Below are 144,179 nucleotides of genomic sequence, written 5' to 3'. Positions count from 1 at the left end.
AGTAATGGAGAAGATGGTCCTAGGACGCCTGGAGTGGTACTTGGAGTACCACAACACCTACCCAGATGCCATGGCGGGCTTCCGACGCGGTCGATCATCGATCGATAACGTCGTCGACCTGGTGACGTACATTCAACATGAGAAACGCCGTAAGCGTCTCTGCGCATCCTTATTCCTCGACGTTAAAGGGGCGTATGACAACGTTACGCATGAAGCCATCCTCTCTGCTCTCGCAGAGGTAGGAGTGGGTGGTCGGATGTCTCAATGGATACGGAGCTATCTATCCATGCGATCCTTCTTGGTAAGCACCGAGGAAGGCCATACTTCTCTACATTATAGCTACCGCGGCGTCCCCCAGGGCGGTGTACTTAGCCCCGTGTTATTTAATCTAACACTAATTGCTCTCCTTGAGCACGTGCCAACCACAGTCAGGCTATCCATGTACGCGGATGACATCTGCATATGGACATCTGCAGTAACACGCCTACAGCTGCGAGCGAGAATTCAGAAAGCCGCGACACAAACTGCTATCTACCTCCGTAATCGAGGCCTGGAAATTTCCTCCGAGAAATGCGCACTAGTGCCATTTACGCGCAAACCCATGGCAAACTACAGTGTAACAATAAATGGCCAAGTAATACGACGGGTCCGATCGTACAAGTTTCTAGGTATCATAATCGACAGGGACTTGTCATGGAGCCCACACATATCTTACGTGAAAAAACGGTTGACAGGCATCTGCCACCTGTTCAAGCTTTTCGCTGGCAAGACCTGGGGAATGTCGCCTAGTGCCATGTTACAACTGTACAGGGTACTTTTTCTGGGATTTCTGCGATACAGCTTGCCAGCAGTAAACAACACAGGCAAAACGAATCTACGCACAATACAAAGTCTTCAGGGTCAAGTGCTCCGGATCTGTCTAGGCCTGCCTCAGAGTGCTTCAACAGTAGCTACGATAGCAATCGCTAGAGACCACCTTGTCAAGACCCACATTGAAATTGAAGTACTCAGGACCCATATAAGGCATCTAGCCAGGACTCCTCGTCACCATTTAGCCTCTCTACCAGCGGACAGGCCACACACATCTTTCAGCCAAACGATAAATGCATATGATGAATCATTGCCAGCTTGTTTCACTCCGGCTGCGAGACCTTCGATCCCTCCATGGTGCCTCGCTCAGCCAAAAATCAACCTCGCAATACCTGGTATCTCGAAAAAAGCTGATCTGTCATCACCAGCCCTTAGACAGCTCATGCTACTATATTTGTACGAGAACTACCGTGACTCTACGCATATTTACACTGATGGATCTGTCCTTCCAAGCAGTTCCGCGGCGGCAATCGTCATACCAGCGAAAGCTACAACAATCAAATTTAAAACGACCCACGCGACAACATCGACGGCAGCAGAGCTCGCAGCACTCTTTACTGCTCTTCATCACATTGGTGATGAACCGCCACACAAATGGACAATATTCTGCGATTCGAAGACGGCACTGCAGTTTCTACTGTCACCTTTACGACGCGGACCGCACGAACAACTAATATTCCATATTACAGAGACATTACACCATATAAGTGATGCAGGCTACGAAATAACCTTTCAGTGGCTTCCAAGTCACTGCGGGATTATCGGCAATGAACGGGCGGATCACGCTGCCCGCTCAGCCCATACTGAGGAGCGCCACATCCCAATTCCTCTTTCTAGAACTGACGTGGCACGGAAGCTCCGCCTACTTGCTCGGCAGTGCATCGTGTCGCAATGGAATGAGCCACATTTAAGAAATCCGCGACTGTATTCACTTGATCCAACATTAAGTCTTCGAGCGCCATCACAGCTTCGCCGTAGAGACGCCACGCTTTTATATCGACTTTGGTTGGGCGTTGCCTTTACTAAAGCCTATGCCTTCCGCATAGGGATGACCGACACCCCAACCTGTGACCACTGCGGCCATGAAGAATCAATTGGCCATATTTTGTGCACCTGCCCGCAGTACAGTCCACAGAGGGCATGCCTTAGCCACGAACTTGACCAACTGGACGACCAACCGCTATCCGAAAAAAGAATTCTGCAACATCGAAAGGACCTACCGTCACAGAAGAAGGCCGTGCAAGCGCTTTTGCGCTTCTTGCGATCTACCGGCCTGTGTGAACGACTTTAACTGGAACGCCTTTTGTGTGTGTGTGTCTCCATGTGTGCGCGTTCGTTTTTTTTTCTTTTTTTTGCGTTTTCCTCTCTGTCATCTTTCTAACCCCTATCCCCCATCCCCAGTGTAGGGTAGCAAACCGGAGACTCATATCTGGTTAACCTCCCTGCCTTTCCTCTCCATTCTCTCTCTCTCTCTCTCTTCTTCGTTTCTTGCGCGACTTCAAAGAGCCGCCACTTTGACAGCAAACTACTTGTGTAAACAGGGTCTCAGCATATCAGAAGAAAAATGCGCACTAGTAGCATTTACACGCAAACAGATGACGCCTTATGTCATCTCAATCAATGGGCTGACCATTTTCTATGTCCGAACCCACAGATTCCTTGGCGTAATTATTGACCGAGACCTCTGTTGGAGCCCGCACGTGGCCTAAATGAAACGGCGCCTGACAGCAACCTCTCAGTTGTTTAAATACTTGACAGGAAAGACCTGGGGGATGTCTGTAGACGCAATGCTGAAACTCTACGGAGCCCTCTTTCTCGGGTTTTTAAGATGAGCCTACCTGTACCGAACAACACCTGCAAGACAAATATCCATGTTCTGCAGGCAGCACAAGCTCAAGCACTCAGAGTTTGCCTTAGTTTGCCCAGATGCACGTCAACACAGGCAACTATCGCGATTACTCAGGACCATCCAATGCAAACTCACATTACGGTGGAAGCCCTGAGAACGCACATAAGACATTTTGCACGTGCTCCCTATCACCACCTTGCAGCACTACCTTCAGACAGGCACCAATCATCATTCTCTAAAACTATCATCAAGTACAACGAGAAACTTCCCCCGGGCTTTACCGCTGCATCTAAACCATCGATACCCCCTTGGTGTCTTATCAGCCCCACAGTCCATCTCAGTGTACCAGGAATCGTGAAACAGTCTGAACTGTCGTCGCCTGTGCTGAAAGAAGTGTCTCTGCTTCTTCTGCACGAGAGGTACGCGGACAGTGAACGCATATATACTGATGGTTCCACAAACATCCAGTGTTCGTCCGGTACTGTGGTTGTCCCAGCAAAAGCTATTACCATCAGCTTTAGGACTGACCACCCAACAACATCGACATCTGCTGAACTAGCTGCTCTTTGCGCTGCACTTCGTTTCGTCAATCGGGAGCCACCTCGACAATGGTTAATCTTCAGCGACTCAAAGGCAGCCCTACAATCTGTACTATCAGCTCGGCGTCGCGGGCCATTCGAACACCTAATATTGTATATTAGACGCCTACTCCATACATCACAGGAGAAAGGACACCACGTGATGTTCAGTGGCTGCCAAGTCACTGCGGCGTCACTGGAAACAAAGACGCCGATAATGCCGCTCGGGCAGCTCCTGAAGACGCACAAGAAGAGGCCATACCGCTCTCACGATCCGGCGCAGCTAGCAGACTTCGAGTCCTTGTACAGGAGATCACGCTCTCTCTATGGTGCACACCAAACAGCCAGACCAACCAGAGCAACCGTCAATACTACCTGCCCTCTTTGATGCGTCTCTATATGCCAACTGGACTCCGCCGAAGAGGGGCGACTCTGCTTTATTGCTTATGGCTAGGGGTGGCTTTCACGAAATCTTACTCCTTCCGCATTGGAATGGCCGACAACGCTCTCTGCAATGCCTGTCTATGCGAGGAGACACTGGAACACATTCTGTGCGACTGTCCTGAATACAATGTTCAGCGAAAGTCCCTGGCATCTGTTCTAGCGCACCTTGACACTAGACCATTGTCCCTCGACACGATTTTCACATGCCGTCGACAGAAGACATCGCAGGTGAAGGCGACGAAGGGACTACTTCGGTTTTTGAAAGAGACGGGATTGGACAAGCGGCTGTGACAGTGATATCACGTACCATGCCAGATTGATGGACTCCAACAGACGATGTGTGTGTGCTGTGTTATGTGCTCTCTTTCCCTCTCCCCCTTCCCCATCTTTCATCTCCCCCATCCCTCTCCCATGTGTAGGGTAGCAAACCGGTTAAGCTAAGCTGGCTAACCTCCCTGCCTTTCCTTCTTCACTTTTTCCTTCATTCCTTCCTTCTTCGTTTCTTTTTTTTTCTGCCTTTTTGAACATGGACTGGACTCGACAGTGTTTTATTATTTCCCTGGGACTTGTTTCTAGTGTTCTGTAACTTCCTTTCCTTCTTTTTACCTTGTTGTCATTGTCTGGCTCTTCGGATAGCTTGCCCTTCAGGTGGCCACGCATACCATATTTCACAACGAAAAAAGAAATAACAATGAAGAAGCTTTGGATATGTTCGGTTACCCTCACTTCAAGAAACCAGAGTCAGCCTACAGGCGGAAACACACAAGGAGCGTGTTTGGCGGGAGCGGGAAAGCGAATCGATTGCAGAGCAGAGTGACGGCGAGAAGGCCATCGCAATCGCAAGGCTCGGTGGCGTAAGGACCGCACTAATTATCACTCTTGGATCGCGAATCGATGAACGGCCCTGGGAATTTATGCGCCGTGTGAGTAAGAAAGGGCGATTCACACTGGGCACACGTCGAGCGAACCATGCGCTAATTTATTAATAATAGGTTGGCGCACGAGGTAGATTCGGCAGACTGCGTTACATGCGCGTAGCATAGAGAATACTGTGAGTAATAAGCTATAATTACTCTTGCCGACCTCATATACCACTGCGTCTGCCGAGATTATTTGCTTGAAGACATTGCATACTTAACAAAGGAGAAAAAGAGAAAAAAAGGACTCGCTAACAGATTACCATACATAGGATCTAGGTGTTTTGATAATCGCAGTAATGATAATTGTAATAATGACAATAATAATAGTTTTATTTATTGTGCCCAGGAACTTTTGAGGGACTTGATGATGGTTAACTTCTGAAAAGTAGGCAATTAAGAAATAGTTGTACGGAAAGGACTGAACTGATGGAATGAAAGTACTCAACATCAAACAAAGTTGCAAACATTAATTTAGGAACCTCTCGCGAACTAAATAAGCCTCGGTTGAAACGCTATACGTCTTGCTACAAAGTAGTACGTACTAAAGGCCTTGTGTTAGTCACTGACCAATACAAAAAGAATATATTACTAGAATGCTCGATATTTATAAATAGTTCCAGATATTTTTGTTACGTGAAAGTAAACAATAAAAAGTTGAAATATGCGGAACGCCGTTCTATTTAAGTGTACCTGTCAAACTGTAGGCAATAAAATTCGTAAAAAAATTTTGAGTACAGCACCCGAATGGAGTAGCGGGAACAAGAGCATGCCCTTTATTTTTAATGTTCGCCTTCGATCAGCACCGGCCCTTTGCGAGATACGTACGGACTTTATTAACGATTATTTACCTTCAGACAAAGGACGCAAACCGCAGCACACTCGGGACAACTCAAACTGAGAAGCAGCACACATTTTGTGGGCCCTACAATGCAAAACTATTCCAATATGTTTAATTACAATCCCCTGAGGTGAAATTTACGTAATCGTCGAGGCAAGCATCGGGCTGTGACCCCGAGCGTTGTATGAACAGCACGATCAAAACGCTCTCCTCGTTTATAAGAAGTCACTTTCGTTTGCTTTAAAAACGAATAACATTGTCTACATAAAGCTGTTTTTCTCGCGTAATATGTTGACAAGAGACGAGGAGCACGCTAAGTGGAGAGGGTATCGCTGCGGCCGAGCCAGCACAGTGAAAATAGACGAAGGGATGAGGAGGGTGGTGCCGGCGTCTGCAGTTGGTCGGCTTCCCCTTACTTACCTTCCGGGGGCTGGTCGAAAATAGCAGCGCCATGCAACGGAAGGTTAAGAATGCCGCAAAAACGGATCCTCGCCAAAGAAGCGTTGGCAGAGTGATGTCGTATATGTGCCGGCAGGGCTCGATAACGTCATACTGGCACGCAAGAAGTTTGTTATACTCAAATAAATCCCTAATACTGTTTTAGGTCGGAACTCACGAAAACCACCATGGGACATGAACAAGACGGGCACGAACTTACAACTTAGATTTAATGTCAGATGTGAATATATTATCAAAAAAATAAACAGAAATGACAAGAGATAACATAACTACACATTTGATATTGCCGTGTAACATGTGTGTGTTACTGAGCACTTGTGACCCACTGTCCCCAAGAAAATGTATTTCTGTGGCAGATAACAAAAGACACTGTGAGCTGATGGACTCATAAACATCAGTACTCATTGCATCTTGCACGATCTCGCACACGCACGGATCTTTGCCTCCAAACAAGACTGCAGCGTTGTCAAGATATCGCGTGCACTTACGGTCTCGCCAGTGCAACACCAGGTGTCCCTGTCCTTCCTTGGTCAAGTTCCTGTCAGGCTCCCTTGACCACAAGTTTGGGCTTCGTTCTGTCTGCCCTATTTACGTCGTATCACACGATAGTGGTATCCGATAGATAGCACCTTTGGCACATGTGATGAATTCTTCCTTGTCCTTTACTTTGCACCCCTTCTTTTTGCTTTTCGCCGGCGATGTCATTCTGCACAACTTGATCAGTTTGTCTTGGGCTGACATTACGAGTTTCATGCCTGCATTTTCCCCAATCTTCTCGGGACGATGTCACACCGTGTGCATATATGGAAGGACGGCCACCTTCTTTCGATCAGACTTTTCATTTCCGTGCACCTGATAAATCACGCGTAATTGTTTATTCTTGCGTAAAAGAGCCTCAGCCACCGCACCTGTGAAGTGTTTAGAATAACCTGCTGAAGCTAGGCGCTGTATTTGTATTTCGAAGCTTACGTTTACAGGATGAATGTACGATTTCTTAAGTGCATTACGCAGATTCATCTGAGTGATTACACTTTTCACCATCTCTGTGTGAGCCAACAGGAGCAGCAATAGTGGTTTTTTTGATCCGCAGTTCGTATGTCTAGCAGACATGGCTTCGTAAAAAAAACTAGTTTTAGGTAAAAAGCCTGAGCATGTGGTTTTCAGGCACCGCGCGCGTTATTTACGAAGGCTGGAGGAAATCTTCAAATCTGCGGGCAACGTTCGCCTCGTCGTTGTCGAAATGTTTTTCGTCACTTCTAATCAACACAAGGAAATCATCCATAAACCTGAAAATTCTTATGAGTTTGGAACAGGACAGCTTTTCGTTTAGCTTTCTGTCAAGAGAGTCCAAATATAGGTCGCTGAGCACTGGCGCTATGCATGAACGTATGCACACTCCTGTTTCCGCAGGAAGACGTGATCATCTAATCACACGTAGGTGGACGCCATGTACAAAGACAGTAAATCAAGCGATTCCGCCGTGCGGCCACCTTACATTTGTCCTGAAAAGCCATTGGCCCGTGCTCAAAGATTTTGTCGTCGGCAGGGGGCACTACAAATGCTTAACGCCCACGAAAAAGGCGTACAGGCATTCAGTGGTCTGGTCATTCAGGAAATCGATCAATCGCTCCGAGTGTTTTGAGGCAAAGCGGTCATCTGCCTCAAGCGGGTCAAGACCCTGCAGTGGGAATTGCGCGACACTCTTTAGCCAAGGGTGTCTCTCAGTTTCTGAGTAATTCAGTGGAAACTGAGTACCTATATAGTATTTATACACAAACTTGAGGAATGCTGGATGCTTTCGCAAGTGAATGTGAGCTAGCACCCCTTGCCGATAGCTCTAGGGGGAGTGCTTGTACTTCAATCACATATTTCATTATGTTGCCCTCCGCCGTGACGGAGTGCCCCGATGCAGAGTTCATCGGCCACTCTGAATCGGCCATTCAGAATTCACTATAACGCACGGCACCCATCGAGATGTTTTCGTCCGCGCCACGTCGTCTGCTCAGCGTTTGCTTTCCATCCTATCGATACATGCTCCATGGTCACTGGATTGACGCAACAAATGCTTTGGCATTGTAACCGTAAACTGCGCTTAAACGATTGCAACAGCGTGGCTTTGATTCTTTTAAATGTTCTCTCAGCAGTTTCTTGCAGCCTCCTTAGGCAATAGTAAGGGTGAGCGCCCTTAAGGAATGTTCACCCGCGCCGCGTCGTCTGCTAGGCGCCTATTTGGCGTCTTCTGGCCATCGTCGTCCAGTACCATACCAGAGCGGAGTAATAAATTATTGATAAAGCGAACAATTAGGATTTACAGCGTTCCGTATCATCAACGCTTCAGCAGTGCTAGTGGTGCGTTGCGACCTGCTAACTTTAAATCAAACCACTGTTACGGCTCAATGACGCCTGTGTAACTAGTAGCGCCAAAATAAACAGATGACCTCAATAAGAACGACAAATACACACCTAGTGATTAGTCCTCAGAGTAAGATGAGACTTATTGATGAGATATTTTAACCTTTGTTTCTTGCTGTCATGGTCGAGAGCGCTAATTCAGATGGAAGTGGGTGGTCTGGGCTGTATGGGCACTGCCACGTTTCTACGTTATCACGGTTAGGTTGGTTACTACGGTTACCGGTGGTAATCGCCACTGTAATTCGCTGTATGCCGCCTAACATGTCAAGTATGGCTGGCTAATTCGTATGGCTAATACGTGCGGCTAATTCGCCGCCGGCCTACCCTGTCACGTATGGCTGTAACGTATCCCGCATCAGGCAAAGATAAAATTCGATAATGGCGCCACTAATCGCGCAGTTACGTTCGGAACTCCATTCCCCTGCGCAAGGATACTGCGCGTGTACTCCTCGTACCTTAGGCAATGCCGCAAGTTACTTGCAATATAGAGTATAGCTGCCGGTGGCAATAAATTGGTATGCGTGTGATTAAACCACAATCGCACGTATACTGTTCTTGTACAAACGCTTAGGAGCTCTTGGATACCATTGGCGCGTGCGTGTCGTCGCATATATAGTCCAAGTAACCGCATGGGTTCATGCGCCATTGTTCATTCGGCCACACTGCAGATTTACTACTGTCTTTCGCGTGCGTCACGTGGCATTGCAACACGCTGCACATTAATGCGAGAGCGTGCCAGTCTTTTTCTCATTCTTTTGAGGCAGGTAGCGCTTTGAGACGATGCGTTCGCCATCTTCTGGATCAACCCACATGCCCCGGTTCTTTGCCCGCAGCAGCTTATGCTACGTAGACGCTGCGCGAAATTGTAACGCCTTCGTGACCAGTTAATATAGTAACGCAACCGGTTGTAATTTTTCTTTGCCTCAAGATAAACGAAAATCAGTCATCTTGTCGTTGCTGTCGCACCAAAGGCCATCGTCGTATTACTGTCGTCACACACATTCTCGCGTCACACACGTAATTGCTCGCTTTGCATTAGGGTGTCTCGGCCGCATCGTGATGGTGAGAAGCGGTGCTTTCGAGGGACCCGACTTTGCACGCCTTGGGCAAACATGTTGGTTCATTTGGGGCCCTATAAAGTAAAACTATTCCAATACGTTTTTATTCCAATCTCCTTACCTAAAATATGCGGGACCGCTGACGCAAGCATCGGGTGGTGACCCGCAGGGTTGTCTGAAGAGACCAATCAAACGCTTTCCTCATTTGTAGAAGGCCACTTCTGTTTGCTTTAAAAAAATAACATTGCATACACTGAGCGGCTTGTCTTATCTAATTGGCTGACAAGAGGTGAGGAGCACGCTCAAGTGGAGAGGGATTCGATGGGGCTGAGCCAGTACACTGAAAATCGGTAACCGGATGATGAGGGTTGTGCGGACGTCTGCGATGGGTCCGCTTTCGCATTCTTAGCTTGCGGTCGCTGCTTGAAGATCGCGGCGGCATGCAATGCAAGGTTAATAATGCTGCTAAAAGAGATCATCAGGAAAGAAGAGTTGGCAGAGCGAAGTCGTAAACGTGCCGAAAGTGCTCGAAAACGCTACACGGCCACGCAGTAAGTTTTATTGTATGCATATAAATCATGTGCTTTGGCAGATGCGAGTAGCCGGTAGCTGAGTGATCGGCGGCGCCCATATTTTATTCATTTCGGAACGGTGCAGCCTGTGCCTATTCAGAAAAAAATTCAGTTTTGTTCCACTTATTAACGCATCTTCAAAGCAAAGTATACCCGTCACTCTGACGCGCCGATTTTTCGCTATGTTGTGACGTCGCGTGAGAGGCAGGTGGAATGGTTGCACCTCTCATACTTTTCACCAATAGCCGAAGGCTTATGGCAAAAAGGCATCGAATACGAAATAAATATTTTTCTTTTGTTCGGTACAATCGTTCATAATCAGTGTGTAACGTCACATGAGATGGGGAGCTATCAGGGTTTTCATGACGTCGCGTGACAGACATGCCACGTGGGGCTGGTCCGAAAAAGTTTTTGAGAAATCGCGGAAGGTTGATTGCAGAATTGCAATAGAAAACTTTGGAATACCTTTACGTTACAGCGCTCCTGGTAACACTTCACAGAACTAGGCCGCGTTCGTGTGGATACTTTTCTCATGCCAACGCCAGCCAGCTCTTTCAGAATCGGTATGGGTGAGCCCAGGCTCGGTTTTAAGTGAGCGTTATGCTAAGAGGCCTATGCTATCAGGGAAATGTATTGTGGTATTTATTTATATGCCTTGGTTTTGAGACGTACTAACCAAATGTTCAGGAAAATGCAGCGAGGCTATCAGAGCACTTGTCGCGGTTCAGTAAGAAAGAATGAAGGCTGCATTCACGTGAGCCCTCGATCGGCTCTCGCAGCGTTTTCTGCATTAAGTTCTGGCATGCGGCCTTTTGTTTGTAATATGTTCAGCGTTTATGCACTATAGCTGAACACATCCGTTCGTACCGATCAATTTAGTTGAAGGTGAACGCCTTAAGTGGCTCATACACCCGACGGTCTGAAAAACGCCTTGTGCAGCACAGAAAGTCATGTGACCTCACTTTGCGCAGACGCCCGCTCGTACCACTGCTCGCGCGTTCGTCGCCGTCTTCCTCCATAGCTGGCTCCGGTGCCGCTCATCATGCCAAAATAGGCAAATTTCATTAAGATAGATTTGATTCAGGCACTCAAACCCGCGACTTTCCGTAGGAGTCGAACTCTTGAGCTTATGTGAAAGTCGATCCCGCGACCTTTGGTGTTAAGGCGAAGTTAATTAAGGCACTAGAACCCACGACCTTTTGTGGAACAACTAATAAGAAGTAACTGTGCATTCGAACGAGAAAGTCAAGTAGTTTAATGAATGTCTCTTGAGCGCGCGGGCTTTCGCCTTCACCCTCTTTGGCGTATCTTAAAGGGACTGTCAGTTTTTGATTGCGCAGTGTACTTGAAGAACATTGGGCAAACATTCGCCGTCGTTTTAAACCATTGAAGTCTTCACTGCGACTCCTGTATGGACCGCTTTAACTATTCCTGGTCCCACTGTGTTGATCCCTCCCTAATCGATGTGATACCACGAAACATTAACGAGGCGGCCGGAAGACTAGTAAGCATTTGAAAAAAAACTATTTAGAACTCATATGTGATATCGCCGGCCAGACTTGTTCTTATGCTTATAATTTCACGTTTGTCGCTTAGTGGTTACGCGATCATCTATTGTTGTCATACTCCTATCGTGCGGATATCCCGTTATGCAAGCATAGTTTCGCTTCACAAGTGAATTTTGCTGTTTTGATACTGTGATTCTATGGTACACAAGAGAAATGTAACGAGAGTTTTACAATAGGATCATGCGTGACATTGCAGTCGCAAGACGCAGAACGCCCTAACATTGACTTACTCGCGGTTATTATAATACGCTCATTAGTGTGTAGTTGGGAGCTCGACGGAAAGTAGCCACCATTATTTTCCTTCGTAAAAAAACATGTAAAAATAATCTCCCATAATAGGATTAATTTTTTGTGCTCCACTCTCATGAAGGTAATTATGTGCCCTCCCATTTATGTATTTCAAGCACTGCGTTTTTAGTCTCACCATGACAAAAACAAACGTGCGTGAGGCACATGGCGACCCTGCCAACGTGCTGTCAATAATTGGGCCATACCTTGTTTACCTGGACTTAGGAACGGTTTCGTATTTCGCAGAAAATCGGAAAAAGTCGCCGTTTCGACCGACGGGCTAACACGACGACAGTGCCAGCCACCTATGTGTCTATCTCGCGGCCCGCCTGAAACTTTCTGCCGCTGCGAAGGAAAAGCTGCAGACGGTAGCTTCTGTGAAAGTGCCAGTGAGCAAGGTGTAATTCTACAACGTTTCACAGTGCTGTCGGTTTCTTTGAACAGATACGAGCTCAATCAGCGTAGCTATCACGTGCAACGGTCTCTCGCATTCAATCTTGTTTTTGTCACGTAATATCTCAGAATTCAATTATCTCGCATTTGCCAAGCGCTGACGAGAAAAGCCGGAAAAGAAAAGTCATATATAGCCCTCAGTAAAGTAGTACGTCCTATTATGCGGCGGTCAAAAAACAAAAAGAAGTTTTCTCTTCCGTAACTTAAAATAAGGCGGATGAGAATGTTGAACTATTTCCAGTAGTGCAGTTACTTGTGCGTACTTTACCTCCTTAGCTTTCCCTTCATTACAGCACAAAGCTGTCAGCACAGAGTGCGCTTTCACAGGGAGCAAACTTTGATATGTTACGATGTTCAAATCAATTTGCTTTCTTTTGTTTGTCTTTCCTTTCTTTTCTTCTTCTTTCTTTTTTTTTTTTTTTTTTGCTGCGACAGCCGCCATATGCTGAAAACTCTTGTCTTGGGTGTCCTTCACTGTTCGTTCGAATATACCGCGGCGATTACGACTACCGTTGTCGACACACAACGACTGTTCTCGTTCTCGTTAGGCCACCTCGTCGCCCCCAGCTTCTTGATGGTCGCTCAGCGATGAAAAAGAAAACGTCCACACAACCACTTCCACCGAGATTTGAATCCATTTCAGTGAAACAATATACATTTGGAAGTAAAGCGCGCTGGCCTAGTGGAATTACGTACAATTATGGTTCAGGTAACTGGGAGCCATCGCGCAACGACAAGTAGTGCTGAGCCTCTGCCCGTTTGCAAACAGCGTACGTCACTGTGAGTACCGCTCCCATTCACGCACCTCCGGAGAGCTCGCTCGTTTGCAGAAAACGTTCGGCCGACTGTCTCTCTGCGCAGGAGCCCTTTTTGTATCTGAGCTGCTGAGATCGCAATCTTTGCACATTGCTATTTTATAACTTTCTTGGAAATGACAAAAATCTACGAATTATGCTTGGAAAGTAATGGAAGCCTATTACGTCTCGAAAACGAGCATTTTGCAACAGAGGACTGACGTTTTCCGGGTGTCGAAACGACACTTTGCTTAAATGACCGGTCTCCGGAGAAACATTTGCACGAAGGGAATTAACTTAATTTGCGTCCACTTACGCTGCCCTCTTAAACGATATACGAGATTAGCTTCGTCCAAAAGTATCAGCCATATGAGTGGTGGCGACCAAATTGCGATGGCGGCGGAGTGCAAGAACTGTAGTTGCCGTGATTTAGGTGCAAGTGAAAAACCCCAGGTGGTCAAAATTAATTGGGAGGTCTCGCTTACAGCGTTCTTCGTAAGCCACTCCGCTGATTAGGAATGTTAAACACGGTTATTTAATTACTTTCACCTATTAGTGATCGTAACTTGAGTGCACGAAGCGTACATAAACAAAGCATACTTTGTTGCACCTTAACTTCGCTGTGCACGCTGCCTCCCGTTGCTGCTGTTAACTTTAGAAGACCCAGTTTTGAGTGTTTACGTCCATCATTCAAGCATAAATGTTGTGTTGTAAAGGTAAGCACAGAGAAATAAGAAGTAAAAGAAGTTCACTGCTTTTAGTTCCGACCTACGCGATCTGCTAAAAAGCGCGATAATTTTAGTCAGTCGCCTTTTGCGCAATCCCCGTGGCGAAGCGGATACACACGGAGCATCGGCAATAGTAAAACAAAAGAAAAAAAAAAGAAACATGCTAGTAGCTAATGCACGTTCCCTGTGGCGAGGCGTATGCTCTTCCGGGAATGGTAAACAAAGAAAATGCTATCAGCTTGTTACAGTCATACCTTTGCGCCGATAGATTATGATAAAATATTTGTTTGTTTTTTTTTGCCATAGCACTGAGATATAGGCCATCGGGTCTCATTCATCCTCCCCTCTGCAATGGGGCGAGGACTTATAGCTTAAGCGCAGTTTAAACAATAGCTAAGAAAAATTCGCAGCCGCCAACCCACCCTTTAGAACATTTTCACCTGCCAGTTAGTTCACTCGCTATAACCAGATGGCGCTTGCTCCGAGCCTTGCCATTTGTGGCCTGAAAACCCGTCACGTGGCCTCTGCGCCAGTTCGATTCGCGCATGGCAAGAAGGGTCGAATATCCTGTACTGAGAATTAGTTGCACGCTAAAGCGCATCCGATGGTCGAAGTAAATCCGGAGCCACAAAACTACCGCGTGCCTCATAACCCGCTGGACACAAAGTTCTTCTTCTTTTGTCGTACACCGCGCGAGTAAATGTGGCGCTGTGGTGACGAATGATACTTAGTAGTAAGTAATCGCTCCGTCTGTGACTTTCTTTGTCTGGTTACCCATCTCATTGTGCTGTTTTAGGATCACAAGTGGGCAAAGCTCGTACCATTTGGACAAGGCTTGAGTTCAGAAACATGGATATGTGACATTTACGCTTCTTCCGAAGCTTTGCCAAAAGCTTCGTGTGGTTCACGGATATATATATATATATATATATAGTCATATCATGCGAAGCCAACAAACACTGGCACCAAGGACAACATAGGGGAAATTACTTGTGCTTAATAGATGACATAATGAAATGATAAATTAAAGGAAATTAAATTGGATGAAAAAACAACTTGCTGTAGGTGGGAACCGAACACACAACCTTCGCATTTCGCGTGCGATGCTCTACCAATTGAGCTACCGCGGCGCTGTTTCCCCATCCACTTTCTTGGGTATTTATTATGTGTCCTAGTAGAACCCTGTGAGTAGCACCCTGGGAGGATATATATATGTGTGTGTGTGTGTGTGTGTGTGTGTGTGTGTGTGTGTGTGTGTGTGTGTGTGTGTGTGTGTGTGTGTGTGTGTGTGTGTGTGTGTGTGTGTGTGTGTGTGTGTGTGTGTGTGTGTGTGTGTGTGTGTGTGTGTGTGTGTGTGTGTGTGTGTGTGTGTGTGTGTGTGTGTGTGTGTGTGTGTGTGTGTGTGTGTGTGTGTGTGTGTGTGTGTGTGTGTGTGTGTGTGTGTGTGTGTGTGTGTGTGTGTGTGTGTGTGTGTGTGTGTGTGTGTGTGTGTGTGTGTGTGTGTGTGTGTGTGTGTGTGTGTGTGTGTGTGTGTGTGTGTGTGTGTGTGTGTGTGTGTGTGTGTGTGTGTGTGTGTGTGTGTGTGTGTGTGTGTGTGTGTGTGTGTGTGTGTGTGTGTGTGTGTGTGTGTGTGTGTGTGTGTGTGTGTGTGTGTGTGTGTGTGTGTGTGTGTGTGTGTGTGTGTGTGTGTGTGTGTGTGTGTGTGTGTGTGTGTGTGTGTGTGTGTGTGTGTGTGTGTGTGTGTGTGTGTGTGTGTGTGTGTGTGTGTGTGTGTGTGTGTGTGTGTGTGTGTGTGTGTGTGTGTGTGTGTGTGTGTGTGTGTGTGTGTGTGTGTGTGTGTGTGTGTGTGTGTGTGTGTGTGTGTGTGTGTGTGTGTGTGTGTGTGTGTGTGTGTGTGTGTGTGTGTGTGTGTGTGTGTGTGTGTGTGTGTGTGTGTGTGTGTGTGTGTGTGTGTGTGTGTGTGTGTGTGTGTGTGTGTGTGTGTGTGTGTGTGTGTGTGTGTGTGTGTGTGTGTGTGTGTGTGTGTGTGTGTGTGTGTGTGTGTGTGTGTGTGTGTGTGTGTGTGTGTGTGTGTGTGTGTGTGTGTGTGTGTGTGTGTGTGTGTGTGTGTGTGTGTGTGTGTGTGTGTGTGTGTGTGTGTGTGTGTGTGTGTGTGTGTGTGTGTGTGTGTGTGTGTGTGTGTGTGTGTGTGTGTGTGTGTGTGTGTGTGTGTGTGTGTGTGTGTGTGTGTGTGTGTGTGTGTGTGTGTGTGTGTGTGTGTGTGTGTGTGTGTGTGTGTGTGTGTGTGTGTGTGTGTGTGTGTGTGTGTGTGTGTGTGTGTGTGTGTGTGTGTGTGTGTGTGTGTGTGTGTGTGTGTGTGTGTGTGTGTGTGTGTGTGTGTGTGTGTGTGTGTGTGTGTGTGTGTGACGAATTGTGCACTGAAGTGACGGCCTTATATGAGTAATACAAGACGTCATAGTAGCAAGCAGTTCACTTTCACTGCCCGAGTCCCCTCGCACCACCAAGACACTGATGTCGCTCGGATGAGCCATTCGACAAGCGGATTCAGTTCAACACATCAGGGAGATATATGTGTTTCGTGCATATTAAGTCTCCCTGCCGAAGCTGCGAATGACTGTGCGTGGCTGAAGCTTACGCGGCCGGCGTGCCGTATCTAATTGTTAATAATCATTGTTGGGTACAATGATGAAGGGCGAGCTGGGATGACTGCTAGCTTCATGCGCGCTGTCTTCCTTCCTGGACTGTCTTTCCGCGCCCTTAGAGTCGTAGATCGCGTAATTGGAGATCGCTGACAGAGGCCGCCCGCACGGGACACCAAGATGGGCAGGTGATGATGATGGATCTAATTTTCGGATTCGTGGGAAATGTTGCTCCTCTACGAACCTTTCTCCCCCACTGCCGGCGTGCAAGCCTTGTGACAGCGAGTGAAGAATGCTAGGCATAAGTTGAAGAGACAGGAAGAGAGCAGTTTGGATCAGAGAGCGAACGGGCATAGACGATATTCTAATAAACATTAAGAGAAAAAAAAATGGCGCTGGGCAGGTCATGTAATGCGCAGACTAGATAACCGTTGAACCATTAGGGTTACAGAATGGGTACCAAAAGAAGGGAAGCGCAGTAGAGGACGGCAGAAGACTAGATGGAGTGACGAAATTAGGAAATTTGCGGGTGCTATTTAGAATCGGTTGGCGCAGGACAGGGGCAATTGGAGATCGCAGGGAGAGGCCTTCGCCCTGCAGTTATTATTATTATTATTATTATTATTATTATTATTATTATTATTATTATTATTATTATTATTATTATTATTATTATTATTATTATTATTATTATTATTATTATTATTCTGTGACAGCAACCGTTCGTGGTCATCCAGTGGTATATTAATAGGTTTACATGGCCCAGTGCATTACAGTGTGCATTACAGTATGCATTCTTATTATTTCACTTCGCAGGTAAATGGTTGCTGCAAGTTACACGGCGGATATAACTAGCGTATACACTCGTGTAAGAGACGCCCTTTTCTGTCGCAATTTTGGCGAGTCTTATATGGGACCGGGACGTCTAATCTAATTTTGCCAACTGCGAGTATGAAATCAACTGTTAACCTGCGGGATCGCTTCCTCTAACCACCTCGTGGCGAGCGACGCGCGAACGCACGCTACCTGAGAAAGTTCGCTGTTGAGCGCGATAGGAATCCGCAAACCGAACTCGATTGCTTCTCGGCGGCTGGATTTTTTCGAAATGGCCGTCAAGTAGGGGGTGTGGCCCTAACGCGCGTGTGGCCCTTGCACTGATTTACACGGTAATAATTTTCTTTCGTGTAATTGTCTTATGCTCTGCTATCACTAATTCTCCTTTCCCTTTCCGGCGAAACTGCATGCAGCCCCTTTCTTTTTCTTTTTTTCTTTTTTTCAAATGTAAGTCCTAGTATAAGCGATGTTGCGCATGACTGCTATTGATTCTGATTTCGAGTAAATCCTAGTTAACCTCACTTCTATCATTCAGTTAATTATATATATTTATGACCTCTGCACGCAAGTGGCGATATTTAATTCCATCCCTAATAAATGTTCTAAATTATTAGAAGAGTTTTTTTTGAAGAGTTGTTAGCGTTGCCTAGTTTAAAGAGAAGGAATACTGAGAATATCATTCACGTGCATTTCACATGGCTTTGATAAACGACTTTGCCGAAAGGGTCACTGAAATCTGCAGGTTTTTTTTCAAGGTCGAAAAGGCGGGCAAAGCAATTTGAAGCGAGGTGAACGTACAGCAATATATGCATTCTCCATAGGCATAAGCTATCCACGTCTTTAGATATAATCGCTATTTCGCTACCGCCTTCTTCTTAAAAAATGCGATAAACTTTGTATTGTGTATATATCTAAATATATTGTCTGTGCATGATGTTCACAGTAGAAATTTTAAATAAATTAATACTAAATTATGGGGTTCTACGTGCCAAACCATGGTCTGATTATGACGAACGCCGTAGTGGAGGACTCCGGAAATTTGGACCACCTGGGGTTTTTCAACGTGCATCTCAACGTAAATACATGGCTGTTTTCGCATTTCGCCCCGATCGAAATGCGGCCCCCGTGGGCGGGATTCGATCCCGCGACCTCATGCTTAGCAGCCCAACCCCCATAGTCACTAACCAACCACGCCGGGTAATGTTAAGGAAATATGCTGAAGTGAAAAAACAAGGATCAGCTAGCCTCCGCGGGTTTTTCTAATGCGCTTGTCCTCCCCTTGTTAGGATTTGCAGAAATAAATCGAAAGTGTGAATTAAAACACGTCCACACCCGCGCCAACAATGATGCAGTAAGCTTTTAACCTCAATAAAATTTGAAGGGAAAAGGTAGTGGGAAATAAAAATAAATATCAAATGACGTGAGTAATAGAACTCTGGTAATGACACTTTGGGGGTGAGGGGGGAGAAACATCGGCATCGCCGGGGGGATGAGGGGTGTTTGGCTCTGCCCCCTCCGGAAAACTTCGGAGGGGGTTCGGGCCCCGGAGCCCTCCCGTAGTCGGCGCCTATGGGTGTAAGGAACCCTGAGGCTTGAAGGTCATCTGTAATTCCACGCTGGAGTCACATCCATTGCATTCACTGCATTCTATGTATTCATTGCTCTGAACGTTATTATTATTTTTTTTAGAAATGCAGGGACAAGTACCAAATACGCACTGAAGTGGTCTAAAATTGCTGAGTTTGGTTGGCAATGTCAAATAAACAAACGCGAAATATTCAACATGGGAAACCTTGTAGAGGAAAAAAAAAGTACATTTATTTCAACCACCTTTGTTGCTACCCGCTTGTGTAACATGAGTAGAAGGACGTCATTTTTTAAACGGCTCGAGATAGAATGCGGCGGCCGTATCCGAAAATGCAATTCTACGCTTTAAACCTACCACAGTGTTATTTTCCATAGGAGGTTTTCCTGGCCGGCTTAAAATCTAGAACGTGTTCTCGTATTTCAATGACGCATGATGGACTAAAGCGCACAAAACGCTGAACCGAGGTCCACCGAGGCTCAACCCAGGCTGCGCGTTCTGTAAGTGTTCGTGCTCTGTTTCCTGTCTTCTGTGTTTACGTTTTGGGGTCGCTGCGGTGGACATTCACGAGCGGCTTCGTTGCCACAGAAGCGCGGCAAAGGATGGCCGGTTAAGCCTGCGTACCGCACGCTCCGCTCACGTGATTGCTTTGCTTTACGCATTGCGCCAGCGGAGACACGCGTGGCTGCACTTTCATTTGCAAGAAGCGCGAACACTACAATTCGCTGGCCATTCGGACGTACACCAGACTGCTAGATGCTTCTGAGCAGCAAAGCCCGGTTTGTTTACTCTGCCTATGCTCCCTGCAGCACCCAGCATGCCATCGCGGAGTAAAGCTCATCTATGAAGACCGTTCATCAGCATTTTACGCGGGCTCGGGCCCGTTTCCAGGTCACCTTCTAATGAGACCTCATTAATCACGACAGGCGCAGTAGCGCGACCCAGCGAAGCGAGGAACGGGGGCGGTCATACGGCGTGAAGCTGCCCGCGAGCTTGCCTCAAGTTGGTGCTAGGTGGAGAAGCGCTTGCTATGCTTTTCATGACCGAATTGTGGAAGCATCAGAGCTGAAGCACAGTTTTGTCCCTGCACGGAGCTAAGCACAGTGCCCTGCAAAGTTGGTCGTTTTACATTCCGGGCAGGAAAAAAGTTTTAAAGGTGACATTTTTTTCTATTGAATATACAAGCACATTGAATATCTCTCCATATGGCAAATCAGTTGGACGCAAAGCCGCAAAATGGAGCAACTGCCGTAGAAGGGAGAAGTCAGCGTCCGCCTGTCAGATTAATGGCAAATTTCTCTTTTATGAAATTTTGTCCAAATCTCGCGTTTCTGCATAAGTTATATGGCTTTATTCAGTGTAGAAGCGCGTCGAGTTGTAGAATAATTTGGCTTCCCTGTGCAATCAATCGTCATGATCATTATCATCAGCCTATTTTAGGTCCACTGCAGGAGGAATGCCTCCCCCTCACCCGTGTACTGCGCCAACCGATTCGAACTTGCCCCGGCGAATTTCTTAATTTCCTCACTCCATCTCGTCTTTTGACGTCCTCGACTGCGTTTCCCTCCTCGTGGCACCTTACACCTTATAGAATAAAGTAACTAAAGTTATGGACTGGTTCCCGGCAAATTTAAAAAGCGCCAACCCTTCTAAAACGCGACTTATACGCTTCCATAACCCCATGAAAATATATTGCCGTTGAAACCGTTATTCTTACACATATCTGACTGTTATACATGCACATGTCAAGCTGTTAAATACGCATCTTCTGTTAAGCATATTGTGCTGCTTGTTGACCGTGATTTTATGGAACTCGCATTTGTCCCACCTCTGTGACAGGATGCGCATGGTCTCCTGTGTGTTATTCAATATGCGATGCCCTACGCCAATCTTCGCGGGAAAAATTATTGTGAATGCTTTAGTCTAGAGTGTGCTACGTTATAGCTTCACTGTTTAGGGTCACTGCACCCTTAGATTGCACTACAGTGCAATCGATAGCGTCTTCTTTTGCACAGGCGGTAGACCCGGCCGCCCCGAAAACGGCGTTGGTCACGGGTTCAAGGGCGAATTTTTTTTTCAAGTGGGAAGCTTCCTTTCAGAAATCCAAACCTTGCTGCTGTAACTTTATCGAGGATTGACAAAGCCTAGCACTTAAGCAAGCTGGTACAATACAACAATGCAATACAATATTTATTGTGCATAAAGGAAAACAAAATACACATAGCAGGCCTGCCAAAGCCTCAGAGATCTTGACTAGCAGTGCTTAGCAGTCAGGTCACAGAAAACTGCACGTGGTTATAAGCGGAGTTAGCTATTAGCGGGTCGGAATGAAATACTGAAATTATACAAAATGTTCTTTAAAACTGCAAAAATCCTGAGTTATTTCTGGATCCCCCGTTTTGTGTTAGCTTCTAACACAGGCGTTCGTAATTTAGTAAATATGGCTGGAACAAATTATTGTCGCATTCTTCCATTCTTCTTTGCCGTCTTGGGGATCACATCAGGTTCTTTCAGTCCTTAGGAACGGGCTGGTGTATACGGTATCTTAATATCATTATTCCGGAAGTGTTTAATTACAACACTTTCGACAATCAGGGAAGTGAAGTTTGGCAAATTCAACAACTTGAAGGCATCTATATCTATCCTGGGACACATAGTGCATGATATTATAGACAACAGTGAACGTAAAGTTGGGTTAATTTTTGATCGCCATCTAAGGGTGCAGTGACCATAAATAGTCAAGCCATAAAGTAGCACACTGTAGACTAAAGCATTCACAATAATCTTTCGTACGGAACTTGGTATAAGAAATCGCATATTCAATAATACACAGGAGACCGTGACGCAACCTGTTACAGAGGTGGGAAGAACTCCAATTCCATAAAAGATCTCAGTCAAGAAGCAGCCGAAGATACTTAACAGAAGATGCACACTTAACAGATTGGCATGTACATGTATAACAGTCAGATATGTGTAAGAATAACGGTTTCAAAGGCAGGATTTTTGATGTGGGGTTATGGAAAAGTCGCGTTTTAGAAGGGTTGACGCTTATTAAATCTGCCGCGAACCAGTCCATAACTTTAGTTGCCTTATTATGTAGAGAGCTAATTGCATCGGAGAGATTGGTTGCACAGGATAGAAGAACTGTATCATCGGCGTATTGATGTATATGATCACTTACTACATTGGAAAAAAACATTAACATAAATATTAAAGAGGAGGGGGTTAATGTTGAGCCCTGAGTGAGTCCAGAATAAATACATGTAAAAACACTTAAACTATTTCCCACTTTTACACACTGTCATCTATCCTACAGAAATTTAGTTAATAGGTTGTAGAATGGTGCACGAAGGCCTAGCAAAGACAGTTTCTGTAACAACATGTCATGACAAACACTACCTGTCAGACATGACACTCCCTGTCGGCCTGCCTGTCATGATAAACGCTGTCAAATGCCTCAGAGGCATTAATAAAGAGAGCACAGGCTGCCCGGTTGCGATCTCGTGTGGAGTATAATAGATCAGAGAAATCTAACAGTACTTGGGTGCTGTTCCCCTGCAGAAATCCGTACTGATTTGATGATAATGCACTATGCTTATCTAGAAAATGTACCGCGTATGCCATTGCAGATCTGGCACACACCTGAATTCACCCAGCATCGATTGCATTCCATCGACCCATCTATGCAACTGGGGCTGTTACCTGGGCTTCCACCAAGGGCGGAAACAATGCTGTGCCGCTTGCGCCTGAAGGTTACATTCACCAATGATATGTTTGATTGGAATGACCAGTAACCCCGAGTACAATGCGTGCGGTGTCGAGGAGAAGGTAGTACACCTACTGTGCTAATGCCGATCCATTGAAAATGAAAGACATGACCTCTTCAAAGATCTAAATCAGTCGTATATAAAACTATTCACCTTGCTCAAGATCTTGGTACCATGACCTCACATATCGCCTGTGCAAAAGGTCACAAAAGCGTTGCTGCGATATTTGAAGGCTACCGGATTGAGTGACCGTCTGTGATCAGGACTCAGGACCCTCTGTGATAGAGAGCAGAAAAACTGTTACTACGTCGGTAACCTCCACAGCGAACTATTTCTCCTTCTCTGAATCTTTCCATCTCCATTTTCCTAACCCCAGGGCCGGGTATCCAACTGAGCTCAGTGCTAATTAACCTCCCTGCCTTTAATTTATTCTTCTATCTATCTCTCTGCTGTATGGGCTTCCTTTGCATCTTTTCGAGTTGCAGTCAGCTGCCAACTTCTCCCTTTCATGAACGCTGCTCCTAAAACCATAGGCTGGGATATTTTTCCCCCTTGTTCTGTGTTTTGAAATCATGAGTATGTTTTGACTTCCCGCGTACCTGAAGCATTCGCGCACAGTACGCCTTTTTCAAGGCAAATTCTGCAGAAAAGGTGCCGGCCGTCGCATTCGCTGCTGTATGTTGCGTTGTTCGTGACAAGTGGTTGCTCCTGACAAATGCACCGAGAGGGGCGTTCATGAAATTCGGCTTGTCGGTACCATACGTTGGAATAGGGGCACAGGATAGAGGTCAAAGCGGGCGTTCGTCTTTCCAGTTTTAGTGGAGAATAAAAATTATGTTTTTATATGGTAGCGCCGAAAAAAGCTAAGGCACCAAACTGAACTGGAAGCATCCAACGGAAAAGTTGCGTCAAGCTCGAGCAGTGATTCCTTTCCTGCAGTTCAGGGGACATGAGGCCAAGAATATTCATGTAAGTGTCGGCATGCAGTGTACGGTGAAAACGAAAATGGCAATGTCCATAAAAAAAATTGCTTGAAGCACGACCCGTGATAGGCCAATCAGAAACTTTTACCACGCTATAAAACATTTTATTTTTTATCGCATTCTGTTTATTCCTGCTGAGTGCTATGTGTCCTGCGATTATAATATTCTTATTCGGTGTCTCTAATCGTTTTCTTCCAATTTCTGCTGAAAAATGAGGCGCGCCACTTCTTTTTAAATTATAACTCTACATCAAGCGGCGTACTGCAAGTGACGCGTCGGTCGTTTTTCTTTACGTTCAGTTACCATATGTTAGGGAGCTTATGCATTGTATGTGAATGGGCAGCGTCAATGCACTTTCAAAAATAACTGAAATACCACGCTAATGATCGCCTTTTGCACGCGATGTTGTGTTTAGCAGTTCAGAAACCGACGTTTATGAAAATTGGTATTAATAACGTGCAATCTGCCATTCATAGTTTACACGTCCTTTGCAATGTTCAACACGTACATTCAGCGTGATTCCATGCATCTTCGATACCATCCACAGTCGAACGCATCTTCCGACTGTACTATCGGCCAGACGTGCAATCAGGTCACCCCAGCCATAGGCAAAGCGTTTTCATTTACGGGAAGGGGGGGAGTCTGGGCCCCGACCACCTCTCGAAACCCCACAATATATATATTGCACTTGAACAAACTACGTGCCACCTCGAAGAATTGAGCGCTGAAAACGACGGCGTTATATGACTGTATACAAGCCATCATAGTACGAGACAGTTCAATTTCACAGCCCGAGTCCTCACGGTGGTGCTAATACTGCTGGGCCTTTGCCGCGAAACTGCGGCCTCTCTCGCTCGCTGTCTAAGTACCTGTATAAGCGCTGCTGCGCACGACTGCTGTTGATCCTGATTTCGAGTGAACCCGGCTTGGCCTTATTTTCGTTACTAAGTAAATTATGCAAAGAGCAATGTAATAGGCATAGAAGGTTTTAAAATCCCGGCTTTGCGCGCACGACATCGAAAGAGTCCACGCAAAGCTATATTTAGCTAAAGCCTTTATATTTCGAGCCAGAAACTTGCTCGGGACCATAGCCAAATTAAAGTGGGCGTTTCATTTTTCATGAAAGTGTATAGGTGCTGCAAAAACAAGTTCATGTCAATAAATAAAGCGAAATAAACAGACTGGGAAGCGATCAACGTGTAGAGAAAAGGCAAAACCGATGCGCTCAAGAAAGTAAACATACCACTTCTAAATCAGCCGAATTGGCAATCAGGATGGCTGCACGAGAAAAACAGACCATCAGGTTTCAGTGCGCCTTTATTATCTGTGAATTCGTAAGCTCCGTTGAACACAAGCTGATGCCTAGAGGACGTATTTGAATAGGTCTCCTTTTGCAACGACGCAGTACTGTGTGCTCTTTATCACATCTTCATTGGCTTTCTTGATGGCTGACCGCGTAATTTTACGGCAGACATCCGTTATCCTTGTCTTGAGCTAATCTGACGTCCGTGTCGATCATCTAAGAGAGAGAGTGTGTGTGCGATTGGGAAGAGGAATAGGTGCTATTTTTCTGCAGCCCTTTATAAAGGACTGAAGATAGGAAGCACGACTCAGCGCCTTGGGGAAGGGGCATGTAAGCACGATCTTTCACATAACCCCGAAGAAAGAAATCGAGTATAGGGAGGCCTGGTGACCTAGCGGCCAACTTACAGGCCCGTGCCTTTCAATCTATTGTGCATGAAAAGTCACATCCAGCCAGTTTCGGACTCGGCGGATGCTGTGTGCTGGCGCCCCATCTTTGTTGATACTACAGAAGTGGAAAACGTGATAACGGGACTTCGCTTAGAAATGCATTCACTACCCCTTCGGGGATTTCGTTCACATAACACTCTCGAGTTAGTGTGTGATTGAAGAAGGTGGGACCGATTTTAGCACCGGCGTAAATTCCGCACCACGCATTGAGCGACCACTGGTACTGGTGCCAGTTGAGCTTTACTCAGTGTACATTGGAGTCCCTCCAATAATGTGCATTATGGAAATTTACCTACGCATTTCTGGTAAAATTCGCTTCATCTGTGCATAGGATGTTGCCCAAAAACTCCGGGCACTGTTCGGCTATTGTGACGACCCAGTTCAAGAAATCCAGACGATTTTGTAGGTCCCTATTTTCCAAGCATTGATGCTGGTTAAAGAGGCCGTTAGTTAGAATCCTCCAAACTGATGACTGGCAAATTGGTTCCTGGGTGGCCACGTCCCGCAACCTAGCATGAATGTGTGAGGTCATAAATGCTAGAACATCCGTGCGTAGGCCAGCACTCAAAGATGGAGTCCCCAGCCGCTGTTTCTGGAAGTTGCCGGTTTGTCTCGGGTTATCATAATTTCTTATGATAGTCGAAGCGTTTGGTCTACCGCCACACTTCCATGACTGAGATATATATTTGCGGCCTCCCTCTTGTTGTCATCTGTGGATCCGAAGGCAAGGATCATGTTTTCCTTCTGCTCATTAGAGAAAGAAATGGCTACTGACACAAAACAAAACGCACCTTTAAAACTTTGCACTGACATTGTCAATTCACTTTTGTGATGATTGGTTTTGCGGCAAAAAAGGAACATCCGTGCATTTTATCTACGCTAAGACAAGAGCTATTACAGCTTGTTTCCAACTAACACCAAACGCGGCGTGTTACTTCAGCCGAGGTGCGGTAGATACGGCACTCTAGTCGGATACAACTTAAGTCTGCAGTGAAGCCCCGCGTACACCCTCAGAACCGCCAGCCACTGTTCCTCCACGAGGCTGCAAATAGTTCGTACTTCAACCTTTCTCTGTTACCTAAATGAGGCGGTAACCACAAAAACTAAGTTATAGGCGCGTAATTTTATACATTTTCACTTGTCTATTACAGTGGAACGCCTAATTATTTATTGAACTAAAATAAAGCACTTGCGTCGCTGCAACTACTTGCTGCCAAGTTTCACTTCAGTTGACAGGGATGTTTCACGAGGAAAACGGGCTCAGCAAGTAAATGAACTGTACCGAAGCCTTTTAAAGAGTGAAATGCTCAGACTCCATACACATTGTCGGTGTATGTTGCCGACCTCATCGCTTCCATCGATGAAAAGGCTTCAAGCACAGCAGACGCTTAGGAGGTATCAAGGACGATGCCATTTGGAGAACGTCGCCGGACGACTACTTTCTTTGCTTCTGTGATTGGCTAGCGGAGTCACACAACGCCGCGAGGTCCGTGTTCCTTGGTTGCCAACTTCTGTTCTATTTTTTAATTTGTATCCTACTATAGCTCGATCAGGACGTTTTTCTTGATTTCCTTTATTTCGTTCTAAATAACTCATAGAGAGCCTGTTCGAGGGCGCTGCTCTATGATCCGGGTGGGAGCGCAGTCACGTGGCATTCTCCACATTTCGCGGAGTTTACTTATCAGTCGGAGAAAGAGTTAGTACGCAATTAGTACGTCGATGAAAATAACAGTTAGATGCCCCTTGGCTGTGCCTTCAAAAGCCTTATTGACACTTTGATAAATGCGATAGGACGCCTCGAGTTAGTTAATTAATTACAATTACCTAATTAAATCTCAGTAACGAAAAAAATTAATGGCAGCTACTACACTGTACTGGAAACAATATGCGCTACGTTTTCTGCGAGTAACGCTTTGCTCTTTTTTTTTCATCTTGGTGCAGTACAGTTAACTGTGACACTCTGTATATATTTATGACATTCCCATGCAAGTGAGAACGTTTCCATCCGTAATAAATGTCGCAAATTATTATAAATATTTTTTTCATGAGTCGTTAGCATTGCTTACAGGAAAGAGACGCAATACTGAGACGCAGAACCTTCACGTGCATCTCACAAGCCATTGATCAGAGACTCTTCCGAAGTGGTCACTGAAATCTATAATCTATCTCTATAATAGTGCCGAAACAATTTAATGCGTGGTCAACATAGAGAGCATGTTCCTTCTCTGGGCTATCGATACCTTATAGCTTTGGAAATAAATTTTTATTGGCTACGTACATCTCTTTCAAAAATATAATAATATATTTAAATACACACACAGGACACACCTTGCGTATATGTTTAAATATATTGTATATGTGCATGGTGTTTGCAGTAGGAACTTAAAACAATATCGAAGTGAGAAAATACGGATTAGGCAGCCGCCGCTGGTGCTTCTAATGCGCGTGTCCTCCTATTGTCAGGATTTGAAGAAATAAAGCGAAAGTACGAATTAAAAGGCGCGCTCCTTTATAAATAAGCGCCTCTCCTGTCCACATTGTTTCTTTCCGCGCTTATGCCGCTCTACGACACTACAGTTCCATCATTTTTGACGATGCACACGTGCTGATGCTACCATGTGACTGGCTAGTTTCTTTTCTTCCTCTTCTTCTTCTTTTGACTTGTGTTGCTTTCTATATTTACTCACTGTGTCTGGCATTCACATTTAGTTCGAAGTTAGTTAACCGAGTGACCTCCTAAAATACTGCGTTAAAAAATGTAAGAGCCAACTGTCGAAAAACCAACTATCCCGAAGCAATTCTTTGTTGAACCTAGAGATTATGCACTGGGTACCAGGCGCACAATATGCAATTCCTGCTTTTTTTCTTGTTGTAATGTCCTTGTTGTTTGTCTTTTGTCTATATATATATATATATACATATATATATATATATATATATATATATCAGTTTCTCTCGAGACTCCTCAAATGTAGGGTATGACTCTCGACATTCTAGTTATCCTACTTCCAGGCGCGCTTTATTTTCCCTCACAAATACACTAAACTTAAGCTGCCCCGAGCTAAGCCATTTATGTTTCTCTTTATTTCCCTTTCCCTTTCTCTCGCTTTGTGATCACAAACCGCGAAGTTTCGCGCTTGACGAAGCCACGGCGTCTATAAGCTAGGGGGATGCGGACGTACTGCGACACGATCGAAAATTACCACGGGGACGTCCTTAGGGGAAATCCTAATATCCCTCACATGCCTCGTCCTGAGTTTGTCGCAGTAATAACCGAAAGCCAAGCTTAAGTGGTCTGGTCGTTTCGATAAGTGTCAAGTTAAGTAAAAATGTATGCTTGTCTGCAATTCACGCCTTAGTGCGGGAGCGATAAGGGAATTATTGACTGCGCTTCAGGAAAACTCATTGAAATAAACGATTTATATTACAATCGGCTATATTTTTTGCACCAAGTGTTGAGAACAAATCAAACAAAGCTTTGAAGCATTTTTGTCACCCCTCTCACCCCCCCCCCCCCATAAGCTTTTACACCTTTTCTCACCCCCACTCCCTGACACTCAATTTCGTTTACTTCTTTTTTATTCGGTGCAGTGGCGTTGGTGAATATCCCAGAATGAGACCACTGACGAACGAGAAATGCTAAATTGGTTTTGTGCTGGTGCTATTCTTCGCCCATAGGTTCTTTTAAAATCTGATGATGGCGACCAGTACATTAATTCCCAATCGCAATAAGCACTGGCTTTTTTCTCATCTGCGACCAAAAACACTGATCCGTTATATCACTGCGCAAAATACACAGAGAAGTTGATGAGCCTAAAAATCTAAGACAGCGCATTTCACTTTTAGCTCGTTCTACACAGCAGCCAAACGAGGCATTCGCGAGGCCTTTTCACTGCACTCCGATCGGCAGTGGGGCCGACATGAATGAACGACGCTGATTGGCATCCAAACTAGGCGCGCCAAAAAGTGGGTGCGTCCCGCGTGCCTCCCCCCCCCTCCCCGCGAGAGCGATAGGGGCGCACCGCAGGCGCCGGATGGCATTGGGGGACACCCTTATCGCCACGCCGTGCGCCGTCTCGGCGGGCTTCTCCGCGGTGCAGATCGATTGCGCCGGGATAGCTTCCTTCGCGTGTTCATGGGATGCTTTGCCTCTGACTCCGCTCTCGATTGATTGGGCCATCATTCAACGTCAACCGGATGCCCGATGGAACTGTGTGGTCGGTGTTTGCTCACCGGAACAATAGCGGGAGCGGCCGGTTTCGCCACTGCGATTCGCTTGTACACCGCTTCGCGCTGTTGTCGATTTCTGTGCGTTTCTCTTTTGCTTGCCACTTTATTTTGTTCGCGACTGAGTCGGCAGCTCCGAGTATGGAACCTGCGCGGATGCTACTTTCAAGAATCCGACTACACAAACTAATATGAATGGGGCCTTGTTCGTGAAGTTCTGCGCGGTTGCATTATTTCTGTTATGGCGCGTATATTGGGGCTGCTTCCTTTTTGTCCTGTTTGTTGCCATGATGAAACAAAAGAAGTAAGCGCTGCTACACAAATGGACCTGCAAACGGGTGCAAACGATGTAGCGATAAAGCAGGGTTAAGAAGTTCCGCAAATATATATATATATATATATATATATATATATATATATATATGTATGTATATATATCCGATTCCAATAGAGCGCCTTTATCCGGACATTATTCGCGATGCGCAGGCTTGCAGCAGCGGCTTTCTTTTGTGTGTGTTCTGAATGTAGCGCAGTGAATTCAGATAGTAAACATAGCGCCTGTGGGTTTGTCGTCGCTAGTTGTAAAATATGCAGAGGTGCATGTTCTTTTTTTACCTATTCTGCCTTTTGGGTCTGCTCACATTTTTAAGTGGGAGCAGAATGTGCGCGCGAATGTGTGTTCTTAAGCACTTATATTTTTTTTTAGCGAAGCTGTATATGGCTAGGGCTCTGTGCATTTTTGTTAATGTACACGCAAGAAGTGCATAGAACCGAACAAACACCGAAGGTAGACAAGCGGCTCCTCAGGCTCTGGGAGGCTAGACGCGGACTCGCCAAGAGATGGAAGATAAATAAGCTAAACAAGAAGCTAAAGAAGAAGATAGCGGACATCACTAGGCAGATGGAGGAGTACGCGACGCAGCTGGCCAGACAGCGGTGGCAACAGTTTAGCAACTCGCTGAACGGGACCCTAAGTACGGCCAAAACGTGGCGCATCCTTAAGGCCCTAATGGACCCTAGCAAGAACAAGTCCGAAAGCGGCAAGTCGATCCAAAGACTGGTCCACCAGCACGAAAGTTCCGAAGAGCAGCTCCTGAATGAAGCCCGAGAAAAATGCTACGGGAAAGACCAAATCGAAGGTTACAAAGGGGATTATCTCGGTGAGGAAAACCGGAAAACCCGAACATGGACCGACCCATCACGAAAGAGGAGGTCACCGAAGCCGTAAGAGCAGCCACCATGAATACAGCGGCGGGAGGGGACAAGATTCGAAACTTGCTCATAAGAAACCTAAGCGACGAGGCAATCGATCAGCTGACGTCGTACCTCAACGCGCTCTGGCAAGAGGGAAAGATACCGTCGGAATGGAAACACGCCGTCGTGGTCATGATACCCAAGCCGGGCAAGAAACTACAGATCGAGAATCTCAGGCCGATCTCGCTCACGTCGTGCCTGGGAAAACTGTATGAGAAAATAGTCACCAGAAGGGTCCAGCAGTACCTGGAAAATGGGAGGTGGTAACCTAGACAGCATGTATGGCTTCAGGGCCCACCTATCGACGCAGGACGTCCTCCTACAACTCAAAGAGCAGCTACTCGACACAATGCCCTAGGCGGGTGAAAACGTTGTGATGGCGCTAGACATCAAAGGCGCCTTTGACAACGTTAGCCACGCGGCCATAATGGATGGCCTCAACAACACCAACTGCGGAAGGAAAGTACACGACTACGTCAAGGACTTCCTAACCGACAGAATGGCAACGGTAGGGCTGGAGGAGTTGAGAAGCGACACCTTCTCCACACAGTGTAATGGCACACCCCAAGGCTCCGTGATATCGCCCGTGCTATTTAATGTGGCGACGATCGGCCTGGCAAAACGACTCGGTGAGATCTAGGGCATCCAACACGCGATGTACGCGGACGAAGTCACGGTTTGGGTCACGCAAGGTTCACTGGGAGAAAAACAAGAGAAGCTACAAGAGGCTGCGCACTGTGTCGAAAAGTACACCAGAGAGAGGGGACTGGTATGCTCCACAGAAAAATTCGAACTACTGAGAGTAGGTACACACCCCACCCAAGCAACACTGGAAGTAACGCTTGACGGTCAAAACATCCCGGAAAAGAACATGATCAGAATCCTGGGCATGTGGCTACAGGGCAGCAGAAAATGCAGCCACACCATCAGCCTGCTGAGCAAAGCGACGGAGCAGGTGGGCCGGATGATCAACAGGGTCTCCCACAAAAGATACGGCACCAAAGAGGAAGACACACTCAAACTCGTCGGCAGCCTGGTCGTCAGCCGAGTCATCTACTCGCTACCGTACACGCGATGACCAAAGGAGAGAGGGAACAGGCGGACACGATACTCAGGAAAGCATACAAGAGGGCTCTCCATCTGCCAAAAAACACGTCAAACGAAAAACTGCTCCAACTGGGCATCAGCAACACTTTCAGCGAACTGGCAGAAGCTCTGCTCGAAACGCAAAAAGCCAGACTCAAAAGCACCCCTGCAGGGAGAGCGCTCCTGACTAGGCTGGGACAGGGCACGAGCGGACACGTAAATAGATACGCAGACGTGTCCGACTGCCTAAGAAAAACAATAAGCGTTAGGCCAGTACCTAAGAACATGGACCCCAACCTCCACGAGAGCAGAAGGAAGGCGCGAGCCGAATACGTGGAAAAGACACTAGCGCAACTAGACAGCATGGTATACACGGATGCCGCCTCGTACCCGCGAGAAGGGAAGCGCACGGCCACGGTGGTGGTGGTGGACGGAGACGGGAATCTGGTTACATGTGCGACGGCAAAGGCAGCCGGCGCAGCGGAGGCCGAAGAAATTGCCGTGGCGCTGGCGGCAGTAGAAGGATATAGGACAGGCAGGCCTCTAAACATCTTAACAGACTCGAAGAAAGCGTGCAGAAATTACACGAGGGGCAGGATTAGCAAAGCCGCCCTCAGAATTCTTGGCGGAGCCAACTTCACCGAGAGGAACGTTACGCACAAGTTAATCTGGATTCCGGCCCACACAGGCATAGAGGGTAACGAAAGGGCAGAGAGCCTAGCTCGAGAGATCACGTTCCGAGCAGTGCAGTCGCACGCCCCGGAGTATCACCCACACGCTTGTGAAGGAGGATACACAGAAATCTTAAACTTACACAGAGGGACGAGAGCCAAATATCCCCCACCGCACGATCCTCTAACAAAGGAGGAAGCAACGAGTTGGCGCAGATTGCAGACAAACTCCTCCCCAAATTTATACATCCTAAACAAAATGTACCCAACACAATACAGAGACACTTGCCCATGGTGCGGGGCCACACCCACACTCGATCATGTCACACGCGAATGTAAACACAATCAATCATTCCACCAACACAATAACCCGAGTGCGGAGCAATGGGAGAGTCGGCTTACCAGCTGCGAGCTCACGGCCCAAAGGGTCTTAGTGCAGCACGCTAGTGGGTAGCTAGGCTCAGTGGAGCTCCGGAATAGGGGCCCACCCTTGCCGGAAGAGGCTCCAAGTCGCCGGCGCCCAAGAAGACGACGGAGACCTCGAGACGCTAAAACCTTGAAAGAACCAAATAAAGTGTCTCTCTCTCTCTCTCTCTCTCTGTGAACAAACACTATCATCATCAGTGGCTCACACCCCGTGAGCATTCATGCTCCCGTAAGCAAGCACAAAATGCAATGGCTCATGGTTAACCCCGTGAGGCAGAGGCTACAATAACTCACCAAAGTGAGGCGAACAGTGCTTAAATTCTTTCTAATAATGCATACAACATATCGAACAGCATGTCGAAAACTGTCATCATCAATGGCTCATACTCCCGTGAGCAATGACTCATACCCTCGTAAGCAAGCAAAAAATTCCATGACACATAGTCCCGTAAGGTTCATGGCTACTCTGTGTGAATTAGCTGTGACGACACTACCCTTGTTGTCGCTGTAGGTGATTTCAATGTGGATATGTCGTTACCGAAAAAGGCAGTGCTTTACGCGTTCCGTGTTGCTGACATGTCCTTTGCTATGCCACACTCAACCGACCATTCAGCGGCGTACGTGCATCGATTTGCCATTATCAGTGAATGCGATTTCAGTGGCGAGTGAAATAATGACCACCGATCAAGATAATAAATGAGGGTGCGTACCTTTCGTCACAAGACCACCCATCAAGACAACAATGAGTTCGTAGAACAAAATTATGGGTCACCACCATGTCGTTTGCCAAACAGCTTCGCCGGTCAACTAGTTTCACAGAGTGCGAAAGCTCACGATTTCTTTTTGTATACAAAAGTGTGGCCGAATTTTCGCCTCTCCCCTGCAGAAAATATACATACGGCATCTTACGCCAAGTTTATTACACGTCGAGTTCATTGTGTATTGCTTGATAGCAAATACATACCGCCGTGTAATGGTGGCTGAAAACAAGAAATACATATAGGTAAAATGTTAAGGTTTGATATAACTGCGCTCGCCACTGCTCTATAGCTGGCCCGGTTTAATCCAGCGCACTTACATGATATTTTACGATAGGAGCTTTCCATAGTGACCATACTTCACGAGGCTCCACCTATGCCAAAGAACTATGTAATTGCCACCCTCTCTCCAGCTCAAAGAGCAACAGGCGCATGCCTTAGGCTGCGCTTCATTCAAATTCATGCCCCGTGTCCACAAAACATTCTTACGCTAAAAGCGTTCGTGCCAGCCAATAGTGATGTAGAACATATTATTATGGAATGCGATCAGCACATAACAAACAGCACTTACGAGCTAGAAGCTTTGTGAATTCGGCCCCATGTTCCTTGCAGACATGAAGAGGGTCTTATTTCCGAACACTGAAATTCAGAAATCGTCCTCAAACAACTTCGTTCTTATTAACTGTTTCGTGCATAGCACAACTTCGTGCCATGAGGATGCCTGGAAGTCTTTATTAACGGTGATAAAAATAGCGAAAATATTTCTCAGACGTCACCTTGTGCAGTCAGCGATGACGAAATGTACTGCATACATACATACATACATACATACATACATACATACATACATACATACATACATACATACATACATACATACATACATACATACATACATACATACATACATACATACATACATACATACATACATACATACATACATACATACATTTTCTGTACAGCCGAAAACAGTCTCGCAGTATAGCAGTCTATGACCATGTATCTTGTAGTACACGTGCAGCAATCTTTAGAAAATTATAAAAAGATGATAAACACATAAAGTAGGATAGTGTTCATATTATTGCCGCGTTTTTGCGAACGACGAAAATCATTAGAGGAAAACTAAACAGCAGGAACGGTGCTACGAAGTGAACTGACTTTTGAGGCCTTAAGCTTCCCAAGCTATTTGTTGTGACCGCATTTTTTCTCTATCTGTAGTTCCTACGTCTAGTGTCTTTCCTTCTTGCTTTTTTTTTCCTTTTGCCTACAATGTTTGCGTTACCGGGCGTTCCAGTAGCGAAAGTTGCTCTGTAGCAGCTAAATGAAGACGACAACAAAGTTTTATTCGCATAGCTGATACCTTAGCATTCATTATAAACAATCAGCGGCACATCATTGCTTGCCTGCGTTTCACTGGCCGCTTGTAGACGTCACTTTCATAGTGCCTTCATAGGCCATACTGGTCAGACTTCGATTGTAATCAAGAAATTATCGTACGAACCACTTCGGGACAGGCCATACCGTGCGTCGGCAAAATCAGAGTCCTGGGTATGATCGTAGAGACTAAAGACGTCAATGCCTCTACGGTTCAGAAGCTCATCACCAAAACCAACAACGCTATTGGGCTCATCAGAAGAATTGCCAATAGACACAGGGGCCTCAAGGAACATAATCTTATCAAACTCATACACGCGTTCGTCACCTGTCACTTCGCATACGTTGCGGCAATGCTCAATTTGACACGATCCAAAAGAGACAGACTGAATGCCCAAATCAGAAAGGTCACCAAGCAAGCCCTCGGCATTCCAACCAGCACCAGCAACGAGAAGCTGGGGCACCTGGGCATGCACAACACCCTGGAAGAAATTGCCGAAGCCCAGCAGCACGCCCAGCTTGCTAGGCTTTCGACGACGCCTCCGGGGCGCACGATCCTAGAGAAGCTAGGCTTTGCACAAGGAGACATAGAAAAAGACTTTGCGGACCTCCCACGGAACATCCGCGCCAGGATCACGGTCCGCCCTATACCCAGAAACGTACACCCCGAAAACAACAGGGGCAGACAACAAGCGAGAGGACAATTCCTTCTTAACCAAGCCTTGGCGAACCGTGAACGCTCAGCTTTTGCGGACGCGGCGGCATACACGGGAAACAAAGCTTTCGCAGTGGCGGTTGTGGACGGCCGCGGATCCACAAGATATACAGCCACGGTAATTGCAAGGAAGCCTGAACAGGCCGAACAGGTTGCGATCGCTGTTGCGCTCACCGACGACAATCTTTCCCATATCTACAGCGACTCCATAGCCGCTATCAGCGCTTTCCAAAAGGGCACGGTCTGCGCACAGGCTCTCAAAATTGTTTCAAAGAAAGAGATTAAGAACCACTTCCTATACTGGTTCCCGGTACACTTAGGACCAAAGATCGGCGACGTCCCCAACCTTAACGAGGCGGCACACGAGGCTGCGCGCGCGCTTACAGACCGCGCGGCTTCACCCGACCACTCGGAGAATAAGGACGCGCCCACTACATACAATGAAATCACTAAACACTACTGCCTACAACGCAGACAATATAGCACGCCACACCGCACGCTCACTCGAGCTCAAGCGGTTACACTCAGAATGCTACAAACAGACACATAATCCACTCAAAACAGATTACACCATTACATGCCTGAGCTCTACGACAAGTCTTATTGCACCACTTGCAATACATCCCTTAACGTTTATCATTTACTCTGGCCGTGCTCGCAAGCTCACGTAAACTACGAACAGGACAAGCGCAAGTTTGAAGAAGCAATCCGGAGCGAAGAACTCGCTCCCCAACTCTGGGCCGTCCAGCAGGTCCACGACGCCGCCAGGAAACTCAACCTCCCGGTTCCGTCGTGGGAGACGCCCACTCCATGAGAGCCCAAAGCTCTCGTGGCCTGCAGGACCTGAATAAAGTTGATTTCCTTCCTTCCTTCTATGTTTGCCGTACTTCTCCCCAGATGAAAGGCATAACGACTAACTTTTCATCCTGCATTCGCCGCTCATATTAGGAAAAAATGACACGAGTGCTTTGTCAGCACCCCATTTAAAAAAAAAAATTCGTTTTTTTTTCTTCCTTCCGTTTTTTTCACTTGTTTGTATTGGGTTCCAGCGATCTGTTATGTATGCTTAGGATGGCGTGACCAAAAAGTGAGAAGCGAAAGTCTAACCTCCATTTATTCTGGTTATCTACTCATTACATTTATTACAAATTAGATCCCTTAGGCAGGTTATTGAAACAAAAAGAGAATGAGACGAAATGCACGATCGTTTACCAGGACTGAGCCCGGTCGGCTACCTTGCACTGGAAGATGCGGAAAGTAGAGAAATTTCAGTGTTGATATCAGTGACGTAGTGAAACTTCTCAGTGCTATATCGCAGACGGTCACTCGGTCCAGTTGCCTTCTGCAATCGCACACGTTTTGTGGCCTTCTGCAGCTGCGATGAGCGATAAGATAGTCCCATACTTCTGTAGTCTTCCGTCTAACTAAATCAGACAGCAAACACTTTCTTATTTAGAAAGGACGAGCTGTAGCAAACAAACTTTCAAGTACGAGTGCGCAACGAAACGTGGACAAAGATGTACACAGAACCGACAGGGAAAAGGTTCTCTTTCAGCATGGAAGGTGTCATATACTTACATTTTCACGAGTACGCAATTACCTATATGTCATTCGTGTTGATTCCACTCTCTAGGGCTGGCACTGCGAGACAGCTTCGCCTTCTAGCACGCATACTCTTGTTAGCTGAGTGGAATACCGCACATATAAGGCGTCCTGTACTTCAGACACAGACTAGACCCTTCGCTGCAACTCATACCTCTGCCCTCACTTCACTGACGCGAAACGTCTCCTCTGTGCCTGCTCCCGTTGGTAGTTAGCTTCAGTAAAGCTTATTCCGCACTAATGCATGCGATGCATGTGCCAAATCCTGCATGTGATGTCTACGGCTGCGCGGAGAACATTTACCACCTATTGTGCCACTGTCCTCAATTCGACACACAAAGACACTCAATGGTCAATGCAATTCAAGATACTAGGTGATCGTCCACGTACCGAAACATCGCCACCACCGATCGTTCTCCCAAAAGGCAGCGAAGGCTCTTTTGTCTTTTTCGAAAATTCCTGGCCTGTGCGAGCGTAGTTGACTACATAGCACTCTCCGCGCACGTGCGCAAATTCCCAGCGTTCCCCCTTCTCTCTCTCTCTCTTCCGTTTTTATACTCCTCTTTTCCTTCGACTAGGTGATGGTACACTCTCTGTTCAAACACTACCAGAACATCGCCACCGTCAATCATCCGCCCGTAAGGCAGTGAAGGGACTTTTGTCCTTTTCGAAAAAGACTGGCCTGTGCGAGCGCTGTTGACTACATAGCACTGTCTGTGCACGCACGCAGATTCAGCACATTTCCCTCTCCCTCGCTCTCTTCCGTTGTTATACTACTACTCTTTTCCTTCCCTCAGTGTACCAGACGCTTTTCTGGTTAGCAACTCCGGCCTCTCTTTTTATTTTCAATTTCTCTCACCTATTATAAGAGAGTACGTATTGGGGAATGTCACCGCCCAGCCTAAATGAGAAGGAAGTAGCATTTGCAACCACGGCGGATGTACCTGGTCTTCCCCAAAGTAAAACACTGACCGAAGAGCGGGTTCTGCAGTTCGGGAGGTACGTCACGTTTTCTTCCTAACTTTCCACCCTATGATGCGTTTGCTAGGCCCTAAATGTCGCAAACCCTAATCCACACTGGTGATCCTAACCAATAGACCACGTAAGAAGAGGGACAAAGGAAGCCGCGATCAGACACTCACAGCGTTAACGCTGTAATCTTTTTAGCAACTTTATTGCGGCAATATAGAAGTATACCGTGACTTCTCACAATACATCATTGTGTTTGAGCGCAGCACAGGGGCAGAGTCTAAGCAAGAGGCCTCCGTGGCGTTTTGTTGTGATGTTTTTTTTTTTTTTCGAATTATGTGCTATTGGTCGCTAATCTGCGCAGTACGTCAGATTATCGCGCAGGATAACACAGCCAACAACTTATACGACGTTTCCCCCGAAATTCCAAGTCATCTCCCCCGGTCCTGCTAACGGTTCCTGTTCCGTCAGATTCGATTTCCTCTATAAGTAATCAGATGGCACACATTCCCGCAGGCCGGCCAACAACGATCCAGCACAGTTGTTTCCCGTATAACGCAATTTGCGCGATTGCTGTGTCGTGTATACAGACCATCCGTCTTTCCATGGGCAGCCGTCTGTAGGGGCTTCAAGTCAAACATGTCGCTGTCGCTATCTTTTGCCGACGTAGCGATAACATTGTCGTGAGTCCTAAAGTGGCTTTCCACTTTGCTGTCGCGGCACTGCATTGTGCCTTTATTTATTGATATGATATAAGGAGATGTTCACACACGCAATTTAAGGCGCCGGCTGCTCCTTATCTTTTGAATGGTTCCATCATACAACATACAGGGTTCAAGCTTACATATCAAATAACCTTTTCACAAAAGCACCAGTACTTATCGCGCAACGTTTTCGCAGGCAGACTATGACGTAAGAAACAGATGGTACATACAATATACAAGGTAAATGTCTTCACAGTTATGAAGATAAAAGTCTCAAAAATTCTGGTTAGCAACTCCGGCTTCTCTTTTTATTTTCAATCTCTCTCACCTATTATAATGGAGTACGTATTGACCCACTCTTCGGTCAGTGTTTTACTTTGGGGAAGACCAGGTACATCCGCCGTGGTTGCAAATGCTACTTCCTTGTCATTTAGGCTGGGCGCTGACATTCCCCAATATACTGATATGATATAAGGAGATGTTCACACACACAATTTAAGGCACCGGTTGATCCTTATCTTTTCAATGGTTCTATCATACAACATACAGGGTTCAAGCTTACATATCAAATAACCTTTTCACAAAAGCACCAGTACTTATCACGCAACGTTCTCGCAGGCAGATTATGACGTAAGAAACAGATGGTACATACAATATACATGGTAAATGTCTTCACAGTTATGAAGATAAAAGTCTCAAAAATACAAACGATACTGTCGCCTAATACCAGAGTCTCAGTCAGCGGGTGGTACATAGACCGTGTAAGCGTATTATAACATATACTCACAACAGAACAGTCAACATAACATAATTCACAAACACATGTATATATACAGCGACATGGGGATGAAAGGAACAATAAAACGTTAATAAGGTCCAACAATGTAGCTGTCTTCAAGAATGTCTTTAGTGCTTTTAAAGCGCTTTTCTGCAAGGACGTTGTTGGCCAAGGATCCAAAGGTTTCTTTAAACTGAAAAGTCTGCCTTTCATCTGCCTTTGCATTTCACCATTACGTCGCTTTGATGAGGGAACCGGGTTCGCAACCGATCTTGGGGCTAACTTCGGTCACGAATATTGCGTATGCGCCGCTCATCATTTTTACGCCAACTTGTTTGAATGGGCATGTTCACTACTTGTTTATCTTATTTCTAATAAGCAGCATTCTTGCCTCATTGTTGGCACATTGCAATAGGTAAGTAGTGTGCTGTTTCGCCTCGTTTTAATAAAAAAGTGAGTAATTTGGGATGCATTACGGAATCAAACCTCACCCATCTAGCAGCGCAGCCCAGTGCTCTACCCATTGGGCCACGAAAGCTTATTATTGTTTTAGTGCGAAAGCATTCTATGCCCCATTCAGCAAAAGCTGTCGTGGTTGGCACGGCTGGGACGTGGTACCAAAAATATCCGACGTCGCAAAGAGTAAAAACTCGTCAAAAATGCTCGGATTGAAGTCAAATTTCTCAGGGAGGTTGCTCCAAACCAATAGATTAATATCTTTGAAAATAAAACGTGGTTCTTTTCCGTCTGGTTGCGAAGCGAGCCCGGACCTCCGGGGTGCGCGACGAGCCCGCTTCGCCGATGCCACGGCGACTCCACGGTTCTGGCTGACTAAAGGTGTGCCTAATGAGTGCGTCATTGCACACGTCACGCCACAGCCATCTGTCTGACTAAAGGTGTGGCCTAGTGCATGCGCCATTTGGCACGTGACGGCGTTACCAATGGGAAGGAGGTGGTGTGTTGTCATGAGCGTATAAAATGAGTGTATGCAATAAAACCATTTCATAAAGGGACTATAATGCCTTCGCATTCCCACGCTTAAGCACCCTTAAGTGTCTGTGCCGAATTTTGTTCTTTCCGCTGAAGACATAATCTTTAGTTGCGGGGCGAAAGAGCTTCTACGATGTATGTGCGAGACAGGTAAGCATACCTGAAGCTGCGCCGGGCTGTAGACTTGGTAAAACATCTCCAAATCAACGCGCTCTGGCGTGGCGTAGTGACGACGATGGAATGTCGAAGAAGGAATGATATCGGTGGAACAAAACAGCAAAGGATATGTAAGGATGGAGACATGACGACAATGAGGTACCGTTTTGAGTATATGATGATGGTGCAACAATTACACCAGAACCACGACTTGACCAGAATGAGGTTACGACGACTGTATGACAATAACCGTATGGGGACAACCGAATGAAGAAACTTGAATGATGAGGGCGGTATGACTAGGACTGTATGGCGCTACTGAAGTGATGACGATGGTGAAACGTCAGCGTGTTCGCTGCATGACGAGAATAGTGTGACAACGACCGTATGACGACGATGGCTCATGATTGGGCTGTGGCGAGATCAAAAGCGTGGCAGTTTGGGCGAGTTGGTATGTCATAACTGTTTAAGGCTAGTAGCGCAGCTCAGGACGAGCAAAAAAGGAAAGAGGTAGGGGTAATCAAAGGGAGCGGAAAACAGGGTGAGCGCTAGTTTAAGGCTAGTAGCGCAGCTCAGGACGAGCAAAAAAGGAAAGAGGTAGGGGTAATCAAAGGGAGTCGAAAACAGGGTGAGCGCTAATCAAAGGGAGCGCTCACCCTGTTTTCCGCTCCCTTTGATTACCCCTACCTCTTTCCTTTTTTGCTCGTCCTGAGCTGCGCTACTAGCCTTAAACTGTGGCGAGAGTTGGGTGTCAAAATTGCAATTACGACGATGGAACGAGCGCGACGGATTGCCGACGACGGTGCGACAACGGGAGCCTGAGGACGGCTGAGCGGTGACGACGAATCAACGACGATGACATGACAACTGTGGCATAATCACGGTTGAATGACGATATCATGGTTGCGATAGAATGAAGAAAATAATGTCGGTGGATCGACGAACGTGCTATGATGACGATGGCATAACGATAATGTGATGGCGTTGCTGAAAAAATGGTACAACAGCATGACGACGGTGACATGACAATAAAGGTTTGGCGACGACTGTGCGATGACAATGGCTGACGAGTACGTCATGAGGAAAGTCGGATGTCAAACTTACAATGACATAAACGTTGTTGCATTTCGGCCGCATAGAAACGCGGCCGCCGTCGTCAGGATTTCATCCCGAAACTTCGTACTTAGCAGCGCAACACCATAGTACCTAAGCCACCACGGCGGGGGATGGAATTACTGCGACAGCATCCCGACGAGAGTATGACAAGGATTGCATGACAACGGGATGAGAACAATTGGATGATGACAAGTGCATGATCACAATGGAAGGACGACGACTGTCTCATGAAACTTCTAGGACGACGATGGCATGACGAGAGTCAGATCACGAAGCTGAAGGGACGGCGATGGCACGACCATGACGTCGTAATGATGATGGTCAGACAAGACAACAGATGGATGATAGCGACTGTCTGACGATGACAGCATGACAAGCGCAGAATATTCACGAATACATGAGGACAATATGATTGAAATACAGTGACAATGAAAGGCTGACGTCGACGTAACGATGAAGGCGATAGGAGGGCGGTATAATGATAACATTGGTTGGGTGCGTGGGTGGATGGATGGATGGACGGACGGACGGACGGACGGACGGACGGACGGACGGACGGACGGACGGATGGACGCACGAACGGACGGACGGACGGACGGACGGTAGACTCACGACTGAAGTAGGCAAACAATGCTATTCGCATTAAAATGCAGGGAAGAGATTGATACGACCGCCTCAGTTTCAGGCATAGGTAGCGGTACAAAAAGCTCAAGTCTTGAGGAAGAGAAAACAGATTAAGGATATGTGTACAAATAATGCTAGAATGAAACGCAGGTATGGCAGGCTGCCGGTGGATATTTGTCACCACGACATTTCAAAAGTGGTGGTGATGATCAATTGATCATCATCATTATCAAAGCATGAGAGATTAGCTTGACTGGGTATATGCCCCATACATGACGTGTTTGGGCGCTTGCAATAAGGTGTGTCAATACATTGCTTCAATGCTAATCGTATTACGTTGACATCCATCGTGAAGTGGCTTCTGCCAGATTTATTTTAGGCATTGCTGGGCTTTCTTTTGTTTTCTTCGCAACAAATCTTACTAAAATTGAATACTGGTCGCCCGCACTTCCGAAATTTTTTTCATGCTTTTAATGTTAGATAAGTAAATGAAAATTGATCAGCGAATAATGATTAAATCTGCCTTGAACTATCATTTCAGTTCTTTACGCGAGACAGAGTGCCATTAAGGGGAACCTTTAGCTTTGGCCCAACTCCGACGCGGCCTACTCAAATACATGTAAAACGCAAAAACGTTTTTCCAAGATAACCCCTTGACCGATTTTAATAAAATTTATTGTATTTAAGAGATAATGTTAAATTCTAGTGACTGTTGCAAGCGGAATTTCGACTTAGGGCTTGAATTTTGTTAAAAAGATTTTCAAATATTCGACCGTTTGAAAAAAATAGAGGCACGAAGTTTACAAATTCATAGCTCTGCATCAAGAACAGATATCGCGGTTCTCTAAACGGCATCCATTAGACCATTCAAAGCGTACAAATTGTATATGTCATTTTACATCTTATGTGAACTTGGTACGTTCGTTACAAGGGTAGTGCAAAAGCTGCATTTCCATATTGCTAATTTTTTTTATATCCATGTGTAACACAATAATTTTGTCCGCTTTAGATGTACTATTAGATGCAATTCACAGAATTGTAGTATCATTTTTCGCTGCTGAGTTACAGAGTTGTAAACTTGGTACTTTCGCTTTTTTTATATTTTCGATTTTTGCCAATTTTTAATAAAAGATTTAGGACTTAAATGAAAAATGCCAAAACAACAGTCACTATATTTTATGTTTTTCTTTTAAATGCTACAAAACCTCGTCAAATTTGGTGCAGTGGTTGCCGAGAGAAACGAATTCTCCTTTTACATGTATTTAGATAGGAGCGCCCGAGCTAAAGCTTCCTCTTAAGCAGAACGTATTCAGAATTACTAATTGAAATTGTAATGACGTACCAGAAATTCTTTTTAAATTCATGCTCTGCTTTTTTTTTCTTTTTTTTTTTTTTTGCTGAGCGCACCCGATTGCGTTCTCTTTGTACACATTTCTTATAACATGTCCGTCGCTAAACGATATGAACACGTCTCGTGTGTTACATAACTGAAGCTTTGTGAAAAAAACGAGTGATCTCGAAACTAGTTAGTGAAAAAGATGCTTTAGAATCCTCAATATGGGCTTTAAGTGAAGTGCAAGCAACCTTCACTCAAGACAAGGCACCGGAAGGTGTGTTCGAATTTAAGGGCACCGATTCTTTTGCTGCTCAAGGATGCACCGAAAGGGGAGCTTAGATAAAAAAAGCAACCAGAAGCGGATATATGACGCCCCGCGTCACATATCGCAGCCTTTAGCTGCGAGAAAAGTTGTGGATTTCGTAAACTGTGAATCGATGTTATTCGAAGCATTTTGCAAGTATCTGACTATTCCGCATCGATTGGTGTTCGGCTAAGCGCTACTACATTGACGAACGCGTTTTTGTAACATGTTTGTAATATGTGTCTGGTCATGAGCATGAACATTAGCATGGTGCGGAAACACGAACCACCCGAACTAGGTTTTTTCGTCTTTTACATTTTACCAAGGCTCTTCTCGCGCTAAAAGTGGCATTTTTGTTGTAGTACTGTAGAAGGGCGTATCACTAATACAGCCTAAATAAGTTCCCTCTTTGGAGTCCCCCTGAAAACCCTCTCTGGCCCTCATCGAGGAAGTGCGAAGGAATGTGTTAGCCTTGGGGAAAATAGCGCGCAGTCATTGAATTCTAACATCGTGTGACCTGTTGCACATTATGATGTACATTCTCTTCATTCATGCTTAGAATAACTTGGATGCGATTACGTAAAATCTTCATCCTGTATATGACGTAAGCTGTATGTGGAATAATATGGAACCGACTTTAGCATACTGTTGCTGTCAGTGCTTCTAAACATTAGAGCCGGTCTGTTATAGACTACAACCTGCGGGAGGGATCTTAGTGAATATCAATGTAATTAGTGATGTTCAACCTAAAGGACAGCAACAAAAATTGACCGATGCAACGCTTATGCGGGAACGTCTATTAAGCGACGCCTTCGGCAATGTTTTCGCAAATGGTAGAGTAAACGTTGTGCTAACATAACGCTAATCACCAAAGTGCTGGGAGGAAATGACGTACATGAAGTGTTATTTTACGCTGATGAATACCAAATGCAGGAAACACAATCTTGGTTTAGCCAAACGCAACGCAGACAGGCAACTGTAACCTAATGACGCACGCGCGGCCTCTATTTAAACATGACAGAAGTTCACAACAAAAGCATGCGCCCACTACGGGAATGGCTTATTATGCTACCAACTCCTCGTGAACCTCTTTGTTACTGATATTTACTTCCCTTCTTGCCTCTCGTAATTGGTACGGGGTGTTGAAGGCGATAATGTGCCAACACTACAATGACGACGGAGTGATCGCGATGCAAACCACCATTGGCTGACAACCGCGGCATCACGATGGTGGCCCGCCACCGACTGCATGATTACGGAGGCGTCACGAGGTCATGTGAAGAAGAAATGACGACGAAGGAGTAACAACCGCGGAATGACGACGGTAGAATGACCTCGAGTGGGTGACGACGACAGATTGACAACGTCGTAATGATGACGATGGAACCAGGAGAAAAGAGACAGCGTCCGAGTACGACGGCATAACCACAACGGAACGACGACGGCAGCATGACATCTACGGAAAGCCAACGACGGTGTTATTACGACGGGTTGACTAACTGCACAACGACATCTACACGACAGAGTGATAACGGGACGACGACATCATGCGAGAAAAACGGCATGTGACGGACAAAAGACGGCACAGAAATCACAGCGATAGAAAGATGACGAAGTGGCGACGAAAGACTGCACCCGGTATCTGGTCTGCATAATACCCCACCGACTAAGGCTGCGACGACGACGGCGTAACCATAAAAGTGTGTTTGTGCGGGAGATCATGCTGACACTTGCGTAATATCATCTGCCACATCCGGCCGCCTCGCTTTGCACCGTATCCGGTGCCGATCTGCACAATAGCCCGGGACGGCAATCGTGCAAGAGAGCACCCAGGAACCGACACACAGCCAATGGCCTTCCCCAGTGAGGAGTAGCAGGCTAGAGACACGCTCTTCAGGACGACCTCTCCTCCTCTCTCTTCAATAAAATCTACCCCTAGCCAGCGGACTATAACCAGTGGCCCAAGTTCTTGTATCACCAGCAACACAGCAGCAGCCAGTAACCGAACAAGTGAAGAGTCACGGAGAGCTTTGCTTTCAAAAAGTTCAAAATTGGATTGCGATCATTGAGTATTGAGCCTCGCTGGGGAAGGCTAGCGTGTTTCAAGCGGAAAAACGACCAATCGCATCGGTGACTCAATTGAATCCGGCCATTAAACACCGGGCGCAGAGCGGGGAATCATTTTCAGCTGTCAGATACAGCGCCGCTCTCATGCGAAGCCGAGACGAGAAGCCGTACGCGATCCGACAGGCGCATTTCAGGCTCAGTCGACGTCATTGTGTAAAGGGCTCCCCGGAGACCTGAGTTCCGTAATATTTTCACTACAGGTTTACGCATTTCTCTCTGTCTAAAAAATAAGTTTTGCGTATTAACAGCAGTTCGTCAAGTATACGCCACCCATATACATTAGAGCGACCAATTATTCCGCACAGTCGAAAACAATCTTCTACGACGTTTAAGCGCCGTTCTTTAATTATCGTGGCCAGGATACAGTCTGCCTTCTTTGTAAATCTTTCTTCCTAGCTTTCTAAAGCCCGGGAAGCTGAGTAGAGCTCTTTCACGGATAGCGCTTAACAGCTTATCAAAACTACCCCATTTAGTTTATCGTCGTGTTTTTAAAGAGGTCAAAAACTGGAGGGTATACTTTCTTTTCTTGGCGATGGGTAATTATTTACTATTACTATATCTTTTTTTACATTATGGTAACCACACGGGACTGCTGCGTTTTGTGTTCGCGATGTACTTCGAGAAGAAGCAGTACTTCAGGTGCGATTTGTGAGAAATGTATGCGCACGTGAAGTGCATAATATTGCCCCGACGAGGAACTGTGGGTGCTGAATTTTGGTGAGTGTCCGCTTCTGCGCAATTTCTGTGTGACGGCCGACAGAGGCACGCCGAGGCTTAGCAAGGCGACTACAAGGCGGCTCGCTTCCCTTACTTGCCCGGCCGGCACCATTTCAGTACCGGGCTACTTTGACGGCCAGCTCACCTCACTGAACCACCTTCTCCTCGAAGCACTGGATGGGGTTTCTTTAGATTCTTCGGAAACTACCTAAGTTATAACAACATTAAGTTATACGCGCGAAACACACCATGGGCAACTTTCCAAGTAGGTCCTTTCAAAATATCCCGTATAAAATCTAAGGCGTTGACGGGTGCGACATCGCTGTGTGTAACGAACTTTCATCTTTCTTTTTTTTTGTGTGTGCGTGTGACTTGTTATCCTCTTCGGTATTTTTATGTCTGCGTTGACGCAAATTATTCTGCAATGTCCAAGAAACAAAACTGTTTGGTTCTGATTAAGGCTAAATGTTGTTTCAGTCGACAAAAAAAAATTGAGAGTAAGCGAGGAGCATGTATCCTGTTCTCGATCCCCTCTTCCTTCGTCCTTGCTGTCTTTTTCTCTCCCCATAGGAAGAAATTTTCGGTAAATTGGAATATCCTTACACGTGGGTGCTGCAATTTGTAAACTCCCGCTATAGTTCTTAACCGCGGCACGCAGTTCTCAATTTGCATACTTCTCTCTGTAATATCCGAGCGAATTGCAACGCTTCTGAATTACGCCAGCCTCCTTTTTAAGTACACCTCACGAAACACGCCACGAAGCACGGCCACACTGTGATTCAACTTCGCGCATATGAAATGAGACCATTGTGAAATGTTCGCTTTGCTTCACGTTTTCCACGTAGATCCTATACGATTACAACAGCTGCAACTTCAACGTACAACTTTTCTCCTTCATTTTCGTTTGGCAGCTCTACCCGTCAGACAAGTGTTACGCGGAAGGATTAAAAAGAATACAGCACGACGGGCTCCCAAGCATTTACGTTCTTTTTTATGCTCGTGCTTATAATTATGCGTTAGTGATCACTCCTGGTTGATGGAGGACTTCCCGGAATAAATATGTGTACAAAGAACAAATCTGCAGCTTACACAAGCTTCAGACTCTGTTACCTCCCTTCTAACGAGATAAATAAGCAGAATAAATATCATCGAAACAAAAAGCAACACCACTCCCAATGTCAGCCTTGGGCAAACTGTGGCTCATTTCGACTAAAACATTAAAGTAACTACCACGGAACGAGGAACAAAAATATCGACCTGTTGTTTTTCCAGCCTTGTGCTGATAACCAAGTTACTGCTTCGTGCACCGTCCCCAGCTATGGGAATGAGACCCATCTCGCAGCGTGCTGTACACGAAAAATAGAACGCCCGCGTACCTGCCGCTATGGTCTCTTCTTTATTGTTACTTTTTCGCTTCCATTTTTGCTGGTGATGTCACATTAAAGAACCAATCCAGCTGAATACATTATTCACATTCTGCGCACCATAATTACTAAGAGGTAGGAATGTCGAAATACTGAAACCCATCATGCACCTCTTCCCTCTTTCTTTCCCTCTTCCCCTTCCCCCAATGCCGAGTAGCTGGCTAGAGGAATATACCTCAGGCCGACCTCTCAGCATTTCATATCATTAAACTTCTCTCTCTCTCTCTGAAACAAATTCAGCGCTTACGAAAACTGGGATGATACAATGTCGCCACACCGACGTCGTTCCACTTTTCGCCGCTGACCGCTTTGCTAAGCTCTCGCTGCTATTGGCTTCTCGCTTGGGTGCCTCCGTGCTCTCCTCCTCGCATCCACTGCTATAACAGGGGTGACGGAGAGCATGCAGGTCGAAAAGCAGCCGTATGTACAGTAACTTTACGTGCAGGCATCCGATATGCGCACTGTGTCTCACTAAATTCGTGCAGTGGAGCGAAAACTATGGGCAGCTCCAGCCAACCAGTAAAGAGAAGCGGGAGAAAGGCTTCTCCATGTGACCGTGGCGTTGCTCTGCTTAACTCGAGGTCACGGGTTCAAATCCCAGCCGCACCGACAGCATATCAATGGACATAATATGTAAAAAAAAAGCTGTTGTACTTGGATTTTACGGGCACGTAAAAGAAAAACCAGCTGGTCAAAACAATCCCGAAGTACACCCTACTCCCCTAAGCGTGCCTTACAATCATGTCGTAGTATTAGCACGTAAAACCCTAAATTTAGTAATTTGTAATCCACGTGAGCACCAACGAGTGCTCTACGATGAGGCCCGTACGCATATGCCAGACCCACTCAAGCCGCGAGATTAGATTGCGCGACCACCGATTATGCTCGCCATTATTGTTATCACCTTAGTGTATTTCTCTTCAGGTCACAAGTTCACAGAATTTCACTTCGCTATTTTATATATGCCATTTCAAAGCGCTTCTGCTTCTTTACCGTCACTACTCCATGAGAATACAGCATATGCATTTTACTTCGCACATTACTGCAACCCATCACACCGCCGAATGAATTTTGAAGACAGGGTCTCCTTAGCTGACGTCGCAGGGGTTTGATAGGATCTTGATACCTTGTAACCACTTCCAGAAAAAACTACCCTGTCGCGCCTCCGGAAGCTCGTAGCGAGTCGCAAATGGTATTAAAATGTAGATTTGAACAAGACAAGAATCGTCAATTTGTTCTATAGGGAGCAAAATTAACGGTACCGACTTAAGGATGGCCAATACTGTCGAAATAACCACATTTCACTAAACGCCTGTGGTGGATACACTGCTGTAGACTCAGACATGTTCAGGCAAAGTCGCCGTCCGGCACATTTCTGGGAAATCGAGCGAGTTCGCTTCAGCTATAAGCCTACCTCGCGCGAGGCAATGGTGTCTGGAAGGCAGGTTTTCCGGTGCACGCTAGAAGCGAGAAATAATGGCAGAGCAGGTATAAATAATGGTACGGTGCTAATTAACGCCAATAGAGTCAAAAATTAGCCCCATTGTGCCACATACTGCCTTATCCCAGGGGTCGGCCCATCTTTTCTCTTGGTTAAAAAAACAATAAAGAAAGGTTCAACTAAATCTCGACGCTAAAAACAAAGTCGATGTAATTTCGCCTGAAATACACTACGAATAAGATGCGAAATGAGCGAATAATAAACACGAGTAAAAGATGGAAAGGCACAGAATTCAGAAATGTTACCAACATTTATTCATATAATCATTTGAGCGACCATCCACGTCGACCTTGTCTAAATTAGCCTCAGCACCTTCTTAACATGTTTTTATAGGCGTATGAACGTGGGCCTCCAAACCTTCGTCGATAGAAATATAATAGGGGATCATCGTCAAATCAAACAGTGAATTTCGCCGTCCGCGCTGTCGAAAGAGCAGAGACTGAATGCAATACATTTTGCCTGCTGTTTCGAGCAAAGGTACACAGTGATTGCCTCAAAAAAAAATTTGTGCTGTTGTTATGAAATTCCGCCAAGAAATTGTTTGTGATCTCGCGCACGCAGAAACTTTCCTTGGAAGTTTAATTGAGCTTTTGTATTCTTTGTGCGTCGAAAAAACATGAAATAGAAAAACGACGTCAGAATACGCTTTAGTGAGGACCGTGAATACGTGAATGCGTGAGGACCTTTAGTAATTTGTTTTCTTTTTCTCGTTTCGTGTGTTAGATACGAACGCGTAGGAAATACTTCTCTAAATTTATCCGCGTATTTTTGTCTCCCCCATTACCATAATTACTATGCATACGTAAAAAAATCTGCGACACACGCATGCGTACAACTCAAACGATGAGCCTTTTTTTTTCATGAATAGCGCGCTTTTTCTGTCATACCATTTCAGCCAATAATATTCGCCGGAAGCTGTCAAGCTAAAGCAAGATCTGCGAAATGTTCGCTGTTTGCCCATTCAGAACTTGAAGAACAGGCACGCCATTTGCGGCTGCTGAAGATGTGCGTGAAACAAACAGTATCCTAAATGAATAACGTACTAAATATTCCTTCGGCACGGTAACACCATAAAGAAACTGGGAAATCATTTTTACGTCTGAAGATACGCAGCTTCCTTTAAAGCTAAGTTTGTTTCTATCGCTTTATTGCGCATGAGCGTGTCTCTGATGTCAATAGGTTTATGTGGTTTCTGTGCACACTACAATTATCACCTGAAGCCTAGAGCCAGCAAATCAGCGTGACTACCTCTATCTTTTTCATTCAGTCATAACTTATGTACGGTTACTTTTATTGAGGTCAATTCAAAACAAGCGCGAATTGCAGCGTGGCTTGGCCACGATCAGATGGGGTGGTCTCCTGAGGCCAGACACCACTGACACACACACACACACACACACACACACACACACACACACACACACACACACACACACACACACACACACACACACACACACACACACACACACACACACACACACACACACACACACACACACACACACACACACACACACACACACACGCACGCACGCACGCACGCACGCACGCACGCACGCACGCACACACACACACACACACACACAAACACACACACACACACACACGCACACACACACGCACGCACTCACACACACACGCGCGCGCGCGAAAATTCCATGGGATAAGAGGGGAGATGGGGTTGGCAGTTTTCGGGGACCAATAATCGTATGGTCGCACACTGTTAGGACTGGCACGCTAACTGGCTCCTTGTGACGCCGGGTGACCGGCACACACACATTCTGCGATGTCAGTCGGGTCCCTTTCCACGTTTGCAGCCACCAAGAATTTGGCGTGTGTTTTGAATGGGTCCACTAAAAGGTGTGAGACTGAGACTTGCTACCGTAATAATGGGGTCGTCAGATATATTAAAAAGCAAGAAAAAATATTTGTTCGCGAAGCTTTCGCCTTGGCACTTCCCTCCTTTAAAATCTGCACCTCTCTCTCTCTCGTTTTCTCTCTCTCTCGTTTGTATTTCCTATGGAAACTATATTTTTTCTTTACAACTGAATGTCTGGGAACCCAAACTACTTTCGTTGCCCAAGACAGTAATACTTCTCATTTTTACTAAAACTGCTCAGAGGCACACTTTCCTGGAAAAGCACTAACACTTTCCATACACTTTCCGAGCTCTTTATGTGGCATCATGGTAAGCTTAAACGCCGTAGTTAACATTAAATGTGGTTGTATGTTTTCGCTCATATACAATCTTCATTTCGTATCACACACGCAGGCGCGTTTAGAGATCTCTCCTAGAATGACGTTTTCCTTTTGGGTAAGGCACTGTTTAGACGGTAATGAATATTCATACTTACATCCGCCTCTCCGCCAAATAGAAAGAAAAAAAAGAGAGAGACATGCAACTAAAAAAAACGCATTTCCCTTCGGAGACGTCGTCGCAGTCATTTCCTTCTCAGGGTCCCGCGTCAAAAGTGCACATACAACAAGCAGCCGCTAATGGACCGCGACGTCGGGCAAACTATACACGCTCACTCGAGCAACAAAGGAAAGCAGGCACGACATCGGGCAGGCCGTCCTTCGTCGAGCGCAATTAATTCACGACCGCCGGGCCTTTTGTTCAGAGGCAGCAGACTGCGAGTTTGCCCCAGGGAGCTCAAACAAAAGATGTCCGCTAGGTCCGTTAAATACTGGGGCGTTGCTCGTTCAAATACGTCCATTTCGCCTCTTTCCCAGCCTGAGTGTGTAGAAGTTCAAACGTACTCGTCTTCTTGTTTCTTTGTTGCTGCTGTTTTTTTTTTCATTGTGCTTTTTTTTCCCGTGATGATTCTCTTGCTCGCAGCACTGACAAGCGGAAGTGCTCTCCATGCTGTGATACCGAGTGATGGACGAGGTGCGATGACGTTGTTTGCGGGAACATTCGCAGGAGGATAAAGATCCCTTTTCTGCTGCTCGGTCGCACCGATAAAATGAAGATAACACGAGATGACGTGAACCGCGTTGTACTTATAGGACAGCGGTCACTTTATTAAACGAGAGTGCGCAGGCGCCACGCCCTTTTTCAGCAAAATCCTCGTCGCCATTTCTCTTTCGTTTAGTCTTTTGCGGTGGCTTCCAGTTAGCTACCTTGCAAATGCACAAAATGCTGTTATACCTTGCGGTCGTTGAATGGTCGTCTGGCTCCCTTGTCCTCCTGTGGGCACCATGTCGCCGCGTCGGCTATTCTGAAAAGCTGCTGCCGGGCTACATATGGCCCTACACGATATTGCGTCCGCTTGGCGATGTCAACCACGAGATCGCTCCGCTGCACTCGCGTGTCCCCAAACAGGTTTTGTATGTGTCCGAGCTGAAGCCTTACTTTTCCGCGAGTTCACCTCCCTTATAGTTAGCGCCGAGACGGCGCCTTTACTGGCGGAGTTATGTTACGGTGCAACTAAGAGTGGCGCCAGTCAGTAGAAGACGATTCGACGTGTAAAGGTGGAATCGGTTGCGTCAGCTATTTTGTTTATGCATCCATGTCTCTCTTCTAAATACATCTTTGTATGTGACTTCTGCAACGTAACAATATATATGTATATATATTGCTTTCATATAGTTTTGTGCCAGAGTCGGCATTTTTTGTACGCTAGGTAATAACACTGCCAACTCCATCATAAAAGTTTAGCATAGTGGTTTTAGCGTGAAGCGAACAACGACACATGAAAATACACGCGAGGCGTTCTGTATTTCTATGCCGGCACGTTAAAAAACGCCAAGAGGTCATAATTGATTCGGTGGCACCATATGCGGTGTGCCTCATGATGATATCTTTGTTTTGGCACACGTAAAACCCAAGAGTGTAATTTTTGTTGTCGTGTGTGTTCGGATTTGGGATCAGGGGACACTGAATGCGTGACTGATGGTTTTGCGCTACACCTATCGCCAAACAAACACCCACCACCTAGCCCAACAGCAAGGTATACTCATGTTTAGTTTACTTTACGACGAAGCATGTAATGAAATGGAATCGGATTTGTTTGCGCACATCAAGGTCACAACATTCACGACGCCAGTAGGCGCAGCTGGCGACGCCGAGTGGGTGTTAAGCGTCGGTAGTGACCTAATTTACAATCGTCCTTCAACAAGAAAACTCACGCCACAAAAACAATTCATTTTTTTCAGACACATCGTAGTCGAACAAGCCTTCGCGAGAGGTCTGTCGTCTGCAAGCTTTTCCACGGCTCTGGTGCCCCAGCAAACCGCAAATTGAAAGAAGTCTGCGGACAAGCTGCAGCGCTCTAATATTCCAGAGCAGGATTACGCAATCTACCTTTATCTCGCACATCCGATTACGCATTATGTCGGATGCGTTTGTGCGTTACGTTTGCGCCCACGAGCGTACGCCCACATCTCCACGAGGCGACGGAAGTAGAAGCTCATGCGGATGTCGCCATAGAAAATGACAAGTGAGGAAGGCGACAGCGAAGCCTTTCGCAAGAAAAACTGAAAAATAAAAAAAAAGCAGAAGCGGGCTGCGCTAGAATTCGCAATAGATAGTAAAAGCTCGTTATTTTCGCTTCGTCGCAATAAATTATAAGTAAGGCTTAGCAAGATAGAAAGGAAACTGTGATTTCCGCGACAATGCCAGTACTACTTCCCGCAGGGCACTCGCGCCAAGGACATTGTGATTGCGAAGCGTGTGCGTCAGAGCGTGGCTGCAGTGGCTAGTGCAAATCGCAGTTGGTGTTGCAGCATTCGTCCAAGCAGAGACATCGAAGACATTTACGTCGCCGCTCGCGTAACAAAGGGAGCGCGCCGTCACTGTTGAGCAGCGAGGAGGGATCCAGCATTCGAATACAGCGCAGATCTCTGCTCTTCGTGAAAGACGTGGAAATGGAGGCGATGCTTGCCTAAATGGCACGGTCATTCACTGTGCACTTTGCACGAATGCGAGGAGATGAACGCCGTAATTTGGGGCAGTCTTGGAGCCAGTGTACTGCCGTTTATTAACATTTTCCTTTATAGTTTTGCGCCGGTTTTAGAAGATAGAATCATTGTCGGCACCGCGCCTAAACAGCAATGCGGAATCTGTGTGGGCCAACCAAAGCTTAAAAGAAAACCGAGGGTCATATACATTCCTTAAAAGTATCTAAACATATTTTTGACGTTAGCCATAAACCCTGAGACGAACTCCTAACATTTAAAATGATCACATAACAATGATCACGTATAGCAAGCATGGTGCTTGGAAAACGCTCGTATAATGTGATATTTTTTCTTGCTAACGTTGATCTCGAAAAGCAGAGCCAGTCGTGATTGACATTATTGAGACGTTATGGCTCAGAGAAAGCATATGAGGTCGTGTAGCAATACGGTAAGGTGTGGCGACGTTGCTCCTAAAAAAAATTAACAGAGCTGTGTCCGTTTCTTATTTTAGCTTGTATAGCATACTGCGCACCTCCAGGTATACTGCATTAACGGAGTAAGCCACTGTTTCCGGGACGTCATCGCTCATCCACAGCCTGCGTACCGTAACCGAAGCAAGTGAACTATGGGAAAACAAAATATTATGATAAATTGTTGAGGTCCCTCCGGCCTTTGTACCATCTCATTAAAAAGCATAGAGGGCTTGGAGCTTCAGTAAACGCAGAAAAGATGGGTAAAGAATGTCATGTCAGCGCTCCTACCAAGGAAATAGTTCTTAAAAACAATATCGCACAAAGTTGCTTGCATATATACGAAGCAGACTGGCGACGCTCCATGTCTTCGTATAAAAGGGGGGAAAAAAACTCAAAGAATGCGCCCACTAATATTACGCTTCTTGGAATTTACCTTAATAGCGTACGCCACTTGCCAGCATCATCACGCGACACAGTGCGTGGAATATTGTTCCTGTAATATTGCATTTACCCACCAGATGGTTATGAATAAAGATATGAATAAAAATGAATATAGATATTTTTTTTATTTACATTACCCCTAAGGGGCCTCACGCGAGGGTATTACATAGGGGGGGGGGGGGGGGGTTGCAGTATTACATGCGTGATGGTACGTTGTTCCATTTTATTATAGTGCGAGGAATAAATGATTTTGCGTAGAGCGATACGCGGCACATTATGCGTTTTACTTTGTTAGCGTGGTCTCGGCGCGGAAAAACTGCAGGAGGGGGGTGGGGGTGAAAAGAAGTCATCGTCAAGCATGGAATGGTGATAAAGTTCATGAAATAAGCTTAGGCGAGCAAACTGGCGTCGACGTGATAGTGATTCCAACTCGCCACGTTGTTTTAACGATGTGACGCTGGTGAAGCGTGAATAATCGGAAAAGATGAAGCGAACAGCACGGTTTTGCAGAGATTCAATGTTGTTGATGTTGTATGCTTGATCCGGATCCCATATGGCAGAAGCATATTCAATTTTTAGGCGGATCAGCGTGATATAAGCAAGTTTTTTTTTTTTAAGTGTGAAGATGCGTGCTTGAGGTTACGCTTAAGAAGACCGAGTGCTCGGTTAGCTGATGCTAAGACGGTGTTAATATGGTAATGCCAAGTTAAGTCAGACTGAAGATGAAGGCCAAGATACTTGTAAGTTGGCGCAAGTTCTACTGTAACATTATTGAGAAAGTAGGTGGTAGGAAGTCGAGTGGAATGGTTGGTAAATGACATTAGCTAGGTTTTAGACGTATTTAAAGACATTAACCACGAGGAGCACCAAGCGGTCACCGCATCAAGATCAGTTTGTAAGGAAAGTCGGTCAGCGTCATTACTAATATTACGATATATAACACAATCACCTGTGAATAATCGAATTCGAGATGAGACACATTTGGGTAGATCATTAATAAAAATTAAGGAAAGTAGAGGACCGAGGACGCTGCCCTGGGGAACTCCAGATTTTAAAGGAACAGAAGAAGAGTTACAACCACAGGTAAATTGTTGTCTGTTGGAGAGAAAATCTTTAATCCATGCAAGAACGTTTGGGTGAATATTTAAGTGTATTAATTTGATTAGAAGCCTGTGGTGAGGAATGCGATGAAAAGCTTTAGAGAAGTCACGAAATACTGCGTCCACTTGGAATCCTTTGTTATATGCGGAAAATATATTGTTAATAAATCCGGCGAGCTGAGTGTCGCATGAATAACCCCTGCGAAAACCGTGCTGGTACTTGAAAATGATATTATGGTCTTCTAGGTAGTTGATGACTTGTGTATGTATGACGCGCTCGAGAAGTTTACATATGTTGCTAGTTAATGAGATAGGACGATAGTTAAGTGGGACAGAGCGATCACCTGATTTAAATATTGGTATTACTTTAGCTATTCGCCAGTCATGAGGAATAATGCCAGTTGATAAAAAGAGACGCTATACATAGCTGTAAACTCTCAATCTCTCTGGGAGACACTCGAATTCCCACCAATCCGTCCGACTGTACGGACACGGCCATAAATACCCCCCCCCCCCCTCCCCAGGAAAGTGCCCGAAGCACCACTGCGAAAAAAAAAAAAGAAAGATACTGTTCAAGTAGCACTGCCGCGTGGCAATTGTCTCTATGCGCTAGATAGCTAGCCGAAGTGAGATTTAAATCTAAGCTATTTGTGTCTACGCGTGTGGGCCTAATGCAGTTAGCTTCAGACCAAGACACGCGTTAAGAGGAAGCTTTAGCTCGGGTGCTCCTATCTAAATACATGCAAAAGGAGAATTCGTTTTTCTTGGCAACGACTGCACCAAATTTGACGAGGTTTCTTGCATTTAAAAGAAAAACTTAAAATCTAGTCACTGTTGGTTTCGAATTTTTTATTTAGGTCCTCAATTTTTTATTAAAAATTAGCAAAAATCAGAAATTTAATAAAAATGAAACTATCAAGTTTACAACTACGTTACTCAACAACGAAAAATGATACAACAATTCTGTTAACTGAATTTAATAGTACATCAAAAGCGGACAATGATCTGTTACACATGAATATCAACAAAATTTAATAATATGGAAATAAAAATACAGCTTTTGCTGAACCCTTGTAACCAACGTTACAAATTCACGTAATATGTAATATGACCTATTTAATTTGTCCGCTTTCAATGATCTAATGCGTGCCGTTTTCAAGACCTCGATATCTGTTCTTGGTGCAGAGCTATGAAGTTGTAAACTTCGTGCTTCTATTTGTTCAAACGGTCGAATAGTTGAAAGCCTTTTTAACAAAATTCAATCCCTAAATCAAGATTCCGCTTCCCACAGTCACTATAATTTAACATTCTCGCTCAAATAAAACAAATTTCATTAAAATCGGTCCAGGGGTTATCTCAGAACATTGTTTTTGCGTTTTACATGTATTTGAATAGGCCGCGTCGGAGTTGAGCCCAAGCTAAAGCTTCCTCTTAAGGCGTGCGCGGGGAGCGAAGGTCTAAGATGCGTAGCATAATGGGCGAATCCTTTAAGTCAGCTTCACTGCTGTACCGTGCCGTTACGCGGTAAAATATTTTGAGGTTTTACGCGCCGAAATTACGTTCTTATTGTGAGGAACGCCGTAGAGGTGGATTCGGGATTAATTTCGCCATCTTGTATCTTTAACGGGCTCCGTGTGCATGATCCACGTGCGTTTTTTTTTCTTTTTTTTTTACATTTCATCTTCATTGCAATGCGGCCGCCGCGCTCTGGTGTGACCCCCCACCTCTGATATCGTGCTTATAAGCACGGTGCCATAGCTGCTCAGCCCCTGGTGTGTGTGTGTGTGTGTGTGTGGAGGGGGGGGGGGGTGTGACACTACACGATTATTAATATATGAGTTATTAATGTACTCAAGGATTGTGAAAGAAACCCGCCGTGGTTGCTCAGTGGCTATGGTGTTCGGCTGCTGAGCACGAGGTCGCGGGATCGAATCCCGGCCACGGCGGCCGCATTTCGATGGGGGCGAAATGCGAAAACGCCCGTGTGCTTAGATTTAGGTGCACGTTAAAGAACCCCGGGTGGTCAAAATTTCCGGAGTCCTCCACTACGGCGTGCCTCATAATCAGAAAGTGGTTTTGGCACGTAAAACCCCTAATATTATTAAGGATTGTGAAAGAGGTTACTCGGCTCAAATTAACTACTTATTTATAAAGAAGGGCTATGCAACAGTCTAATATGAGTAACGACTGAACTAAGCCATTGTTTCTCAATCATTGCCTGCCATAACATGGTCGAAATACAAGGTCTCTTCGATTCGAATGCACTTTCCGCATTAATGTCGATCCGGTACCTTGCGGGTGCAGCAGAGCGCACTGCCAGTTCAGAAAATGCGAGCGCGGCGCCTGTACTAGCGATGCGCGTTTATTTCGAAGATGAACGGGAAAGCGCGAGCCTAATGTCCATTTGGCGCATTTCGCGTTTTTCGCGCACTGTGTTGCAGCGTGTACTGTTGGCGCCACAACTTTCTATGGGTGCCCCTAGGCTGCTGTTACTCGTTGCGGCTCGAAAAATGCTTTGCTTTCAAAAGAGCTGGGCTCAAAGTTTGACTGACGTGCTGAAATGCTCCCGCAGTCTGCCCGCACTTCCCGTCGACTAAGTTAATGCCTTACGTGAATCCTTTCGACAAACGCGCACCAAGTGAAACAAAGGACATTTTCTTTTCGTTATTGTAATAATCGCTATTGTGATAGTACTATCGTGGAGAGAAGGCAATGGCGGGTGTGTATTCTGTTTTTTTTTTTCGCCAGAGAGCGAGTTCCGCAAAAACACACGCAATCGAAATCAATTTAACGCGTCGCATGACTTTACTGAACTGCCCTTCATAAACCATTCAGCCATCGAGCTTGTACCTCGCTTTCTCATACCAGGTATAGGAACTGTTGCAAAAAAAGCAGGAGATATATTAACGCCCACGCTACCATATTCGTGTAGCGCTACAACGCGTCGTCTGCTACCGAGAGCTTGCGCGATGCGTGCACTTCCAATGTGGCGAGGGCAGGAGTATCGTGAACTCGTGCAGAAGTTGCCTTGCACGAAGTCAAATCGAAGAGGTGCACGCAGCACTGTCAAATCGAGGAGAAAAGCTGCGCTCCCTGAACTATAGAGTCGAAAGTGCGGCCTAATCAAGGACGCCAACAGTCAGTGCTTCGAACTATGTGACGTCACACTGAGGTAGCGGCGCCGTGGTTTCGGCGCACAATTCAAGAAGTGCAATTTGGCGAGTCATTTTCTTCGGCAGTAGTTAACCCTTTTCCGCCAAATTACCGTAACTAGGCGTTTCAAAAATTATTTTACCATCTTGAATATTTTCATTTTCCCCAAGGAAAGGCTGCATTTGGTCATCGCCTTTTCGAAGACCACTGATGTTTGTGGCTTTTCATAAAACTTTCCCTTTGCTTCCTCGAATATCTTCGTATATGAATGGAAAAGAAAAGCGTTGATCTCGTCACATGCACGCATGCCACGTCAGTAGTAAATGGTCGAAGTCTAGTTTTGCTGCTACTGCCAAAATTGTACCCTTTAACGTCAAGACTGGCTGACTCAAGTGTGCAACTGAGTGATTTAGGTGCAGACCATCGCTTCAGACTGCTGAACCCGCAGGTGTTATACATTGCGAAAGTTCTGAAAGGGCTTAATAAGTGTTTTTATTCCCTGTCTCTCTGTTTCGTGTTTTAGACTGAACTATTATGTATTAATGTCTTTATTACACCTACTTCTTGCAGCTACAGGACCATAGCTGAGCTCGTTTCCAGGCCTCTTGCGATCGGCGAACGTTTCTGCATCACTCTTTCCGTTTTCGTTCTTGGCGTTCTTGCTATTCTTCCTTAGAATGTTCACAAGGGAGCTCGCAACAAAGTTAAATTACTCAATCACAAAAACATGCACAAAATAGGCACTACAGTAACGAACAAACGCCTGCACAAAAAAATATAAACACCTGCAAACATCGGCTGCAATTAGCCTAGAAAATAAACAGGTACTGAATAATATCCTACATAGAAACGACGGCTTTGTAGCGTGTGACTCGCAGTTAGCACTATAGAACGGAATGCTCGTTAGCATAGAGGCTTAATCACTGGTAAAGTACCCGCTCACTTTGCCTTAGCCCCTTTTCAAAAGCGTATACGCTTTTGAAAAGGGACTACGACGGAGAGGCAAGCATCGACTCAATCCGTAACGTAACTACGCCGCTAGCAAGGGAAGCTTGTAACTGCAAAGAGTGAGAAAGGATTAGGTCTTCATCGCATGGTTCTCAAGGTTTGCGTTAGCGTTTTTTGCTTTTATTTTCCATTTTGCTCTAGCGCACGCAATCTGACTGCCTTGAATTTCAAGCTACCCATCTAGTGATCTTTTTACTAAAAGAAATTCTCAAGTATTTATTAAAAGTACTGTACTTTTCTGCTCGTACAGATTATTCGTGAGTCGCACACAAAAGGGCGTTAGAATCGCGGCGAAGATTCCGTTTTCTGAAGAGATCTTTTTGTGCTTTGGAAGTGCGTCTGTCGCGTATGCATCTCTCAAGACATGCTGGAGATGTCATATTCAGAATGAAATAGTAGGCACTTCATTCGAATGTTCAGGGTTCCATTTGTTGAAGAACTTTATGCAGCGTCAAGTATATAGTACCCCACAAGAAGCAAATATGCTCTAACGCCGCAAAATAAATGGCCTTATTACGCATTACAAACGTCCCCGTCAAGTGAAGATGGCAGAGAGCTTAGCGTCTGCAAGCGCGAATAAAGTATGCAGAATAGTGAATGACGTGAATGACGTCTCTGCGAAAAGCCAACCTCTATATCATGCTGCAAGCGTAGCCCTTTCCAGTCGTCGCAGCATAGGCGTCGCGTTCGCACGAAGCCGAGACGAGATGACGCATATCGATTTCGACGACGGCGTTTCGAGCTCGATCAAGCACATTGGGCGAATAACTCCTTTACAGTCCAGCTCATCACTTGCGCTTGCTTTGGTTCGTTGCAATATCTCTGTTATCTTTTTTCGCTCAAATCCGGCTGCATCGCAAAATGCGGGCTCTCCGCTATCGGAGATCGTTGGCCGAAACGCGCGTTCAGTTTGCTTTCAGTTTCGCCTCACGCGATTGGCTTAGGCCGCGCCGGAGTCGTCAGCTGCGCCGTTCGGCGCGGCTTAAGTCAATGGCGTGAGGCGAAAGCGAACGCGAACTGAACCCGCGTTTCGAACAACGATCTCCGATAGCATCCCATAGATCTCCGATAGATCTCCGATGAATTTCTCAGAGTATAGTCGCGTGCCAGCCTGTCTCTACACACTCAAGTACATTTCCTTATTGATTATATCACAAGAAGCCAACAAACACTGACACCAAAGACAACATAGGGGAACTTACCTGTGCCTAATAAATGCAATAAAGAAACGATAAATAGTGGAATTGAAAGCGGATGAAAAAGCAACTTGCCGCAGATGGGGAACGATCCCGCAACCTTCGCATTTCACGTGCGATGCTCTACATCGAATCCGGCCACTTTGATGCCTTCAGATAGCATCTGTTGTTTTATTGACCGGTTGCCTTCACCCACAAAAGATCACGTTCTCGTGACGCCTGTGGCCGAAAGGGTGTGCTACATCCGCCGCCAAGGTTTGTGGGTAGTGGCGCTGGCTAACACTCCCAGGGTTCTACTAAGAAACGTGAATACATAAGAAAGTGGATGGCGAAACGGCGCCGCGGTAGCCCAAATGGTAGAGCATCGCACGCGAAATGTGAAAGTTGTGGGATCGTTCCCCACCTGCGGCAAGTTGTTTTTTTATGCGCTTTCATTTCGATTAATTTATCGTAATTTCCCCTGTGATTTCCTTAATATCAGTGTTTGTTGGTTTCTTGTGATATGACTAATATAAATCGGCCCGTTGGTTAACCCCCTTCTCTTGTTGTTTTCCTTATTGATTGCAACTTGAAAGGGATCTCTCACGTGGTCTTGAACTTGTTCGTGTACCTATCAGTGAATTTGTTCACGAGTGTAAAAATACCTATAGGCGAATGGGAAATCACTTGCGACTGCATCGGAAACGTAGAAACGCCGTAATTGCTCGCAAGAGCATATATGAGCTAATCGTGATGACGAATGCATCAATAGCGTAGGAGGCCGGCCAATGCAAAGCAGCACTCGAGAAGGAAAAGCTTTGGGAATTCGACCCGGGGTTCTTCGTCTTCTCTGAGTCCACCTATTGTAGCCTATATTTTAAGAAGTTCGTTGACGACTCTTTCAAAAAGTCAGCATTGCCGTGTTATTTAATAGACCACAGCCTTTCTTTGCGTCTGCATAAAAAGGCAAAATGCGTTACTACACTACATGTCGTCATTTGAATTTGACGAAAAACTGGGCGTACGCCGAATAAGGCACGCTGCTGCATTGAAACACGTGAAACACCCAGCGTGTGCTGCACGTAGTGCATGGCACTAGAGGCTACAGGGCTAACGCAGCCAGGTGCACAGACACGACCTGACGCGTTAGAAAGCTTACATGTCTTGCTTATGGTTCAGCCGGTGACGCCCAGTCTTACGGTCAAATTTTACAACCGTGTTCGCTCCTTGTTCGTAGTGGGCCTGTTTGTTTTGCAGAGGGTGTTTGGACTTTAGGGTAGAGAAGCGACCCTTCTACAGGTGGCGGCGGACACCGCCATGCGCCGTTCTAGCCCGACGCGCGAGCACAGGGTGGTTGCTCCCGCGCTTGCCCCGGTCTCCTACGCTTGCGCTCCCTATCGAGACTGGCGCGTTCCGCCGTTGTCGAAGGGGTCGTATATCTCTCTGTCCTGCTGCCCGACTTTCTTCAGACTGGGCCCTACGTGTCGAACGGAGGGATGCCATAGCGTGAAAAGAAATTCGCTTGTAGAGCGCTGGGACGCGAGTGGAACCACCAAGAAAGCGGCGTCTAAACCGGAGAACCATTTTGATTTGAGAGAACACGTAAACCGCAGTCTGCAGGTGCGCGCGCTCACGGCTCCGCGCAAGCGCTGGCAGAGCCGGTTTTCCCGGTTACGCTGACGGGTCACGGCAATTTTTCACCACGCCGGTTTGACGCTGCCACTAGCCAATACTAACGGGAGGGAAAGACAGAAGGAAAAGGCAGGGATGGTGAACTAAACCTTGTCCGATTTGCTAACCTTCACGTGGGGAGTGGGGAGAGCGTGAAAAGACATGAGTCTAGATCAATTACACGCGCTATATATATATGCAAGGCCCAGAGTATCTAACGTCGGACACTCAAGTCTCTCACACTTTCATGCGCTCTAAAAGGGAGAGTTCGTTTGGCTTTCTGTGCTGATGTGCTGCGAGGCCAGGCTCCTAATACCTTGCTTCTGTAAAATGTCGACCGCCCGGTCTACTGAAGGCACTTTGGACAGTCTGGCGTCGTTTGTCGGAGAGGGAATAGTGGCACACGAGTTTCATAACTCATATAACTCTTAGGAAGTACGTAGGTGCCCTCGCATTCTTTTTATATCTGGCGTTATTTATTTTCTTATGACCTTCCTTCTTTCTTCATTTCGTTCTTTTCCCTCTTATATACCTTTCTAATATATCTCATTTTTACTTGACTCATTTCGATTTTTCTATGTAGCGTCTTTTTAGGGCCACCATATGCTGTGTCCATTCTGGTGGCAGTTGCGAGCTAGCGCTCTTTATTTTCTGCTTTCTTCTCCCTGTGGCACCCTGAGTGTATACAAACCTAGTTACAACAATGCCTGCAGAATATATTTCGTCATACCGAATAGCGCATCAAAGTCTTCCATGTCAACTTCTTCCTTGCTCAGTCCGCCCATACTGCGCCGTGAGGATTGACTGAGCAAGAAAGGAGTTGTCCTAGAAAACTGTATAGTACTATGTACGGCTGTATAGCGCTCAGTATATTCAGACCAGTGGGTCTGTTTATTCAGTGCGTCTCTCCAAGCAAACGGCAAAGTGTGGTGACGCAACGTGGCAGCTACGTCCACTGACAACTCAAGTTAGCTGGCATTTTTCGTTTCCCTTTATCTCCAAATGTATTATTGCAATGACAAGCACAGCCGTTTATTCTATTTGTATACGTTACTCCACTTCAGAGGCCGCTTAGATCTGGAACGCGCAATATGAATCGAGTTAGAGGAAATGCTGCGCAACGTCCTGCGCTGCGTTTATTTCTATTTAATTTTGTGCCTTTCGTTCCTCGAATGTACGCTGGTATTCCTACGGACGTTTCCGAGTAGAACATGGCATTTTCTGAACTATCGCCGTCGCTCGCGACGCAGGAAATTATAGAAAAAAAGCGACATAAGTAACAAGTCTCAGCAAACGTTTCGCAAACTTGCACAACAGTTCCAGTGAACTTCGCAATGTTATCGCAACGAATGTATGCTTGCCAGGCAAAACAACAACGCTTTGAGGTTTCCAGAAATTTTGGGCCCTCAGGGTGCTCAGAAGAACAATCCATCTACTCTCGGCGAAAAAAAAATCGATATCCGTTGCACTCAAACATTGTGCAACGAGTAACACAACGTAGTGCTACTCTTTCCAATTTCCTAGTGCTACTCTCTACTATTTTCCAGCAGTGTTGTCATCACAGAGTTTGAGCTTCCGGCACCGGCCTGCTTCTGTACAAATGTAGGGGATATTGCAGTGTGGGGTAGGAAACAGAACGCAAGCATGACTACTTGGGATGATTATTGGTTTATCTTTTTAAACTGATTCCACAAAAAAAGAATGCCTAGCATATTACTTCTATACTCAGCAGAAACAACAAGAAACCGCGGAAGAATACAATAAATGGAACGCTTACGCAACTTGGTGGCAGTGTAGCATTGCCCAAGTCTGGTGTTTGAATTATTTTGTTGCAAGCTTGCAAATAAACCGAAAAATTAATACTTTCCGCTCGTTCCAGCCTGTCCAACTTCGTTCGCAGAAAAACGTCAGTGGAGTATCTTCTCGGAAACCGGCCTTCCTCGCAGCCATGCTGTTCAAATTCAGGAAACCGAATACCATAAATTCGGTTCGCTACTTCCTGGAATTATGCAGTTATCTGAATTAGCTAGCCTCCTTGAATTCTCCATGAAACTGAGAAGATATAGAGTTTCGTTGAAAGAAAATATTTCGATGCACTTGTAATCGCCGTGCATGTTTCTTCTTCTTTTTTCCTATTAGATAAATATTGAGATAAGGATTCTACTTCAGCGCGCTACACCAATCAAAAAACGACAGTTCTTTGTAGCAATGTTTGCCTATGCCTAAGTTTTCTGCACTATTTATTCCAGCGCGAACACAGTAACTCTACGGCCGAGCAATTTTCCTGCTTCGATATTACGCTCAATGCGTAAAAAAAAAAGAGAACTGCGAAACACATGACACTCGATAGTATTCACGATATCTGTGCTGGTTTTGTTTGCCGGGCTTTCCTAGAATGAAAAAAAAATATTGTTTTACTCTTAATTCGTAAATTACGTTAAGGCATTGTGCGCTGTGCCAGACGCGTAAATGGTATATCCCACAATTTGTATTTCGAAGAGCATCATTCTGTCTTTTTAAGTATAACTCCTTGCGATACCGCATTCTGTAAAATCCACTCCTCCTTAACGCCCGGAACACCGCCTAGCACAACCTAATAAATACAATTAATAGCGATTCTCACGTTTACTTGGCAGTTGTTGCCGGAAAGGCATGGTTCTTCGTACCAGTTCGTGACTCCGATGTTGTACTTGAATTCTTTGTAGCAAAATTACAGGTTGTTTATTGTATTTGTATATTGTTTATAGTTTTATACTGGTAGCATATTGTATTGTTGAAGTTAAATTACTGGTTGTCTATTCTATTACTGTTACTTGTAAGTGTTGACTGCAGTGTGCAAATTTCGGTTGTTCTTTTTTGGAGTCGTGCATTTAAGTCGTGAAAACAAAATACGCTATACTGATGGGCGATTTCAATGCAAAGGTAGGCAAGAAGCAGGCTGGAGACAAGACAGTGGGGGAATATGGCATAGGCACTAGGAATAGCAGGGGAAAGTTATTAGTAGAGCTTGCGGAACAGAATAATATGCGGGTAATGAATACCTTCTTCCGCAAGCGGGATAGCCGAAAGTGGACGTGGAGGAGCCCGAACGACGATACTAGAAATGAAATAGACTTCATACTCTGCGCTAACCCTGGCATCATACAAGATGTGAACCTGCTCGGTAAGGTGCGCTGCTGTGACCATAGGATGGTAAGAACTCGAATTAACCTAGACCTGAGGAGGGAGCGGAAGAAACTTCTACATAAGAAGCCAATCAATGAGTTAGCGGGTAAGAGGGAAAATAGAGGAATTCTAGATCAAGCTACAGAACAGGTATTCGGCTTTAACTCAGGAGGAGGCCCTTAGTGTTGAAGCAATGAACGACAATCTTGTGGGCATCATTAAGGAGTGTGCAATAGAAGTCGGCGGTAACTCCGTTAGACCGGATACCGGTAAGCTATCGCAGGAGACGAAAGATCTGATTAAGAAACGCCAATGTATGAAAGCCTCTAACCCTACAGCTAGAATAGAACTGGCAGAACTTACGAAGTTTATCAACAAGCGTAAGACAGCTGACATAAGGAAGTATAATATGGATAGAATTGAACAAGCTCTCAGGAACGGAGGAAGCCTAAAAGCAGTGAAGAAGAAACTAGGAATTGGCAAGAAACAGATGTGTGAGTTAAGAGACAGAGCCGGCAATATCATTACTAATATGGATGAGAGAGTTCAAGTGGCTGAGGAGCTCTATGGATATTTATACAGTACCAGTGGCACCCACTACGATTACGGAAGAGAGAATATTCTAGAGGAATTCGAACTCCCACAGGTAACGCCGGAAGAAGTAAAGAAAGCCTTGGGAGCTATGCAAAGAGTGAGGGCAGCTGGGGAGGATCAGGTAACAGCAGATTTGTTGAAAGATGGTGGGCAGATTGTTCTAGAGAAACTGGCCACCCTGTATACACAATGCCTCATGACCTCGAGCGTACCGGAATCTAGGAAGAAGGCTAACATAATCCTAATCCATAAGAAAGGGGGCGCCAAGGACTTGAAAAATTATAGACCAATCAGCTTACTGTCCGCTGCCTACAAAGTATTTACTATGGTAATTGCAAATAGAATCAGGAAAACCTTAGACTTCCGCCAACCAAAGGACCAGGCAGAATTCCGTAAAGGCTGCTCAACAATAGATCATATTCACGCTATCAATGAGGTGATAGAGAAATGTACGGAATATAACCAACCTTTATATATAGCTTTCATTGATTACGATAAAGCCTTTGATTCAGTCGAAACCTCAGCAGTCATGCAGGCATTTCGGAATCAGGGTGTAGACGAGCCGTATGTAAAAATACTGAAAGATATCTATAGCCGTTCGACCGCCTCCGTAGTCTTCCATAAGGAAAGCAACAAAATCCCAATAAAGATCCCAATTAATCTGCAGAAAACTAAAGTAATGTTTAACAACCTCAGAAGAGAACACCAGTTTACGATAGGTAGCGAGGCACTGGAAGTGGTAAGGGAATGCATCTATTTAGGGCAGGTAGTGATTGCAGATCCGGATCATGAGACTGAAATCATCAGATTAGTAAGAATGGGCTGGGGTGCGTTTGGCAGGCATTCTCAGATCATGAACAGCAGGTTGCCATTATCCCTCAAGAGAAAAGTTTATAACAGCTGTGTCTTACCAGTCCTCGCCTACGGGGCAGAAACCTGGAGGCTTACGAAAAGGGTTCTACTTAAATTTGAGGACGACGCAACGAGCTATGGAAAGAAGAATGATAGGCGTAGCGTTGAGGGATAAGAAAAGAGCAGATTGGGTGAGGGTACAAACGCGCGTTAATGACATCTTAGTTGAAATCAAGAAAAAGAATTGGGGGCGGGGGGTGCATGGGCAGGACATATAATGAGGAGGGAAGAAAACTGATGGTCATTAAGAATTACGGACTGGATTCCAAGGGAAGGAAAGCGTAGCAGGGCCGACAGAAAGTTAGGTGGGCAGATGAGATTAGGAAGACTGGAGGGACAACATGGCCACAATTAATTAGTACATGACTGGGGTAGTTGGAGACGTATGGGAGAGGCCTTTGCCCTGCAGTGGGCGTAACCAGGCTGATTATTATTATTATTATTATTATTATTATTATTATTATTATTATTATTATTATTATTATTATTATTATTATTATTATTATTATTATTATTATTATTATTTAAGTCGTTCATGTTAATTTCAGTCTTTTATGTGAATATTTGGAACAAGTAATGCTAATATGGCGTTAGAGGCCCATCAAGTGACCTTCTAATGCCACCTTTTGCCCCAAGTACCATGACAGGCATGTGTTGTTAACGAAAATCAATAACAAAAAAATAAAGTTTCATGAATGCTAATATGGTGCTATAGGCATAGTCAGGTGACTATCTAATGCCACTTTTGCCCCCAGTATTACGTCAATCGAGCATTGTTATCGAAATAAATAAATAAAAATAAAGTTTGCTGGATTTGCAGTTTTATACAGCAAGGAAAATTGTGCACTGCCTTTGACACTTGTGTTTCTGGCTACTCGGACGTCTTCTCTGGAGTACCCCAAGGATCTCGCGTAGCATCTCTTTTATTTCTCATTGACTGTTATGATATTACTAAGGTATGTGTGAAATCCCCCGTCCAAACACGCCTGTTCGTCCGTGATTGTTTATTTGGCGTGACCGTAAACAATTAGCAAGACGACATCAGACTTAACAAATCCATAAAAAATGGTACATGTTTGGTCGCTAAACTGCAGCATGAAATCGAACGCGATGAAAACGAAGTCTGTCAGGCTCACGAACTAAAACGAACCCTTCTGATTTTTTTCCACAGGGTCGAAGGAACGGGAATTTCCGTGTATGAGGAAGCGAAACACTTAGTAGTTGCACTAAATAGCCATCTTAATTCGGAACCACACATTCTTTCTACTTGGAATCAAGCTCTTGACAAATCGTCTTTTCTGAAAAGAATACAACCTGACACTCCAGCAACAGACAAATGAAGCGCATGCGAGACCAACCTTAGGACACCCACACATAATTCGGTATCCACATCATGGTAAAAATGCCCAGTTCTCACTGTTTGTAGTACCTTTTGACACACTCGAACCGAATTTACCTAGTAAGACCAGTCGCCAGTCACTTAGTCGCGTACATTCCCATCAGTACTTGTTTCCCCACTTGTTCGTCATTGTGATAAATTATCTGGCGCGGTTATGAACTTTCCAACACTGGAAGCATTTGTGAAATGTATAGACTGCAAGAAATATTTCTAATCCCTTGTGCTTTGTTCCATTCCTGCGTTCATTATTTGCTTCAAATCTTGTTGAAATTTAGGATTGTGTTACGGTGCACGTGATGATCGTGTAATGCCCTCATGCAATTACCAGTGCCTGAAGTATCCGCAATCAACTAAATAAAAAATCGGTTCGGTATAAGATATGGCGCTGATTATTTTTTAAGGCACTGCATCAAGGTGTTCGCTGGTACATTCGGTTTCTTTAGCTTGCTTCGTGAATACAGTTACCTTGTAACAACTGTCAATGAACAGTTACTGAACTCTATCGGGCATACCATAGGAAGCCAACTGAAACACCAAATATAGCGTAGGGAAAATTACATGTGCTTATTAATTGAATAAAAGAAATGATAAATTATTTGAAAATGAGAGTGTATGATAAAACAAAACAAAAAGCATCCGTCGTCATGGGCGTGAGGTGTGGCGCTGGATAACCCTTGAAGGTTTAGTTCTAGTAGATAAACATAAATACTCCAGAAAGTGGACGGGAAAAATGGCGCCAAGGTAGCTGAATCTGTAGGAGCATCGCACGCCTGTTGCGAAGACGGGGCTTCGTTCCCCACCTTCGGCCAGTTGCTCTTTCGTTCACTTTCGTTTCTTTTATAAATTTATCACTTCCTTAATTCAATAGTTACGGCACATGTAACTTCCCCTAAGCTGTCCTTGGTGTCTGTTTGTTGGCTTCTTATAATATGACTAATAAAAATCGGGCCCTCGGTTTCCTTTCTTCTCTTAACTCTATCAGGAACACCCAAGAAGATAGCGATATTTCACTGCGTAGCGACAGTCCTTCGTCAGTCGTATGAGCACTCTAAGCAAGCGCCCTCCTTTTTTGCACAAAAAGTTGTTGGATGGTGGTCATGCTCTAAAAAAACACATATTAGCTTTTAAGGCTCTGTGTTATTTTCTCATGGACAGTACATGACTTGCTCAGTTCTCTGTGAGCAGTAGTTTACATGCTTTATTTTTTTCTTTTATGCTCTTTCACCTACCAGCCCATGCTCGTATTGTTGTTTTGCTCTATGAGCCTTCTTTTTCGACTTTCTCCAAGACTATTGGACATCATTTGTATGCGTTATCTTATTACTTTATAAACATTTAAGAGTGTCTTTTGCTTTCATTGCATTCATTGTTTTCGTTAGTCTTACCAAAGACTTCGGGATATCCTCCCCCTTATGTAGCCACACTTCGCATATTTCGTACTTATAAAAGAGGCAGATAACAATTCAAAAATGACTTTCTTGACACAAGCATTTTCCTGAAGCGACAATCAAAATATGCTTTTATGTCACTTTCGTAAATTTTCCATTCGCTCCCACGTTTTTAGAAGTGCGCTCGTTTTAATATAACAGCACTGACGTAGCATTTTCCTCTAGACTCGTTGTAATCTGTAGCATAGTAGGAGGTTTCTAAACTATGTTATACTTTGTACTGTAGACTATAGTTGCCTTGCGCGCAGTTTTTTTTCACTATTTTTTAGCAGTTAGTAAATGCCTTCTTTTTAAGCTGAAAATTACTCACAACTCATTTACATCTTGTGCGTATTATGAGGTTTGAGAGTCTTTCGTGGATATCAATCTCAAGCTTCTTCCCAGACCGCTAAGTTCCTTAATTCCCACCTGGGGAATGGGATGCTTAATCAGCAATTGACTTCTACGTCCGCATTCGCCACTCCAGCAACAAAAAGCAATAATAATAATAATAATAATAATAATAATAATAATAATAATAATAATAATAATAATAATAATAATAATAATAATAATAATAATAATAATAATAATGGTGATGATGACGATAACCCGAAACCTTTACATTATTTGACTTACAAAATGTCTCACACGTAAATACAGTCTTGATACCTTGTAATATTTATTATTTACTAAGTACGAACTTGTTATTTCATAATTAGGTGAATTATTCTAGGGACATCCCCTCTGTGGGCATTTAAACTTTACATACCATTACCTGGTTAAAGGAGCGCATAGGACAAAGCACGGTCCGTTGATGAACAGGGATTGCGGTACATAAACTGCGCTTGACTAAACTTAAAAAGCAAAAGCGCTCCATCTGAGGCACGCTTTTCGGTTCGTTGCAGTTAATTCACGACGCAGGGCCTTTGTTTCAGCGCACCGAGAGACTGCGGGTTTCCGCGAGCGCCCAAACAAGAGGATTCGTGCTACAACGCCCTGCAGTGCGAACTGATAGCTGGTCGGCCGTTCAAACGAGTGCGCTCGTCGGTCTCGCTGCGGGTGTTGTGGAAGAAACTTCACCCTCGGCAAACTTGCATTCTTTGTTTTTTTTTCTTTCTTTTTTTTTTTTCATCGTCTCCGAGGCACCGCTATGGTTGTAAGCAAACTACAGGAAGTTCACTTGCTCTCGCCATATGGGTGATTGACGAGGCGAAAGAAACTCCTTTTTTTTTTCTCGCGGACTTTAGCACTTCCAGAGAGTTCGCTGGCGCTCAGGTCCAATTGATGAACGGAGATAATATAACACCCGAACGCAAACTCCATGCTTGTTTTATCGACCTCGCTGTCGCGCTTTTTTTCAGTTATTTATTCCTTTTCCCGCGGCAATCTGAGGTGATGTAGATCTATTGCCGAACCCTTGTTTCCTATACGTCCCGTAGGAAAGCGTGCTGTTGCCGCAAGTCGTAAAATGCACCCACGTTTACGCACTTTCGCAATGGATTTCTTTATTTTTCTGTCTTTCTTTATCTCTGTCTTATTCATTATTTCTTTTTATTCCATTTTCATTATTATTTTTCCGTTCATTGCTACTAGAGATTGAGACAGGCACTGCCCTCACAAGAATAACTGATAAGGGGTAACGCATACACCCAGTGAGCATGGCGAAGTTGAACTTGATTGAGACAGTCTACATCTCCGTCTCGGTTTCCATCGCTGATAAAAAAAATTCTCTGCAACCTGAAAAAACTTCTCCATCTGTACGTGACGTATGTCGTTGTCCGATAAAATTGGCAGCTCTCAAATAGAGGGAAATGTAGCCTTTCAATTTTTTTTCCAGAGCATTTCGTCTACACTGCGAATCATATTCACTTAGGACTTTATGTATGTAATCTAGAAGTAAAAAAATAATGTTTAAGGACGGTTAGGACGTAATTAGCCACGAAGCACGTTAGTTCCCCATTCGTTTGTCGTCAGCCAGCTCCCTTCGAGTACATGTACACCCTCGCAATGTTCTATAGTAATATTGACGAAGGTCGATTGTACGGCGTGTCAGTGGCGTTCTAGCCACGACGGGCGGCGCGACTGGCGACAGTATGCGCGTGGATGCAAGACGATTGAAAGTCGGAAAATATTCTGCTCCGCTGTTCGCTTAAGGAGTGCCCCCCTCATCGCTACAAGGCCACTGACACGCCACCAGTGTCGACGCTCGCGTGATATTGCTACGGGGTGAAAATATATGTATTTACAATTTATACAGTTGCAAGGTTACAGCTTAGTAGTCAGGGTAGCACCATCTACCGATCGTCGAAACCACTTCAACCTTCTCTTCTCCTCCCAACGTCCTTTTGTCCACAGCGTAACCCCAGGCGGCGGAAGCACCGTCTCGATGCTTCCTAGGGTGCCGAATCAGTGTGCGAGTTATAGGGCTTTAGTCGCGACACGGGGGGTGCACGATATCAGTTTTTGGTGGTGTAGAAGACGTCTCATATGTGAGGCTGGTGACTTAGCGAAGAACTCGGTATGGCCCGACGTATCACGGCAGCAGGTTTTCGCAAAGGCCGATGCGACGGGGGGGGGTGAGGTGGTAACCAAATTAGGACAAGTGACTCAGGGCTGTTGTGAACGTCCAGACGGCGACTGTCCTAGCGGTGCTTTTGGATAGTCTGAGACGTCAGAAGACGGTCACGGGCAATGCGACGTGCTGTGGCCACGCGAACAATCGCGTCGTGAGCATAGAACGTAGTAGTGGTGGCATTATAAGGTAGCAGCGAGTCAAGAGGCAGGAGTGGGTCCCGGCCACATAGTAGCTAAAACGGAGAATAACAAGTAATATCGTGACGCGACGAATTGTATGCAAACGTAACGAAGGGTAACGTGCAGTCTCAATTCCGGTGATCATCACACACGTACATGGAGAGCACGTCCGTGAGTGTACGGTTGAGACGCTAGGTAAGTCCGTTTGTCCGTAGGTCGTAAGCCGTCGTGAACTTCTGGGACGTGGAGCAAGAGCGAAGAAGGTCGTCGACAACCTTAGAAAGAAAACAGCAGTCTCTATCAGTGAGTAGCTCACGTGGGGCACCATGACGTACGATCACTTCACGAAGGAGGAAACCAGCCACATCACTTGCGCAACTCATAGGGAGGGCCCGCGTTATGGCATAACACGTGGTATAGTCCATCGCAATGGCCACCCACTTGTTGCCCGAGGTTGGAAATGGGCCAAGGAGGTCCAGGCCGATGCGGTAAAATGGCGCACTGGGGATATCTATAGGCTGAAGGTGCCCAACGGGAGACAATGGGGGTTTCTTGCGGCGTTGGAGAAGTTCGCAGGCAGTGACGTAACCTCGAACAGAGCGATATAGCCCAGGCCAAAAAATCGCCTGCGCACACAGTCGTACGTACGGGAGACACCCAAATGACCAGCGGTGGGCACATCGTGTAACTGCGGGAGAATTGTCGAGCGCAGATGCTGGGGAATGACGAGAAGCAGTTCAGCACCATGTGGATTCTAATTCAGTCGGTATAAGGTCCTGTCCTGGAGAACAAACATACGGAGGGAAACGTCCTGTTGCTCCGAGGTAAGGCGTTCGATGATGGATCGCGAATATGGGTCACGACGCTGCTCGTCGGTGATGCGCGAGAAGTAGGAGGTCGACAAAACGCAGGTATCTGTATCAGTTTCGGTGCCATCGGGAGGGTCAGCAAAATAGCCGGAGAGGGCGTCTTTACGTAGCCGCCCAGATTTGTAGAACACGGAAAAGGTGTACTCTTGCAGGCGTAAAGCCCAGTGGCCAAGACAGCCTGTCGGGTCTCTGAGTTAGGATAGCCAGCATAAGACATGATGATCTGTCACGACGCTGAAATGCCGACCCAACAGGTATGGGCGGAACTTACCAATCGACAAAACAATGGCCAAGCCTTCATGTTCTGTTACGGAATAGTTGCGCTCTGGTGCTGAAAGAAGACGGTTAGCATACGCGATCACTCGATTGGTGTCCCGCTGTCATTGGGACAAGATAGCTCCAATGCCGTGGCCGCTACCATCAGTGCGAACTTCTGCGTAGGCATGCGTATCAAGATGACCCTACACAGCTGGATAGATAAGGCGACTGATAAGCATTGAAAACGCTGCAGACTAGTGGGGTCCCCAACGAAAAGTGGTCTCCTTTTTGAGGAGGTTTGTGAGAGGACGAGCGATTTGGCAAAGTTCTGCATAAATCGCCGGAAATAGGAAGACAGCCATAGGAAACTTCGTACATCGGTAGAAGAATGCGGAAGTGGAAACTCACCTATGGCACGAACTTTATCAGGATCAGGCTGGACGCCAGAAGCGTCAACCAAGTGAGCAAGTACTCGTATTTGGCGGTGGCCGAAATGGTATTTTGCAGAATTGAATGGTAGGCCAGCTCGTCTAAAAATAGCAAGGACAGCTGAGGGTCGGTGGGGGTGGCTGTCAAAAGTTGGTAAAAAAAGAATGATGTCATCAATGTAGCGGAGCCATGTGGTCCATTTAAATCCGCGCAGAAGAGAGTCAATCATGCGCCCGAAGATAGCAGGGGCATTGCACAGTCCGAAAGGCATCACTTTAAATTGGTAGAGACCATCTGGTGTGACGAAGGCGGTCTTTTCGCGATCTCGTTCATCCACTGCGATTTGCCAGTAGCCAGAATGCAAATCAATTGACGGAAAATAACTGGCACCGTGTAAGCAGTCCAGCGCGTCATCAATACGTGGAAGCGGATATGCTTCCTTTTTGGTAATCTTATTGATGTTACGGTACTCGATACAAAATCTCCAGTTATTGTCCTTCATTTAGCCAAAACAACAGGTGACGCCCATGGTCTGCAGGAAGGTTCGATAATATCTTTGGAGAGCATTTTGTCCACCTCCGTTTAGATCACCTGGCTTCCAGCCGCAGACACAAGTAGGGCAGCCAGTGTATAGGAGGAGCGCCACCAGTGTCGATTGGATGAGTTGGATTGAAAGATGTCTTCGTAGGATATCAGAATGCGGCGAAGGGCATCAGAGTAATCAGGTCGTAAACCAGTAGCTATCATTGGTGTAAACTTGTTGTGTGAAATGGGAGGGGCAGAAGCTGCAGCAGTGTCGAATCGTGGTTTGCGCGTTACAGCAGCCCCTCCACAGTCTGCCAATGCGGACAACACAGCGAGAGATACACCCTCAGGAAGCACTTGCAGACGCAAACCAAAGGTCAGAAGAGTAAGTCACGCTTGATTGTTGACAAGAGTTACAATTAAACTTAGTAGTGCTATTTGACGGGTCGGGAGGACGTGGCAAAGGGGGGACACCATGTAAGGACAATCTCGAAGTGGTGGAGAAGGCGACATGAGGACGTAAGTCGCACCATCTGGTTGCAGTCGAACAAATTCAGTTGAACGAAGTCAGGACTTGTGGTCGTTGGTCGGATCGGCAAAGTAATGGGGCAGTTCAAGGAGAAGTGTACCGGTTGCACAGTCAAAAAGGGCTGAATGGGCAGTCAGGAAGTCGATTCCAAGAATCCCTTCGTGGGGACACTCGGCTAGTACAGTGAACAGGACTAACACGGGACGGCCGGCATTGATGACACGGGCGGCGCACATTCCCATCACGGCTGTTGTACTGCTATTAGCTACTCGTACGGCAGTCGAATCGGCAGGTGTCAGGACTTTAAGGAGATGACTACGAAGATCTGATCGCATAGTGGACACCTGAGCGCCAGTATCGATGTGGGCTGGAACGGGTACATTATCAACAAAAAATTTAACAAGGTTCGGTCGAGCAGCAGGGGTCAGCAGAAGTCTTGCAGTCCGAGTCGTCAGTGCCTCCGGGAGCTGCGTTGCTTAGTTTCCTGAGAAGCGGCCCGCGTAGGACCGGGACGAGGGACGTCGATGTGTAGGCGAACGGGACTGACGGCGTTGCGGCGAGGGCGAGCGGCTAGTGGTGTGTCCCCGAGGTAGAAGGCCCGCATAGTATGGTTCAGAGAGGGGCGACGGAGGCCGAGGGTTTCGGTCGAAGAGGCGATCAGCATATGGTTGAGGCGAGGAGTACCAGCGGCTACTACGGCAGTGGCGGGAGATGTGACCGACATGGGAGCAAGGAAAGCAAAGTGGCCTGTCATCCAGTCTTCGCCACTTAGAGTGGCTCCGATATCGATTCGGGAACAACTGTCGAGGTGCAGCAAAGGCAATGACAGGAGCGGTAGGAGTCGGACGTGGGCGGACGGCAGACTGGTTGTCCATGTTTGCAATTTCTTGGCGGACAACAGTTTGAATGACCGAGATGGTGATGTTGTCATGCGTATGGAGTTAGTGAGAACGTGGAGCCATAACCTCAAGTTCGCGACGGATGACCTCTGTCAAGCTTGGCTTTGTAGGTGGATGTAAGGCCGGAGAGTCGTTATGTGGACGCCGGAGGGTCGTTGCAGGAGGAAGTGGAAGCCGAATTCGATAGTCGGTGGAAGCGCTGTACGATGCCTTTGCTCTTCGCTGGCTCAAAATTCCGGCATTCCTTAATGATGGACTCAACCATTGAGCAGTTCCTGCAAAGCAGGAGCTTGAACGCATCGTCCGCGATGCCTTTCAAGATGTGTCCAACCTTATCGGCCTCCAGCATGTCCGCGTCCGCTTTACGGTAGAGAGCCAGAACGTCTTGAATATACGCGACGTATGAGTCGGTTGATGCCTGGGCACGAGACGCTAGCTCTTCCTTCGCCTCCATTTGACGTCTCACAGGTCTTGCGAAAACATCGCGTAGCTTTTCCTTGCAGGAGTCCCAACTTCTAATGTCGGATTAATGCATCTCGAACCATACCTTCGCAGTTCCTCCCAATTAAAAGATCACGTTGGCCAACAAAGGTGTGACATCCCACTTGTAGTTACCGACGCGTTCATGCGACGTCAGCCAGTCTTCTACGTCGACCTTGCCAGTGCCCATGAAGATTCCCCGGTGACGTAGCTGGGTTAGCACTACTTCCGCTGGTTTCTGAGCGGTGGAGGCAGCGTCAGCGGCGGAGGCAGCGTCAGTAGTCATAACAGCGGAACCGACGTGACGCCCGCTGCGAACATCCAGGGTCGGCTTGAGGCGAGAGTACCCCGCACCTCAACCAAAATTTTACGGGGAGAAAAATTATGTATTTACAATATGTACAGTCACAAGATTGTACCTCAGTAGTCAGGGTAACACCAGCTACAGATTGTCGAGATACTTCAACCTTCTCTTCTCCTCCCAACGTCATTTTGTCCACAGCGGCACAAACTCGTACGTGACAATATTATTAAAAATTGCGAGGGGGCGCACGAACGTATTCAGCGTCGCACAACTACGTATTAGTCACGGGCCCAGAAGACAGTATTGCGTGTGTTTTTCCTATCTGTTTGTGTCCGCGCACTAGTTACGCCGAACCGAACTCGTTCGCGGTGACACATTTAGAAGCCTAGATCACAATACTCATATATATGTATACACGTTTTAGAACCGGTATTCTACTACGAGAATGTATCACCAAAAATAGGCCACCTGTATTTCCCACAACATAGGATTAATAAGAAAAAATGCGGACGCTTTCCTTTTGCTCACGGTCGCATGTAAGCATCCAACTGCACAAGGCAAGAGAGCCAGTGCGCGTCCTTTGGCTCACAGTACCGCCCTAGCATTTTTGTTCGCGAACGCCTTAACAATTCTATCCCAATGCTAAGCCTCAAAATTTCAGTGAAATTTGATTTTATTGCAGACGCTTACAATGTAATGTCATAATAATTCTCAATACAACGCCGCGAAAGACAACTGCATTCCCAGCGCCTTATCTGAACTGCGTTGACTGCGTCCCGACGTTCGTTATTGCCACGTAGACTCTCTTACCTTCGCCACTACTACTAGAATCACGGTGCGTCCACACGACGCGCCAAGTGAAAAACAGGACCAGTTGCAATCTACCTGAAATTTACGCACGCGCACTTCGCCATCTCACCCGTGCTTAAACTAGAACCATTGCGTTTGTTGCCATCGTCAGCAAGAGACTCGTACGGGCCCCGAAATGTCAAGCTCTCGTATCTTTGTTCTAGCGTTACATTATTGGCGAGTGTTCATTTTAATTTACCGCCTGCGTCTTTCGCCGAACGGGTTTCCGTCGAGCTCTTGATTATTAGAAGTCGCAATTACGGCAATTAATTCTGGAGGAACATGGCAGTGAAATTTGCTGTTAATATAGGTCACTACTTCAGGAGAGGAAGTGTACGGAAGAGACGTGGACAAATAAAGATAACATGTACGAAACTACGGGGGACAACTTTCAACTGAGTTTATTTAGATAAGCAGTTCGCATTCATGTACAGCGAGCATTCACGTCATCGCGGAGAACGTACTCGCTACAGAAGCAGTGGCGAAGCGTGAATGCGAAATGAACAATATACAGCGCGTGTCAGGGAAAAGATATGGGCAGAGGATTGTCCAAAACAGTCAGTTACTTACCGAATTACTCCTACAGATGGCACGCTTAAACAAGCTTCACCTAACCATTTCCCCCATCGCTTCATGTAAGCTTCTGTTATAAACCTCTCTCTCACTTTTATCTTCACGTCTGCCGATAAATCTGGTCCTGATGTACTTGATATAACGCGAGCATTTCTTCCAATGTTTAGCCATTAGGCTACCAAAACCGTTTTAGACATTAAGTCTGTGCTGTCGCGCCCAATTTATGAAGCATTGACCAGTTTGCCCGATGTACTCGTTCCCGAAACTAAGATCTAGGGGTCTGCGAACAGCGATTTACGAGACCAGATTGAATGCGAATCCTATAGTGCCTGGAGCTTATTCAGTCGAATATAAAAACGTTTAGATTAGTTTTCAAGCTATGAGCAGCTGTATCGATGCATTGATTGACTGTGCATTGATTGATTGATTGATTTATTGATTGATCTTCTTTCTGTACGTGAACAAAAATCCAAGCAAAAGCAAAAGGCTATAAAAGGCAGATGCCTTTGCTCCGAGATGCAGTCCTGGGGACGCAGACATAATACACCAAGGCAAACAACAACAGTATACAATACTTAAAATAAGGTAATTATTTGGCAATCTAAATTGTCCTATATATATATATATATATATATATATATATATATATATATATATATATATATATATATATATATTGTCACGATTGACAAGCAGGAGGAAATGATAAAAAAGGGCAGGATACTTTAATTGCAGGCCAACTGAAAAACGATCGCGCAGAGACCTCTTCATCTCTCCCGCAATGGGCAAAACCTTCGTCTTTCTCTGCGTGCCGCGTAGTGGACGTGGAATTTGCCTCCCTCCAGATAGAGCATCGTCCCGATGCTCACCTAGCGGCAGGAAGATGTGTCATACGAGGTGTGGGCACGTCATTACGAACAATAGGGCTTCATGCTCAAAATGTGCACAACTTCTGGTGGACGCTGCCTCGCCCTGGAGGAAGCAGGACTGTCTGGGATAACCTCATGGTTCAGGTCGCTGAGGCGCCATAAAACTTTGTACGCACCAAAGTACCGCCTGAGTAGCTTTTCTGAAAGCCCTTGCCGACGGATGGGACTCCAAACCCACACTTTGTCACCTGGATGATATGTGATGTAGCGGCACCGTAGATTGTAGCGTCGAGCATCGTAGTCCTGTTGTCGCGCGATTCTGACGCTGCCGAGTTGCCTCACTTCTTCAGCACGTTGAGCGAAAGCTTCAGCGTCCGTGCCGCTATCACCGCAGTCATGTGGCAACATTGCAGCGAGCATCGTCGTCACTTCACGGCCATGAAGTAGGCTATCTTTCGCGTTGTTTCCTGTTGAGCAGTGTTGTAAGCGAATGTCATCCAGATTTTGTGCTCGACGTCTACGTACATACTCAGCATGTCGACAATAGTCTTGTTCAAGCATTCTGTTAGGCCGTTCGTTTGCGGGTGATAGGCTGTGGTCTTTTGGTGAGCCGTGCCACTGAGACTAAGCACTGTCCTTAGAAGCGTAGCCGTAAAGACAGACCCTCTGTCCGTTAGTGTCACCGCGGGTGTAGTTTGCCTCAGAGCCACATTTTCAATAAAGAATCGCGCTGCTTCGATTGCGGTGCCACTTGGAAGGGCCTTGGTTTCTGCATGGCGGGTTATGTAATTGGTGGCAACTATTAGCTACTTAATGCCAGTATTGGAAGTCGGGAATGGTTCGGGAAGGCCCATCCCAATTTGGGCAAATGAGGTCGTGGGCCCTTGGACGGGTTGTATTAGCCCACCTGGTTTCCTACATGGTGATTTGCGTCGCTGACAATCGAGGCTCATGCGCACGTAATGTTTCACAAAGGTGGCAATCCTTGGCCAGTAATATTTCTCTTTCACTCGGGCCAGTGTTCGCGTGTAGCCGAGGTGGCTAGATGTCGGTTCATCTTGGCAGGCTTGCAAGACCTCATGACGCAGGCATGCTGGGACGACAAGTAGGCGGCTGCTTCCGCTTGCAGAGAAGTTCTTCTTGTAAAGAACATCATTACAGAAGCAGAATGATGGAAAGCTCCTTGCAAATGTTTTCGCCGTGCTTGCAATGCGGCCTTCTAGAAATTCGATAATCGGAATCAGTTCGCTGTCTTCCCGCTGCTGACAGCAATCGTGGCCGCGTCTAGAACACCTACAAAAGCCATGTCTTCATCATCTGTGATTTCCTGCTCAATCGGTGACCTTGAAAGGCAGTCGGCGTCGGAGTGCTTGCGTCCGGACTTGTACACCAATGTCATATCAAATTCTTGAATCCCTTGGGCCCCAACGCGCTAGTCGACCAGACGGATGTTTCAAGTTCCTCAGCTAGCAAAGTGAGTGATGATCGCTGAAAACACTGAAGGAACGGCCATTGAGATACGGGTGAAACTTCATAACTGCCGATACCACCGCAAGGCATTCCTTTTCTGTGGTTGAGTTATTAGACACAGCACGTGATATATACATATATTTACCGAGAGAGAAAAGGACAAGCAATATGGCAGACATATACCGTCACAAGTCGCAACAAAGAGAAAGAATGAGCGCTCAGCAATAAAATGAAACACACTGCGAACATTTCACAGGTAATATAAAGCAGTACTCATATTCTGGTATTCATAGCGCTAACAGGCTTTTCGCCTTACATCATTGCATGTCATGAAGCACTGTTTATTAAAAACTCAAGTGAGGGCTTAACAACAAACGGACAGTTTGCGCGAATACATAAGACCATTCAGAGAGTGCGAATTATCGCTGTTTAGCCAGCGAAGTTTGGCTCCGTGAGCGTCGTATTCTTATCGGCTATTTGTGTCCCCACGTTTTATGCCAACACTGGGCCCGTGGGGATGAAATTTATCATACTTTTGCTTTAATGTTTTGTTTCGCTGCGCACAGGACCAGATTTAAACATTTGAAAATAATTTCAGAAACATTTGAGCTTAAGACGACTATTCGATTGGAAAGCTCAATTAATAAGGCACTGTTTGATTCGTTATTTGAAAGTTTCGAATATCGGCACACGTGTACCAACCACACTGCGTCTTTCCTGCTTTTCTTTTTCTTTTTTTTCGCGGTGGGTGCCTTGAAGTACGACTCACCAATGAGCTATAACTAATATTCTGCTAACTCCAAAATAACACACTGGTTTTCTTCTTACCTCACCTCCCGTGAACAGTTTGTACACCTCGAAGGTTTTCAATCGTCTTCTTCCCCTGTGGTTTCAGGTGTTCCACAGGGAAGTGTCTTGGGCCCCCTTTTATTTTTCCTTTTCAGAAATGACCTCCCGAAAGCTATCACGGTCCCAATCAGACTTTTCGCTGATGGTTGTGTCGTATACAAAAGAATTAGGACCCCAACTGATCAAGAAAAACTGAATGCTAATCTGCATGCAATAGAACATTGGTGCGCTAAGTGGCAGATGGTGGTTAACTCTGACAAATCCGTAATTATGTCTGTTACTAGAAAGAAAAATATAATGATATACCCTTACTGCATTGCAGGTAAACCAGTTAATAGAGTCCATCAGCATAAGTATCTCGGCTTAACCTTCCCTTCTGACCTATACTGGAATACACACTTAGATAATATATGCTCCAAGGCACGCAAAGCAATTTGGGCACTAAGACGCAAAATCCGTAATGCAACTCCCGATGTAGAAACACTCACTTATAACACCCTTGTACAACCTGTAATTGAATATGGCAAAATTGTTTGGGATCCTTACACTGCGTCTAACAAATTAAATATTGAGAAAGTTCAGAAACTTGCTTCCCGTTTAATTTTCAATAAATATCGCCGAACTGATTCACCAACCGAATTATGTAAATTAGCAAACCTTAAAAGTTTAGAATACTGCACTAAGGTAGATAGGCTGAAGTTTCTTTACATTTTAATTCATGGCCACTTGAATATCAACACATCACCATATCTTACAATACACCCTAATGAGACATCAAGACATCGCCATTCCATGCACATTCCTGTGCCGCGTTCTCATAACGATTGTTTTAAGTACAGTTTTTTTCCTCGTGTTATTAAAGAATGGAACATGCTGCCTGATACCATTGTAAATATTAACTCCCTCGATGCCTTTCTAGAATGCCTGAAATCTTACCTGGACCGTAGTACACCAATGTAATAGTTGTGCCTCAGCACTTGCATCCGTTTTCTTATCTACTGTTTGATTTTTCCTTTGTCTTTTGTGTCGATATCGTAGTTGTGAAATGTACCTTGTTTAGAACGGGAATTTATTAGATTTTCCACTCCTGTAATAGCCTGAGAAAGGCTGACAGTATGAATGAATGAATGAATGAATGAATGAATGAATGAATGAATGAATGAATGAATGAATGAATGAATGAATGAATGAATGAATGAATGAGCGAATTCGTCAGGTTTGATGCATCAAGGCACCCCGGGGCTTCAGGAAGATACGTAGCAGAGGCGAACGACTCGCTTATAATTCACCTTTTAATGACCGGCATATCAGATGTGCTACCTGAGTTTGACACCTCAAAACTCTCACTTAACCGTGGGAAACATCACTCATAGCCGATAGTACCGTTTCTGATACGAAGTTAGAGTTGAGGATACTTTAGGAAACGAATTACTGAATAAGTACAGCCCTCATATTGTTCTTTACACAATCTACATTTTATTGTTTTTTCTATAAATGTGCTTCCGCGGCCAAAAATAAAAGTGAGCGAGTTGTTTTGAATTAACTTCATGTGGAGCTATGTTTGCACACTAGAGTGTTTAAGGTTGGTTACTTTATCCGGCTTCTCAGAACATGTGTATTGTTTGCTGCGCCCGAGTGGTCCGTCCTTCACGCGCCTCTCTTGTTTGCTATATTCACTCTCGTGTCGAGCTACCCAAGATCGTGTCCCATCACAATTTAGCATCGCTCTTGACCCGCTTCGCAATACACGAAAATCGCTATCAGAAGCGTAACGCCAGTCGTCCTGGTCATTCAAGTAGATGAAGGCTTGCCGTCGCGTTCGCGCTTGAACCTAGGCACACAGCCCTTGCCAACTCATTGCGACAAGACTGCTTGAGTTTCCCCAGATTTGCTTCATCATTCCCGTGTGAAGGAGCAGGTATTCTTATGTATTTCTTCTCAAGGCAGTCATTACAAAAATGTCTACATTTGCCATGGTATAGGAAAAGGTAATGCCCTTTAGCGTTTGTCCGTGTTCGGTGTGATCCTGCGTAACACCACTCTACGTGCGAACATTGCCGGCACATTGATTTCGAGAGGGTACTGGTTCTTTATGTGCGTTTTTATATTTTCGAAACAGTATTTTTTATTAGGAACACGATAAAAGGACTCATGTAGCTTTTCCGTAGCAATAGCACAAACGCGGACAACCAAAGAAACTACTTCATTTACAGGAAGTACGTAGCCGAATTCAAGCCGTGCGCCTCAAGTACAGCACTCTTATTTCTCCTTCCTATCGGGCTTTCTTTTTTTTTTTTTGTACGCGCCGATGCTCAAGCCCATTTCACTGGCCGCCTCCAGCTGCAAACTTCGGGAGACAGAACTAAAGAAGGCACAAACCAATTTTGACATACTGCAATGTGTCAAGACAACATACACCGAGAGAAGTCCTTTGTTTTCATGCTGTTATACATGGTACCTACACCCGAGAAACTCGGGCACCTGAATAACTTGACAATTTCACAGGTAATTAAAGAGTTTTATTCTCTACGAATTGCGTAGTTGCCAGGAATTAGGGATTTCAAGGCACCCAACGAAGTGCAGGTGTGTCTCACGTAGACAATGGATCTTTACTAAAGGATATCAAAGCTTACTGGCAGCACCAATATAGAAGTCCATGTATTTTTCTCAATCAGCTCTTCGAGAAAAAAAAAGCGACTAGAGCATGAGAGGAACAAAAAACAATTATTTCCCATTCACATGAGCGAAAGGTGACGAGCTTGTGAAGTACATGAGTGTACTGATCAAGTACCACAAGCTCACTGTTATCATTCTCCATAACCTGTACTTCCCCAACCTGGGAACTTGAACATTCCCGACCCGGTTATTGAGAAAAGTGTGCTGCATAGTGCTAAAATTATGACAGTTGTCCACACGTCTGATAACACAGTTCCTGACTTAGGTAACGGCAACAATAAATCCACAATAGCGAGCGTGAAGTAAGTATTTGCTTGTCTTGTTCTGTACTGACAGCGTACACGCGTTCAGCCGTCAGCGTAACAACTTAAAACAATGGTATACGATAAAGAATATATGACCTATATCGAATGACCCTATATGTGCATTCAGGGATCCAAAATAGGACATGTGTGTTTTCCTATATGATATGGCGCACGTCGCGTCTCATCCCGATATCCAGTTCATGAACATATGCACATTCCTTAAATAAGCCAGTATATGTGAATATTTCACATCAGTCAAATGTAACGTGATGATATGGCCATACGGGGATTCTATATCGTAATGTAAGACATGTCCATAAGATATATGTAATATACGGGTATTTATTTGGTATCCCCATATCTTCCCATCGGATTACTGATTACGGAGCACAAGCTTTTTTCGTTAGGGTACACGCGCAACTGAAGCCCATGCTTTTGTTTTTCGTTGTGCAGGCGTGAGCGGCCCCCGGGACGTACAGACACCAGCCGTATCAGCAGCGTGGACGGCTACGTGCCGTGACCCCACATCCAGGCTGAGTGGGCTGGCGCTCGCCCTGTGCCTCGGAGCGCTCATCGGCGCCACGGCAGTGGGCAACGCGCTCGTTTGCCTCTCCGTATGTCTCGTCCGCCGCCTGCGACACCCGTCGAACCACCTCCTCGTGTCCTTGGCCGTCTCCGACCTCTGCGTGGCCCTGCTGGTCATGCCTCCCGCCCTGCACCTCGAGCTCACCGGTCACCGCTGGGACCTCGGTCCGACGGCCTGCGACGCGTGGGTGTCCGTGGACGTTGCCTCCTGCACCGCCTCCATCCTAAACCTGTGCATGATCTCCGTGGACCGCTACCTGGCCATCACGCGACCCTTGACCTACGGCGTCCGCCGCACGGCGCGCAGGGCCTGGGCCTGCATCGGCGCCGTCTGGCTTCTCGCCGGGCTCATCAGCGTGCCACCCCTTCTGGTACTCGGCAACGAGCACGGCACTCCCGATATGCCGACCTGCCTCGTCTGCCAGCACCTGGCCTACCAGCTGTACGCCACGCTCGGAGCTTTTTACATACCCTTGGTGGTCATGCTCGCCATGTACTGGAGGATCCACCGAGCCGCCAAGAAGGTCGTCGAAGCCGAGCACAGGGCGAGGCCAGGACCCCGTACGAGGAGCCTGAGGGTCGCCGTGAGGGAGCGCAAGGCTTCCATAACTCTGGGAATCATCCTGACTGCCTTCACAGCCTGCTGGCTTCCTTTCTTCGCCATCGCTCTGGTGCGACCGTTGGGAGGCCAGCCTCTGCCGGATTGGGCGCACAGCTTCGCGCTCTGGTTGGGCTACGCCAACTCGGCGCTGAATCCGGTCATCTACGTCACGTTCCACCACGACTTTCGGCGGGCGTTCCGGGATTTGCTTTGCCTGCGATGCGATGGGCGGGAAGGCGGAAGCAGCGCAGTTGAGATTGGAAGCGGAAACGGGGAAGGAGGAAAACTCCTAGGCATAAAGAACAAAAGTAATCGAACCTGGACCTGACCGCGGTGGTCGTCGCCGGCAGGACTCCACTCCTACAAAGGCGACGTGGGCGGGAAACCCAAGAAAGAAAACGGAGAGAGACGGCTCCACAAAGAACATCGCCATCAAAGTCAAGCAACATGTGACTCGACTGCGACGCCCACCACTCCTCCGTTTCATTGACCTACCGCCTCATCGCACACCGGTGAATTGAACAATTCACCCACCAATCACACCAAAAATTACCTATTTTGTGTCCGGCTGGTTGAAAAACAGCGCGGAGTCCTCCAAGTGCACCCTGACATCCCTCTACCGAAGCCTTGGCAATGGCATCTATCTGATGCAACAGGGCCAGCCGCGTGACAGATGGGTTAGGCAAACCATGGGCTGCTTGCGCAGGCTGTCAATTTTAAGTGAAAGACATAGTGCGACCTGTTTTGTCTAAGCCTAACGCTTTAGTGCATGGTACCGAACATGCACTTCAGGACAGTGTCATAAGCACGACGCCAGAATATGCGTCTTTATTAAAATTTCTGGCGAAAAAGCAGATAATTTCAGCTTTTACTTCGAACATCCTTAAAAATGTGTTTGCTTACTTTACACGGCACAAGTGAGCAAGAACACCGACATCATCTGCATAAAGTAACTGCGTAAATAATATCCTTAAAAAGGTAGAACCAATGTTTTAGTAAGGGCTCTAGTGGTAAAGTTTAAACTTTCAGTAGTTCTATTTTTATTATGATTTCGACAATCATACTCTCCTGTGTAATCATTATAAGTATGTTTATGCAAGTGGCCAATAATGATTCCCGACGATTCGAGCTTTTGTCAAAACTTACTTGACGGCTTAAAAGTACATTCAATTTAATCGGATAGTTAGCGATGTTATACATTCCATATAGTTCTTGCTCTGAAGAAGGGAAGTTCTTTGGTGAAAAAGTTAGCGCCAGCAAGAAGCTTCCGTTGTCCACTCCACTTCTGATTTTGCACATGTATACGCATATTTCGAGTGTCAATTCAGCTGTCGTATTTTTTTCTGCCAACAGCATATAAACATTTTCAATAGAAGTTACGACTGAAACTATCACCTGAAATACATGACGCCACAACGACAATTGAAATGATTGAAATTCAAAGCGATTATCCACAAGAATATCAGTAAGGTAAGAAAATTCACGATGCCTGAAATATCATAAATTCTTAGAAAACAAAACGCAAGCTATCTTTTATGAAAATAACTTCTATATTCTTGAAGAACTTACAAATAGCAGTAGCAAGACTTACTCCTATGCAGAGATTGTCTTCTATGGTGATTCCTGTAAGTTCTTTTCACATGCGCGGGAAGCAAACTTGGCTTCAATTGGTGTACGTATGTTTTTAAGGATGACAGTTATAACTGAAATACTTCAAATACAATATTCCACACTGGCCGCACCCATGGCTCCCCCTCCAAGAGCATTTTTCATCAGCCAACATTAGTGCGCAGAATATGAACATGTGAAACGCTGATAGTCATGCTAACAGGGGCGCTGTAACGCAAAGATATTCCATTCAATTTCTGCCATTACCTCTACACAATTTGTCCAGCCATTTTGGAGCCATGCCCGCTTCTCTCTGTGACACGATTCACGAAAATTGCAACAGCTCGTCATTTTTATTTGACGTTCGCACAGTGATACTGCATGACTGGGCCCAACAAAAGTAAAATAAACGTTCCCCTTTTACACCTTCTTTGACATTTGTATTCCCCTACTGGTCACAGTTTTTCGGGCTGCATCCACTTGGTCTGTCTGTGATGCGACGTCACAAAACCGCGACAACTCACGACGTCAAAGTGGCGCCTACGCACTAAAGATGCAATAATATGCCGAACAAACATGAAACTTTTTTGGAATAGCCGGTAACTGGGGCCCTATAACGCAAAACTATTTTGATCTGCTTTTATTCCAAACTGGTGATGTCAAATTTACGTAACTGCCGACGCCAGCATCGGGTGGACACTTGCAGCATTGTTCGAACCAACCAATCAAATGTTCTCCTTGTTTATGGAAGGTCACTTTTGTTTGCTTTCAAAACGAATAACATTGTCAGTCTTGATAGGTTTCTTTAGCTAGTTGGCCGATAAGAGGCGAGGAGCACGCAGCAGTGACGAGTGTTTGGGTAGGTCCGAGCTAGAGCACTGAAGGCTGATAACCGGATGAGCAGGGTGGTGCCGGAGTCTGCGATTGGCCTGTTTCCCCTTGCAAAGCTTGCGGGGGGCTCGTCAAAATTGCGGTGTGGTGCAACGGGAGGTTAAAAATGGCGCTAAGACAAATCTTCAGCGAAGAATAGTTGGGAGAGCAATGTTGTAAATATGCTGAATGGGCTTTACAATGTGCTACTGTCATGCGAAAATGTTTCCTATACGCAAAGAAATTCATGGTCCCCGGCAGCTCGAAGTAACCATTGTCCGAATCTATTCCTTTCGGAACGAGACAATTTCCGGCTATTCTGGAAAAATTTATCATTTTTGTTCGGCATATTAACGCACCTTTAATGCGTACACGTCATTTTGACGTGGTTAGTGTTCGCAGTTTTGTTACGTCGCGCCACAAATAGGCGGAGTGGATGCAGCCCGAGAACTTTTGACGAATAGTGGAGAGCTAATCTCAAAAAAGGAGTATAATCGGAAAAGATTATTGTAAATTTATTTGATATAATCATACATAATCAGTGTGTACACGCCATAGCACACGGGTAGTTCTCGTGGTTTCCGTGACGTCACGTGACAGACAGGCGAAGCGGGGGGGGTTGGGGGGTGGCCCGGAAGATATTTGACCAATCGTGGAGGACTGAATACAGAAACGAAATAAAAACACTTTGGAAAAGCTTTACGTTATAGCGCCCCCTGGCCCCGTTTCCAATGGAATAGAAAACGTCTACCCACCAATCGTTCTGGCACTGGCTACTCGGAACTGCCGGGGAGGCTGAATTTCTCTGCCAATAATAAGCAATCTTGCTAGCTAGTGTAAAGTTGTTGAGCCCTTTCGGCACGTATACGAGATCGCTCTGCCAAATCTTCATTGACGTACCGTTTTACCAGCATATTTAACGCCTCCCCATTGCACGCTGCCACAAATTTCGACCAGCCACAGCAAGAAGTAGGCGGGAGGAAGGGGGCCAATCGCAGACGGCCGGCACCACTCTCGTTGCCTGATCATCTACTTGCACTGCACTAGCTTGGCTCAACCAAACCCTCTCCACTTCTGCGTGCTCCTTCGTCCTTGTCCGCGATTTACTTAAGAAAAACCTGTCGAGGTAGGCAATGGTATTCGCTTTGAAAGCAAACAAAAGTTGTCTGCAATAAACGAGCAGAGCGTTTCATTGGAGTCTTCGAACAACGATGCGGGTCCCTGCCTGATGTTTGCGTCGGTAGTTACGTAAATTGAGACTAAGCGAGACCACAACAGCATCACAATTGCATAGTTTTACAGTATAGGGCCCCTGCTCTTGTAGACTTATCGCCGTCAAGCTCCCGAAGAAGCTTCGGCACAAAATTATTTCTTAATGTCTCGCGCAAGCGCAGAAGTTTGCCTGCGTTCCACACTAATTTGCTTTGACATCATAATCCTGTGCATACGAATCTGGAACCGTATTCACAAAGTAATTGATCCGCATGTGCGGTTTAATTTTGGCAGTCTGCCTTCGGTGATGCTTTGTCCGAAATAATATTTTTATGGTGTCTCATCTGATAGACAGACCTAGCGCAATAACTTCTTTGTGAACGCAGGCCGTGTTTAGATCGCATCACAGACCGTATAAATATGATGCCATACATCTGCTGCCAAGTGAATTGCATGATGTCATGACCATCTGGCGTTTGCCGTGTCCTTGTTATGCTAGATGCTTGAAATTATTGACATGGCAGATCAATTTTACAGATATTTACAAGGTGATCAAGTTTTAAGAACTGGGATTGTCCCCCACTCCAGGGTACAGTAAGAAGCTACAAACAAAACCTAGATGAGTTTCTCATAAAGGAAGCTTTGTGGTTGAAGAAAGTTATTCTGAGGTGCAAAGCTTTCTTGCGAAACGTGTGTTGGTCAGTAAGGTAGGCTAATGCTACCCTTGATTGGATGACAATTTTTGTTTTTCATTTGGAATTACACGTAAATGAGTGATTTAGACAGGTCTGAACCTGTCAGACTCCACAGGCAATCTGCCTAGTCGAGTGAATACTGGCGGCCACATCTGCTGTTGCTTCTCAAGTGTTACAGGCTTCAATCTAAGTATGGAAAAGAGAGCAATGTTAAAGGTGGTGCACCACAAGCAATTGAAACTTAGGTTTGTCAAATGTGCTCTAAAAATTGAATTCGCATATTCGCAGTAAATTCATTTATTTATTGAAGTGTTAGATAACCGCTACACATGAGTTAACTAAGGTTAACAAGAATTCAGATAGCTGCTGATAAGTCTCATGCATCTGCATAGAGATATGGTGTATGGACATCTTGCATGCCTCTTACTCTTGGAGCACAGCCACAATCGGTATGCATTTCTTGCGGTCCCCTACTGGCAACCGTTCGCTGCATTCCTAGGAATCCTTCGATCGAGCACTGTTTATTACTAAACATGTGTCGTTCATTTCAGTTTTGCGCGTTTTGACTGCGGTATAACATTTCCTGAATATAAAGCAAGGATGGTGCGCGAACCTGCTGCCGTCACAGAACATCAATACATCAAGATTACCTTACTCACAAATGCATAAGTTTATTGGTTGCATTTTGCCGATATTTAGTTTAAAAGTTATTATAGACTTACGAGCCTAATTATTGATTTATTCCTTCTTTTTAGGCATTTTAAATATTGATGTTGCACGTTCCGAAAATCCACGCAGATGTCTTCGAGTTCAGTAATCGTCCCAAGAGCGGCTTCCCATACTCTGATGTGAAATGAAACATAAAGGCGACGCTTCACAGCTGCCTAATTCACATTCCAATGCTCAGTAAACTTATTACCGGCAACTTGTACAATAAGCACCTGTGTACAGGCACGTAGTATCTGTTTTTTATATATATTTCCAGTTCGACTGTTATTTTAAGTGTAAAGGGCACCAGTGTTTCAATGTCAACTTACCTCTGCACAAAATCGGACTTGTTACCGCAGTTATTTAGTAAATGAATCAATCTACAAACGCTTTTCTTAATAATGGGAGCACAGTCAAATTGTAATATCAGCTTTTTTTCCACCTCGCACAATAGGAACCTATTATTAAATAAACTTCTCTTTCAAATTTAAATAAAAATATCCTGCCCACGTGACCTGTACCGTTTCCCTCGCCGAGCAAGACTTCGAAGTTCTTATCACTTAAGGAACTGCAGTGCAAGGAAATAAACTGTCTAGCACATTTATGACATATACCGCAGTTGACTAATGAAATTTGAACTAAACAATTTAACTCGGTAATAACTACATGCTTACGAATTTTATATTTATTGACCCAGGCTTTGTTACACCTATAAGTTGTCAAAAACCTAAATACATCACTTGCATGAAACGAAGTTTCTCATTCCTTCTGCTAAATGAATGAATTAATGAATGAATGAATTCTGGCGTTGTACGTGCTAAAACATTGATTTGATTAAAAGGCACGCCTTAGTAAGGGACTCCAGAAAAATTTGAACCGCCTGGGGTTCTTTAAAGTGCACCGAATGTACGGTACACGGACTTTTTTGAATTTCACCCCCACCGAAATATAGCCCCGAAATGTGATCCCGCGTCCTCGGTCTTAGTAACGCAATGCCATAGCCACTACGCAACCACGGCGGGTTCTTGTTCTGCTCCGTCCTATCATTTTTCGTTAGGATTTCACTCGTCTACGAAACTACACAATGCTACATACACGCTTCGTAAGGTTACGTTGTATGCGATATCAACACACGAGCATTCCTCTGCCTTGGTTGGGACTACGTAGCAGACGCAGTTACGCATAAAAAACTGCGTACCTTTGCGTACGGCGCAACGCGAAGCGACAGTAGCGCCGAGTGCGTTGCAACGGACGCAAGCTGGTGCAACGAGGTATTTGCAAAATTTCCTAAGTTGGCAGTGCTGCAAGGGTGGTTTCAAATCCAAGAACTCTCGTCCGCAGACTGCATGTTGCCCTCTGCATGAACGAAGTCTTTCTGAAAATTTCATGTCCGCCTGCATCTGCTACGGGTGTTCTGCCTTTCCCCCACTAAGAGGTGTTGTTTCAATTATATATCGTATAAAACCTCGAAGTGCTCAACCTGAACCTCTCATAGGTGGAAGTTTGGCCTTAGTAAAGGCGAGGCTATTGAACGGAAACACTATATCGGTCTACTAGCCAGTGGACTAGAGAGCTCGATTGGAAAACAGCCTTTCTTGCGCATGCGCAGCGCCATCTTTGCAGATGGTCTACTTTAACCAGAAAATGAAGGTATTCATTGATTACCTTCACCAGGTGTAAAAGGTAAAAATGAAAAGAGCTGAGTGACCGAACACGTCAGGCGAAAAGGAATACGAGATGACTGAGCATTTTCCGAGCTAACAACACCGCCGTCGCCATAGCCGGAGTTCAGACACAAGGGTGCTTATGGGTCATAGTTTTCAGGAGAGTGACAAAACTTAATTTGATCCGAATCTCTTCCCTAAACATGACATTGATGGCTCCATTGTGTAACTCTGCTGTAAATAATAAACCATGGTTTGTATATACTCTGTATATATGATACTGTATGTTCTGCCTGCAATAAAGAAAATACAAAAGAGGACAGTTTTGGTTTACCGATGTCTGTTTATTTGATAATTTGGAACCGGTTCAGAAATCTTATAGAAATTTGGATGCAGTTTATGTAACTTTTGGTGTACCAACTCCTAATAAGAAAATGAAAGATAACCGTTTTTATAGAAGGTGATGAGATGGAAGTGTTGAATCTGTGAACATCAGTAAAATGCGGTATGGCGCCATCAGGTTTATGTCATGTCTTCAATGACATCTCGTGAGAATTTCTTGTTAGCACGTCGCCGTTGTGTGGTTCAAAGAAAATATTTCTGGAGGAACACTTTTGCATGGTGGACATGAACTTTAATCTTCAAGTGGCACTCCCTTGGCATCCATGACATTCAGTTACACAGAAACACAAAGTCACTGAATGCTACATGTTCTTATCTACATGTCCTTATCTGTAATATTTATGCTAGGAACACATGCGCAGCTAACACCAGTTTTTCTAATGTGTGCAGCCTCTGTTATCACCCTTTCTGTTTTTGTTTTTGCATGCTTAAAGAAAGTAGTCTGATCTAAGTGTGATGTGCATCTGCACCGGTTGCACGGATTTGCAAGGTGTCCACAGGATTTGTTTCTTAAGGCGAAAGCGTTAGACCTTTGCTTCAAAGTCGCGTTGTGAGGAACAGAAAATCTGAGCGCTCGGGCCATTGCTCGTGAGTTCGTCGTCGTTTTTTCCACATCACTGCCACATGAATGCCACATCGATGCCACATCAATCAATGCCACATCAATGCCACATCGATGCCACATCGATGCCACATCAATGCCACATCAATGCCACATCAATGCATCATTGATGCCCCATCGATGCCGCTAATCAGGTCAAAAGGCACGGTTAATTAATGTAGTTAATTAAAGCACTCGAACCCACGAATTTCTTGGGAGTCCAATCCTCGACCTTTGAAGTTATTTAGGGCGAAGGTGATTAAGGCACACCTAATTAGTGTAACTTCAGTTAAGGCAATTGAGCCAATGACCTTTAGTGGGAGAAAACAAGTATTAAGAAGAATTAACGGATTCGAATGCGAATCTCAAGTAATTTAATGGGAGTATCTTGAGCGCTCAGGCTTTCGCCTTCATCCTCTTCAATGTATGTCAAAGTGCCTGTCAGTTTTGACTTTTAGATAATGTTCGCATTCCCTCACATTGTAGCATCGGTCTGTCTGACCGATGTATACACAACCACAACTTAAAGGTCGTACACCGCGTGCGCTACGCAATCAGTGTAACGATCAGCATGCTTCTTTGTGCTCATTTTTGCTTTGTTTCGTCTGCAAAGCGAAGATTGATCCAAACTTGCAAGGGGCAGAAAACACTGCTTTGACGTTATATCTGTTAGCCACCTTCCTAACGTGGTGGGAAATTCTGCATATGTAGAAAATGGCTTACGGCCTTCGTTTATCATTTACTTTTTTGGCCTGGGTTCCTTAGATCCTGTAAGACGGACTCGCATACAGCAGTGATAAGAAAGCAAGGCAATCCGGCAGCGCCTAGGCGCTCTACGTGATTATTCATACTTTCTGTGATGGTATGAAAGCAGCTTTTTTCTAGAGAAGCTTTCACTCCGGAGATTGCGATACCTCTTTTAACAAGTGTAGTGCGTGCACTGCCGTGAGCTAGAAGGCTTTTTGTCCATTGGTTATAGATCCAGTAAGCATTGTCTTTGTTGAACGTTATGCTGTTATTTGTTAAGTTGCGCGCTGTTATTGCTTTGACTTTCACAGGTTAAACTCAGCCCACGGGATCCTAAGTTAATATATTAGTATTCATCCCGATCGACTTCTCTAAATTGGTGGCACAGAAACCTCGCCATACTATAAACCAGACCCTTGACTGGTTAACATCCCTGCCTTTCTATATTCCTCTCTCTCTTTCTCCCTCTCTCTCGAAATACTAGGTAGTCTACCACGTATCTAAACACATCGATGACTTAAGAGGCAGCGATCTTAGCATTAGTACGCGTGTGAACTGGTGCTAAGCAGGCGTCACATAATACGGGTGCAACTGATGAATCTGTACATATGCGTGTCTTTTTGCACATAGCGCTTACCATTAAAATGATGGCCCTTGAGTGAAGGTAAAAATTCAGAAGTTCTAAAAAGTGTTCTCTGGTTCGTTCTCGATCCCTAGAGTTCTCAAGGCTGACGTCCCCCGATTGTTCAATGCATTTAAATACAGCGCTGAAGAGGCTTTGATGTGGTATGGAATGGGAGAGGTCCTCGACATCGCGTGAGAATGCGAAGCGTCCATAAGCGTCAATCATTTAGTCCACCTTCCTCCCATTAGCTTAACCAGTTCCGTTGAACTTCTGACCATAAAGAGATAATGAAATGCGAGTGGCCTTAATTGACACTGCTGGTAGACGCTGCCAGGTGCCCCTTTATGAAACGATCGTCCTCAGAGGGGAATACAATTTGTGCCTCTTGGCTGAGAAAAGAACATCTAAGCAGAAATTATCAGTTTTCTACGGGTTTCCTCGGACTATCGTGGTTCGCTTTCTTTAAATATTAGACGCCGCCTTGCTTTTATTCTTCTGGCACAGAGACTAGAATGCCACTAAATGCCTTTGCATTGCGGTCAATGCTCTGCACTGAAAATTACCTACAGTCTTTGCAACGAAGCCCCTCTCCTTGCCGGCCTGTACAGCAGTCAAATCTTGCTGCTTGAGAAAGTTAACCGTGTTCCTTAACGGGTGTGTTTTCGTTCTGCCATGACTCGCATTTGGTAGGGCACTATCGACGCCTTCACTGATGGCTCGTTCATGGTTGCGCTCATCAACGCAGTTTACTACGTCCCTCACCATGGCGAGAAACGGGTGGCGTAGATACCCCCTGTCTAGATTAGCCCGGGAGGGTATAAAAGTGGAGCCCATACCGAGGAACATCCAACCGATATATAACTAAGGTCGCAGAAGAGTATGAGCTAGAATCATCATTGAACGGATCGATCCTTACGGGGCAGATACACCCTTCGTCGACGACGCCAAATTCGGCAGCGAAGACAGGTTTGCAATCTCGATCGTTGACACGCGCGGAGCATTTATCGGCGCCGCGTCAATCTACACTAAACAGGCAAATGAGGCAGAGGAAACCGCGATACCCTTGGCTCTTCAAGCCGCAAAAGGCCCGACGACCATTTTCTCCGACTCGCGCACGGTGGTCAGGGCTTTCTCGTCCGCACTAGTTTGCAAACACGCAGTCGGCATCGTCAAGAGATTCTTTCGTAGTACTACGGGCGAAGAAACTGGAGGTCATAGCATATTAAATTGTTCCCGCCCACGTGAACAATATAACTAACCAAGCGGGTTGCAACCCTAACGAACGGGCCAACTGCCTGGCGCGTGAATTCACGAACCGCGCCCGAGCTAACGGTCCAGCTCTCTTGCAGGATTGCCCCTTCAAAGATCATCTTACCACTTATCACGAAATTACGTCGCATTACAGACAATGCACGAGGAAATTCCCTCCTCCTAGCCCGAAACTGAACAGTGCTGAGGCTGCTACTTTCAGGCCATTACACACGAGATCGCATTTCACCCACAGGGCGCTTACTTCGATAGACCCAAACTTCCCGCAGTCGTGCTCCAAATGCGGTCACACCAGTTGCTCCTCCGACCACATGATCTGACAGCTCCGTCCTCCAATATAAGTCCAAGTGGGGTGCCTTTCTGAAGAGCTTGGAATTCACGCACCAACTACAGGCCACCCAGAGAGCCCGCGACGACGCAGAGATTTGCCACATCCCGGTCCCGTTGTGGGCGGAGCCACCAACTTGATTGGGGAACCTACGGCTCCCCCCAATCATGTTCCTCGGGACACTTCAATGAAGTTGTTGTCGATTGTCTTGATGCTGGCTCATAACTGTGTTTCGGCGCTTTGTCCAGAATCCGAATTAGTACCGAAGGCAAATCAGCTTCAATGACCTTGGTGCTTCGTGGTGTTGGTGCCGGCGAAACACTTGGCGGCAGGTGAATGCGTGCTCGCTGCTACAGACACTCAATAACTTGAACTTCCGACTTCTTATATTCTGCGTATTGTCGATATTCTAGCCGTTCATTGATGTTCCGATGCACCAGAACCCGTAACGAATTCTGGTCAAGGCGAACTTGCTGCCATTACTCTGACTTGAACACTTTGCATACTCGCCTACAATGTCCCGAAGGCGATTGGATGATTTCAACCAGGCGTCGAACTTCCAGAGGAATTATCTTTTGCTTGAGGTAGTACGAAAGCATGCTTGGCTTCCATGCTGTGGTCGCGATGTGGTTGACACATGTTGCAATAGCATCTTTGTTGGCTTGTCAAAATAGGAAAGGGTCCAATCTAGAAGAAATTTGCTCTAGAAGAATCCGATCACTTAAACATACAAAAACAAAAACAAAAAGGCAAATAATAGAGGCTGCGCTCATTGTAAAAACTGGTGTTAGCTGTGTAAGTGCTGCTACCTTCAATATTATAGATAAAGAAATGCAGTTTACGAATCCTCACTTATGACACGTTCAGCTTGTGATATCGTGTTCGCATGTAAAGAAGATGGCTTTCTATGCTGCTGTCTTTTTTTCAAATAACATCTTCATCTTCAAATAATTGTTCGAAGCAAGAAGAATTGTTTACTTGTTTCCGCGTATCGCGCGGAATCGCCCAGCTGCGAGTCTACCCGGTATCGTGACGTGCACGTGCCTGTGGCGATGAAGCTGCCCTCGTGCGTGCGCGCACGTGTGCTATACGATCAACTAGGACCTGGACCACCTCGCTCTCCTTCGTGTCATGACTCCATCTTAGGGATGGCAGACCCATATACGTGGTCCCTAGCATCCGCATTCTTGGTATGAGCATAGAAGCCAACGGAGCTAACTATACTGCTCTCTCCAAGATCCTTTGACAGACCGCTAATACATCCAGACTGCTGAAACGAGTAAACAACCAACGAGGTCGTATGAAGGAAGAAAGTCTCAGCCGCCTTGTCCAGTCTTTTATCATCTGTCACATTACTTACGTTGCGCCCTTTCTCAACTGGTACACAGCTGAAAAGACTAAACTGGACATCATCATCAGACGAGCCTATAAGCAGGCCTTAGGACTACTCAACCACACCACCACGGAACTTCTACTACGATTAGGTATCCACAACAATCTAGACGAGTTAATCTAAGCGCAATGTCGATCCTAACTGGAGCGGCTTACCCTCACGGAAACGGGCCGCAGCATTCTAACCAAGCTTGATATAACCTAGCACCGCCAACATGGAGACAAACACCCAACACCACGCGACATTCAGCAATGAATACACACCGACTCTAATCCCCAAAACATGCACCCAGACCAAAACAAAGAACTCAAGAAGGCACGAGGTACCTCCCTCATCAAAGCTTATGCCAACACCGCGGGCGTCACCCTCGGCGACGCAGCTGAGTACCAAGATGGACGGCGCTTTGCGGCGGTTACCACAGCAGGCGACTTGCTCTGACATGCTGCTAGCATCGTTACCCAAAATGCCGAGACGGCCAAGGAAGTCGCCATCGCCCTGCCCACTGTTGACCCAGCCGGTCACACCACACTGAGCGATTCTCGCGCAGCAATCAACAAGTACATCAAGGGTCATATTTCTCAACAATATCTCCGTATCTTACAACAAGCCCCGCATTCGTCTAGAAATAAAATCACCCTCGTCTTGATCCCAGCATACGCTGGCGTTGTCCACCCGCACCTCACCAACCCCAACGCGGTTAAACACTCCGTAGCACGAGGACTAGTCAACGGTGCCGGAGACGGTGCAGGTGCACCCGAAGGACGCGACCGCCTTACAAGATACAACCACCTTGTGAAGTCATTTTACCTCGCAAGAAGAACCTTCCCCACCCCTCACCGCAAGTTAAACAGAGCACAGGCAACAACCCTTCGCCTGTTACAGACCAATACATACCACACCCTCACACGCCATCACATCATATACCCCTACATCTACCCGAGCCAGACGTGCAAGATCTGTAAAACTCAATCAGCAACACTCCCCCACATGCTATGGGAGTGCGAACATCAATACCCAGACCTTAATCCCGTGACCCTCTCGTCGAGATGGCACGCCGCCCTGCGCAGCTCCCATCTTGACGACCAACTCTGGGGGACCCCGCAGGCCTGCGAAGCGGCGAAGAGGCAAGACCTCTACGTCCCATCGTGGGAGGCCTAGGCCCAGCTGACTAAACTGCTGGTGCTCATTAAAGTTCTCTCTCTCTCTCTCTTGAGAACGGTATCCGTTGTGACACCTTTCTCCCGTTGTGGAAGCCTGCTTCAGTGGCAGCGATGGAGTTCCGAGCCACAGAAATGACTGAGACTGCTCATCTTGTTAAAGCAGATATTTCTTACCGAAACACTGAGGACTTGCCCGATCCAGGCTGCTGCTAGGTGCTGCTGCGTCTTGCCGAATTAAAGGAAATACGTATCCGATGGTGGTATCGAACATTGGGCCTCCCAGCGCAACAGCCCGATGCTCTGACCATCAGGCCACAAGGGTACGCGTGACTTCTTTAATGCCAACGCCAAGTAGCTCCTTCAGGGCATTGACGCGGGGGGTCACATCACGCAACACGTGCGTCCGAGTCAGTTTTAGTTTGTCCGCACATTCTGGAATGAAGCGGGCTAAGATGATCAACGTTACCTGCTGTACTTCGCGCCTCACTTCCACCTACTTGATCCTATATCATCGCCATTCCTCCACCGACCTACATCAAGCACCGCCATCGTCCTTGTGACGTCATCCTGCATGCACGTCTCAAGTGTGCGCCTGCATGTCCAGTTGTTTTCATTTCGGCATAGCTTGTGAACGGTGTAGTCTTTAAGGAGATACAACTACACGAGATCGGAGGTGTTAGTTGTGCAATAAGTAAATATAAGTATTAGTTGAGATTACAGGTTGCGTGAAACGACAATAACGACAAACCTACGTATGGCATTTATTCTATGGCATTAATTTATTCGTTGAACAAAAGAAAACCTGGCGTTCAATAGCTTTCTTTCTTCTTTTTTCAGGAGTAACTGCTCGGGAAATATTTCAAAGCATCGTTCTTGTGATACCTTGTTGCCCCCTCCCCACCGTCCATATCGCGCACACACCCTTCATATTGGAACGCGTTTGCTGTGGTTGGTCACCAGCATACACAGTGAAGACGTACTCTGTATACCATGTGTCGCACGTAACTTGGGCCAAAATGTAAATATATGCGAATGCCACGCAGCTGGACAAAACCAAGGTAATATCGTTTGACGTGGCTTGCAGATGCCTAGATTGTCTTTCCACTACACCGAAATAGTCCTAATTATTCAATCAACTTCTCGAATATCATAATTTCATGAAAATATTTCCTGAGAAAATTGTAGAGCAAAAAGAAAAACTCCCGACGCAGCCTTTTGTAGCTCAACACTTAACTATATAAGAGGCTTTTTCGAAGCCTGCGAACGCACGCGAAGTGCATTGGGCGGCCACTCGCGCGACGATGTTTTATGTGTTTGAGGGGCTGAATTTCAACGCGGGCGAAATGAGAGAACACCCATGTACTTAGATTTAGGCCCGCGTTACAGAACCCCTGGTGGTCCAAATTATTCCAGAGTCCCCCACTACGGCGTGCCTCATAATCAAATGGTGGTTTTGGTACGTAAAACTCCATATATTTATTTTTTATTTGGGGGCTGCTTTCATGCGTGGAAAACTACTTTTATGTACCTTGTATTGAGCAAGAGAATGCCGAATCGGGAGTAGCTTATGTTGCTCTTGAATGCTCTCACTGACACTTTTCATTATTTAAAATATTTGAGGACTTGAATGAATAACTATGAATAATTATGCACATAGACTGAATGCAAAAAAAACGTAATCATAGTATATTCAAGAAACGACAGACAGCACTATGTTCTCTCCAGCTATGTAGCATTTCAATATTTTTGAAGTTCGGCTCAACTTATATGAGACATCCTGTATATGAGCGTGACAATATTGAAAAACTTCACGTGTCAAATACTGGAGCATATGTTTCACCCACAAAATGATGTCTCCAGAATTTCATTGCTTTTTTTGGAGTATAGCGTAATGAGTGCGAACTGTCTGCAATCAAACACCTGACGATGCTTATCGTACTTCTTTGGCAACCGTCTCGACTCTCCTCCCGAGGATGTGGAGGTAAGTTCGGCCAACTCTATTCGTGCTCCCGGTTTGATGGACTTCTGCGCTCGCTGAGTAAGCAGGCGCCACCGTTTTCCTGGGTGCCAGTATGGGGCTTTTCAATCTTTTTGAGAGATTCGCCCATGAGGTGCGACTTCAGCGGCGTGTGTTCACGCCTGCCAGCAAAATATAAAGCATACTCTTTCTGGCTAGAACAGCCTAGCAATCTCTATTGAAGCGTATGCATCCGTCTTCTGATAGGAAGTTTCAGAGGACGCTTTTGTCTTTGTTGTGTGAGTGTGTATGTTTGTGTGCGCCTATGCTTGCGTCTTTCTGTATTCTGGCATAGTGCATGCGGGTGTGCGTTTGCGCGTGGGTGCGTGGGTGCGACAAACTTCGCTCAGTAAAAAACGAAAGTTGAAACGCACGGGAACTCAATCACGGTCCCAGTGTTTGAGCTTTCGAGGAAACGTCCGCGGAGCTTTCGAATACTTCGGGGATTGAACGACTTGAAATTCCTGGGGCACCGAGAAATTCAGGTTGCGCAGTGCCGCACGACGTACACGAGAAAGTTTGTGCACAGAAACTTCACGGGTTTGAACAGTCCGAACGCACTCGTCAGTTTAGAAAAAGAAATTGGGCAATTCAACGGAGCATTTAGGCGATGAATACGGATGGGGTTATACACTCATTTGGTGGCGTATAAGAAGACCATAGGGGCGTCAAACTAATGCGGCGAATACTTTTGAAGTGCCAAGATGGAGACATGAATTCTGTGAGAGACTGGCATAGGAAACGTGGGGTGGTGGACTTAATGACAGAATGTAGCCGAACAGCTAGAATGATAAATAAAAGCACCAACTTGCCTCTCTTTCTGTACCTTGCTCGTGAAAGGGAGAACGTTGATTTCTGCTCCTGTAGTAAAATCTGGTTTGTTTTCCGGCGGAATAAAAAATCTTCAAAATGAGTGCTCACACCCACGTGTGCTGCAATGCATGGAATGCAGACCACTACATAAGTTTTGTAAGAGAGAAGGAGAGAGAGAAACTTATTTAATGAAAGACAGAGAGGGTCGGGCCTAAGCTATAACTTGCTCTGGCACGGGGAGGAAAAGGGCTGATGAATGATGATGATGATATGAGGAAGAGGAGGTGTGTATATACAAGTTCACAACGTTGTTGCATATCTAAAGCCATGCGTCCAGCTGAGTGGCTTGTAGAAAAGCTATAGCGGCACTTGTTATCATGGCTGCGCTCTCTGTGTTAGGCCAAGGACCTAAAATAAACTCGTCTGATAGCGGCTCGTATCGATCTTTGCGATTGAAGAGACCAGTTTCTGGCGTTCTTGCGCGTACGTGGGCCAAACACAAAATATATGATCGAGCGTTTCCGGTAGATGACATTAATCACAGTTTGGGCTAATATCACTGCAACTTATCAGATGTCTATAACGGTTTGTGAAAGTGACACCAAGCAGAATCCACTGCACCGTGCTTGTTTGGCTACTTTTGAGCTTGTGAGGCACGCGGAATTTTTTTTCTGGGTCGCATTTGTGCACTCGCTTGTGTCGTCGATCTGGTTGGGTCCAGTGCTCCAACACACGGTTGCGTGTTACACAACGAAGTAATGGGTATGTGTCTGTTCGTGAGAACGGCATGCGTACCTCAGAAGTGTTATTTAAAGCAGTTTTCGCTTCAGCGCCTGTCTGTTCATTCCCTATCACGCCGCACTATGAAGGTACGCATTGAAAAGTGATATTATGGTCATTTCTATTTGTATAGTCGAGTGGCTTTACGATTTCTATAGCCATTGAATAATGCGGGCCCCTTCTGAGGACACAGACAATGGTTTCAAGAGCTGGCTTGGAATCGCAGAACATGGCTCACACAAAAGGAGGCTCCTCAAAGAGAATTTTATTTTTTATGTATTTTTATTTATAGATACTGCGATCTGAAATCAGATCATAGCAGGGTGGGTATACATAGAAATCTAATGTGGTATACAGGAATCTGAGCGCCTCCCGCATAGCAACAGCTTCTGCGGCTGTTGATGTTGATTTATGGTCTAATTTCAACTGCCTTGCCATGATCATATGTGGTATAACGAAGGCTGCAGTGGAGGCATATGGTGTGGCAGACCCATCGGTATACACGTGCACAGTATCTCCGTACTCTGCATAAATGTGAAGCAGGGTAAGTTCCTTGAGGCCAACGGATGCAACGAATGACTTTTTGGAATTATATGGGTCTGCAGATTAACGAAATGTTTAGGCAGGACCCACGGCGGTATTCTCGGAATGCATACGTGAAACAATCTTGGTGGTAGAATATTCAAATGACGTGATAGAATCCTTGAAAAGCGGCAACCTGGGCGGATGGCAGGGAGCGATGACAAAGTAGGATGTCTGCGTCGGGTCAACACGCCAAGGTGCTTTCGAAAAAGCTCGAAGAGGAACTATACAGTAATAAAACAAGCACGAGCTTCCGCTGTTGTTCCGTTGGTTGTCATGCATTGTGGGAAGCCCAAACATGTGCGCAATGCTTGAGCTTGAATGCTCTCCAGCGTGCAGACACAGCTAAGGCCCATGCTTGATAGCGCCGGCATGCTGTACCGTATATAGCCTATGAATAGTGTTTGGTACAACTGGAGCAATGACGACTCCGAGGGTCCACATCTTGTTCCAGCAACGACACGAAGGATGTGAACGAAACTCCACAGTTTTGACTTCGGTGCAGCGACGTGTCTCGACCGAGATAGTCCCCTCTCTATGATCACGCCAAGGAATATCTCGCTTGTTATTATATAGGTATCGCTGTTCCATTAACAATTGTGGGGTACATGGTCATTCGTTTCCATGTGAATTCACTTACGGAACATTTTTCTGTTGAGAGCTGGAGGCCTTGACGCCGCAGATACTTAGCTGTGATTGTCCCTGCACGTTCTCGCCTAGCACGCATTGCGGGACGGGTGGCTCCAGATGTCCATATGCATATGTCGTCCGCACATGACCTAATCGTCTTCGTGTTAGAAAGTTCAGATGCAAGGCCAATCAATGTAATATTGAAGAGAGTTGGAGTGAGAACTCACCCTTGTGAAACACCTCGGTGAATATTGTCACCATTACTTGTCGACACATACACGGTGCGGCCACTGAGATAACTATCGATCGATGCATATAGTTGGCCACTGATGTCTAAATTTTCAAGCACATGAAGAATTGCATATTGGAGTAAACTATCCTATGCGCTCTTACTACGAAAAATCAGGGCGAACTAATCGGTGACGACTTCTTTCCTGTTCAACAGCGGAAACCAAGTCGACAACGCCGTCAGTGAAAGAACGGCATCTTCTTAATCTATTCATAAAATTGTGAAAGCAGTTATTGCTCTCTAGGAATGACTCCATCCTTGACAAGACCATTACTTCCATCACTTTAGCGACGGAAAGGGCTAAGGCGATCGGTCTGTAGAAGGAAAGGTCATTAAGACCCTTCCCAGGTTTAAGCAACGCCACAATGCGGCTGCATTTCCAATTGTCTGGGACATTTTCTGGCTCCCAAGTGGCATTATAAGAAAGGTAAAAGAATACGTCGTGCTTCTGTGCCAAGATGGCGGAATGCTGTGCACGTAATTCCCTCAGGTCCTGGTGTCGATGAGCGTCGGGTAACAAAAATCGCAGCTTTAATTAAAGCTCATGGCTCCCAAGTGGCATTATAAGAAAGGTAAAAGGATACGTCGTGCTTCTGTGCCAAGATGGCGGAATGCTGTGCACGTAATTCCCTCAGGTCCTGGTGTCGATGAGCGTCGGGTAACAAAAATCGCAGCTTTAATTAAAGCTCATGCACCGTAAAGGGTACTTTGAGTCGTTCATCAGGTGAAGGCGGCGCGATCGTGGCAAGAGATAACGTCGGTGCATTAGAAGTGTCTAAAATACATTTACAGTAGCCCTCTGCTACCTGCAATCCGGTCCGGTGTTGATATAGAGATATGGCAAGCAATGGGTGTTTTTGTTGTGGAGTTGCCTGGAGCCTGTGCATGACGCGATAGATAATGGAAAGAGGTTTTTTTTCGGTCTAGGGATCCACAGAAGGTCCTACAACGCTGGGTTTCAAGCTTGTGCAGATGTCGAAGAGCATGTCGTTGAACTCCTGAAATCTTCGAAAGATCTCATGGCGACATTGTTTTTCTGCATCACCGTTCTGGAGTGGGACGGACCGCACGAAGCACCTCATGTTGTGTATCGACGATGATGTGCGCATCGGTACGCTTACTCATCTGACTTTGTCCCGCAGGGCAGATACAATGATGTCCTCTATTTCGGATGGAGATTTCCAGCTAAGACAGTCGGTATCGACGGGGTATTTAAATAAAGCCCAGTCTGTTTGCCAGATACAACGTGAGGCTGAGTGGCCAAACCAGCTAAACTGAACGTAAGTTGGGAAGTGAACTCTACCACGAGTCTTTACATCTGTCCACCAGCATGCTGAGGATAAAAGGCTCCTTCATACAAACGTTAGGTCAAGAAAAATGCTGTAGGACGTGCCACGAGTAAATATGGGAGATCCTTCATTGAGTACATTTAGTTTCTGACTACACATAAAGTTGGCCAAGTTTTCGCCACGAGAATTTATCACAGCGCTACTCCACAGATGATTGTGTGCGTTAGTGGCAGCATCAGGGATCAATAAACTCACGAATTTATCGAAGCCAAAGTGATTGAAAGGCTAGGCGTTTCAATCACTCAATGGCATTTCAAAACTTCCATTGTCATATCATCTAAAGACTTATGCTATCTACGTAAAGATTGGTGAGCCTTGAAAACTGTAAACTTCTGACGATTTCTGCGCAATGATGTTGCCTATATATGTGGTTCTTTGGTTCGAAATGAACACTGTTGCAAGTCAGCGCCTGTGTGTACCGCGTCTTTCTGTGTCCTTGTCTTTTCGTGCGCTATAAATTTCACTATATCATACCAACTCGCCCAAAATGCTACGTTACTGACTTCGGTGTTGGCGTGGCAGTCTTGTAATTAGCCGTGGTATCTTCTGGATACTTGGGCGATTTTTATTTCCTTTGTAAACAAGTGATGACAATCGAATAGTAGCACTGAAGGGATATATTTCACTGAAATGTATTACCTTAAGCAGTGAAATCAAATTCAAGCGCTTTACGTGCCTGTGCCATGGTCTTATTAAGAAGCACGTGGTGGTGAGGCCTTCCGGATAAACTTTGACCACCTTTTACTTTGCACATACATCTCAGCACCCGCACGTATTTTTTTTTTTTTGCATTCTCACTGGTCGGAATGTAGCCGCCATGACAGCAACTGAACCAGCAAATTCGTGCGGAGCCACGCAAAGCCTGCGTGGCATCCAAAGGTAGCAGTCGAAACTTCGAGGATGTTTGAAGCCAGACGGACAACGTTAAGAATTTGGACTGAATCAACTTACTGCTCGTGATTTTCACGGTGCTTAACCTGTCACACTTGGCTTCTACTGATGACCCCGGCAAATTTTCAAAGTATTTTGGCAATATATATGGTGGAAGCAGTTTAATAGATGAGCACCTCGGTATGAGTCCCGCTACTGCTCATGACCATGGTTAGGGATACCTCTGTATTTAAAGAAATACTAAAGAGAAAGATAATTTCAGCTACGCCTACACAATGACAAGGAAGGAAGGAAGTAAAGGGTGGAGAAGGAAAGGCAGGGAGGTTAACCAGTTTAGCTTAACAATGACAAAAAAGCCACTCTAACCGCGAGACGAGGATTGATTAGATAATAAAAGACACGCAAAATGAAAGACAGGTGGCGACACCACCTCGAGGCTCCCCCGCAAGCTCAGTGTGACGTCATGGCTTTTGATGGCATCTGGTCAGTTTTGGCATATTTTTTCTAGGTAATGATGTTGCCACATGGAATTTTAAGACACGTGAATTTTGAACTTGGCAAGTTCTAAGAGCTTGCATTGCCGAACAGTGACAAAAAAATGAATATTTGGTACATTACTTTCCCCCACTTGCGTTGGAGGTTCGACACGAAAGTGAGTGAAAACTTTATCGCAAATTTCCGGCGATTTGATCGGGGTGGGGCCCCATAACCACCCTAGCCAAGGTGACGGCCTCGAGTCCTTGGACTCGGGCGGCTTCCTCGGCGTGCCGGACGGCCCACAGTTGATCAGTGAGGTCGTGGCTGAGCAGGTGCCGCCTCCAGCGCGCCGAGACTGTCATTTCTACCCCGTTCGTCGGGGACTCCTGCTGCTCGCTACCGGTGCTTGCCCACAGCATGTGCTGCAGCGTTGCTCTGGCTCCGCACGTTTTACAATAGTCGGACGAAAGGAAATAGAAAATTAACATTAATTCTCTCTGCTAGTAATTTCTCTATTAGCAGGCAAATAATTAGGTTAGAGCTTCGAAAGAATACTTAATCAGTTTAAAGTGATTAAGTGTCTTCGTTTAGAGTCCGTTTAATGTCTTGATATTGCCGAAAATATACCGTCTAAAGGTCAAAAGCGTGGCAGTTTGGGCGAGTTGGTATGTCATAACTGTTTAAGGCTAGTAGCGCCGCTCAGGACGAGCAAAAAAGGACAGAGGTAGGGGTAATCAAAGGAACCCTGTTTTCCGCTCCCTTTGATTACCCCTACCTCTGTCCTTTTTTGCTCGTCCTGAGCGGCGCTACTAGCCTTAAACCGTCTAAAGCTTCTCACAAATTATCAGCCCTAAATAGTTGTTGCCCAAGAACACTATTCAATAGTCATTATTTTCTTTAATCTTCTCTCTTGTCATGCACGGTCCAGTGGATGTTGTGTGGTAGAAGAAAAGGCGATTATGTTGCACATGAATATCAAGAGCTGAGTGTTCGAGTTTTTTTAAGTGTTTGCCGCGCGGTTCTCTCTGGAACTTTCTACTTCTCAATGAACGTTAGATTTAAAAAAGCGCTAGTTGCATAGTTTAAAGCAAGATAACGTCTCGGGGCAAAATCACATATAGGGGCAACAACGCAAAGAAGTAAAGTAGTTTTTTTTTTGTAAATATAGAGCAAGGGCTACGATCAAGTTGAGATAAACAAAGGCATTATGCTGGTACAGCATGCCAGTTATTATAGCACCTGCATCAGTACAGGTTAGTTATATACGCCCAACTGCAGGCATTCTCAAAGTGGTTGTCCAAGCATGATCCGGAGAGTCACCAACCGGAACAGAGGAATCAAAGAAGAAGACGCACTGCGCCTGGTGCAGGCAATCGTCGTGTTACGCGTAACGTACTTCACCCCGTACCTCCAGCTTGCGAAGGTGAACCGCGAGACGCTGTACACGACGATAAGGAAAGCAGTCACACTCGCCATGGGCATCCCAGTCTACTCGTCAACGCAGGAGCTGCTGGAAATGGGTGCCCACAACATGGTGGAAGAGCTGGTGGAAGCACACACCTATCCCACCAGAGAGCATGCACACACACCTATCCCACACCTATCCCACTTGCCCATTTGGCGGCCCCATGCACTTACGAGGTTGGGACGCCCTCTTGTTGAAGAGAAACGCCCTTTTGTAAACGTCGAGATACCACAATGGCGGAGCAGCAGGCCGCGAGCGCGCTTGTACAACTATTTTACCGGCACGTAGGTGGCTGCAACTCTGTCGTGCCGGATACTCTGCACCAAGGCCCTTTTTGGTTGGAGAAGGGGCTCTCCGGGACCACACCTAGAAATGTCTGTAGGGCTTCATTTCGAACTGTGAATCCCCACATGTTGTCGAGCACCAAGCCAGAGGACATCTCTGCCCTCTAGAAAACCGGTGGGTAGGCCTCGGCATCGGGATTCGAGCCTTGTACCTACCCAGCACATGAGGCGGACGTTCAACCATAGGTCGCCGTTGCGGTATCACCAGTAAAAAATATGAAACTCAACCTTCATTTATTAACAGCAGTGACCTTATTGTAAAAGATTTTTGTCACACCTCAGAATGCTATTGCTTGATGTTTGAGTTGTTATTAAACATTATTACAATTACAAAGGAAATGTAGTGCAGAAGGAGGTCCCAAAGTAAAAACTGTCAGGGGGACCTCCTGATATAACATGGATAAAAATGTAGAATATACAATTAGCAACAAAGAACAGCAAGAAAATACAGGTCAACATATTACAAGTAATTAATCAAACATGTGGTAGTTCAAGATAACAGATAAATGACCAACAATAACTCTATATTGAAATACACAGAAAATTACATTACAGTAATTGAATAGGAATATAAGGATTATATATCACATCAAGAGTGCGCAATCCCACAACGCAACAAAATGAATTTATGAACGGCTAACCATCTATGAACGTAAACCGAGAAAAACAATACAACATGGCTACACAGTAATGAATACATACACACACACATACATGCACGCATACATACATACATACACACATACATACACACATACATACACACATACATACATATATATATATATATATATATATTGGACACTGTGCACACCGTACCGTGGTGTTGTTCAGCAACAGGCAGCGATCTTCGTGGCACGGGTAGCCGGTTGGACCCGGCTCGCTTGCGCCACGCGCACGAGGTGTCACGCGAGAAGAAAGAGGAAGACGGTTCGAGTCCAGTTTGAGAACGCGACTGCCGCGGATTTGTTCACGACCGCAGTGACTTCTACTTGTGGGCACAAGTTCACCCTTAATAAATACCGTTGTTTTATTAACATCGTTACAATATATATATATATATATATATATATATATATATATATATATATATATATATATATATATATATATATATATATGCATAAGTACGTACGTACATACATACATACACACACAGACATATATACATCTGCGTGTGTGTGTGTGAGTGTGTGTGTGTAAGCAAATGTATAATAATAAGGTAAGGTATGTTGTTAGTAAAACCTGGTTTAGAAAGCCACCGGACACAGTGTAGGGAACAGCATGATTCAATATTTGATGGCAGTGGATTCGACAACGAAATTGCAGAAAAGAAGGCTCTCATTTTACCGTAGCTAGCGGTGACTTTAGGAAGCAAGGTATTATTATTTTCAAATAATTACATTTATTGAAAATTTGCGTTGGGGGGAAGTAACTCAGTTGGACTGTCACTTTTCAGTTTCTACTTCTATACAGCATAAGGCCTAGTTTAAATTGAGATGTCCAGGTTAAGGATAGAATTTCGAGAGTGCGAAAATTGGGGCTGCTGATGCGGTGTATGAACTGTGGGTAATTATTCGGACCACCCATTTCTGAAGGTGAATGAGGAATGTCAAGTGTGCGGGGTATGTATTGCCTCACGATGAAATGCAGTAAGGTGGCTGGTAATGGAAGCATAGTGAATTGATTTTAGAGTATGTTACTAAAAACAGTGTCTTGTTCGAATGAGTACGCGGATGCCAAAAGCAGTCTTCTTAGTGACAGAGCTTACGTGAATGTTATATTTAAGTTGAGGGTGTAATGTAACACCTAAAAAGTAATAAAATTAAATTAGGTAATGCCGTAGTTATCAATGTATAGTTTAGCAGTTATTTTAGGCGTTTTTTGGTACGAGAGACATAACATAAAGTTTGTTTTAAGAAACTATAGGAAACAAATAACTTTTAGCAAGTAATTTTCAGACCAGGAAACAAAATTCATGACATCTGTGTTTAACTTTCTTACGTCCTTACGTCTAACTTTCTTAAGCTTATCATACAAAATGTAGTGGTTAATAGTGTCATAAGCTTTAGTTAAATCAACAAATACCGCTCATGCCCATAGCCCATTATCAATAAACAGTTTTATGCTCTCAGTTTTATCAGCGCTAATTCGGCTGATAAGTCAGCACGAAAACCAAACTGACTAGGTGTCAGAAGCTTAAATTTTGTTAGGTAGGTAGTTAGGCGATTAACAAGGAGCTTCTCAGTTACTTTACTAAAATATAGGAGTATCGTTTTAGGCCGATGATTAGAAAAAAAATTTCATTATATTTTTTTATATACTGGTGTTACTTTTCCTTCTTTGAGACTAGGAAAAACGGCGGTACGAAATGCAGGGTTAATAATATCAGAGAGGACAAAAGATAACACAGGGGTAACAACTCTGATTTTAGATGGATGAATTAAATTTAGGCCACAGCCCGTGGTCTTCAGACCTACTATAGTGCGATGAACTTCATTTGACGAAGTTGGTTTTAAGAAAAATGAGGGAGGCAAGCGAGACAACCTAGGCAAGTTAGTGAGAACGGCTGCAGAGCTCTTGAAAAATGATTCATTAAATGAATTGGCGACAGCTATAGGATTAGTTACAGTGCTGGTGCCTTCCGTAAAATCTGCCACAAGCGCGTCCGATTAATTAAGATTTAAAATTGTTTAACTACGTTTCAATTCTTTCTACAGTCATTTCCATTTTCGAGCACTTCATTTTGATAGTAGGTTCTTTTAGCCTGTTTAAGTAAGACGGTAAGAGTTTGTGAACACAGTTCAAATCGAATCATTAGGGTGGTGTTAAATGGCAGGAGTTTTACTTTTTTGTAGAGGTTATCTTTTTTTATAGAGCGCAGTAATCCACTAGTGATCCACGGATTCCTGGGGTAGGAGTATCAACGTGATATGGAGGATACAGACATACAAGTGTTTATAATATCTGTTAGTTTCTCAGTCAAAGTGTTGAATGCTTTGTTAACACAAGATTCCTCGGATAATAGGCCCCCGTCAGAGCCGGAAACCATATCCACAAGTGTTGCATAATTGCAAAAACTCTTAATAACCATTTTATCTCTACATGTAGTATGAGAAAAATTTGATAATGGTCTGTCAGATTAAAATTGACCACACCAGATTTTTGATTAGACATGACGTTACGGAGTACATGGTCAATAAGCGTATTCCGACCGTGAGGAGCACATCGTGTCGGATAATCTAGTGGAGATTCCAAACCATGTCCAAGGAGGAGGAGGAGGATGAAAAGGAAGGACGGAAGGAATGGTAGAGAGGCCAAAAAGACGCACGTTCGGTTTGCTACCCTACACAGGCGAAGGGGTTTAAGGGAAGAAAATACAGTAGAGGGATGGAAGAAGGTACTACCGGTGTGAGTAAATGCGGATCCCCGTACTTTAACGCCTATAAGCCACCACTGAAAATCGTCGCTTTCATGAAACGCAGCAGTGCCCGTGTCCCTTTGTAAGCCTGCGACGCATGGGGCCATGGTCCCACCGATCTGTGACTCATGCACCTTTGAAGAGACGATTGAGCACGTGTTGTGTTTTTGTGATCTCTATGACAACGAACGCGACGTTCTTCAGAGGGTGTTAAACCGATTAGATAATATGCCATTTTCAGAGACTAAGATACTCAAATCGTGTCCAATGAAGCAATTAGGGTACTGGTCACCATAACTATCTTTAATATTAGTAATGGTAATGTTAATCTCACCTACAATGACTACATTATAATTTTTGGTAATGAACGAGTTAATATACCATCAAATTCAGCACAAACATTATCGTAAGATGATAATGGGGAACGGTAAATTGAACCAATGATAGTAGTTTTGTTAGGTAGAAGAAAGTCATTGTTAAATTCAAGCCAAACTGATTCGCATTTAGACATGGAAAATGCGATGACCACACACCATTTATATGATAATGTGTGAGAAATAAGTAATTCCGATCCACCATGGCGCTCAGACAGAGGATGAAAACATTCTGAATGGTATCTCGGTATGAAAAATAGGGTATCGTCAGCGGCAGATATCCATGTTTCCGATAGACATATGAGCGAAAAGTGGTGATTGATTAAAGTAAGAAAGTTAACCATATCGCCAAAGCTTTTGGGTAAGCTTCGGACGTTATGATGTATGATAGAAATCTGAGGAATTGACAAAGAACTGGGAAGTTGCTTAATCTGATAAATAGTGCGTGACACCATGGTTGTTCACAGTCATCAAAGCAAACGATAGTGACTTCTTCAGGTAAAAAAATGGCCAGTTCACCGACTCCCGAGATGCGGAACACCCAACTGGCTGTAGACTGTCTAGCTTTGATACGGCAGTTGCCGACCCAAAGGAACTGCCACTGCTTTTCCCCCTTAAAGGGACCCTGAAACGCTTTTGACGATTTTCTACAAACGTACTGAGTCGTTAGAGTAGGTCCTTCTGATCATTAATTGACACATCTAAGTGCTCTGCGTAAAGCGTGTAATTTATTATAAGGTTTTAAAAATGCACATCGCTGCCGATCGCAGCGCACTGCTCGGCGGAATTTTAAGCCGCCCCTACCCATATGACCGAAATCACCCATATGACGTCAGTGGGGCGAGCTATCCGATTGGCTGACCAGGGCGCGTGATCGATAATTTTTCCAACTTTATGGTAAACAAATGATTTTTGTAATAGTTGGAATGTTAGTTACTTTGTTTTTATAAAAAGAAAGTAGCATAAAGAGAATGCACAAGAAAAATTTTTCAGTACACTTAAGCACTTCCGGCACACAGCAAGTGTCGTCTGCTTGTGCTACAACGTACTCCATTTTGACGAAAGCTCCGCGGTAAGAGTTGGTCTCAGTCTTTTCGCGAGGACTATGATTCTACTTTGTTGCCTTGAGGACTGCGAACGTAGCGACTGGCAATATGTCAAGCTGCGACATCGTGTCCCTCTGCAAGGCAGCGTACGAGCGAACTGGCTGCTGCGCATCGGACTGCCGCTATCCGATCGGCGCCAGATTTGCGCTTTACACCGGAAGATTACTAACGGAAAAGCGTTTCGCGAGTCCCGTATTAGGGCAAACGTAAGCGCAAGGGGACAGGGTCTTGCCGCTTGACTGTGCCGTAACGGGATGAGCCGAGATGAGCAGAAGGGCAAATGTGAATGGTCTGCACGGTGCAGCCACCTGGTGGCATAGAGCTCAACCATACACAGTAGCAGCAACGAAGCGTATTCTTCTTTGCTCCTGGTGCGTATTTTTCGCAGGAGTGTAATCATCAACACGTTGTTTTTATAAATGTTTAAAATATTTTACACTTGGTTAGAGCAATATTAGCGCTTTGTTTGGCTGGTTAAGCGCTGCGCCAACAAGTGTCTGGACCGTGCAGACCGATCAGGCCGCTCACGTACGTCTACGCCAAAGTTCCTTCATCAGCTTGAGTTTATGGCTCTAGTTATTTGTCGAAATGACCAGCTTGCCTGTGGTTAACGGAATACCAGACACGTTCGGCGCTACGACAGAATGCTCGCAACGCATGCTGCTTCGATAGCTCTCGCTTGGGGTCGACAGCCAAGCGGCTAGCGGAGAGGTTTCGCGCGGGCGGGGGCGGGCTCGAAAACAACCGGAAGTGGACGATGTGACGTCGCATCGTGACGCAGGACCAGTGAAGGCGGAGCTTAGCCCCGCTCGCTCGGCGAACGAGTTGAGGAGGAAAAGCATGGCTGGCGAGGAGGGTAACTTCTAATCGCTTGTAGCTCCATTAATACGTAACGCTTCACTTAAATTGTGGTGGAATGTTCTACTTAAGCTGTACCCTACGCGTCTACAAAATTTGTCCGAACCATTTCAGGGGCCCTTTAAGAGCCAATGCTTGAGCAAACAGCCGCTTGTTCTCCGGAGACAGGCGATCGGTGACAAATATGGGCTTATGAAGATTCGTTATGACAATGGAGCTGGTTGGCAGACGTGCGTCCCTGGCCTTATATAGCAAATTAGGCGTCCTTTTGATGAGAACAAAAACGCGCAGTAATTTCGGGCCACCTCTGGCAGGGACCCTGTGCACAATATGAATCGCTGCAGGAATCACAGGACAACCAATTTTTTCTGCAATATGTTGCCGAATTGCTTCACATCTTTCGCCCTTTGTTTCCGGTACACCTTTTATTTCCGCATTGCTCAGGCGTGAGTATTGCTGCCATTCAGCAACCCATTTTGTTAGCTGCTCGTTCGTTCGCGACAGCGCCTTACTACAGCGACGCTGGATACCTCTACCGTCCAAGGAAATTTTTGTATCATTCTAAGGAAAAACTCTCCAGACGTGAGCCGATCCCGAAGATAGTGCAATGCTGCCTCGACCCGCGGCAGAGGTGAAGCGGGCGTCAGGCGCCCCCCATATGTTGGCCGATCCCGAAGATAGTGCTATGCCGGGGCGACCCGCGGCGGAGGTGAAACGAGCGTTAAGCACCCCCCCCCTCCCTATACGTGGGCCGATTCGAAAAATAGTGCTATGTAGGACCGACCCGTGGCGGAGGTGAAGCGAGCGTTAAGCGCCCCCCCCCCCCCCATACGTGGGCCGATCTCAAGAATAGTGCAATGTCGGGCCGGCCCGCGGCGGAGGTAAAGCGGGCGTTAAGCACTCCCCGTACGTGAGCCTATCCCGAAGATCGTGCAATACCAGCCCGATCCGCGACAGAGATAAAGCAAGCATTAAACACTCCCTATGCGAGGCTAATCTAGAAGATAGTGCAATACCTGTCCGACCTGTGGTGGAGATGCAGTTCGTCATTAGGGGGCCCAGATACACAGCTTTGCTGGTCCTTCGCTTTCTGCACAGAGTGGAAGGGCGCTGAGATTTTTTTCTTTGGCTCGACCTTCCTGCTCAATCCACATTGTTTCAAACATTCCCTTAAATAGGGCGACGCTCTTACGCAACTCCGCAACTTCCTTTCGCAATGAATCCATGTCTCTACATAGCGCAGCACAAGTTGGCATTATTATTTGGCAGCAGTGGGGGCGGAAAGAGAATGTGAAAAAAAATATCTATGCCTTGACGCAAATGCAACCAAATTGCCTTGGTAACAGGAAACCATCAGCAGAATGTTGTGTTGCCGTGATCTCAGCTGCCAAGTGAAGTATTCCGCGGTAATCGCAGCTTATATAGCTTTCAGATGCTGATGGTTCCTAGAAAGATGGACAGGTGGCGTTCGTCACAGGTAGCACGTGGCACTCGGATGACACAGCCAGTCCTGTTCGGTCTTCATGCAAGCCACACGCGTTTTAAATAATGCTAGTTGATACATTGCTGACGCTGGTTTGCGGTAATACTGCGCCGGATCTGTAGAAACCTGCGCACTTCGTTTTCATATTGCTTAAGAAAGTATGGTGCTCAAGCACGCACATGATCGACGAGGATAGATATCATGAGTGCGAAGCAACGCGTGGTGCTTGAAAATATCTTCCCTGTTTTGGTCCTCGTCAGCCATGAAGATAAAGGCGAAGTAACAACTCGCGGTGACAAAGCGCAAATTCATCGTTGTAATGCCTGCGCAGTTGACCAGACAAAGAAGCAATTAACGAGTTTAGCGCCCGAAATCAAAACGAGACCTGTTATACATGCACCCTTGGATGGTTCAGAAAATAATATTGAGCACCTGGATTTTGTTTGAATTGCACCGAATCTGCAATGCACTGATACTACACTGATGGCAATGCGACCACCATGGCCGAGAATTCAATCAGCTACCTCTAGCTAAGCAGCACGATTCCATAAGCACTGTGCCTCTATGGAAGTTCCGCACAGAGAAGGAACTGACATTCGCATACAAGTGAAGCCTGGAAACTTCGCGGCACAAACAGAATAAACTCAGGTGTTACTCAAATGTTTCGTTTAGACAGAAACTTCTACGGTTGTAGAAAGTACACTGTTTAAATAAATAAACGTATACAAGGGAAACTTGTCCCCTTATTCAACATCATTCAGTTGCCACAGTTTTCGCGGTTCCCAGATGGTCTCGCATCTAGTGGCAAACTTGTGGCTCGATAAACGCGCCCCAGTAAACGAATTCATTGCGGTCCACGCGAAAGCTAGCTACACAGCGCGGATTTGCATCGATATTACGTTGTGTGCGGCAGCTGTGACTCCCTGTACTGCCCTTTTAATGGCGCTCGCCACCTGAAGCGTGAAAACGTGCTTTCTTTAGTTCGTGCACGGCCAACCTACTCGCGTTCTTTTACTTTGTCACTCTCCCTCTCCCTTTCTGGGAACCCAATTCGAAGATTTACAGGACGCGAAAGTAGTTTACCTATTTTCGCGGTCCCATCTAAACGGCACATGAAACCTTGCAGAACGGAATTTACTATGCACTGCAGTTTCGAAACTTTCTTAACCTTGTATTTATTATTTTGCGAAATTTGCATATACTTTTAATCAATTTGACGCCGCAGATTACATCATCGTGGCCTATCTGGGTACCTCGTTTAACGGTCAGAAAAAACTTGCGATAAAAAAGAAAACAAAGAATGACAACATACAACGAAAACCCTTTAAGTATTCAAGCACAATTTTCGTTCAACCTGTTTCCCAAAATACGTAAAATTTGTGCAATGACTGATTGAGTCATGAAGCTTGCTACACTTCTTTTCATCGCGTGATCAAACTTGCGACACTTTTATATAGGCGAGGCGAAGGGCTGGAGTCGCAAAGCCGTTCCTTCGCAAGAGTTCTTCAGGACTGGGGAACAGCGTCCGCTAAGGATATGTTCCCCCTCAGGGTTTGCTGTACTTTTCTGTTATGAGACAGTTCTAGCATACCAGTTTCTGCGAATGCGTGCCGACGATGTTGTTATATTCTTCCTTCCGCGTTTAGAGTAAGCGTACTCAATCTCGATCGCAGTCGCCATCTGCCGACGCCAATCGCGCAGGGTCTGCGAATTTGAGGGCAGACTATAGCTGACGACAAAGCCGTGACGAGCGTATGCTGTGAAGCCTGTGTTGTGTATGAATTGAAGCAGTGTTCTGTGGAATCTGTTGTCATGTACCGCTGGATGCATGACAACAGATTCCACAAAACACTGCTTCAATTCATACACAACGCAGGCCTCACAGCACACATATAATACACATATACGCATCAAGAATTATGCCTTAAAGGCAAGTCTTTATCGCAATAAAAGAAGTATACCAGCGGCAAGGGTGCCATAAGAACAGGCTCAACAATATCTCGGTCATTCGTTCCACCATTTCCCCCCGTCACCGGCAATGTACGACCTACACAGTTTCATAAAATAGCTACTAGAATGAACTCTGGCGCTTGTATCTACGGGAGCTACCATCGTGGGAATGATGAGTGGCACATGTATTTGCCTAAACTGCTTTCCTCCCAGCTTCACAAGGCTTCGTGACTTTGTAAACAGGAAATTACTAGCAAGGTACTACGTAATAAATAGAACGGTAAACACTACTAAAGTTGTCCAACGGTAGGATGCCAGCACAGGACCTCTAGTACACAAGCCTGATATTGAAACCATCACGCCGAGGACGCATGCGTCGATAAGGAGCATATCGAACGCCTTAATGAATTACTTGTAGAGAAGGAGACGCTTGGCGCGTTTGGTTCGTCCACCTCGACAGGCTGAACCGCTGCAATTAGTAGAGAATGTGCTGGTTCGCAGAGTATTCTGTACTTAGAAAGTATAGAAAACTGAAATTTAGGACAATGAAGGCAGACAATGCATCATGAACAATGCCACAGGCACGCCTGAATCCACAAACACTAACATCACACAAATGCATGTGCTACCTATCACGCCCGTGGTGGTTGAACTGTTGCAGCGCCAAAGTTTACTCTAGTAATTGTTATAGGAAACTCTATGCTGCCACGTACTAGGATTGCAATTTGTCGTTTGTGGAGAACCGCCTTGGCAAGTAAGCGCTAGAGCAGTTTGAGCGTGCAACGAAATTGTGCTGACGCCGTCAGATAGGGATGCCGAGAAAATGGTACAACGCTTTGAGCGATGACAGACGCACGCCTGCATATCAACGTTTGCTTTAACCCTGATGGGTCTGTCGAAGCTCTGTCCATGGCCATGCGCGTTGCCAGAAGCGCATGCGCTTCTTCGTCCAAGCCCGCCGATTACCAGTCAGGTCAGGAGCTGGACACGTGTACCGCAATCTGAGCGGTAAATTTGATGACGCGTAATCGCACCCTGTGCTACTAAAAACTGTTGCCTCCACTCGCTAAAGGCTGCGGGTTACGGCGTGTGCTGTGTATACATGCAACGTTTCTGCGCTGGCTGTTCATACCACGCCTGCCGCTCCCTTCGATTGCTTTAAAAAACTGCCATTTCTTCATGGCAATCGTGAGCTGTCTCAGGAATTGTTCAGACCACGGTAACACCGAGATAGCGTACACCTTTGAGTAATCCGAGGTACGGAGCTCGGCGGTATCCATATCTTCAGCGCCTTCCTTGCGTCATGGGTGCGACCATGCTCTCAGTTTCTTTGATAAACTCCACATTAAATACAGACACTGCTTTAATTCGGCTTCGGGTCTATGAAACTAAATAACAGTTATTAGTTATTCCTCCAACTCCTTTACTGCTACATCGGCAGGCAATCACATCGGACACCACCGTCTGTCAAAGTAAAATTTCTTCGCGACGCCACGCAACGTCTTCCTCCTAATGGTCTTCCTTCTGGTGCGATAGCCTCATGGTCAGCACGTCCGTATAACATTGTCACAAAGGCATCAGCTGGAATCTGAGGAGCAGTGCTAGAAGGCAAAGTTTTTTTCTTCGTCTTATGGCCAGGGTGAAATTCTAAGTCAAGGGGAGGTACTGCATGCCAGCGGAGGTCATTAGGTTAAGGGAAAGAACGGTGTGAAAGTTGGCGGTGAAGAAAAATGTTACGTGGGAGAATCGCTTACAGTAGTTACACGAGAAAAACATCTTATTACCAAACGATCCTGAACTAGAATCTTCTGATCCGCACCATCGAATTAGGCACACCGCTACCGCTCAACTAAAGGAGGCGGAAGGCTGCTCAGTATTTGCAGTAGAGTGTCAACGAAGCACAATGACCACTTATACGGGGGGCTGGCGCGGCTGGGCTCTTCCAAAAGAATTGTCGAAAGGGAAAAACGAAAGCACGCAAGTAGAGGAACAGGGAAACGAAGCAAGCTACAAGAAAACGTTAGATAACGATCAGAGAACGTAAGCAGGCGTCTAGAGTTCACCGAGGACCCAACCCGAAGAAGAGGTGCTCCTTAGACGAAAGAAGTAGGAAGAAAGCAAGAAGGTGGCGAGGGAGCTCATGCAACAGAAAATTAAATGTACAAGTGAAGGTTGCGTGCATAGCGTTCGCAAAAGAGGCAAAGGCGCGCCAAAAAGATTCTTTAACCATGTAAGATCATTCGAAGCGTCTGCTAAAGTTCGCGAACGGCTGCAAGGGATGAACACAATTGCATCTTCGAAGGAGCCGAAGCTCTGCGGTACATCAGAGACGTTAGCAGGGATAACTCCATCAAGAAAGACAGCGTAGACCCGACTCAAACAGATCTAGCAACAACAGGAAAGTCTTAGAGATCAAAATATAGCTTAGAACACTTTTACTAAAAAAATATCTCCAATCCATGCTGTCAAAGTGGTCAGACAGCGACTCAGTAAACAACTAGAACTTGTACCCATTGCGACGTTGGTTGAAGTCGTTTGCGTGGTGACATTCACGTGTGCTTTACCTAATTGTTAGCCTAAGACATTTCGACGGCCTGCGACTTCTCTTGCGCCCCTACTTCGTGCACCTACAAAGAGTGGGACCAGATAGAAGAGAAATTCGCCGCGCCTCGTATAGGCGCTGCTGTTCCGGAGTCCTCACTATACGTGGCCTTTCCATAGCACCATCAAAACACAAATCAGTTACTAGGGGGTTCTTCTTTTACGCACAAAAGTGTAGTTACGTCACTCCCTGCATCGCACGCTACAGCCAAGCTGCCTTCGCCGCGGCAGCTTGCGCGGCAGTAATTTTTCCCGGGAAACGTGTGTGGCGAGCGCTACGTGCTTCGCATTGCATGTAGGCGCGTGAGCGCCTTATCATGAACTATGTAGTTCAGATGCTTGTTCCGAGCTTGTTCTTTATTGAAGCATATGCTGGGGCGCTATAACGTAAAACTATTCCAAATTTTTCTATTCCAATTCTGCAATGTGCCCACCGCGATTGGTCAACAACTTTGTTAGACCACTCCTACTTCACCTGTCTCTCATGCGACGTCACCAGAAACCGCGATAGCTCCCCTTCTGATACGACGTGTACACACTGATTATGCATAATTTGACCGAACAAAACAGAAATAGGTATTTTTGATTCGACGCCTCTTTGCCATTAGCCCTCGGCTATTAGTCAAAAGCTTTCGGACTGCAGCCACTTCACCTGGCTCTCACGCTACGTCACAAAAGGTGACCATCGGTCACCGTTTGTGACCCACTACTTAGTGGGTCAAAGTGACGCGTACGTGTTAAAGAAGCATTATTATGCCGAACAAAACTGAATTTTCTTCTGAATGGCCGCAGGCTACCCCGTTCCGAAAGGAATAAAAGATGGCTGCCGCCGATTGCTCCGGCCTGGCTACTCGCCCCTGCCGGAGAGCATGGATTTATTTGCGTGCAATAGAACTTTTTGCGCGGCCGTGTAACGTTTTCGAGAACTTTCGGCACGTTTACCACCTCGTTCTGCCAACTCTTCTTTGCTGAGGATCCTTTTTAGCGCCATTCTTCAGCTTTCGTTGCATGCCGCCGCGATTGTCGACGAGTCACCGCAAGCTAAGTAAGAGAGAGCGGACCAATCGCAGACCCCTGCACCACCCACTTCATCCGGTTATCGATATTCAGTGCAGTGGCTCGGCCCCATCGATTCCCTCTCCACTTGAGCATGCTCCTCGCCTCTTGTGAGCCAATTAGGTAAGACAAGCCGTTCAGTGCATGCAATGTCATTCGTTTTTCATGCAAACAAAGGTGACCTCCTATGAACGAGCGAAGCTGATTGGTTTGTTCACGCAACCCTGCGGGTGACCGCCCGATGCTTGCGTCGGCGGTTACGCAAATTTGAAGTCAAGAGATTGGAACAAAAACATATTGGAATAGTTTTACGTTATACAGCCCCTGTTCGGTATGTTGTATGCGTGATTTCAAAGAATGTATGCACTGTTCACTTAACGTTGCTGAGTGATTGTAGCCTCAGCCTTACAGGAGCATGAGCGATTGCATTCCGGGATATGAGCCATAGATGATGATAGTTCTGTGTGGACCCTATGCCAGGAACGAACGAATCCCGGCAAAGTAGCCATAGACAGCTTCGCTGTAAAAGCAGATGTCCTTTATACAACGGCTGCAGGACCTGATGAAATCTCAATACATCTAATCAAACAACTTTGTCCAAAGAGGAAGGCACTGCTGACTAATACCACAGAGCAAGTAATTAAAATGAAGAAAATTTCCTTTCTTTGGCTTGACGACAAGATGAACCTGCGAAACTATAACGTAATGCTATTCCAAGCTTCTCTATTCCAATTCTGCAGTCAGCCCTCCAGGATTGGTCAAAAATGTTTTGGGTCGTCCCCACTTCGCCTGCCGGTCATGCAGCTTCATGAAAACCACAATAGCTCACCGTCTGATATGACGTGTACAAACTGCTTATACATGAATAGGTCGTGATTACTATTAAGAAAAGTAATTTTTTCTCATTCGACGTATTTTCGCCATTAGCTCTCTGCTACTGGTCAAAAGTTATTAGGCTGCGCCTACTTCGCCTGTCTCTCACACGACGTCACAAGACCGCAAAAACTGACTGGGTCAAAATTTTCTCGGAATAGCCGGAGACTAGCCCGTTCCGGAAGGAATAGAAGATCGCGGCCCTCCAATCGCTCGGGCACTGTCTACTCCCACCTGACGGATAGCGGGGATTTATCTGCCTATAAAACAATTTGCATGGCAGTATAACAATATAGAGTCTTTTCGACACCTATACGACATCGCTATGCCAACTCTTCATTGCTGAGGATCCGTTTTAACTGCGTTCTTAATCCCACGTTCACCGCCGCCACACTTTTCGGCCAGCCACCACAATCTAGTAAGGGGAAGCTGACCATTCGTAGGCGCCGACACCACTCTCTTCATCCGGTTATCAATTTTCGTTGCGCTGGCTTGGCCCCATCGAATCCCTCTCGACTTCAGCGTTCTACTCGCCTCTCCAGCCAATTGGATAAGAAAAAGCGCTCAAAGTAGGCAACTGTATTCATTCAGAAAGCAAGCAAAAGTGACTTCCTATAAGTGAGGAGAAGGTTTGCTTGGGCTGTTCAGACAACGCTGTGGGCCATGCCCGATGCTTGCGTCGGTGGTTGCGCAAATTCGGCATCAGGAGATTGAAATAAAAAGAAATTGGAATAGTTTTAAGTTATAGGGCCCCTGACCTGCCAAGGCAAAAGTGATAAGGATTAGACAAGCTCGTACAAGCCAGTCACAGTAACGTGGGTGATTGATCGGATGGCATTGCAAGCCATAAAACAGAACTGTCGAAGTTCGTGGAGAAAAATGATACACGGTAGAACTACAGAAGGCGTTTAAACGAGGCGGACGCTTAGACGACAACTGTTTTTATATTTACCGAGTGCATAGGCATTTCAATAGCTCAGAACAGACCTTTACTAACAGGATTTTTAGGATAATAAGCGACACTACGACAACTCTAACAGGAAACTTTTATGGCATTTCTATATCGAAGCGCGTTGGCTGCGCGCTCGTCTTCAGGTCCGCCATTAAAGAGAAAGCGTCTAACTGGCCAGCGTTCGTCTTCAACCTACGTTACGTTTTTATGGTGGAGGTGCGGGGTACTTGCTACTGCTCCGAGATCGAACCTCGTATACAAGCCTAGTACAAAGTACGGTCGAGCTGACTCGTGCGCACGTACGGACAAGCTGTCGACTTCAAGGATTACCAGCTGAGCACGGGCCTGCGTCCAACTGTGTCGGAATGATGAGTATGTACATTATGCTGAATACTGACACGATCAAATTGAGCGTGTCGCGAAATTCAACTGTTAGACTCCAGAGCGCAAGCTACGCAACACCTACTTTGTCCTGGACGGCTAAGCGCGGACATGGTTTCAGAACCATGAGACAGCCCTATCGACACGAGACGAATTCCGACGGCAGCTAATCAGCACATATGCGAGCCTCCATCACGAGGAGTGAGCCAAACCTGCAATTCAGGTGAGGGTACAACGATGAAATGAAAGCGCCGCAATGTTTGCTGATGATATCTGACGGATTTTGCGACGCGCGGATCCATCTATGCCGGAAGAAACAAAGTTAAGGAACTTGATGCACATTCTCAAGCAAGAGTTATTCAGTGGCCTGATACAAAGTAGAGCACGAGATATGGCAGTCACAGCCTCGCTTGTCCTATGTGGAGGCAGCGTGAAGTTCTTTGTCCCCGATTTTTCGCGGTGTGAGCGTCGTCCCGGACCTTCCTGGTGTGCGCGCCGTTGAGCAAGCTACTGGCAACTTCAGACCTCTCATAACGGCATTGATGGCTGAAGCGCGACCACCGCGCAAGACCGACGCCTGGCACATTCCGCAGCGGAGGCCCTTTTGTATTCACTGCGGTGAAGCCGATCACCTCTACTGGCAATGTCCATACCGCAGAGCGGGGCTCCCAGCATTTTCGCTTAATACGCCCGCCCCTCGCAATGTCGAACGCACCCTGGAGATCGGAGCCTACCTCGAGGACCAAAAACCCTTATTTTCTCCACGATTACGTGAAACTCTATCACCGTCACTCGTCCGAAACAGGTCTTCCAGCCCATTGGAAACTTGAGTCTAGCGACCTGTGGAGGTGAAGCCACTGACGTTGCGAACGTAGAAGATATTCCATTACGACTACCGCGATATGAAAAAGTTCAGACACAGAGAAATCAGTGTAGTTCGGTGTTAGCATCGTGCAACTTACCAGTTACCATAGATGACCACGAAGACGCCGCGTTAATTGACATGGGTGCGCGCATATACTGAAGAGAGTTTGGACACAACGGGATGGAACTCAGATTCGTACTGCAGGAGAGCCCTTCATAACTCCAGCGGGCCGGTGCACGGCACGAGTCAACATTCTGCGCTTCAGATACATCGGCGACTTCGTCCTTCTTCCTAAAGTTCAAAGGACCTTACATTCAGCGTGGATTTCCTATAGCTTAATGGTGCCATCATCAACCTGCAAGAGTCTAGAGTCAGCCTCGCTGCTACTCAAGCCATAGCGAAGAGTAATGAAAATGACCGCTACATCGCTCTTCGCGTCATCGTTTCGCGACATCGCGCCGCCCAAGAGCAACGTGCTGACTTTTGTCCGATGCGATATGGAGAACGAAGCCGAAGGCATTTCCGACACCGCTACCTCTTGAACAGAAAATTTGCATAGTCAGACGGCTTCTTCAGGTGCAAAACAAATATTCCGTTTTTCTGCTAACAAACATTATCGACGAGTATCGGCATGCACCGAGAAGGACAATCGCTTTTCTTCGCGAAATCATTGATATAAGTAAAAATGGCACATCAGAAATAACATCGTCTGAGGAATCTGAGTTTCCCAGCTGTGAAGAAGTGCGCACAAACTACCGAGCGCAAGAGCAGACGACATTGCGGCCGTCCTCAACAAGAGAAAAAGAAAGACGAGGGAGGCTCGTGGAGCGCGTGAAAAGGGTCTCGCGCAACGGAGATCGTTGGAACGCCGGCGCGACTAGGGCCACCGGGCCTACGGAACCCACATCTACCGGTGAGGTTCACCTGACCGAGCGTCCGTCTTCGGGACAGGGAACGCCTCGGGTCGTTGCACGGCACGAGACCCCGGAACGGCCTGCTGCAGCCTCGAACCCGCATCTACGCGCGAGGTTCGGGAGAGCGAGCGTCCGTCGTCGAGACGAGGAGCGCCTCGGGTCGTTGCCTTGCACGAGGCCTCAGGTCGGCCTGCCGGCATCTTGGAACCCGCGTCTACGCGCGAGGTTCGGGTGACCGGGCGACCGAGCGGCCTGTTCTCGTCTACGGAGCTGTGGGCCGTCCACCTTTTCCTGCCCCGTGCTGCTGCGTCTGCTCTACCACGCCGGTCCTCCTCATACCAGTGAGTGCTCCACCGCAAGGACTCAACGTCTCACCACACTCCGGCCTTCAACCGCAACCTCGTGAGACTATATTTGTCGGCTTACGAACAGCCTGACATGCGTGGTTCTAGTTGAAGGTATTTTTCGTGATTATGTGCCGTCTAATATAATTGTCGTGTGTTTGCTAATCATGCACCGTCTCCTCAATCTTCTTCGCGTCACACGCTTTGCAACGTGACGATCCTAACAACATCACACCAGCCTAAAAGAACGTATTCATGTTAAGGTTGCTCTGCCACAGCAGCAGAAATACCATCTACTGAGTCTCGTGAATGAATTTTCGTACTGTTATTCAATGTCGTCCCAAGTACGACGCACGTTCATCACAAAGCAACGCATTATTACGAACTAGTCAGCACGTACTGTGCACCAGTATCCTTGCAGAGTATCTCCAGTGGAAAGGGAAGCGATCAAGCAGCAGGTGAAAGATAAGTCCCAAGACGAGGACGTGGGCCTCCCTCGTAGTGCTAATAAGAAAGAAGGACAGCACACTACGTTATTGTGCACATTGCAGAAAGTTGAACCGTTTTACCAAACGCAATGTTTATTCATTGCCACGCATCGACGATGCATTGGCTGGCCTACAACATCCCATGTTCTTTTTTCTTCGTTGGATCTTAAATCCACGTATTGGCAAAACGAAGTTGATGAACAGAATAGGGAAAAAACAGTTTGTGACATCAGATGTGCTTTATGAGTTCGGAGTTCTCCCCTTCAGTCTCGATTTCGCACCCGCCACGTTCCAGTGGTTGATGGATACCGTCCTTGCTGAACTCCGATGACAAACCTGCCTCGTATATTTGGACGACGTCGTCGTTTTCTCGAGCACGTTTTTCGATCATCTCGCACGACTCAAGAGCGTCCTCGCTGCGATCCGTAAATGGCCGACCTAACCATCACGCCTGCAAAAATGCTACTTTGGGTTCCAAGCGCTCAAATTTTTTGGCCTTGTACTTGGTCCTAAAGGCGTCCAACGAGACGCCGGCAAGTTAGCTGCCGTAACCGAGGCTTCATCACCAACCCAAAAGAAGGATGTCCAACGATTGCTTGGTTTGTGCGCCTATTATAGGCGCTATGTCGAGGAATTGTCGAGAATTGCAGAGCCTCTAATACGGCTTACGCGCTACCGTTTGCAAGCGCTACCATTTGCACTACCGTTTGCGCTACCGTTTGCAAGCTGCCCCAATACTTTATCATTTCAACGAGGACGCTGACACAGAAGTTCATTATGACGCCAGCAATGCGGTCCTCGGCGCAATTCCTGCGCAGTGGCAAGACGATGAGGAAGGCGTCATTGCATACGCAAGCCGCGTTCAGAGCAAGGCTGAGAAAAACTACTCCACCATTGAAAAAGAATGCTTAACAGTTGTTTAGGCAATTAGCAAATTCCGACCCTACTTCTACGCTAGACCGTGTAAACGGCACCTCCGGCAATTTTCTCACCATGCCAAGGTAATGGAATATATAGGTCCCCGAGACCCGCCTGTCATTTATTTATTTATTTATTTATTTATTTATTTATTTATTTATTTATTTATTTATTTATTTATTTCAAGTACCCTCGTGGCCCTGCGAGCACTATTGAGGGGAGTGGAAGAAGACATGCAATAACGCAGATAACAAATGGAAATACATTCATGGGTCACAGCATTACATGTCGCTCACTGCACTGTGTTTTACAGATATCAGCAATTGTGCACATCCATGGAAAGCTAAAAAAACGAGCAAAGAATACAAGGACTAACAAGGCAAACTCGAAATCAGCAACACAGAGTTCATGAGGGACCACGAAACGAAAGGCACACGTGTCATGAACACGAAATGCAAACACTTTACTTTTTCTTAAAATGCTCGAGATCATCGGTGAGTGCCACATCTGCTGGCAAATGATTCCACTCGGATGACGTAGTTGCAATGAAAGAATTTAAGCGAGCGGTAGTGTGACAAGGTCGAACGCCCACTCTGCGTGGATGGTCAATGCGCGATGAAACATACGTGGGTGGAAGGAGCAAAGCGTTTTTCGAAACAGGATTCAGATTGTAGATCTTAAAAAAAATGACAGAGTCATGAATTTTTTCTGCGCAATGAAAGTGATGGTAGTGAAAAAGTGTTTTTTCATTAGTGTTACACTTGATGTGCAGTCATAGTTGTGGAGGACAAAACGAGCGGCACAGTTCTGAACAGCTTCCAACACAGATATAAGTGACTTAGCTTAAGGCTCCCATATCGACGCGGCGTATTCAAGCTTTGAACGAACCAGTGTTTTACAAAGAAGGTGTTTGACTGAAATTGGTGCATTAGAAAAGTATCTTTTTTATGTGACTGAGCACGCGGCTCGCGTTTCTAGTAATGTAGGTTATATGCTGGTTCCAGGATAAATTTGATGTCACATGTGCACCGAGGTATTTACACAAGGTAACCGGGGCTAACGAAGCATTTTCTATGCTGTAAGAGTCTGGTGGCGAGACGCCTTGACGTGAAAAGCGCATCAATTTGCATTTATATGCGTTTAAAGCCATTTTCCATTTCATACACCAGTCAGTAACGCTGTTAAGATCTGGTTGCGATAAGAGGACATCATTAGTGTTTTTGATTTCACGGTATAGTATGCAATCATCTGCAAAGAATTTGATAGAATATTTTATAATGTTAGACAGATCATTAATGTACACATGGAATAACAAGGGTCCGAGTACCGATCCTTGTGGTACCCTAGACGTAACCGGCATTGAAGATGATTGAAGACTGTTAACGTGGACAAACTGCAAGGGATTAGATAAAAAACAACGAAGCCATGCTACAACATTCAGGTTGATATGAAGATGATAAAGCTTATACAAGAGCAGACTGTGGGACACTTCATAAAAAGCACTGCAAAACTCTAAGAAGATGACGTCGACCTCTGAACCTTCATCAAGAATGGAATAAATTTCATTGCTGAAAGATAACTGCGTTTCACAGGAAAACTGTTTCCTGAAACCATGTTGTGTAGGCGTGGAAAACGAAAATGGTTCAAGAAAACCAGATAATTGAGAAAATATTATATGCTCCATGATTTTACAGGAAATGGAAGTTAATTATATGGGACGATAATTGAAGGGAGAATGCCTGTCGCCAGATTTATGGAGTGGAATCACTTTAGTCAGTTTCCATTGGTGCGGTATATCTCCCGTTTCAAGCGATTGCTCACATATCTTCAGTAAAAGATTGCGGAGTACACTTTAGTATCCTTAAAGACTTTGGTATTAAAGGGAAGCTGAAAGCTTTTCCAGAAAAAATGAGTGAAGAACAGTACGCCGTGGTTCTCAACCCTCTGAATTCGAATATCGCATCAAAACTGAGCGAAAGAAAGCGCAAACATATTTTATTTCGACGAAAAGTGCAGCAGCAGACACTCCCAGCTCGCGCGCCTCTTTTCCGCCTGTGATTGGTCGGGCGCCTCGTGACGTCAACAATGGTGTTCGTCCGGACCGACTGCTGCCGCTACACAAGAAGCACGGTGCAATGTAGTTTGGTGGTGTTTTGCTGAGACGGTCATGGAAATTTTCGAGAGCTTGCGTTTCTCTGAGGAGTTCGGCGTTAAGTGCAAACTCTACGAGAGCGATTTTGCGCGCAACGGTGACGGTCGACGGCTTCGAGCGACAAAACGGGCCGTCGCTTGAACAAATCGCTCCGTGTTGTCACTCGATCGCTCGTTTCTAGAAATCTAGAACTCGTCGCTCGTCGCCCGGAAATGCTATGAGCGACTAGCCAATTGTGCGAAGGCGAAACTGGATGTACATAACTCAAATACTAGTGTTTGTCGCACGGAACGAGCAAACTATTGAATTTTACATGTGCAAGAATAAGAAGCTAGTGCAAGACCTTCAGAAATATCTTCGCCGTCGCTCGCGTGGAGTTCGGCTTGCAGACGACGAGTGAACTCGACAGCCATCGCCTCGCTTGTAGCTCGGTCGCTGTCGCGTGCAAGATCACTTGTAAGGGGTTTATACTTGTACATATTACACGTACGTACATACTTGTACATACTACATGTACGAGCCGATTGCGAAGAGCCGGCCTCTCCAAGAAGCAAAAAATGCTGGTGCAAGCATTGCTTTCCACGCGAAGGAAGGCGGTGTTAGCATCTCCTTGCGTTGGAAATGTTCTTTGGCGTGTATGTTTTTTGCTAAGCTGAATTCAGCGTTCCAGTGAGTACGTTTCCGGGCAAACAACTGTAGTGTTATGTTCCTGCATGCCTGCTTGTAGAACGTAAGCGGAGATGCGATCTTCAGCATTTGTGCGCTGCCCCAAAGCTGTCGGCAATCTACACAGACGGTTTAAACGCGGGAAAAGTTTACCGGCTGTTGAAGCACGTGTAGTATAGAACCTTCATCAGCGCGCCATCCACACGCTACTCGTAACCGGCGAATTCGGTCGGCTACGTGAGGTGGTCGGTTTCTTATGTGTGCGAGAGAAGGGGGAGCGCAGCGTCTTGGCGTGAGCAGGCTTTCCGACATATGCAAACTTTACGCTTGCACTGCGTTATGGTAGCTGCGTGCAGGCTGTTTCACAACACACGTGCGAATAGAAAGTTCGCGGCGCTTGGCGATGAAACCTGCGTCAAGGGTGGGCGATAAACATGCACCTTCCGTTCAGCGTGCTATTTTTTTAGGAGAACCCAAAGCACGCATTATTGATAAACTCCGGTAGTAATCGTCACGGAAGTGGTTAGAGCACAACGCTTGTTCTTCAGCGCTTGAAGTTGTTTCGCTTCACAGCTGCCTCCCACTTAGCTGAAAGCTTCTTGTCTTGCAGGAACTAATGGAACATCGGAACATCGTCGCGGCCGCTGGTGTTCGTGCAAGCGTAGGCTGCACAGAACGCCGGCATGATCGGCCTACAAGTTCAATTGATGCTGCGCACGTCAACTACCACTCCTATATGCGCACAAATAAAGGAATGTAGGGTCGAGCGAAGCAGATTAGGATGGCACGCACGCTGAAATAAGCCCGGTCAGGCACGGTTGCGGAGACTGCGAAGGAGCGGAACACCAGTGTTGACGTCACTAAGCCGCGGTTTCCGGTCTCCGCTCGCATCGTCAGCGTCAGCAGCAGCGCGCGGCGCTCGACGGGGGGGGGGGGGGGGCGGAGCTACAGCGCAATTTTAACCGACGATTGCGTCGCTCCTAAGTGAAAAATCTCCCCCAAAATTTTACCTTCATGGTTTATAAGGCTGCCGCATCCATATATGAGCGTCTTATTGAAATCGACAGACTCTTCAGTTTCCCTTTAATGTTATCAGACCCGCAAGAAGAGGAGATTTTCAAATTGTTAATTATGTTGATAATTCCGTCATAACTAAACCTGACAGGGTCCATTGGAAAGCTTATGTTGCATGCATCAGTAATGTCAGTTAGGCGTGTGATAGTATAACTGTGCCGCAATTCGAAAATAACTTTAAGTTAGCAATGAACCACAACAACGAAACTGAATCATGACCAAACAGTCGAGCGAACCTCGTCGTGTGACGTCACGTGAGGCACACCAGTCAGGAAGGCGCGCTAGGCCTGCCGGTCTCGCCTGGGGAGCGAATGAAACCAGCGAAGAGCCGACGCTCAGCTGATTCGTTATTGCGCCGGACCTTCGGGCGACAGTGTCAGCTGTACCAGCTCGTCGGATCTCTCAAACAGGTAGAGATTTGATATTGACAAATTCAATAGCCGCTAATCGCGCTCTCATTCGACCTGCTGCCAAGAGAGCCAGCTCCAATGCACAACATATCGCGCAGCAACATGAAAACAAAGGGCAGCCTTAACCATTGATTTTATATCTGGTGCATACTATTTTAGGTGTTTTACCCTTTGTCAAAGAAGCGCTTCACATATTCAGTGTAAGATGTGGAGTACAACTTTCCGCATTCGTATCGCGCAAGAATGCTGCTGACAGTGCAAAACACAGAGCGGTGCATTTGTTTACATCGGCAGGAACAGCGACTACTTGTCATTCGCGTTAAACGTAATGATAGTCACTCATCGGTGACATAAAGTAATGTCAGAACATATGAAAACACGCAGATTTTGTGCATGTAATCATCGTTGTACCACTCTGAGTCCTGTTGATATGAGTAACCACTGTTACGAACGACCTGCAAGGGTATCTACCTACCGAATTTTCCCAGCCAGCTGCAGCTGCGGAGGTGGCGAGCTTCCCAAAAGAGACCTTGGAACCCTTCTCAACCTGCTGCGGAGGTTTGCTTTGCAAGGACGACGTAGTGCCGCGTCAACACACCCTCGGCGCTGCTATGACTAAACGCGCTCGGTGGACCAAGTATTCTTAGTGTATTCGCCATCGCCGCCACGGGTTGCTTGGAGCGGGGAAATTCCTGGAAAGAGATGTGTTGCAGCTGCGGTCTCACGGGCGCCAGAAGTCGTCGGTTAATGAACAGACGCGGTGGCCACTGACTACGGAGTCAGTTCTTTGATCAAGAGTCGCCTGCTCGGGTCAAGACACCTGTCTGTAAGAAACCCTCTCACCTCAGTGTGTTCACTGAAACCTGTGTGGAAGTGAGTGTATAAACCCTCCTCCTCAAAGGCGGGTCGACGACGATGTCTTTGGACGCTCCCATTGGTCGAAGGTTAAACGGCAGTTTTCCCTCACCTAGGTATCTAGGGAGGACTGAGTATATTTAAGGAACGGTTGCATGGCTCCTCAGTGTGAATTCCCCTTTCAGTCATGCTAGACTGGTGAACTGTAACGTTCTCAGTAGATACTGTAAATAAATCCCATATTCCTTGTTCTCAATGAGAACGAGTCTCTCCCTTCAACAACATCCTCAGCGTGGATAAGTTGGACGACGGCATGGGCCAACTACCATCTATTTCATGCCCGACCCTAACCATTACACCACACACTTTCGAAAACAGCGAGCGGGATACCGCAGTACGAGAGCGTTGTTATGCGGTCTACATGTCATTCTTCGTATTGTCTTCATGCACACAAATAATGTGTTACGTAAAGTAGACATAGATTACCACTTTGCGCTTATGATCATTCATTTAGAGAACGTGTATTTTTCTCGCTGAAACGGCGATGCCAGTATTTACACCATTGGCATCTGAACGAGTCGCGCGGTTGTCTGCACTGCTGTATCGAAGGGGCCGCCGCTTGCGGCCCATTTGGTATACGAGGCGAAAAGTGCAAATTCGAAGCTAAATAACGAGTCAGCATAACAATACACCAAAATACACCCATACGCCTAGTCACATCTAACTTATGGAATTGCCCGCGAGTGCAACTGGCCACCTTCGATAACGACAACGTGTCGATGTTGATGGCACGCCGTTCCGCCGCGTTTAGCTACCTGCTTGCGCAATTTCTGAAATGAGGAATGGTTTATTTTAAATCCGTAGCATCAAAACTGAATTACAGAAGCAGTTTTTTTATTCATTCTAATGGCTTATTTAGCTTAGGTCAGTCGCTCAGGTCCGCCAGCGGTAGACGTCCGAATTAGGCGACTGTGATAGGCTTAACCGGATAGCACTATTCCACTGCTCGTGAAGAACATTGTCGCAAGGAAACTTGTAATAGCAAACTTCTTTTAATTGTTGCGTCTTGCATGATTGATTCGTGCGACCAACAACGGAACACCACTTTCCCTTCCAGAGGGAACACAACTTCTCGCGACAGCAGCTGCTGACGTCAAGAACTAGCTCGCGATCGTCGACACCTCCACGCTCTCGTCTATTTCGTCTGCATGATCCTGGCATGCACTTCATGCCCCAATCCTCACGTCATGCATAGTGTGGCCTGCAACCGAGGTGGAGGTGAGTTGAGGCATTGAGGCATTCATTAAATTCATTTTAAATAATCTGCGCAACTCTCGAGCCTGCCTTTTTAGGACATCAGATACGTGTGCAGATGAAAGTACCCAGTGGATTTCATAGACGTCCGCTGACATCGAAAGATAACTGAAGTTGCCCTTTAAGACTCACCACGCCCTGTGCTGGCTTGCCAACCTGAAGGATCGTTCAGGCGCACTATTTCATTGGAGCACGCGCTTACAAGAGTATGACATTACCAATGTTTAGCAATCTGGTAGGAATCACAGCGACGCTGACTGTTTGTCATGACGCGCACCACTCTCTACGACATCTCCGGACTCTGACCGTGACTTGTCATTTTTCAGCGTTGCTGATGCTGTAAAGATGGCTGAGAACGAGTGCGCTAACCAGAGTTGCTGCTGCTGGTCGAGCACCTTCAAAAATCGAAAACGTTTTACCTCACTCGCTCGTGCGCGGCTTATCATCGTACCGTCTGTACAACAACGTCCATTAGAAGAAAAACTGCGGAAGCGATCCACATACGTACCTCCTGGTCGTGCGATCGGCGCTGCGCCAAGACATTTTGCAAGCTTACCATGATCTACCATGTGCGGGACACCTGAAATTCACTAAGACATTAGCGAGGATACGACACAAATATTGCTGATCCCGGATTTTTTCCCTTCTCTGCAACGGTACGTTAAGACCTGTCGCGATTGCCAGGGCCACAAGGAACCACCTGTTAAAACGGCTGGCTGCAACCCCCGCCCCCCTGTGGGCCCTCCTCAAGCGCCATTCCAAGAAAAAGGAATGTATCTACTAGGTTCATTCCCAGTGACCTCTTCGCGCAAAAAGTTGACAGTCGTCGCTACCGACTACTTAACCCGGTACGCCAAAACCGAAGCTATTCCGCAAGGAAACTCTTATTAAGTAGTCGAGTTCTTTGTCCGTCACATCATCCTACGACATGGCGCCCCCTCTGTTCTCATCACCGATTGTAGTGCAGTATTCACACCCGAAATTGCGCAGGACGTTCTCCAGCTGACGCATAGCTCTCACCGCAAAAGCACTGCGTGTCATCCTTCAGCAAATTGATTAACGGCTGAACTTTGGCTGATATGATTTCCATGTATATCGATGAGCACAAGACATGGGACGAGATTTTGCAGTGCGTGACCTTCGCCTATTACCCTGCTGTACAGGAGACCACACAGTTTACGCCGTTGGAACTTGTGTGCGGGCATCGCGTCACGTCAGCACTTGACGCCATGATACCTGTGGCTGATAATAGACCGACCAGCGAACACGTGAAAGAGTTCATACAACGAGCCGAAGTAGGAAGCCAGCTTGCTTGGCATCGAATCCGGAGTGAACAGCGTACCGACACTGTTCGATAGAGCCAGCATCAACCATACGTCCATTACATTCCCAGAGACTGCGTGTGGGTCCGGACGCCCATCCGTCACCCGGTACTCTCGGAAAAGTTGCTGCGCCGGTATTTTGGTCCCTGTGAGTGACGCAACCTACGAAGTCGTCTCTTAAGTTCTGACCCCGGTACGCTCCGTCTTCACCCTCGCGCTGAAGTTGTTCATGCATTGCGCATGGAGCCGCAATATAGGCGTACGTGAACGTGCAGTCCAGATTTCTCATCAGGAGTTCCATTTCTTGCCGTCAACTCCCCTGAAATACGGTCGATATTTCACACGGGGGACAGCTGACACAATGATGTGGGGCTTCCACACCGCAGGAAGGCGCGCGCAATGGTTGATGCCATGAAAGACGATGAAGCGCGCAGGCTGCACGCTCTTCTGGTACGTCATTAACGAGATAGCGTCTACTTTGCCAGTATCCGTCTTCAACCTACGTTACAATATAAGGCGCAGATGAATAAGGCATAGATGACGATTTCATGGAGCTGCTAAGGGACATATAAAGGGACAACCAAGTACAATTTGTTTGGCGAGGCCAGAAATGCAATGGAAGTGCTGAAAATTCACCGAGGACTGACGTAAGGATGTCGTCTGTCTCCATTCTTCTTTGTGCTTTATGTTAGAGACATAGAAATACGACTGGAAAGCAGTAAATTAGGCATTGATTTATCTTACACTCTTAAAGGGCAAAGGGTGGAACAGAAGGTGCCTGGGCTGATGTATGCGGACGACACAGCGCTACTAGCGGGCACTGCAAGATATATAATGAGTTAGGGGGGGGGGGGGGAGTTGACTACTGTGGCATGACAATGACAACTGAAGGCCATAAGGAGGGATCCAAAGAACTAGCAGGTGATTGTAACATTCTAAATTGAAACACAGTCGCACAAAGAACAATGCAATGCAACTGGCAAAGGCCATTAATAATTCATGTGTGTTAGAGGCTAGCCATAGGAGTAAATGAACTTTGCGAAGCGATATTGCATTCCAACAAATAAATCCATTGCACCGCTTGCAGAGACAAGTATCTACGAATCGCTTGTGAAAAAACAAAATCCAAAGCTGGCAAGGACAAAATAAATTAATGATCATGAGGTCAAAAAAACAAGGCCAAGAACTTGAGGCAATGGTTTCGGTTACAAACAAGCAATAAAAAGGCGGTAATACGAAACTAGCTGCACGCAATATTACGTGATGTTAGCAAAAAGTGCGAGAATGAAAATCGTCGGTAACGTAGCATTTTGGGTACACCTTCGAAGAATCTTGCGGGTTGCATTGTCTCTCTATATGCCCTATATTAGTTCCCTTTCAAGTATGACATTTAAAACGACCTTTTCTCCCGCTGTGCCAAAGGCATGGTGTCAAAAAGAGGAAAATAATTATTTCGGATTCCACAGCTTTTTCTTTATTATCCCACCGCTATTTGGCAAACGTTTTCGGGCTGAAGCCCACTTAGGCTTTCTGTCACGCAACGCCACAAAACCGCGAGCACTCACCCCGTCAAATTTACGTGTACGTATTAAAGATACATTAATATGCTAAAGGAAACAGAACTTTTCTCGAAACAACCGGAGGCTGCCACGTTCCGAAAGGAATAGAAGCCGTGTGCCTACCTAACAGTCTGGCACCGACTATTCGCAGCTGCCGAGGAGAACGAATTTATTTGCGAGGGATAAAGAAAATTTTACGTGACAACATAACGTTGCCGAGTCCTTTCGGCACATATAGGATATCACTCTGTCAACGATTCTTCTTTCATAATCATTTTAGTGGCATTTTGAACACCACCCCTATTTAGACCACCACAAATTCCGACCAGCCACCCCTAGCTAAGCAAGGAGAAGCTGACCAATCGGAGACACCGGCACCACCCTACTCATCCGGCTATGTGCTTTCACTGGGCTAGCTCGGCTAGCTCGGCCCCCTCTCTCGTAGCCCTCTCCATTTTTGCAAGATTGGTGCCTAGCCAATTTGATAAGGAAAGTCTGTCAAAGGGAGGAATGTTATTTCTTTTGAAATCTACAAAAGTGACCTCCTATGAACGAGACGAGCGTTTCATTTGGCGATTTATGCAACGCTGTGGGTCACCGCGTGATGCTGACGTCGGCAGTTGCGTAAATTTGATGTTTGGAGATTGGAATAAAATCAGATTGGAATAGTTTTTCGCTACAAGATCCCTTGTTTCATTTTAACAGTATGCAGTGAGCGCTTGTTTTTTCTTCTAAGCAATTGTGAAACGTTTTCTTTGTATCTCTTCAATCCTATTGATATATTCCTTGTATTCTGCGTTGAAATATAGCGACAATTCCGACATAGCTAGCTCATTGGTAGCGAACCTTTCCATTTTCGTAGCAGTAAATAAGTTGCAATTGTGCTAGTTGCCTTGCGTAATATTTATCTCTGTCTTTTTTTTCTTTAGGTTGTGATGGCGTCAGAAGTACTCATTTAAACGATTCTCAGTAGAGACTATGAACGTCGCGACCGTGCCGATGCCATGCTTCTTTTTTGTCTTTCTGGTTGCCGTGGCAGCAACGGCAATAATTACCCGCCAGATAGTCACCATGTGTCTCATCCCGATCTCATGCTACATTGCGTGCCGGAGCCCGTTCGAAAGCGTCATCATTTGGCACGAGAGGGTGGGGGGGGGGGGGGTTGGAGTAGACGTGTGACTACACCCCCCGCCTCCCCAGAAAAAATTTACTGGCTGCCTCACTTGCATCTGGCCCCGACGGTACTCTTGAATATATTTTATTTTGCTAGTGTGCATTTGATTTCAAGTAGGCGGCTTCGGGGACAGCGCGTCGTTCTATCAAACAGCTGATTAGGCAAACCCCATTGTTGAGCGCTAACGAGTGCAAAGACTGCATCCCTGCGCTCCTGATTATTCCAGTCGACGCAGATAGGCCCTGCTGACTGGCCTGCAGATTTTAGCTCCCGGCAAAATTATCGACCAGCACAAGGGAGCCGAGACGAGTCGGACCAGCAGATTGTCCGGCTGCCCCTGTCATCCCGTTCTCTGAGTCATTACCGAATTCTTCTCATTGTGCTCGCTCACAAATGGCTTGCCGCATTCGTTTTGCCTTTTACTGATTGGGTACGGGCATGACGGTGCGTTGCCTCACAATCGAAATTGCTTTTCTCTTTCTCGCATGTCAGTTTATAGTGTATACTTCTCTGCATAAGTGACGAATGCAGGAACACTGATATGCAAACATACGATATGGACAAAGACACTGCGCCCTAGCAACGGTTGATTCGCTTGACGCTCATGCACTTGACAAAACGTGGAAATTAAACGCGTGCACAGATGCAGTGAGAAAGAATGTATGAAGGACGGCAGTGCTGCTTGTGATTACTTTGGCGGCTAGGGAACCATCAATCATGTTCTTTCCCCTTCGTTGCTCAGAATTGCCTTGAACAATTGCTTAGAAGCGCACACGGCGATCTCTCCCAACCGCGTTGGTCCACTTCGGCGACCGGCCGCTTTTGGAGCCTACACTTCTGGATTGCCAGCCTATGCGATCTTAAATTTAGAGGTCTGTCAAAAAGGCTATGCAACTGTCTACGCTAGAGTAGCCTTTTAGAGAGACTTTGGCGCTACCGGGCGTTCCCCAGCCGCCTATTTTCTTCTCCTGCGTTTGCTTTCTTTCTCCTCTGTTCTTTCCATCTTTCTTTCCTCCTCTTACCCTCTAGTGTAAACCGCAAAGGTAGCTATTCAAGGCACACGAAACACATGCCTCAAAGACACCACGCAAGCTAACTTTGGGGGAAACCTTTCGTTTAGGAGTTTGACGCAGTCTTGTATAGTCAATCTGTCAAGTGTGTATATATACATCATGAGTATATGCAGCTGTATAACACACAGTTGCTAGTGCGCAAGATCTGGGTCTGCTTCTAGTTTACGCGTGTTACGTGTGTATGTCACCTAAGCAGAGCAACGCACATAAAGCAATGCCATCGCTCCCACCTAAACGTTTCTAAAATTTATTACGTGTCAAATAATGCCGGGATTGCTTGCTTTGTAGGAAACCCTATGACGTCATTGCACATGTCCTTTACTCGGGACTTGTATATATGCATGATTTGATGCATTTCGCTTGAAACGTTTGTAGTCTACCGGATCGCATTCATATCTGTACGTTATTCACAAAAGCAGAGCCCACGTATGCCTGCTTCCTACAGCAGAGTAAAGTTACAAAGCGTGCCTTTGAAGCCACATCAAAGCCACAAGCCACATCAAAGCCCCAAGCCACATCAAAAATGAAGTGTCGAGCTATTCGTTGCCCCAAAGTGCTATGTTTACCGTGCGAAATCTTTCCAGCTATATAACGCGACCATCAATGCTGGCTGTTTGATGCGGGATTGGGAGAATAAAGGCCGCTAAGAGATTTGTCTGTAGCTCTGTGAGCAGCACCTTTAGAGGAACTACTTTGCTGCGAGTGTCGCGCACCGTGAAGTACAGATTGACCGGATTAGAATGACTCGATAAGGACAGACACTGGTACTTTAATCCTTCTTTGTTCTCTATATGGTTGCCAACTGCATGTGCAGACTTAGATGTAGAGAATATAGAACACTCTTTGCATTTATCCTGCGTAGTTTCCAACTTGCTGTACAGACTTGGCAGTGTACGAGAAGATTCGGCTAGTCGTTGAGAATTTGGCAATGGCTGTTCTTAAAAATGCTGATAACAGTGGTGACACCAGTGATGAGGCACTTATACGGAACGGGCCAGCGTCTGTCGAAAATGATCGCCATTCTTCAACTCAAGGTTGTGGGGTTCTCCTCCCGTGCTCTTGGGACAAAGGAACGATAACACAGTAGTGCAAACAATAATAAGGGCATTTATTGCACCTTTCATAGATCAATGCCTGCTAGCCGAGTTGCTATCCACAAAACATGCCGATGGGCGCGCGACAAATCTAGAAGTCCGACTCACCGCGACCGGATAGCGAGCGAATATGTTCGCCCCATGCTGGATCCCAACGCCTGGTCGTTCGCGTGTACGGTCACGCCAACGGTGGCGAGTTCGAAGGCGGCCACACGAGACGGTCTCGCAGAAGCATGGATCGGCGCACGCGCGGCACGGCACGTCCGCACTGCTTGCTGACCCGAACGAAGAGGAAGCGCCGTGTCTTCCGGCGTCCGTCGGCGCCCGCCTGTCGGCGGCGTTAGCAGCGCAACACTCGCGCCCTCTCTCGTACTGCGCCTCAACCACTCCGACCACCGCAGGCGCCAGGCAACACGGCGAAGCCGGATTACAGGAGACGCGTCGTGCGGGAAAACAACATATTAGGGGAGGCGTGAAAGTCGCGCATCCCCACAAGATCTGAGAAGACTGTTGATTCATCTGTCACTACTATGATGTCATCAAGAGTTGGGAAAATATGTCGATCTCACATAATGACAGGGTTTGTCGCGTGTATTTCTGTGCATATCTTTATCGTGTCAGCGTGATCCGGCTTGGAAACAAAGGCAAGTAGAGATAGCCATGTCGTAAGGATAAATGTAACGGTCAAAAAGTAAGCTTCGATGTGCTCAGCAAAGGCAGGTCCAGTTTCCAGATTAAGGTGAATTTGCCCAACTGGGAAATGTTCGACCCCGCTGACCAAGTCTGGAAACGATGCGAAGGCTATACGTTTCCTCTTGTTTAATGTTTACTGTGGTATGATATCTATAGGCTACATCAAGCCGGGATGTACTTCCGAAGCTTAAAAGAAACCTATCTACTTTGGAGCGAACTCGTATTTCGCCTGTTGAAATACGTTCAAAGTACGAGAACGCTTTCATGAAACAATCCCTTGAGAAATATGAATAGCATTTGTAGGATTAGAGAAATCAAATTAAACCCGGCTAACTTCAAGAAGCAGAATATTGATTTAGGGCCTCGAATGTTTTGGAAAAATAGGCGGAAATTGGTATGTGTTGTAAGTATAGAAGCACGAAGTTGATATAATAATATACAGCTTACATGAATTGGTTACAATAATTGCGAGGGTGCGGAGTACGTCCTGTTGACGTAACGATGACACATCTTATATCAACGTATTATACATCCCTGTTGTCTACTTTAGATGCATTATTAGGTGCAGTATACAGAATTGTGATGCAATTTTTTATTGCTTACTTAAAGATGTAAAGATGATAGTTTCGATCCTTCTTTTAAATTTTCTAATTGTCCCTTTCTTCGTGTTATACTACATGATAACACATTGCACCATACCATAACTAAAAGTCATGAACGCCGCTTAAAAGGTTTCCAAGGTCAGACATGAACCAAGGCAGCTCTGCACGAGTATACGGGCCCTGTCAAAAATAAAAGAATAAGAATCTGCTCTGTATCCTTCGTATAAACTAAATCACGACCGTCATGTTAAAACACAACCGATATGAAGGCAGTTTATTGTGGCAAAGAGCCATTTAATTATATAACTGGTAAATGTTAGTCAATTGTTACAAGAAGAGATAACTGCACTACGCAATCACACTGCTAATACTAAGGAAATAATGATATGCAAAGTCGCACTACATAGCGCCACTTATGCTACCCTCTGAAGAGAGTGAAGTTTAAAGTACTTTCGGGACAATGCAAGAACCTCTGTATTTTTTTCTTGTGTATATTTAGTAGGTTAGGGAGAATAAACTGCAAGCTTTGCTTATCACAATTGGTTCTCGTGCAGGGCAGTTTCCATTCATCTGTACTACGAGTTGCGACACGGTTCTTCTCGGGCTTTAGCTTGGCGATTGTTTTCATAAAATCAAAAACTCGTTGTAGAGAAAATTCTTTGGTTATCAAATATGTGACATTTAAAAGTTATATTCGTGCGTAAGACATTATATTGTACGATTAAATTTGGTGTGCGGGCTCGGTGAGCAGAGCTAGCAATAATTCTAGTTGCTTTCTTCTGCAGGGTTAATAGGCGTGTGGTGTTAGTCCAGGCACGCACCAGATGCCTACTCTCTGGGGGGAGAGGGAAGTCGCGCAACAAACCACACGTCTGTAACCACATTCTCATGCAGTGTTCTCAGTTGGATCCCTTATTGCCTTATTTATCAACACCATCCTTCGCATAACCATGTCACCAGTTTGAAAACAATTTATTGACACCGGTGGGCATGATAAAACTTTGTAACAGCACTAAAAACTAAAAACTGCAATAATACATGATAGGGAAGTACCCCAAATTGCACTTAACCTCTTCACTACCAAAAAGAATATAGGCAAGAAAAACATTTTCAACATTGAATTTGAAATGGCTTCAGAAGCGCTGAGGTAAAAACAATGAGAAATTTTTCATTTTTAAACGGTAC

At 45.9% G+C, this 144,179-nt stretch overlaps 1 protein-coding gene across 1 annotated transcript; it reads left to right on the top strand.

Moving 5' to 3' along the window:
* Positions 1–86,788: 86,788 nt before the first annotated feature.
* Positions 86,789–88,357, top strand: LOC142587527 (5-hydroxytryptamine receptor 1-like). The gene has a single exon (XM_075698605.1). The coding sequence runs from the start codon at positions 87,019–87,021 to the stop codon at positions 87,829–87,831; it is 813 nt and encodes a 270-aa protein (XP_075554720.1). The 5' UTR covers positions 86,789–87,018; the 3' UTR covers positions 87,832–88,357.
* The last annotated feature ends 55,822 nt before the right edge of the window (positions 88,358–144,179 follow it).

This window comes from Dermacentor variabilis, chromosome 7 (assembly GCF_050947875.1).
Source record: "Dermacentor variabilis isolate Ectoservices chromosome 7, ASM5094787v1, whole genome shotgun sequence".
Lineage (NCBI taxonomy): Eukaryota > Metazoa > Arthropoda > Arachnida > Ixodida > Ixodidae > Dermacentor > Dermacentor variabilis.
This window is presented reverse-complemented; position numbering and strand designations above follow the sequence as displayed.

Excerpts from the sequence above, each read along its gene's own strand:
- LOC142587527 (XM_075698605.1), top strand. The coding sequence starts at position 87,019 with ATGCCTCCCGCCCTGCACCTCGAGCTCACCGGTCACCGCTGGGACCTC.